At 35.3% G+C, this 136,128-nt stretch overlaps 5 protein-coding genes and 1 long non-coding RNA gene across 9 annotated transcripts; 4 read left to right on the plus strand and 2 right to left on the minus strand.

Annotated features, from left to right (window-relative positions):
• Positions 1-18,064: 18,064 nt before the first annotated feature.
• On the minus strand, positions 18,065-28,196 carry LOC128983042 (uncharacterized). Its single transcript, XM_054402171.1, has 4 exons — positions 28,092-28,196; positions 24,391-24,740; positions 20,856-21,080; positions 18,065-19,271 (listed from the first exon to the last, which is right to left on the minus strand). Exons 2-4 carry the CDS (start codon positions 24,715-24,717, stop codon positions 18,327-18,329), a joined length of 1,497 nt encoding a protein of 498 aa, XP_054258146.1. The 5' UTR covers positions 24,718-24,740; positions 28,092-28,196; the 3' UTR covers positions 18,065-18,326.
• Positions 28,197-34,246: 6,050 nt separating this feature from the next.
• On the plus strand, positions 34,247-56,320 carry LOC128987959 (serine/threonine-protein phosphatase 6 regulatory ankyrin repeat subunit B-like). Its single transcript, XM_054409110.1, has 2 exons — positions 34,247-34,406; positions 54,571-56,320. The coding sequence occupies exon 2, from the start codon at positions 54,573-54,575 to the stop codon at positions 56,262-56,264; it is 1,692 nt and encodes a 563-aa protein (XP_054265085.1). The 5' UTR covers positions 34,247-34,406; positions 54,571-54,572; the 3' UTR covers positions 56,265-56,320.
• Positions 39,894-43,402, plus strand: LOC129001833 (uncharacterized). Its single transcript, XM_054429286.1, has 2 exons — positions 39,894-40,434; positions 40,824-43,402. Exons 1-2 carry the CDS (start codon positions 39,894-39,896, stop codon positions 43,400-43,402), a joined length of 3,120 nt encoding a protein of 1,039 aa, XP_054285261.1.
• Positions 56,321-61,962: 5,642 nt separating the features above from the next.
• Positions 61,963-63,039, minus strand: LOC128988021 (translocon-associated protein subunit delta). The gene has a single exon (XM_054409196.1). The coding sequence runs from the start codon at positions 62,753-62,755 to the stop codon at positions 62,234-62,236; it is 522 nt and encodes a 173-aa protein (XP_054265171.1). The 5' UTR covers positions 62,756-63,039; the 3' UTR covers positions 61,963-62,233.
• A 20,832-nt stretch (positions 63,040-83,871) lies between these two features.
• LOC128988031 (uncharacterized) lies at positions 83,872-90,249 on the plus strand. Of its 2 annotated transcripts, none has more exons than XR_008490315.1 (3): positions 83,872-83,955; positions 88,565-88,709; positions 90,105-90,249. It is a non-coding gene; the product is annotated as an uncharacterized LOC128988031 (long non-coding RNA). The 2 variants fall into 2 exon arrangements; XR_008490319.1 differs by having other exon boundaries at positions 88,565-88,666.
• A 6,652-nt stretch (positions 90,250-96,901) lies between these two features.
• LOC128987975 (protein KASH5-like) lies at positions 96,902-132,624 on the plus strand. 3 transcript variants are annotated; one of them, XM_054409132.1, is made up of 14 exons: positions 96,902-97,154; positions 100,543-100,651; positions 106,983-107,114; positions 107,761-107,885; positions 109,007-109,088; positions 109,728-109,877; positions 110,443-110,611; positions 112,455-112,682; positions 114,202-114,321; positions 115,020-115,097; positions 118,361-118,439; positions 119,014-119,084; positions 131,305-131,369; positions 132,306-132,624. In XM_054409132.1, exons 1-14 carry the CDS (start codon positions 97,121-97,123, stop codon positions 132,493-132,495), a joined length of 1,632 nt encoding a protein of 543 aa, XP_054265107.1. In that variant the 5' UTR covers positions 96,902-97,120; the 3' UTR covers positions 132,496-132,624. The 3 variants fall into 3 exon arrangements, with proteins under 3 accessions (XP_054265107.1, XP_054265123.1, XP_054265115.1); XM_054409148.1 differs by lacking the exon at positions 112,455-112,682; XM_054409140.1 differs by lacking the exons at positions 131,305-131,369; positions 132,306-132,624 and adding an exon at positions 127,866-127,964.
• Positions 132,625-136,128: the final 3,504 nt, after the last annotated feature.

Here is a 136,128-nt window from a genome sequence, read left to right on the forward strand (position 1 = left end):
ATTTAATAGATCGTAAAAAAATTATTAAAACGTATAGCCTAGTGCAAAAATCTATACAATTTCAGTTTAGAATTTATTTTAAAAGTAAATAGCCACCCCCTTTTCACTACCAACATACCTCACTTGGTAAACTTTTTATAAAAATTATAGTAACACTTTTAAATCGGCAATAGAGCAAACAGCAAACGTGTTACTAATTTGTGTGGTTTCCTTCCAAAAATTATATATTAAATTATATATTAAGAAAATTATATATTATATAAAAAAATTATATATTATATATTAAATTATATATCAATTATATATTATATATAATATATTATATATCAATTATATATCAAATTATATATTAAATACAGTATTTAGACAAACTGTCCAAACATTTGAACGGGCCTGGTTAGACAAATGTTATGGATTTCTTTATGTGTATGTTTAAAAAATTGCTCCTTTTCCAACGTATAGTCCTGAAGAAAAAGGGTACCGTTTGTACAATACTTTTGACAGCTATTTAACTACAAAGTATTGCGTAAAATACCGCAGCCGTCTTATTAATAGCTAAACGAAGTATGTTTTCTCTCACGTTTTATTGAATAAACCAATAGAAATGTGGATTACTAATAACACAGCAAGATTTTGGATGATATGTTTTCTTAAATTTGGCCAACTTTATTGTGGTTTTAAAAATATTTAATTACGTTCAAACAAAAGCAAATTTGTGTGTCCCTCATCGCACAAAAGTTAGATACTCATTAAGCGTAATTTTATTTATATTTAACTTTTTTCGACCGGGATAGGATAGGATAGCAAAATCAATATTGCAATTGGCAATGTTCTTAACATGCAAGTGTTCCGCAACAAAGGTATTTACTTTTACTATTTATTTTTCCTTTTATACAATTATTATCGTTTAATTTTCCCTTTCTCATGTCATTCAATATCGTATTCACTCACATCCTGGTTTTGTCATCTCCAAACAATCACTTTTTTCAGTAACAAAGAGGGAATATGTAAAATTCATTTAAATCGATTCTATTCAAAAGATTGATTGAATCCTGCATTCTCTACATCCTGGTCTTATTATGCTCGTCTATAGAAAGGGAAATTTGTTAACAACCTCGAAGAATGTTCTTTCGCATGAATGAGCGCGTCCATGACAAAGATGAAAAGCCTAGAAAGGGTGAGTGATGCAAGAGCGGCTGGGCGGTAGAGAGCGTGTCCGCATCAATACGATGATATCACTGTTAATCAGCTAATCAGTAATCAGTAATCAGCGGGTTACCGTCAGAAAGCATGGAGAGTGACTATGACGTGGTCAGCTGGTCAGCTCACGTGCGAGTCTGTGTGCGTAACAGGTTGTGTGTTGTGTGTAAACGTTGCGTTTGATGTTACGGTCAGTGTTGTAAGCCAATTTCACTCTCAAGATTATATAGTTTGAGGAACCGCATTAAAGGATTTAGTTAACCTAGTAACAACGTTGCTTCAATCATACACGTTGTCGTCATATTACATTATCTTTGTCTATATGAAGTGTTGTCAACAATAGTTGGGTTACTTTTGGCACTAAACACAATCAACAGTCTTTATTCTATTTATCATGACAATCATGCCATGCAGAGCAGTGTTTCATTACTATATAACCCTACCTTTCCCAGGCCCAAGACCAAAGGGAAGATAAATGGGTAAACCTCGGGGTAAATATACCTCGTCGTCACTTACAGCAGGGCTTGGACCGTTGTAAGAAAATCGTTACTTTCGTATTATGCTGACTACACCTAAATTAGTAAAATAAAACCCTTAGGTTAGGTTAGGTTGGATTAGGATGATTTTTTAAGCTAATTAAAATCTTATTTGGAAGTGAATTTATTGGTGTGCTTAGTATGATACGAAAGTGTCGAAAATTCTCTACAGACCTCTAATAAACAACACATGGTTTTCGAGCATAATCTTTGCAGAATTGCTACTTATTTTTTTTATCTATACCTAAACATACCTACAGGTAAATTAAAAAGATATATGAACTCAAGAGGTCAGCTAACTAAGCCACAGAGAAGTAATAAGTATGTTCGGTGACTGAGCATTTAGCAAACACCATTACAGATCTCTAGGTGTTTAGTAACTACGATCAGTGCTGCAGACTTCTGCTGGATAGTTGCTGCTGATTGGAAAGCAGTAGCTTTTGCAGAATATTCCAGGGATTCATTAAGATTATCTAGTGAATAAGTTAAAACATGGCTCATTACAGTGATACTATATTATAACCCGGAGATATTCCCTGTATTTTAAAGATTTAATCACAGTTGGTTTAAGGGACGGATCGTAACCAAATCAACTGTTGAGTTGTCGGTGTTCCCCATAGCGCTTCCAAACCTATCTTCCTACATTATCGCCATCACCTGTCGAATTAGCTGGTTTCAGATCTGGAAGCCACTGCTACTATCAAGTTTTTATATTTCCTATCCCTTTTTTTGATTGGAAATACTGTATACATGTTCATCGCACTTAAGTATGCATACTTTTATATCCTCTTTTCTCCCGCTGTACACAATATATAATTTTGAAGGTGAATTTTACAAAAGAGTTTTCATTGTTCCACAGTTGTTTTACCATGCTGTAGGCCGGGGGAGGATAACGCACGTTGTGGCGTTATCACTTGGATAAAATCCATTGGCTTGTTTTGAACCCGATACCTCAGTGACCACCCCACAGACAGTACACATAAGTGTAGTGTACAGTGTTTATGTGCACCGTACGTATTCTCATCACCAAGTAGCTATGTCCTGTTTCATAGCTGTTAGTGTCATTTTCCCTCACTCACACACATACCAGCCAGCAAGTACTGTAGTTGCCGAGGTTGGTTTAGTCAGTGATATAACTGTACTCCACCTCCTGGGAAACAAAGGTATGAGGCCAGTTCCCACGTCACCGGTCTAATTACTAAACTGTACTGTAGAGTAGCAGTAGACTACATGCACAGGCCTGAGAGCCGGGGCCCACGGCTATTACAATCGACCTATAACTGCTTGATTGCTGCCTTGTGCAATGTTGACTCGAGTAAGTGTCATACTTTAAAATGGTCAATATTATACAGTATTTTGTATGATTATTGACATTGAATAAGCGTGTATTAACGAGTACCGTACAGTAAAAAAACCTTTTGTGATCTAATAACAGTTGAAATACAATTAGTGTACCAGAAAAAATTCTTTTGTGACCTTTCCCTAATAACAGTTGAAATAAAATTGTTTCTGTTGTCAGCCTGAGGAACTATCAGGTGGAGATCGATCTTTGTTCATTAACCTTACGATGTTCATTATTTTACTCCTGCTCAGAATGAGGTATAATATTTAATAGGGACTCCTATTACCGTAAAACAACTTTAAAATATACCCACGAGGTCTTGAAAAGGCCGAATATTAACCACCGGTATCTAAGGAATTTACAAGAAAATATAATTCACAGTATAATGCGGAACATTTTAAATTCTTTATTGACTTTCAAGTTAATTTGTTCAACATTTAAACAATCTGTAAGCTGTCGACTGACGTGTGCTTTGTATTTTGCAACCCATACTTTTATGTCTATAATTTAATTTATTAAAGTCATCGTGTCTAAAAATTAAAATATTATTGTACTGAATGTAGGTAAAATTAAAACCTAATTAATACATTTTTTTTCAACTACAAAGCAATAATACAAAATTAGAGCAATTAATTGTATAACTGTTCTCTGAGACGACACGACTTCAACCTTTGCTTCTAGAATACAAAACGCTTCGATATACCGTATACCATGTGTATAGTGTTGAAGAAGATGTAGCACGGTCAGAGTGGGTTAGCAGAGGTCAGCTATGCCAGATGGGAGCCTACCAGTAGACCGACAAGATACTTGGTCGTCTGGCCACTAGACCGTCTTTTTTAATTAAATAGATAAATACTGAAAACCAGTACGTCGACAAGTTATTTCATCGTCATTCCAGTTGACCGGCCTGTAAAACTAAATTATTATATACGAGAAACCAACTTGTCGTCAATTCTCCCGACCGACTTACCACTTGCTCGTCTTTTAGGTGGGGATAGGGGGCAGAGTGGGAGGAGCTAACCGGGGATTACCCAGGAGTTTGAGGCGCTTCTCGTGGTTGAACCACGTCGCTTGAGGCTAGAAGCCAGTCTTGCCAACTGAAAGTAGCCTAGCTCCGTCGAACACTACACACTCGGCGTGTTTATACAGTCTGGAGTTTAGTTGACGTTGACGTTGGCGCGCAATTCTAATGGATAGTTTCGTCGTTTCTATAGCAACCGTGAAGTGACCTCGTTCTCGCGCATTCCTCTGCCTTTGTATTATTTAATCTGCTTTGAAAGATAAGACTCGCTTATGTGCATTGACTATTGAATCAAATAACAATATCATTAGGGGGTTTTGATCGTTTGTTTGGATAAAACTATGTACCGTATATTGTAGAATTACATTTGTAGTGTGGTAATATGGTGTATATATATATATCTATCTATCTATATATTAATAGGCAAGCATGTTTCTTTAAAACCTTTTTTCTCAGCTCGTGTGCATCGTAGGGAAAACCTATTCATACCGTTAGAAAGCTATTTTCCTGTAGGTGTGCAGAATCCCTTTATATATTTTAATAGGCTCAAAGATAAGCACAAAAAATGAGTTTAAAGATTTGAAAAAAATAACATGGATCTTATGCGTTGCCATGCTGGTGACGAAATAACAACGAAATATAAACAGGAAATCAAAACAAATGGAAGAAACTCCAATCACATGTTTTATTTACAGTGCGGGGTGAAAATAGAGAAGTGAGTACATTACATATTTTTGGTCTAGTTTCGACCACTGGACGACTTCTCGTACTTATTTAATACGCAAGCAGGATTTTTGTGACAATTACTCCTCCGAAACTACTGAACCGATTGACATGTTTTTGGTGTCATTAGAAAGAGCGTAACGTGAAGTTGTGCAGGAAACTTTCTTTTTAGGAAAATAACTATATAGTGAGGCCTGGGGGCCCTTTAAAGTTTCGTATTTCTTCATAAGATTAACATGGGAAACAAACATTGTTATGAAACTCCAGCTGCTGTCAGAAATGCTGTTCTGCTATTTAATTTAATTTGTTTACAAGGAGAATTAATTGTTTCTTGGTGCCATGTGGTCAATGAATTATACTTCATTGCATATATTTTAAATGCTATACACTATAAAAAATGATAGTACTGTAATACATTTAGAGATCTTAATTTAAATAATCAATAAGCAGGATTGAGCCTTTGCCTATATGTTTCCTGGTAAGTGTGTTGTGACTGTTTCTCATAGTATATTATAGTATTTTAAGGTAAAACCGAATTATTCTTTTCTGCATTTTCACCCCGTAGCGAAGCACGGGCAGAGCAACTAGTATATAATTAATACGCTACATGAAACTTTGTCGGTTGAACTCCTCCGCCATTTCTTAACCGATTTTATCCATTGACATCTCATTGGAAAGAGCGTGTCGCGTAGATTTGCCAACTGGCCTTACATTTTTTACAAAGTCCCTTGGGTTCTGCCCCAGTGGCTTTGAAAGTTCCCATGTTATCCTTATGAAGAACATAATTGTTTACATTTTGATCAGCTGTATAATTTAATTGCTGTTATTTATTTTTCGATTCAATGAAACGCATTGAGTAAATTTATTTACTATTTGAGTTTGTGTAAACATAACCCCCAAAACGAAAACGGACCGTGTTAGTATGGTTGTATCTTGAATTTATATATTTATCGTTGCTTTGTGTCGCTATGACGGATCGTGTTAGCATGATTGTAACTTAAATTTGTGCATTTATCGTTGTTTTGTGTAGCTATAATTTGTTTATTTGTTGTTTTTTTCTTTTAAATGCCTCCGACGCGACAACAACGAAACATAGAAAGGAGGCGTACACGTCAGCACCTGACCCTGGACAATCTCAACTATTAGGTTACGAATGCGAGCTAACACTACCCCTAAAAGACTTTTCGTTCTCAATTTGACCCTCTATCAATGACATGTGTTGCCTGTACAGCGAGGCGTTTTGAGAAGGAGAAAACCAGCCGGAATGCTTTAGGTTTATCAATAACGAAGATCAGGGATTTAGGTAATCAGGGTCTGAGTTACACAACGGTAATATTTGAGTTGACTCTTTTTAAACTCTTTTTAAACTTTGAGTTAAACTTTTTTAAATATGACTGTTATTGGTTTTGAAATAACCCCTGTAATACTTTGCAATTGCTTGAATTTGAGCAACATGTACACTAGTATATATATATAGGACCTGTGTATAATTTTGGATAACATGGAGGTCAATTTACCTTGTGTAGGCCTATATCAAAAAAGTTTAATATCTTAAATTAATCCAAACGATTCATAGTAGCCAACAGGCACAAAGTATTGTAATTATGCAAGATGTTGTAAATTTCAAACATGTGTAACAGTTAAGTTTACTGCAACAGTAGTTCGTTAGGATTGCCTATTTAAGTAAGTTGTTATTAGGTGTATAAGTCGTTCATCAAGCGTCATGAGAAACGAAATCTGTTATAGAAGTGAAAAAATACAGTTAATCAAATGGTGCTGTATATAAAATATCTGCAAATAAAATTAGAGTTTTGTCTGTACACTGTTCAGAATGACATATTTTCTGTTATTTTTGCGTTTATACATTAAAAAACTTTTAATGTTTTTTCTCAATTTCTGTCTGTCTGTCCGTCACGGCCCAGAAGATATTTTACGTAGTGTTTGCATGTAAAGATGAACGAGAGGTCTTCTCCTGAAATACGAATACGAAATACGATAGGCATTTAAATAGTCTTTTTGTATTCACTGAATTGGCGAGAGTGTATTTAGCCAAATATGCATCGCTACATATGAAATAACCTGCCACCTCGAGTAAGCTCTCCTGGTACTTTGTGTTGTAATCAAACATTGTCACATTTTTACACTACTACAACAGAAACAAATGACCTTAAACTTGTCAGATAATGAACATCAACATCAAGTGAAGACAATATTTTGACACTTGAGATGATATATCAATCACTAAACAAACATTCTCCCTTCCTACCCATCAGTGCTTGGTGTGTTTATAAGAATATCTGTTAATCGCCACCACTGACAATCGCTGCCAACTCAAATTTTGCGACAATCGCTACCAGTCTCTACCTGCGGCCGTGAGTCACCACCCGCACCACTACGTGACGGCATACTTTACTCTTCTCCCTTCACTAACCCCTCCCCTCTATTGGGAATAACACACTTATTATTATTATTGCAGAATATAATGCCACTAGACAATTTTTATGTTGATCTATCCATTCCGTTGATGCATTGCAATGAGTTAATCTCAAGCTTATGATCTTTCTGAGAACATAGGCAGGCTAGTGTATAAGTTAGCAGAGCATTTCATCATAGCGCATTCCGGGGGAACGAACCTTGCGAATGTTTTAGGACCAATTATGCAGTAGGGCCTACGGTATTTCCTAAACCAAATCTATCTATAGGCCTATATATAATATAGGCTAAGCCGTTTTTTTGTTAATTAACTCCTCTGTTATTATTCGCCCAATTTTCACGTTTGAGGTCTCAAAATAAAGGTTAAAATGTGTAGTTATGCCCAACGGTATTAGATTTTTGATAAAGTCGTTGGTAAGGGCGTCAGAGGCCCTTAAAATCAGTTTTTCTTCATAAGGATAACATGGGAGAAATGGTAATGAAATGTGAATACTATATATTTGCAACAGATTAGGAAAATAGCTTGTACCAGATGAAAACTGCTGGAATTTTTGTGAATGGACTTTGAACTGGACTCTTATTTATAGCTGCGGAAAAGCCTACTGAGGCTGTTGTAGCTTTGAATGAAATGTATTTAGTTTAGGCCTATAATGTTTTGTTGTATGAGTAAATAATAATAATAACTAATAATCAACAACAAAGTCTTGGATAAATAAGTTAAGCAGGTGAGCCAAAGCACAGATAATATAACCCCTACTAGTAGTTGTGACCACATCTGTGGCCAAAGGTGTACAATTGATCGTTTGCTTTCAGATGACTTAAACACCCATCTAGAACGCACCTAGAGCAAGTTTTAGAACTAAATATGCCATACGGTGTTTCCCAAACTAAATTATTTAGCGTACCTTCCTTCAAAGTACATGTAAGGTGAATCATCAAGCGCACCTAGATCTTCTTTAGAAGGTCCAAAGGTACAGCAACTACCAGAAGTAAATATTTCAATGCCAACGGCAGATAAAAGAAGTATTTAACAAAACCACATATACTGACTAAAAACAAATAGGGTAATTTTGAATCAATATAAAAAATACATCAATACACATTGTGACGTCATGACAGTATGACACCGTCTCGACAACCAACCCCCCCCCCCCCCCCTCCACGCAACACCCACGAACCCTCTTTCCAAGAACAGACCGGACTGGTAGCGATTGTCACTGGTAGCGAATGTCACTGGTGGCGATTTACAGGACACCGTTTATAATGGCCGTCACTGCCCTTCCACAGACAGGACCACTGCATTCCAAAGCAGCTGACTGGACTTTCTCTTTCCTCACCCCTGCATTGTTTGTATATAAGGGCGCTGACCTCTCACGGCCGCACGCAACCCTCACTGATCACGTGAAATAAATAACCCGTATTTGAGATGCTTCCCAGGCCTTACTCAATTGTCCGAAACCATTATTATTTTGACGTTGGTTTTTTTGATGGTACTACCGAAGAGCGAGAACCAATTTTAGAAACAACTACATCACTATTTACAATTTAATTATCGTTGTTGTCCCATCTTATTTTTTAGTCATGTTACATTTAATTTATGTCATACCGTACTGTACAAGTTTTGCAATCTGTCTGGATTCCGAAATGTTAGTTCAAGCTACAAAAGTTTTAACACATTTGAGTGAACATTTTTTAACAAACCGTCATGAAATACTTACGCTTTACATTGTTTACGTTGCGATACTTATTTTACCTGTACTCCAATTTGGTTTAATAATATTAAATGTCATAATTAAATTCTGTACTTTTGTGTAAACTGTGTAGGATGCAATATAGAGTACCTATTATGTTACTAGGATTGCGATCATAAGAGTGAAAGCCAATCAAGGTAGCAATACTTTAAAAGGCTAAAGAAATACATTAAAACAGCACTTTATATCTATATAATACAACTTGTCTCAGAACCATCAACACATACAAGAAGTTTCACAAATAAACATTTGTACATTACTTACATTCGGTATCCTTTGTATCGTTTTTTTCTATGATTGCTTGGTAATGTCATTTGATGAACCTACAGTTCTGGTTTATATATAATCGCACAAACAGTCTTCACAAAACCTTATAAGGTCTATTATATTAAATTATGTACATACAACTTATAATAATCGTTGTTTTTAAGCAATTGTTCTACATTGAACCATAGATAAAAGGACTTCTTTTAATCTACGATAGAACTATCTCAAAATATTGCCATACGTAGCTGTTCATGCATTTCGGCTATTTATTGCTCGTCTTCATTTCAGGTAGTTTTTGAGAATGCATTCCGAAATTGTCCTTAATATTACACTCTTATGTGACTTAGGTATTTTCTTGTTAAACGTCAAAAAACTACTTTAGGATTACTTACTTGGGCAATCATATATACCCCAAGTTGCGATCAACACAACATGCCGATCTAATGTGTTCCCAATTTCAAACTTCACGATAGGTTAGGAAGTATAGAATGCGATGTTTAAGCTCAGTGGTGGATCGCATGTTTTGTTGATAGTAGCACACAAACATAAAACAAATATTAATTGTAACATAGGCTTGTAACAAATCATCTATTATTCTAATTCCTTAAGGAATTTCTTGTGCATAGCAAAACTCTTATATTTATCAACCTATTTTGATGATTGTTGTGTCAAATTAAAGGGAATTATCTGCAGAAGTCATGGAATAATTGATGTCACGCTCAGTTCAATGTGCTTTGACCCATCGGACTTTAAAGCTACCTTGTATTTTTAAATATAAGTGAACATTTAGTTAAGTTTATCAAACATATAATTCATTTCTAAAAAAAATCTGTCTTTATAAAAATAACCTCTTTAAATATTTACTTTTCCTGTTTATTTATCAGTTGACTTTCCAATACAAGGATGACTGATGAAATGGGATAGTTTATTTTTGCAGTTTCATTCAGAGTGGTAGGGAGATTTATATCAGGAATTGTAAAGAAATACTATGGGATGAAGGTCATATGTCTATATTAGTAAGCTTTATCGTCTGTAAAAAGATTACTGCGATATATTGCCAGAAGAGAAGACCAAGAAAAGCCTTTTGGTGGAAAGGTGATTGTTTTGGCTTTGTGACGAAATAAATAATAAAATAGTTGAGCAACTAAATGATGACAGCCGATTTTACTACTCAGTGGACACTTTGATTCAAGAAGAGGGAGACCAGATACATGTGCCTGATGAATTTCTTCACACTTTAGCACCAAGTGGTTTACCTCCTCGCAAGTTATGTCAAAAAAGGTGTAATTGTAATTTTACTAAGAAAATTAAATCCAAAAAAAGGACTGGTTAATAGAACCAGATTAATGGCGAAAGTTATGAATGATGAAGTCTTGAAATTATTACTTGAAGTTCAGCTGGAAAACGAGTGTTCCTCTAAAATTCGTCCTCGAAAAGTTGGTCTTTATCTGCTAGAGCTGCATCCCTGCTTACAGCATGGGGAATTGTACGTAACAATTTCAAGATGCCGCGCTTTTGATGATCTAAAAATAATGGTTAAAGAACAACGAAACCAAGGCCATTTGGCTGAAGACGTTAGAGTGTTTACAAAAAGACATGGTATGTGAAGAGTTTCTTATTTAACATTTTAAAAGTAAGATGAACATTTTAACTGGTCTGTCAGTCAGTATTCTAAGCCTACTCTGTTAAAACCTTTATTAAAACAGTATTGAGCTTAAGATTTTTATTTACGGTTAGTTAAAAGTTAAGCGCTTAAAATTCTTCCTTTTTTTGTATTGAGAAGTTATAAGGTAATTAAAATTTTTTAATGATTTTTAAATAGGTACTGTATAGTTAATATTAACTGGAAACAACTAGTCTATACTAGAGTAACAAATTACAAAATACAATACAAAGGAAAAGGGCATTCCTATGAATGCTATTGAGCATTGATTATTTAATGTATTTGGGTTTTATGATGTATTACTAACCAAAGGAATACTTACTAACCAACCGCGATACCAGTGACTTAATAACGGTCAACAGATGTTGGGTATCACGAGCTTAAAGGATCGCTAGACAAAGTTGCCCGAATCGCATGGATGGTAAAAGAACTTCTGGCGATGTCTATAGAGATTGTTATTTAGAACACATGAAATCCTTTCTATAACATAAATGTCGGCTAATCGTGTGATTCCAAGTACTTTCGCCTGATTTGAAACATATTTCCAAGCCCGTACCAATATTACTTGTTTCTGTTCGAAAAAGGCCATTGCTGTGAGAATATCAGGTAAAACTAACATAGAAACTTGAAAAATACAAATTAACCATAAATTGGCAACATAATAAATATGGAGCATTACTGATATCGCAAGTAAAACAAAAAAATACTTAACTATATAAGTAATCGCAATGGGAAGAGAACGCGGAAGAAAATAATGTCTGTATATGCTGTATATGCTGTGTATGCTAAGATCTGTATAGTCCTTGCCTTATATAATTGACTAATGCTTATATTTGCTCCAAAAAAAAAAAACCAAACCCTTCAAATATTTAAGTTGACGGGAGCGGGACCTACCACTTCTAAAGAACGCCACCGTGTCTGTCATCCCTATTCTCTTACTTAAGAACACCCCTAAAAACCTTCACCGAATAGGTAAGGTACTATCGTAAAAATAACGAGGAACTTATATAAATCAGTTTTAATTTACAATTCTCTGGACGTACATCACTGTGAGAACCGAAGCCTTGGGGAAAGTCCACGGGTGCGGGACTTGCCACTAGGGCGGTCAATATCTTCAAAAGAACGCCACCGCGTCTGCTTTCCCTAACTCAACAACACCCTTATAAGCCCTAAATGAATAGAGACTATCATAAATATGACAAGCATCTTTTACAACTTCTTTCCATTTCCAATCAACCTGACCTGTCCTTCATCGGCGTGAGAACGAAAGTATTGGGGAAGTCCAGAGAAGCCTAGAACTGCGTAGATGAAAGAGAAGCCGCGTTGGATGACCTTGCCACCCCTTCGCATACCTTCATCAGCAATATGTCATAGTGAGTTTTTACAACGCAATTTTTGTTGTCAATTTGTCTGATCTGAACAATTTAAATATTTCAAAATTAACTAAGCGAATAGCTGATTATAATTGATTATTTTTATTGGCATTTGTGTAGCCACAATATCCGGATTGAGCGTAGTACACGAACATCAACCAGGACGTGTTTGATTGATGCGAGCGAGCTTATCTTGAAAATGAAAGAGCATTTGACATTAAACCACAATAGGACCACATGGTATATTGGATTAAAACTTGAACTGGTTATCAGTGTTCGTTGACTTTGGAAATAAGTCAAACGTCACAGTGTCTCATGCTATTCAGCAAACATTCCACATAATTAGTTCCACTATTCGATCATCTTGAAATGCTTACATTTCTTAATAACGCTGCCATTGATTTTTATCGTATTAGCTTATCTAATGGCATAGTAAATACAACCCAAGGCTTCACCTGCGGTGAAGCTGCCATGAATATTTTACAGTACATAAGAAATAAACAGAGTATTACAATCATGACAATAATCATCCGTAGTGGCTTAGCCAAAAATGACAAAAGTAAGATATTATCATCATTGTGTCACGCACAGTTTAAATAGACACAGTTTAAATTTCGATCATAGTTAGTTGTAATAAACATTATGAATCGGCATATTTTGGGGTAGGAGTTAAGAATTTTATATTTGAATTTCAACGCAAAAAATCTTTTAAAATCAATATTTGATTTTCTCCGTAATTTTCTCTCTACAGCTTAAACCATACATTTTCGAAAGTTTAAAAATACCATAATCGGATTCCTCACCTATTAAAACATGCATTTTGACATACGGATCAATATATTTGTACAATCCGTTCCTTAATAAAAACCTATATATTGTCATAATCGTCGCGCGAAATATAAGAATTTGTATCGACCTTATGGCTACATTTTCGATCATAGTTGTAATAAATATTATGAATCGGCATATTTTGGGGTAGGAGTTAAGAATTTTATATTTGAATTTCAACACAAAAAAATCTTTTAAAATCAATATTTGATTTTCTCCGTAATTTTCTCTCTACAGCTTAAACCATACATTTTCGAAACTTTGAAAATACCAAAATCGTATTCCCCACCTACTAAAACATACATTTCGACATACGGATCAATATATTTGTACAATCCGTTCCTTAATAAAAACCTATATATTTTCATATTCGTCGCGCGAAATATAAGAATTTGTATCGACCTTATGGCTACATTATCGATCATAGTTGTAATAAACATTATGAATCGGTATATTTTGGGGTAGGAGTTAAGAATTTTATTTTAGAATTTCAACACAAAAAATCGTTTCAATTATATATTTGATTTTCACCGTAATTTTATCTCTACAGCCTAAACCATACATTTTCGAAAGTTTAAAAATACCATAATCGGATTCCTCACCTATTAAAACATACATTTTGACATACGGATCATGGTATGTCCGATTCGTGGTTTAATTCGATTCGTTACAAATTATTCAATTGAAATGCAATCAAAAACTACTTTCGGCCAGATATTTGGTTGGAATGTGGAATATCTTAGCTATTGTATAAAATAATAGCTTAACTAGTGTACATGTTGCTCGAAATCGAGCAATTGCAAAGAAGTACAGGAGTTACATATAAACAAATGACTTGTTAAAAAACTAATAACAGTCATAATTTCCGATGATTTTAAAAGAGTCAACTAAAAGATTATTAACTAATGGAAATACTCACAATTTACATAACAGTCCTATTCCAGTTTAAAGGGTTATTTTTTAACTATCAAACTGCCCATGGACGGGAAATGGTAAGCTTACAATTTAAGTCAAAATAAAAAGTCTGTCAGCTTTTATAATGTACTGTACCTAAGTTATTTAGCCAATTTGTAGACAATAAGGTGTAGGTTACAAACTCTACAGAACTCTCATGCTTCCATGGGGAGCAATTAATTATTAATATTTAATTCCTGACAACAGCTGGAGTTTCAAAACAATGTTTGTTTCCCGTGTTAATCTTATGGAGAAATACGAAACTTTAAAGGGTCCCAGGGCCTCACTCTCTAATTATTTACCTAAAAAGAAAGTTTCCTGCACAACTTCACGTTACGCTCTTTCCAATGACACCAAAAACATGTCAATCGGTTCAGTAGTTTCGGAGGAATAATTGTCACAAAAATCCTGCTTGCGTATTAAATAAGTAATATAGATGTGACTGTGGACCCAATTTTGTACTAAACACACGCTGTTGTTTGATCTCGAGTAGCCAACCCAGTGTTAGCATCAAGAGGCCAAAAACTAGGAACGTAGCGCCAGCCACGTCCCTTTCACTTTCAGCAATTTTACAACCCTCGCCAACCCTACACATCCAAAGACAGAGAGAGAGAGAGGGAGAGAGACAGTAAAACAGCTTTCGAAGTCGATCGGGTCGACCTAGCCTCGGTCGTCAACTCGTTTTCTTTTTCTTCGCCTACAAGCGTTTGAATAGGGGCGCGGGAAAACTACTTGTGTGATGCGGCACGCGTAATACCGGAAAAGGCCTTCGGGTAGTTCTAGAGCGCCGCCAGAATTGGGTCGCAGGAGTCGCGTTTTAGTTGCCACTTTACTATTGAAGACTCGGCAAAAGAGTTTATGACGAAATATACCCCCACCGCAACAAACCTGCAGACTAAGCAAATTTCTATTTGCCTGATTGGATTTACACTAAAATGACTTTTTGAAAATATCACAGTTATTCCATATTTAAATAGAATAAGTTTAACAAGTACTTAGGTTTGCTGCAACAGGGAGGGTAAAAGTGTGTTTTTTTTGTAAAATAATAACATTTTATAAATAAATAAATGATTTTTTTCTAATTTAATGCAAATATTTTCATAAACAAGAAAACTACTACAGTTTACTTATTCCCTGGTGTGAGTGAGGGTATACATTCAACTCTAGAAAATACGCTGGTCAACGAACGACAAAGAGCCGCCGATGTCTAGAGTTTCCTTGGATGGGTGGCCGACCGACCGGTGGTCATAGGGTGACGACACAAAGGGGGTGGTAGGCGGGTATCCGTGTCGGCCAGTGAGTCAGTGTTACCGGTGTTACTTCAAAGATGAATTATTGCCCTCGGGGAATCCCGAGGTAGGCGCGGCGCCGCCAGCTCGACACTTGTTTCGGTCACTGGTCTTGGTTGATTGTTTCGTTTTCGTTTTACTATCTTTTGATACTTTTACATAAACGATATAGCCATGATATATTACTAATGAAAATTCAATAAGTACATTGCACACTAAAAAAAAAAACTTACATATAGGATAGTTCATGTAAACAGTTGTTACTTAAATCGTTTGGAACTCTGGCCACGTCTATATTCTTCATTAGAGTGAACTTAACTGCAGGCTATTCAATAGACTGTGAAAAAAAACTGTGAATGATTTTATGTACTTGGTTTTTTTTTATAATTATAGCAAAAGCTACCAATCTCTGTCATCCGCGTCATAATTCTTGAGCTAACTACTTCTGCAGTGATATACCTTACACGTCACAAAACTGTATTAACCCTAGATCCAGTACCTCTGCTCCAACTAGTATTATAACATTGCCGTCCAGGAATCTTTGAACATATAGTTTGACAATAATTGCATGGATAGTACAGCCGTTTCAACAATGATTTATTTACTATATGTTCTTAAAACTGAAATAGATTAGAAATAGCCTACTATTAAAATAAATTTAATTAATTAATTTGATGTGAATTTAGCTTTAGTTAACAACACTCATACAAGTTCATAAACATAAACCAAATAAAATTTTTTTACTAGAAACGATTTGCAGGGTCGTCCAGATGAACTTGGAAATAGTACCATAGATAAAAGGAGTAGACATACTCTGTCATACATACATGTCTATACTCCTTTTATCTATGATAGTTCATTAAAAAATCTGAATATACAGTAGTGCCGTGCATTTGAAGTACTTACTCAGAACACAGACTTACTTGAGGACACAATAAAACGCAAAGATCCACGGAAGTAAAGACTACATTATTTAGTAAAAAAAAAAAAAAAAAAAAAAAAAAACAAGGATGCGTCAGTTAGGGCCAGTTAGACAATTGAAGTACACAGAATTGAATCACCATAGTATTGTCCACGCAACAACGTGAGAGGATAAAACATGTACTTCTTCAATTATAATTACATGTTTCTGTGTAAAACCGAAGACGTCTACAGACTTTACTAAGAAAAACTTCTCCCCGGTAACACAGGCAATGGGAATTCCTTCTAGACAAGGTTTTCAATAGGCCTACAACAAAATCATAAAACAAAAGATGTTTCTCAGGCTAAGTAGCACACTGTGCACTTCAGCAAATAAATAGTTTACCGAGATAACTATTGCTTACCAAGACAGCAGTGTCATTTAAGGAGAAATAGTACAAACTAATGTCACCAAAAGTCTAAATTCATTCTTTATTTTATTTTTTTAAGAGAGGGAAAAATAGACAACAAAGCTTTAAATAACCGGTATTATCAATTTGTATTTATCTCTCAATTGAATAAATGTAACGGTAGTTACCTCACCACTGTTAACAATATTTGACCCTCCTATTACATAAATATGTTAGTTAATTTAATATTCAAACTCGTGTACATGTTGCTCGAATTCGAGCAATTTCAAAGTATTACAAAACATTTATTAACAATTTTACAATTTTACATTATTAACAATTAACAATAAGTATTACAGAATTTATTTCAAAACGAAAAAAAGTAATAATCAATGAGTTTAAAAGAGTCAACTCAAAGATCACCAGTGTGTAACTGCTGGAGATACTCACGATGTATATACAGTAATCAACATTTCCTGTAAATATTTTATCATATTTCATAAATTAGTATTGCTTTTTAATGTTTCTACAAATGTTTCCTGACTTATAGCTGCATAAGGTTGTCCATGTTTATCTTATTTATTGATAAACCTATGTATGGCACCACCCTTGTCGCCAGCAGTAAGTTTACACATTTCAGTAATTTTTTAATAAAGATAAACACTTTTTTGATCATATTAAGGACTTCCTGTTGTCTGTAACAATTTTATTTGTTCAATCGGCGTATTTTTATTTATTTAGCTAAATAAAACATTTATTTCATTGAAGTAAACTAATATAGGCCTATTTATATTCACTGTACTGTGTATAACAAAATATCGATTGAGAAACAAACAATTACACGTAATAAGAACCTCGCTAGTCCGCTGCATTGTGATAGCTGAAAATCGTCGGAATGAAAACCGCCGCTACAAGATACAGAAGTTGGTACGCCTGCAGTGCCCTCCACAGCTGCGCGCGCCGCTGGCACTGCCGCTCAACATATCCCCACCTAAAAGACGAGCAAGTGGTAAGTCGGTCGGGAGAATTGACGACAAGTTGGTTTCTCGTATATAATAATTTAGATTTACAGGCCGGTCAACTGGACTGACGATGAAATAACTTGTCGACGTACTGGTTTTCAGTATTTATCTATTTAATTAAAAAGACGGTCTAGTGGCAAGACGACCAAGTATCTTGTCGGTCAACTGGTGGCCCCCCATGCCAGATAGTTGAGGAGGTAAAAAGCTACAGAAGCCGGTTATTGTACTGTTGATGGAAGATTTTTAATAACTCTGTGATAGTTTTTGAGGTTATTTAAAAAGGTACCACACTATTTTGACATATTTAATCTTTATAATCTACAAATAACGACATGCACATCAACAAGTGCAATAACACAGGTTTTTTAATAACAAAATAAATTACAATTTAAAAGTAATATTAACTGAATCATTTCCATCAATAAATCATACATATTTTCATACAAACATAATAAATTATATCACAGTTTCCTATTTAAAACATGTTATTCGTCATTACGGTAACCGTGAAAATAAAGAAAGTTTTTCGTTTTTAAAATATTTGGAAATATTTTATAGACGAACGTTTTTCAACAAGATAGTTATGATTTGCAGTTTCATGGCCAGTAATTATGTCAGACAGCTGTAGCCTGTGTAGCTTTTGATGAAACATTCACTTGCAGTTTTACTCTATGGTTTTCAAATGTTGCATCTATAGTCTCTTGCTTCAGTAACACTGCTTTGTTTCCATCGACAATCTCAGTCCAGCTAGTATTGACCAGAGAGTGAACGGCTGATTTGAAGATTAGCTCTGGTGAATCGGCATCGTCAGACTTTAGAGTCAACACGAGTTTCAACGCCTCCGAGTTGAACTTACCACCTAGAACCCACATCCAAACGAGGTAATCTGATTGGTCTTTGGGTACGATTTTCAGGAAGTATACATTTGCATCACTGGATATAGTGATGAGTGCGTCCTCAGGCAGACGTAGAGGTAGGTCCAGGACGACGGTGGGTGTGAAGAATTGCACCAGAGGACCTGAGTGACAGTCTTGTAGGTGTCGGAACACAGCAGTCCTCCTCAGCTGTGCGGAACATCCATAGGACGCAGGACACACGTATGAGGCTCCGTCGTCGGCCACCTCCACCTCGCCGAAGTCTGTCATCACCCGCTGGGCCAGAGATTCGTACGAGCCCTGGTATGAGCGAGATGACGAGAACCCGATGTCCGCAGTGTTCGTGGTCGGAATAGAAGACTGCGAGACCGCGGGACTCAGCTGGTTAAAGATCTCGTTGCTTGACAAAGACTTGGCTTTCATATTAGAGTTTAACGTTGAATCGACTGATAAAAAGTTTGAGGATTTCGTGTTTGACGACAGATTTTCCACTGAGGACGATTTTCCTAAAATCCTAGTGAGAAATTTGTTTTTGGGAGGGTTGACGTTCGGTTTCACCTCCGCGACGGGTCTTTTAATCTCGGGGATCTTCTTCTTTCCAGTGAGTCGTTGCCTCATCTTGGAGGACCGTGTCTCTGGCGGCTCGTCCCTCAGGAGAAAGGCATCCGTCAAGGAGTTGTACACCTTCAAAAACAAGAATCATGTTACAAAAGGGGAACAGCTACACACAATATGTACAAATACTTAAGCAATGAGAGAAATAACCAATGATGTTGGTGGATAGTTATTGAATTGTCATCTCACCTTCAGGGCCGGATCTAGGAACCGCGAAACCCCGCAATGCGGGGGGGCCCAAGCCCTTAGGGGGCCCAAAGAGGTCGTAAAAATTAAAATTATTTTAATGCATATAAACATAATTGAATAGGACGGCAAGTTTAGTTTTTACAGACAAATAAATAAATATTGTCAACATCAAAACTAAAGTTAGAATTATTAAGTAAATTTAGACTTGTGATTTTACTCGTCGACAACTCGGGACCTTGCCCTAGCTACAGTTCAATCTCGCCACTTTCAGTCAGTCCATACTCAGTCAGGTCAGCTCAGTCCAGTCAGCACGTCAGCTGCATAGCGAGCTTCACAGATCCACTACAGCCCGATCGGACCGAGCGACTTGGACGACGAAGTGTCAACTAGCACTAGCACTCACTCTCACATCAGTTGAGCAAGTCATAAGTCTGTCGTGGTACAGGAGGGACTTACTTGTACCTCAGAGTAAATAAAACAAAATTTTGTTTTATTTACTCTGAGCTTGTACTAATCTTTGTAGCGTTATCTAATTACCTAATTCGAAGGCGTTTGGGACTCCGTCCAAACAGTAGTTTAAACTATTGCCACGACAAGCGCTGGGTGCAGAGAGCGATCTCAATTTTCTCAATCTGTCAACGCAATTATTTAGAGATCAGTCAAAATAGTGAATACTACTGTAGTTTTGTGAGGTTATGTTTATCGTGCCGTGCCGCCGGTATTCTATAGTTGTTAAATTAAATAATTAATTAATATACATAGTTGTACCTGTACCTCTGTTTCTTTTCGTTATAAGTGTAGTTTTAAAAGTGCGAATTAATGAACAATGAATTAGGTGAAAAACATTTCTACGAAGTATGCCAGTGGTGAGGTTGTAAGTTTTGAACAGAGAGTTGAGTTAAAGCTGCTAGCTAGGCCCGCCAAAACCTGATTTAGTTTATAACCCAATCTCAAAAGTCATGCAAGAGTAGAAAAGGATTTTCTAGAAATTAGATTAAAACTAAAAATTAAAACTAGGTTTAAAAAGTGCAAGTTAAATTATGAAATAGAAACTACAATAGAGGATTAGTTGTTATGTTTTGCAATAGCTATTCATATTTTAATATAGGCCTAGTTCTATTAGGATAATAAATCTGATCTTTTAAATAAATTGGTAAAAACTATTTTAAAAATATACTTTACTCTACTCTACTTATGTCTACTTGCTCGTGACAAACGACAGGTGAAATGGGAGTTTTTGGACTATTATTGGACACAGTTTTAGGCGTTAAAAATTGCTTTAGAAAGTCACCAAACGGCTATAAAAATGTGAAATTTTTCCGGGGGAGGGCCCCCGAACCCCCCTTTTCTCTTGGGGGGTTCTCCACACCCCCCAAAACCCCCCGGAGCCCCGTACGCAGCTGTAGGGGCCCTTAGAGGACTTTTGCAGGGGGGCCCATATTTTGTAGATCCGGCCCTGCTCACCTTGTCAGCCAACAGACTACGGCCTCGTCCGAGCCTCGCCCTGCAGACGGGACATCTCTCAGTCTGTAGACGACACCTCACACACACCAGGTGACCATTACAGCACTGGTGAGCTGGCGGAGGTATAGTGTCCAGACACACCGGACACTCTAGTGTGGCGAGGATAGATGTCATACAAGAGGACAGTCGCTGGAGACTGGTGGGCATCGGGCCACAGCATAGAGACTGAAACATAACAACAATGTTCAGCTGGCGGAGGTATAGTGTACAGACACACCGGACACTCTAGTGTGGCGAGGATGGACGTCATACATGAGGACAGTCGCTGGAGACTGGTGGGCATCGGGCCGCAGCATAGAGACTGAAACATAACAACAACAATGTTCAGCTGGCAGAGGTATAGTGTACAGACACACCGGACACTCTAGTGTGGCGAGGATGGACGTCATACATGAGGACAGTCGCTGGAGACTGGTGGGCATCGGGCCGCAGAATAGAGACTGAAACATAACAACAATGTTCAGCTGGCGGAGGTATAGTGTCCAGAAACACCGGACACTCTAGTGTGGCGAGGATGGACGTCATACATGAGGACAGTCGCTGGAGACTGGTGGGCATCGGGCCGCAGCATAGAGACTGAAACATAACAACAATGTTCAGCTGGCGGAGGTATAGTGTCCAGACACACCGGACACTCTAGTGTGGCGAGGATGGACGTCATACATGAGGACAGTCGCTGGAGACTGGTGGGCATCGGGCCGCAGCATAGAGACTGAAACATAACAACAATGTTCAGCTGGCGGAGGTATAGTGTCCAGACACACCGGACACTCTAGTGTGGCGAGGATAGATGTCATACAAGAGGACAGTCGCTGGAGACTGGTGGGCATCGGGCCGCAGCATAGAGACTGAAACATAACAACAACAATGTTCAGCTGGCGAAGGTACTGTATAGTGTCCAGACACACCGGACACTCTAGTGTGGCGAGGATAGATGTCATACAAGAGGACAGTCGCTGGAGACTGGTGGGCATCGGACCGCAGCATAGAGACTGAAACACAACAACAATGTTCAGCTGGCGAAGGTACTGTATAGTGTCCAGACACACCGGACACTCTAGTGTGGCGAGGATAGATGTCATACAAGAGGACAGTCGCTGGAGACTGGTGGGCATCGGACCGCAGCATAGAGACTGAAACATAACAACAATGTTCAGCTGGCGAAGGTACTGTATAGTGTCCAGACACACCGGACACTCTAGTGTGGCGAGGATAGATGTCATACAAGAGGACAGTCGCTGGAGACTGGTGGGCATCGGGCCGCAGCATAGAGACTGAAACACAACAACAATGTTCAGTGTGGTACATTGATCAACTAATGAAAGCCTTGCTGCTGATAGAGGTGATTGGTGAAAAACAAAAGGTCTAAAGGATTTTATTGTTTTCAAACAACTACGATAGAAAACAAAATTAAGTCCACACATGCAGTATAATCCCGAAAATCAATTTAGTTGTATGGCGATGTCTTTATATATTTATATTTTTTTAGTCATTTATTTATTATGGACATTTTCTATTGTAAGGAAGCTTTCCGAACCCTGGTCTTGTTTATATGTATTCTAACGTGATCAAATGGCATTGGGGTCCAGAATCCACCTTACTTGGAATCGAACCAGCAATCTTCAGATTCGAAGACAAGTATTATGCTACCCAAATAATAACGGTAATGAGCCACTTGTTTGAACTAAGGTGTAACAACGATGTATAACAGAGGTAAAGTAGATAGGGAACATGATTTAGAATTTTTAAGACGTATACACATCAGGGTGCGAATTTCAAGCCGAATATGAGTGAACGATGGGTGTTAAATGGGTGAAATGACAGCTGTATTAGTGCTACTTACTAGCCAGGAGATCAAGGACAGAGGGGTTCTAGTTCCGAATCAAACACATTTTAATTTTTTCTCGGGATGGTACCGGACCTACATACGTCTACATGCAAATGAGGAACAGTTATCGTCAATGTTTTTGGACTAAGATCGTCCGCAGGATATCTCATTGTAACATTATCCATCTACACTAATTAAGGTAGTTCTCAAGGTGAAAGAAAATGTGGAACAGGAGATTGCAGACAACAGCACTGCAATCCTTGTTTCCTGACGACCCAGCGCATCCTACGGGAAAGAGGACGCCACCGCCAGAGTAGTCCACTTGTTATCATTTCCATTTGTCTAGAGTAAGTATACTGTATATACCTCTGTACAGTCTTTGTATAATACTTGAGCATGTTATGTATTATTTGATTTTAATTATCTATCAAACCGAAGCGTATTCATAATTTATTTTGTAGACTGCATTAGCTAAAAAAAATATCATGTAGAAAATATGATATTGACGTTTAAATAATTCAAAATTATAAATAATGTCTAACTCGTGATGTCCAAAAGATATACAGTACTGCTGATCTTCTTGTCCCAATAATATTGGTAAAAAATAAAATACATATATTTTATCCATTATTTGGTACCATTGGAACACAATTTTACAGCAAAAGGATTACCTACCAACAATTAACAAATAGTGTTAAAGGAAAACAAATCAGTTAGCTAGGAAAGGAATATAGGATTTTGTAAAAAATCGAGCTCGACCGACACACAAGTTATTTACACGAACGTAATACAAAACATACGTTCAGTTTCCAAGTATCAAGTACCTACATTTTATACAAAGTTCTCCCACATTGATGGAGGCACGCACGCCGTGTAGCGCGTGTACCCCGTTACCAGTACCGTTTCCTCTCCTTGTGTTGTGCTCTTGTTCTGGGTTAATCACCGCCAGAATACGCTCAATCCGGACATCACGAGGCACGACACGAGCGTCCGTAATTAGTACAAAGTACCACTTCCTACATACACTAGGAGTGACCTAATCTAGTGGCGGGTTCAAACCGCAACAATCACCAATGGATTTTAGCTATGTAGTGATGCTGCGACCCTCTAGGCTCAGTATGAAGTAATGTTATTTATGAATGATAGCCTATACTGTTGAGTTGTTTATACATAATGTAATGTAGTGTTACGTGTGTGTATGCACTAATTTAAAGGATTGGGGACAATTTTGAGCTGCTCCAAAAATTTTTCGTTTTGTGGTCTCAGACTCAGGCAAAGTTCCATATCTACCAAAAAGTACACATTTTTCGTTTATTGTTACGGTAATACTGAGTTTGATTTTCCTGGTACAAACCATGCAAAAGGTTATCGGTGATATTTATGTCTATTTTTAAATGGTGTTTCACAGGTTGATGAAAGATCAAAACTGCCGCCATTCTGCTATAGGTTGAAATAAATACCTCTATATTTAGTTTCTTTTTAACTGATGGCCTTTAAATAAGGTGTCATTCGAAGAGGCTTTACTTTTAAATTTTCTGTTTTGTTCCCAAAATAACTCATTTTTGGGATGCCAACAAAAAAGTGTACGTTTATCATTTTATACCATATAGAGGTGTCCATATCTTTTCCCAAACCTGTAAACTTTACCTCAGGGTCACAGTGAGGGTCGACGCCGGAGTTCCACAGCAGCATAGTGACAGTGTCTGCCCTGTGTCGCACCCTAGCGGCAATGTCCGACACTCGCAGTCCCAGGACATCCTCGCCGTTCACCTCCAGCACACAGTCGCCCACCCGCAGTCCCGCCACCCCCGCAGGCGAGCCCTCGTCCACGCCGCACACCCAGGGGTACGGGTCCCACTTGGTCCGGGTCAGATGGAAGCCGCAGGAGCCACCGTCTGCTGGCTTGGTGACGTCACACACCCTCACTGCTGGAGACTGATGCTCTTCACAGTTACCTCCTCCTCCTCCGACCATCACGTCTCTGTCACTGGGTCAGTCTGTCAAAATACAGGCGACTCGGTCAAATGGCTTGGTATTGGTCAAGTTCTTACACTATAGTTTATTTTACTATGTTTATTTCAGATAACTGTGCAATCACTGGTATTCATTCTATCCTAAATTCAGCCAGTTAGAAAGTAGACAATATGATCAAATTCTCTCTTTGACAGGCTTTTTAAGTAAACTGGGTGAAACCCGTCGAAATCGATGAAATCTTGATGGAAGATCCTGCCCAAAGTAATAAAGATTTCAAAAAATGAAATAGACTGTGCAAAACTACAGTTTAGGGCCATTATTTTGACACTTTAATCATCAAAATCGGTCCAAAAATGAGGGAAGAGTTCTGTTTACAAAAATCGGCTTAGCGTATTATATATATATCTAGAATAGATGGTTATGATTGATTATCAACCGAATGTTTTTACTACCGGGAAATTAGCAATAACTTGGAAGAAAACTGTTTAGCTTACTAAAAACCCTAATTCAATTCTTGATTGACCTTACATTACTCACTCACAACGCAGTCCCTAGTCTTTAAAATGAGAAGCGATTTTTGTGGGCACATATACTCGAATCTACACTGAACCTTTAAAAATTTATTATTTATTTATTATTCCTGGCCTGGATTGAACCGACCGTTCACTCTTAAACCAGTCTGTCGTAATATAGCTATGTTATCCGGTAAGACTTGACAATAGTTAATTGTCATTAAAATATAATGATTCATTCTTTGAAAACTACGTTCACCATTGACTATACATACGGTAGTCGGTGTTTTTACCACGTACGATTTCCATTGCCATAAGAGGTCTAGTATGTAGCCTACTGTTTGTCAATCTCATATTACAAATTTAAGTTGTATAATACGTTGTTTATTCACACTCTTGAAGATTTATATTGATTTGTCGATGTGAAATAACCGATTGATTAACTGAGATAAAGCAAACAATAACTTAAAAAACAAAATTATATCTTCACTAACTTATCAATTCTGTATTTTAAAATTATCGCCATTACAGTGCTAAATTGCAATAAAATTGTTACAGGTAGTGAAATTGGAATGTTTTATGATTATGGTCATACAATTATTTTGTCCATTATCTTGACAATTATTTTCGATAATATTTACAATGTTTTTAATGGCCACTTTAAATTAAGACGATTCCGGAAAAAGTTGCAGAACTAGCTCCAAAAGAAATAAGTTCAAAATTAAAATTTAAGGATTATGATAGCCTGCATCTTCTTGACGCAATCACTATACATTGGTGTGTTGAGTGATAGCTGCCATGAGTTAGCCGGGTCCAGTGGTCTTGTACAATGAGCACATCATGTGCTCGTTGGTCTTGTATGGCTATTGGTTATTGATACTTTTTATTATTGGTTGTAGAAAAAAATCTAAAACGTGGTTGATGTTCAATTAGCCAAGTTTTATCCTAAAATTAATTGTACAGTCGTATTGTGAATAGATTAGAAACATTAATAGTTTACGAAACATCAGATATTTTTTTTAAGTTTGATGAAGTCGTTTTTTCAACGTGATAAAAAGGTATCGTTCAATACTCGTCACGAAAGTCCCACTTCGGGGCCCGAAAGTCTTCGACTCGCATGTTAAACACTATCAGTACTGTAGTGAAATAATACCATTTCGCCTAACTGAACAGTTAATTTATGTGCTCTTTGTAGAGCAGAAATTTGTTTTTTGCAGAAAGGGTTCGGTTAGGCTTTAAACCTAAGCGAAGCTAAAATATAAAAATTAGACAAGTCGGCACTATCACATTGCAATTTTACAATAAATAATGGAAGGGTTAGATCAGAAAATGTTTACTTATATAGGCTAGTGTTAAAAATTCGGTAAAAAAGTGAACTGTAGATTAAACAGTCGTGTGATGGTATTGTATGGGTGTGTTTTACTTACCCAAAAATAATTGTTGCTGGTAGTTTGATGAAAATTGTCGTAACATCCGTACGAGTCTCGTCCAAGAAGATGTTTACGGCACCCGCATAATATCCCGCGCTCACCTTGCACACCTTTCCGTCCTTGTGGCGTACCGGTAATATATTACCATTGAGTAGCCTATACACGTACACTTTTGTGTAACCTACGGTCCAAGTAAAACGCATTTTCTAAATTAAAGTTTTTGCATGCGATTGTTTGCATCTATATTAACGCCCTAAATTATATTAAATAGGCTATCCATAATGGTTAAAGGAAAAATAATAGTTGAGTGAACAATCGTGTTTATTTTCAAGTAAAAGTGTTTGATGTTTACACTATTACACTCGTGTAAGGAGAGTTGCTTCTGTATAGTTAGATTACTTATGTTCGATCTTTGGTATCTAATTTTAATTTTAGTCACCAGTAAAGTTGTGACAGTATCCAATGTTCTGGCGTTGGCTGTAAATCCTTATTTTTAGGACTCCATAGGACTATTGCCGTTGATTTACAGTCAACGGTTCTAGTTTTAGAAGCAGTGAACAGTGAATATTATAGGCCTACTAGTTCAGACACCTGATAAGTGATTGTATTAGTCGCATCCGCAAGCAGTGATAAAGTGCCGCGACGTGTCACCATTCTCCAATATACTTTATAGTGAATACAAATGTTTATTTGGTTTGGAAGAGTTTTTGGCGGGAAGATATTTCAATCCACAAGTTTCCTTCTCGTAATACAAAACCCTCCAAAACAGTATATAATAGGCCATCAATAAACACGCAATACATATTTAAGAATAGTGTGTGTTCACGATCTTCCAGTGATTCTAAGTGACAGTAATTTCCAACTTAATACTTTCGCAATGCCATTAATGGCTTGACTTTGGAGGTATTTAACATGCATTATAGCTTTGTTAGGATCGGTTATGAATCTATGAATGCAAAAATGAAACGTTAACTATGCAAATCACAAGAATTTTGGTATTTTTTTGAAAAGTGAATCCGTGTAAGATCTACAGGAAAATTTGCTCACGACAGTCATTTACTTTATAGAGCAGATTAAATAGGTACAATGTCTTTTAATAATGATTTTCGAGTTATCATGTAGTTATAAAACCTCTTCTTATCTTTCCAAGCACGATTGCAACTCTACTAATTTTTCCAGTCCCGTCCTCTAAAGATTACAAATACTGCAGTACTGTACCTACTGTGAGAAGTTGTTTGCAAATACATTTACGTAGTTTGAATAAGTGAAAGATTTAAAATCAGCAATAACTCCAGTTTGCCGATTCACCGACTACTGTATAAGAAACTCTAGACATTAATTACATAGGAAAATTAATTTAATAAAACTACTTTGAGGCTTTTTAAACCACTTATCTAATTGTTTTTAGAGGCCTAGGTCGTGCAGTACTTACACATAAGCAGTAGATGTGGACGTGTGTCGGACTCGTATCTCAATGCATGTAGTGGCGGTCGCGTCAAGGCGAGGCCTTCACCTGGTTAGGAGCGCCCGGGGCTCTGCGCAGCCACCGACCTTGTCTGAGATGCGCGGTACACACACACAACACGCCTGCGCACATATCATCACTTCCGCGTGTCCTCACATCACAGAGATGACTGAGTATGTTATTATTCACAGGTTTCCTTTGTAGTAAGTAAGCTACTACCACAGGTCTCGTAGTAAGACCAGGACCCGGGACCGAGTTACTTTTTCGTTTTGAGGTACCCAGAGGCCAAAGACACCATTTGTTCAAATTCATTATATATCTTAATCGCCACCATGGTGGCCCAGTGTGAATAGGCCCTCGCTCTACTGGTCGGATTGGGCTGAAATTTGGTATGATGATAGCTCACTACATTCCCGATTAACATATAGACGTATTCTTATCTAAAAAATCCTTCGGGCTTCGCCACAGTGGCTCTGGAGTTTTCGATGTTAACCTTATGACTATTCTTCATATTTAAAAGGAATAAAGGATTTCGTCAGTTGTTTTAACTGCAAAAGTTGGTTCTATGATATTCAATATCATTAAAAAGTTATACGGTTTGCCAACAGGGTGCAGAACCATAAATTATTTTTGCATTTATGACAACAGCTAATTTGCTAATTTGAACAAGCACAGAAACAAAAAAAGCTCTGAAACACAATGATAACTGCCAAAGTATGATTGTTTACAGTTAAGTTTATGTTTTTTTTTTTAATTTATAAATGTTTCGATTTTGTGTGAATATTCGATATTTAACTTTTTTATGGTTAAGGTGTATGTTAGAGGTAGAACATTATGGCTATGGTAGATGTGTTATACTATAGCATACCTGCTGGCCACGTTGGCTAACCCTCCCATACCAGCCAGGGAGGTGGCTCCTGGTGGAGACCTAAATTACGGTGTGGAAGACCCGAAATCGAATCAGGGTCGAGGTACCAAAATGCAAGACAAACATGCAGAATTGCTGGCGTCTCTCACCAGACGAAGAAAACATCTTGTGTGCGTGTGGTGCTGTTCAGGATCCTGGCCATCTGCTGACCTGTCCACGCCTAGACCAGTCTTGCATATTAGATGATCTTTTACAAGCGAATGACAAAGCCATATCGGTAGCTAATTTTTGGAAAGCGAAGTCTGATTTCCAGACACGGAAAATAAGTAAGTAGCATAGGTACCGTAAATTAAATGAACCAAGTCCTCTCTCATTGCAAACACAAAGGAAGAGTATAACTGCAATAAGTATTTAATTATTTAATACTTCTACGCTAACCCCGTACGAAGGACGGGGATTATGCTAGTATATATATATTTATTTATATATGTGTCTAATAGCACAATAACTCGAGCAAAAATGATCCGATTTTGATGAAATCTAGCTGGTATAATCGTGTAAACCTATATTCATTAAAACAAGTTCATGAACCAGCAGGATCAGACTATGGGAACGGGGGTTTATGGGGGGTTTTATGAGGTAAAATGGGGTTTTCCTATTTTCACCGTAAAAATTTTTGCAATTTCTTTCCAAACCATTTTGTAGAGATAAAAAAATAAATAATTTAGTATATTGATGAGTTGTTGTAGGTATGCCTAACAGTTACGGAGAAAACTAAAAAAAAGTTAAAATTTTAAATTACCATGTTATTTGTATGGTAAATAAATAAACTGTTAGATTGCTTGTCTATGGACATATTTTAATGAAATTTGGAAAATTTGTTTACTTTTATACTAAGCTATCAATATTTCAATCAAAAACACACATTATTGTCTTTCACACCTGTAGCAACAAACCTAAATACTCATCATAATTAATGATATTAAAATAGGAAATACATTTGACAATTTTAAGGGAACAATTTTTGTGGAATTCCAGCCAAGTAGATGGCAATTTGCTTGGTCTGCTGGTTTGCAGTGGCGGTGGTATTTTCTGTTCCTAAGAGGTTAGAGGCCAAAAACACTAACCAGTAAAATATATTAACCAGTAAATACGAGGCATGTTTTTTAAAGTAAGAACCGTTTTTAAATTTCTCCGTTCCTGCACTGCGATTGGCATTTTCGACATTTGCGCTGTGTTTCGGCATCTATTGGTAAGACCTAGCTGGAAATTCAAGAATAATCGGCCGTGTTTACATCCGGTTTCAAGCATTCAAAATGGTGCCACCAATTGAGACTGCCGCTGACTGTGAAGTGCGCGCTGTAATTAGATTTTTAAGTTCTTAAGGTGTGAAAGCTATTGAATAGAATAGAATAGAATAGAATAGAAACGTCTTTTATTTGAAGCGGTTTTCAGTACAAAAATACACTGCTTTTCAAAACAACTCAAGTCAGGTACAAAGTCTGCAATACAATAATAAAAGAGAACAAATAATTTAACTTAAACTAATACAACTAGCCTATATTTACAAATACAGTTTTTTTTCTTGTCTGAAAGCCTTATAACTTAAATTTTTAATTCTTTCAGGTAAGGAATTGTATTCCTGAGGGCCGAAAAAAGAAAATCCCTTTTTACTACATTCAAAGTTTACACGAGGCAAATGCAGTAGGCTATCCTGTCTTGTGCACCTATCTCGTACTTCTTTTCGAATGGTTAGTTTATCTTTGAGGTAGGAGGGTCTGTTGGTTTTGACCACTTTATGTACTATGGCAACAGTTTCAAGGACGCAAACAACCTGCACTGGTAACATTTCACTTTCCTTTCTCGTATGTGATATGTGATCAATTTTTTTAGATCATATACAAATCTTAGAGCATTATTTTGCAAGCGGTCCAAGATATTCAAATTTTCAGCTGACAAAGAAAACCCAAAGACAGGCAAAGCATAATTTATTATTGCCATTACCAGAGATCTAACCATTTGTAATTTTACATTCTCAGCCAATATATGCCTAAATCTATTTAACACTCTGAGTAAAGATATGACCCTTTATACGATTGTTTTTACTTGCTTTGAAAATTTTAATTCTGTATCAATCGTAAGCCCAAGGACTTTAACAGCCTCAGTAACCTTCAATAAATCATTTTCCAAAAGTATATTTACATTATTTCGGTGGCTTAAAAGAGTGTTTCTCAAGCAATTGCTGAAATGTATTACTGAACACTTCTCAGTATTTAACCTAAGACAATGATTTTTTGACCACTGATTAATATTTGTCAAATCAGCATTATTGCCTGTTCTGCCTGCAAAATCTCTGAATCTTTGAATGAGAAGAGTAGCTGTGAATCGTCGGCATACGAAAAGAGTGAACAGTGGGACAATGTTTCATTCATGTCAGCAGTATACAGGATAAACAAAAGAGGCCCAAGCACACTTCCTTGAGGCACTCCACATGTTTTTGGAAGGGCTTTTAGAGGTAACTCCATCCACCTTGGTTACCTGCATTCTGTTTTCAAGGTAAGATTGAAACCAATTTTGGGCTGTTTGGTCAAACTTATAATACTTTAATTTGGCTCGAAGTCAACAGAGTCAAAAGCTTGGGCAAAGTCTAAAGTTACCATGGCACTATTGAGCTTATTATCTTTAGCTCTGTACAGCTGATCTATAACGATCAGCAAAGCCGATGTTGTGCTGAAGCCTCTCCTAAAGCCTGACTGGTTATCATTCAATATATTTTCAATAAAAGGCTCAAGTTGGCTAGCCACTACTTTTTCAACCAGTTTTGATAGTGCTGAAAGAATTGATATGGGCCTGAAATGAGAAATGTGTTCAGGCTGCTTTGCTTTGGGCAACGGAAATACCAAAGCTTCTTTCCAACAATCAGGGAAACGGCCTGACATTAATGACAAATTGACTAGATGCGTAATCAGTTCCAAGCAATACGGGCTCACAGCCTTTACCATTTGTATGGAAATCCCATCTGTTCCACAGGCACTTGTTTTAATGTCATTCATTAAGTGCTTTACAATGTCTTGACTCACAGTTTTGAAACTGAAAACTTGGCCACACTTGACAGAATTATTGGTTCTATAATAATCTATAAGACTTTGAGATGCCTTTTGTCCAGAGCCCATGCTAACAAAAAATGTGTTTAACTCATCAGGTGAAAACGTGCACTTGGTTTTGCAATGATGTTTTATGATTCCCCCTGTTCGTAGTGCCTTCCAAAAAGATTTTGAGTCTTGACAGTTTATGTTATCTTTGAAATAAGATTTCTTTGCTTTTCTTACTGTCCCGTTCAGCCTATTTCGAACTTTTATGTACATGGATTGATCATTTGAACTTTGTGTCTGAAGAAACCTTGATTTTAATTTACGTTTTAACTTAGTTAAGTTTTTAATCTCATCATTTCTCCAAGGAGCCTTCCCCTTCGTCACTCGTTTTGTAACAAGCGGAGCACAAGAGTCATATATTTCTACTATTTTAGATGACAATGCATCGGCGATTGCATGCACATCATTCAACACTTTAAAGCCATTCCAGTAGCATTCCTACATTTGCTACTAAATCTAAACATTTTTGTTAATTGAAATGCTCAAAAGATCGGTAGCCTAGGTGATAAACTTGGCAGGAGGTTTGTTTATGGGTAAGCATATGTCACAGAATACAAGCCTGTGGTCGGTGATCTTTACCCCTCTCCAATCTACTAGTTCTGAGGTGTCAACTACCCCAGCAGCTGGGCCAGCTGAACGATAACTCAGAGTGTTTCCTAATATTATATAATCAATCAAGGAAGAGGATTTTTCTGTTACCCTGGTAGGTTCCTTAATAATTTGAGTAAGATTCATTTTATCTAGCATTCTATCAATGAACTTTGTGTCAGCTTTATTAACGTCAAGGAGATTTATATTGAAATCCCCTAGTAAAATGACCTCGTCAAACTCCATTTTCATATCAATAAACAAGGCATGGAACAAATAACTCAAGCAGGAGTAAGCTACATCGGGTGGTTTGTAAGCAAATACAAATTATAAACAAAGTGCTCTTTAAACGTATTGTCCCACAAATATATTCTAAACTACTATCAATATTTTCCAAATCAATTTTCTTAAACATGAGGCCATTTTTTACATAAAGTGCAATCTTATAGTTTTATCTTATAGTTTTAGCGAATTTCCCATATAGGGAATAAGCTATTATCGTAGTACTCATGGTAAGACCTGGACCCGGGACCGATTTTTTTCGTTTTTTGAGGTCCCTAGAGGCCAAAAACACCATCCGTTCAAATTCACATATATATATATTTAAATTTATTTATATATATATGTGTCCGTTAGCGCGATAACTCGAGCAAAAATGATCCGATTTTGATGAAATTTGGTACAAACGTGTAAACCTACGTTTATTCGAACGAGTTCGCGAACCAGCATGATCGGACCATGGGAACGGGGGTTTATGGGGGTTTTATGGGGTAAAAATGGGTTTTCCCATTTTTGACCCAAAAAACATGAAATTTTGCAATTTATTTCTAAACTATTTTGTAGAGCTTAAAAAAACAAATAATTTAGTATATTGAAGCGTTATAATGCGCCTAATGGTTACGGAGAAAATTCCAAAAAATTGTAAATTTAAAATTTCCATGTTATTCTTATGGAGAATAAGTCAACTGTTGTAGTTTGCTTGTTTATTAACATATTTTGCCCAAATTTGGAAAATATTTTTATTTCTTACTAACTATTAACATTTTATATAAAAACACACTTTTACCCTCCCTGTTGCAGCAAACCTAAGTATGTGTTAAACTGATTCTATTTAAATAGGGATAAATGTGATATTTTTAAGGAGACATTTTAGTGTAAATCCAATCAGGCAAATGGAAATTTGCTTAGTCTGCAGGTTTGCTGCGGCGGGGGTATTTATATTATCAGCAAGTCTGGTTGGTTAGGTTAAGTTATGACAGTTTAATGTTAAAAATTTAAAATTTATTTTATAATAAAAGAAAATATTTTATAATTAAAAAAAATAATTTAATTTTTTTAACTAAGTGGTTCTAGCGGCGAACGCTGACACTACAAGATATGTTAGCCTTTGTCGCTTTGTCCCTCCCGTGTGCCCCACCGAGTCACGGACGGTCCACGGAGCGGAACAGCGGATCAAGAAAAAAAAACAAGCAAGCCGCAACCTGCAAGCCTGCAAGGAAGCTGCAAGCTAACAACTCAAACTAAAGCCTCAAGCCTTCATCATCTTAGATTTTAGGATTAAATGAGTATAATAACGTTCGGTTTAACATAAAACAACTTACCCTAATAATCATGATAACTTAATCTTTCATTTACATGTTAGAAAATTAGATAATCTGTTTACAAAAAACTAAGGTGAGTGCAAGTTTATTAACACTTTTAGGTTAGACCTGGGTGAGGTCGAGGTGGGTACATTTTCCCCAGATACCCAGAGTAATACTGAACTTAACTTATGTTAAATTTTATTGTTTGCCTTATCTACCAAAATTAGTCTATTTTAAGCACTTTGGGTACTGTTTCTTAACTGGGCTAGGCCTACGCTAATATTGATTGAAACAATCAAATTGAAAATATTGATAAATAATCAATATTTTTAATAGCCTATAAAATAAACTAAGTTATCATAACCTAACCAACCAAACTTGCTGATGGTGAAAAAATCGCATGAAGGTTTAAGTTACTAATCGAATCAATATTTTCATTCGATATTAGCGTAGCCCAGTTAAGAAACTGTAAAAAACCCAGCACTTTTAACCTTTGGCACTTTTGGGGAAAACAACTATTTAAGCCTGAAAATTAGTTTTTTAAACATTGCGAAAAGCGCTAAACTTAGACTAGGAAAACAATGATTATAGGGACTTGAACATTTCCTATTTTACGTGTTTTTCTTATTATTTAGGCCTAGTCTCTATTATCTCATCTATAATATTAAAACGAAACAGTGTTTTTTTATTTCACGATTCTGAATCAACCACTCGACGGATTTTCAAACTTACACTGTAACGGATATAACTTCCTTTGAAGCTAGAATGTGTCTTCTCAACAAACAGATATTTTTTCAAATAAAATCATAGATTAAACTGCATTACACTGATGAAATCGTGGAAGTGTTTAGCTACAAAAGATCCACCAATACGATTTTAATACTATTTAAAGGTATAAAGGTTCTTTCAAAAGAAGAGATACCAGTTAACATATTAATAATAACTCTGATGACGTATACGGTAGGCCTGGGAAATATTTTATTCATTGAATGATCAACCACATTTGGTAACTAAAACAATTTATATCATTATTGTTTTTACACTTATTACTTTTTAAACAATGCTAAATGCTATATAATTTCACTGCAATGTATAATATTACTCAATTTATCGCAGTTAGATAAATTAGCGTAATCCTTGAAAATAGCCGTCGATTTCGACGGGTTTCACCTAGTATAAATATTTTTGTATACCTTAAGAAACAATTATATAGGCTAATAAACACTCACTTAGAACAATCATTATCTCTTTACGTAGTAAAGTTCAAACACTGTTGCAATGCGTCTCTTTTCATACTATATTTCACATCATAGAGCTATAGATACCATTACCAAACATTTCTTCTTCTTCTTCTTGTTTATATAAATAAAATAAAGATATAGGTCTTAAATCATTAACCCTAGGGTTCCAGTGGCTTATATACTCTCACCTATGTAGAGCTCCCAATTTGCCCCTATAGTACTTATAAAAATCACACACATCAACATTTTTAATACATTAGAAACCCAAAATTACTTCTCATTACAATTTGTTCATAATGACCTTATTTCCTACCTAATATTTACACAATATTAAGAAATATAAATAGCCTACAACAATTAGCCTAACTGAGGTATGAAAAATAACTATTTCCATTATAAATCAAAATGGTCACTAGGCCTATTAATTGTTGTTTCAAATCCAGAAGACGATGGAGAATTGAAATTGCGGAGGTTATCCTAAAAAACATTGTATGTTCACTCAAAGTATTTTTTCAACTGCCTAATAATAACCATTGATTTTGTTTTTACTCTCATCATGTATGCTAATAACCGTTCAACTTCTCCCTGTACCTCTTTCCTTTTATGGAATGGAATTGGTTATGCCTTACCTATAAAAGGGTTCTCAGTTGTTAAATTTATTTTAGTCTCATAGTCTTTGATCAATTCTGGTTTGTCAAAAAATACCGCACTATGTTTGTGCAAAACCTGGGAAAGCTTATTTAATTCATTACTGTTTATTTCACGATTTCTTAGTCTAACATCTTGTACTACCTCCACCAACTTGTCCTCTACTAACCCAGTATGGCTCACTCTAACCTTTATTTCATGACTATTATCACATGCAATACTATTTATACTACTATCAGCGATTTTATTTTGAGCAAACTCCAACTGGTCCTCGTCAGCTACTATACGTACATGTTTATTATAAACTAGCTGTGTGCCCGTTCTACGCACGGGGATCTTATAGTAGTCAGTTGAAACCTTCTTATATTAAGAACAGCAGTTGGTTTGCATATTTTCAGGTATGCTGGCAAAACTATTATACAGGGTGTTTCGGTAAAGCGGAGCTGGCTATGCAGATTCAGATTCTACATGCAAAAATAAGTTGAAAATGTAGAATAGGTAACTTTTTTTCGATTTCGGCTTAGTTTAGCCGTAATCCGCCATTTTGTATTTTTTTTGAAAATAATTAATAACTCAAAAACTCCTGGAGATATTTTTATGAAACTTGGTATAAACTTTTAGGCTACAGGTATAAACATTCTCCGAAAATATCTTTGATCAGGCTCATCAAATTTAAAAATGGCGGCCATTTAAAATTTTAAAAGTAAAAATCAACTAAAAACAGCCATTAAAACAAAATTTTAAATGACCGCCATTTTGACATTTGATGAGTCTGATCAAAGATATTTTCAGAGAATGTTAATACGAGTAGCCTTAAAGTTTATACTAAGCTTCATAAAAATATCTCCAAAAGTTTTTGAGTTATTAATTATTTTCAAAAAATACAAAATGGCGGATTACGGCTAAACTAAGCCGAAATCGAAAAAAAGTTATTCTCTATTTTCGACTTATTTTTACATGTAGAATCTGAATCTGCATAGCCCGCTACGCTTTACCGAAACACCCTGTATATACACCTTCGCAAATACAGTATCTGACAGTTTCAAGCCAAAACAAACGCTTTGCAATTAAATGTCATGTCACCCCATATGTTAGTCCATATGTTAAATCCAATGATTAAACTAAAAAAAGCTTTATAGGCCTACTATGAGAAATAGATCTATGAATCATAGCCCTAAGGTAGGCCTATAGTTGAAAGTTATTTTCCACAATGGGGTAAAGTATTTAAAGTACTACCTCAACCTCACCATTTAACACTTTATTCGGGTTGACATTTTCATGATCAAAGGTGCTCAACTTGTCCTTTTCGTGACACTAAGAAATAAGGACATTAATGCGTTACCAACAGACATACACACAAAAATACAGAACTTAATTAGGGAATTTGTTACGTTTTAAGCATAGCAAAGTACATATAAAATTAATATTTGAAATCTTTGTCAATGTCATCAAATTTTATAATAACAATTTATATTTGCTTGGACCGAAGATGACGCGAAATACTGTCGAAATGACTGCTTACTATATGAAATGAAGTACTATAGACGATTTAGATTGGTAATTTATAATAAAAATTACTAAAATAGGCCACGAACTATTATTACATAAACAACGTAAATCGTAAACAATTCACGATGGTTTGCTAAACAAATGTTTTACTTAAATGAGTTATCATTTTCTTAGCATAAACTAACATTTTGGAATCCAGACAGAAAAAGCAAAACTTATACAGTTAAGACATCAATTAAACTGGAAGGTGCGATACCAACGATAACTAATTTGTAAATTACAATGATGTGTTGGTACGTAAAAATGATTCTTGCTGCTACCAATGGTTCTAAGGAAAAAAACCAGTACCAAAAACCAACGTTTACAGTTAGCAACTAAAGTACATTCGACCAATTAAATGCGTTAATCAAGTCCCAAGGTTATTGATTTCTTGGTTTTGAATTTTCTCGTAAAAAGTTATCGGCAATCAAAGTTATTTCCCATTAATTGCTTTATTCGTAAACAACTTTTAATGTAGGCCTAAACTTATTGGTGTCAGTTAAAAAAAAAAAAAAAACAACCTTATACAAACAACTTTTTGTTATTTAATAGATTACGTATTCTCTAAACAATTATTGGTATATCTATTAACATTAGAAAGAAATGTGACAAAAATCACACAATGCTGGGTTTTTGGACGTTTGTAATTTTATTTCTGAAGTAGGGAGGCCGTGTATTCTAGGGAAAAGTACCGGTATCAAGGATCGTAGTCAAAAAGGTTGTTATGAATAATTGGGTAGGCGTAAGTACCCAAGAGATGGGCTATGGGCCTATTGGCTGTATGGTCCAGCGATTGCATCACACGGTGAGTAGGAACAGAAAGTGACACATTGGAAAAGCGAGTTTAGCATACCTAATCCATTAACCATAAACCTCTGTTAATCACCCACTGCAGTTGTTTACTTTACACTTTACACAACCACCATTGAAGCGCCGTCAATGAGTGGAAACCTTGTTTGTAAGCTATTGGCGACGATCATTAATAAATTTAAGTTTCCCAGCCCTATACAACACTGATTCAAGGTATTCTTTCTGGTTATCTAACCTCAAGAACAATTTTATACACAAAGAATATCTGGTTCCTGACCTGGATGACGCCTAGTTATTTAATTTCATTTACGGTTACACTATATTATTCCACTTGCGATTAATTAAATCCGTTATGTAAGAAAAACGTTTTTAATCTCACTTGGTTAGGATTTGCTTTAAAAATGTGATCGGAAATGGTTGTGGTATTTGTAAACAACACTTGTAAACATATCAGTGACAGCTAGAAAAAATAATCTTGATCCGAACAGCTGTTCGTTATTTCATAGATGATTATGTGATAAAAATTGGACGAAAACTTGACAAAAATCGCACAAAACTGCATTTTTGAACGTCCGTAATTTTATTTACAAAGTAGTGAGGCCATATTTTAATGGCTAAAGACACGCTCGCCAATCCAGTGGATACATTAAAATGACTTGGATCGTGATAGGTACTCTCGTTTTCCTGGAGAAGATTGCGTAAAATGCCATCTTGAGTGTTACAGGAAGACAGACAGACAGACAGAAATTTAGATGAGACTTGTTTCGGCTTCTTTAATGTATAAAACGTAAAAATAACCTAAAACTATGATTTTGAGCAATGTACAGATAAAACTCTAATTTTATTTATATAGATAACTAGGTGAAACCCGTTGAAATCGACGGTTACTTTCAAGGCATACGCTAATTCATCTGACTGCGATAAATTGAGTGAAATTATACATATTTTGAGCATTTAGCATTGTTTAAAGAGTAATAAGTGTAAAAACAATAATGATATTAATTGCGTTAGTTTCCAAAATATGGTTGATCATTCAATTGATAAAATATTTCCCACACCGTACGTCGTCGGAGTTATTATTAGTATGTTATCACTGGTATCACTTCTGTGCTTGTGATATAAATTAGTCATCAGCTGTTTGATATTGTGAACATTTTTATTTGTTTATCTTTGGATGATTTTTATTGATTCTTGTAGTCATGGAGAAATCAATATTTACCAGAGTTGGATTGTTCTGATGTGTAAAAAAATGTTAGTTTGTTAAAGCATTAAATATCTTAATTATTTTTTTTAATTTGCATGTTGATTTAATTACAAGCTATTTCGGCATAATGTCAGGTACTGGTGTTAAGTTCTCAGACTTGATTAAGCAGTATGATGGAAGTGGTGATTTTAGTGAGTGGTTAAAGAAACTAGAATTGGTATGTAAGCTCCAAAAGGTGAAAGACTTGCAGACAGTTCTCCCCCTATTTTTGGCTGGAGGAGCATTTTCTGTATATGACGGGCTAGCAGAAAATGTAAAGAGTAACTATGAGGCTCTCACCAATGCATTGCTGCAGGCCTTTTCTGCGAACTGTTTTCAGGCTTATGCAGAATTTACAGCTAGGCGTCTACTTCCCGGTGAGTCACTAGATGTATATGCTTCTGATTTGAAGAGATTGGCAAAATTGGTGGACCCTTTTGTATCTGATGAGTGGATTAAGAGCGCAGTTGTACATGGCTTGCCAGAAGATACTCAAACCCAGTTGAAAGCTGCGTGTTCTCTTCAAAGCATGGAGTTGTCGGATGTAATGACAAGAGCTAGGAATCTGTTGGGCAGTGAGTCAAACTTTGGGGCGGTTGCACAGGCTAATGCCAAAGTTTTCAAAGTTGGTAAACAGTGGTCTAAAAAATGCTTTGTTTGTGAGAGGGAAGGCCACGTAGCACGTTCGTGTCCCCATCTAAATCGTGAGTCAAAAGTAACCTGTTACCGGTGTGGGGAGGTAGGACATTATGCCTCAAAATGTTCACAAATTCCAAAAAACGAGTGAATGGGGCTGCCTTATGTTGCGCGGGTGGCCCAATTTCTTCAGCGCAACTCCCTACATTAACAATAAGTGTGTCGGGTTTTAAATGCTGTGCCTTGCTGGACTCAGGTTGTTCAAGGAGCATTGTGTCACCTAGTTTAGTGAAATATGGAGTAGAACTGAAGCCAGTAAGTCAAAGGATTATAATGATGAATGGAGAATCAGTTGAGTGTAACATGACATGTATGTTACAAGTTTTGATAAGAGGTGTTCCGCTCAAACTGAGTTGCTTGGTTGCCAGTGTATTGCCAAGGTATCAGATGCTTCTAGGGATGGATGCAGTGACTGCAATGGGAGGTGTCACTATTGATGGAGATGGCACTATTACGTTCAGGGACGTTGATATCGGAGCGATGGCTGAGGCCAAGAAGGAGTTGTGCGTGAAGGAAACCTCGGAGAATGGCAACGATGAGATCGCTATTAATGATTGTGACTTTAATGCGAAATTTGTTGATGGAAAATGGACCGTTGAATGGAATTGGAAAGATGGCGGTAAAACACCTAAGATAAATAACCAAGTACCTTCATACTCAATTTCAAAAGAGGCAAGGGAGGCGTTTGACGCTGAAGTGCATGATTGGATAAGAGACGGTTGGCTCCAGCCTTATGACGGGGAGTTTGATGGCTTAATTCCTTTAATGGCGGTCGTGCAACATAACAAGGACAAAGTGCGACCTGTAATGGATTACAGGGAATTAAATCAGTATGTTTCAAGCCATACAGCAGAAAGTGAGGTTTGTGGGGAAAAGCTAAGGATGTGGAGAAAGCTAGGAGAACATGTGAGCACTATCGACCTTCGTAAGGCATATCTCCAAATCCATATTGCTCCTCATTTATGGAAATTCCAAGTGGTCCGATTTAAGGATAAGAATTATTGTCTAACACGACTCGGGTTTGGTCTAAATGTCGCACCGAAAATAATGAGCAAAATTGTTAATAAAGTGCTGTCAATGGACCCAATAGTCCGAAGTGCTACGGACTCTTATGTTGACGACATAGTGGTGAATGAGAACATTGTTGGCGGTGATGTAGTAAAGAAGTTGTTGGAAAAATATGGGCTGTCAGCGAAACCAGTGGAGCCACTTGATGGAAGTAGGGTTTTGGGGCTTAACGTCTCAAAAAGAGATGGCAAGTTGATGTGGACCAGAGACAACAAGATAAAAGCTTTGGATAAAATTGAGACCAAGAGGGATGTGTACTCCTTGTGTGGGCAGTTAATCGGACATTTCCCGGTGGCTGGTTGGCTTCGACCAGCATGCAGTTTTCTTAAGAGGCAATTGGCAGATTTGAAATGGGACGATGTGGTGGGCAACCGAATCAAGATAATGTTAGGAGATATAATGGAAAGCATAAAAGAAAAGGATCCTGTGTTTGGAAAATGGGCAGTGTCATCTAGTGACAAAGGAACTGTGTGGTGTGATGCTAGCAGCTTGGCGATCGGTATTTGCATTGAAATTGATGGTGAAATAGTTGAGGACGCGTCTTGGCTAAGGAAAGAAGATGATTCGGCGCATATTAACTTAGCTGAGTTAGAGGCTTTGTTGAAAGGAGTGAACTTAGCTTTGAAATGGAATTTGAAGGAGTTATACTTGGTCACAGATTCGGCCACCGTTTATGCTTGGGTAACATCCATATTAACAGGAGACCGACGTATTAAAACACATGGGATGGGTGAAGCTCTTGTAAGAAGACGGTTGGGTTTGTTAAAAGACCTCATATCAGAATGTGGCCTTAAGGTGAGGATGGATCTGGTTAAATCGCAATTTAACAAAGCAGATCGCCTGACGAGAGTTCCTAAAAAGTGGTTGGCAAGAGAGGAGGAAAAGACCAGTATTGCAATGATGGGTGAAGAAGAGGAGGAAAAGACCAGTATTGCAATGATGGGTGAAGAAGAGGATGAGGATAAACAAAAGTTGGTCAAAAGAATCCATGGTCTGCATCACTTTGGTGTTAATCGAACTCTTTTCACAGTTAGGCGTTGTTACCCAGCCGTTGAGTTTAGTAAACAGGACGTTGACTGCGTAGTCAAATCATGCAAAGAATGTTTATCTGTTGATCCATCCCCCATCAAATGGAAGCCGGGGCACTTGGATTGCGACAAGAATTGGCACAGGCTTGCGATTGATGTGACTCATTATGGGTCATATAAATTTCTTACAATTATAGATTGTGGTCCAAGTCGGTTTTGCATTTGGCGACGGATCCCAAGTGAGACTAAAGAACAGGTAGTAAAAATCTTACTTGAACTGTTTTCAGAACGAGGTCCACCCCAAGAACTATTAATGGACAATAGTGCAACATTCAGATGTGAACAAATTGAACAACTGTGTGAGGAATGGGGGGTTATCCGTCGTTTTAGGTGTGTGAACCGTCCGTCCGGCAATGGAATCGTTGAACGAAACCATAGAACGATAAAGAGAATGGCAACAAGAACCAGAAGAAGTGTTCAAGAAATGGTATATTGGTATAATCTAACACCAAAAGAAGATTTGAATGAAGAGTCGACACCAAGCTCTAGATTGTTCTGCTACAGGTGGAGGTGTAAGGGCGAACCTGTAAATTGTGACGAGCAACTAAGAACTGAGTTTTCACCTGATGAACCTGTGTTTGTCAAGCCTAAAAATTCCTTATGTACTACGAGATGGAAGCCTGGTGTGGTCTCACGGCAGCTCTCACAAACCAGCGTAGAGGTTGATGGTATGCCACACCATATTGCTGATGTTCGTCGTGCTGGTGTTGACACCACGGGGGCGTGTGCTTGTGATATAAATTAGTCATCAGCTGTTTGATATTGTGAACATTTTTATTTGTTTATCTTTGGATGATTTTTATTGATTCTTGTAGTCATGGAGAAATCAATATTTACCAGAGTTGGATTGTTCTGATGTGTAAACTCCGAGGTTTCCTTCACGCACAACTCCTTCTTGGCCTCAGCCATCGCTCCGATATCAACGTCCCTGAACGTAATAGTGCCATCTCCATCAATAGTGACAACTTCCTTTGTAAGAACCTTTAAATAGTATTAAAATCGTATTGGTGGATCTTTTGTAGTTAAACACTTCCGTGATTTCATCAGTTTAACGTAGATTAATCTATGATTTTATTTGAAAAAAAAAATCTGTTTGTTGGGAAGACACGTTCTAACTTCAAAGGGAGGTATATCTATTACAGGGCAATTTTGATTTTTCCTTCTTCACGTTGCGTAAGTTCATATCGTACTTCTGTGCCAATGAATAACCCTCTAGCACAGTTTTGAGAAATTGGTTGTGGGGTTACTGTTAAAGCTGGAATTCCTTGACATAAGGGATGTCAGTTAGTTGTCTCAGCCTTACCAATTACATAAAGTTGTCAATACAGGGTGACTGCCGGGAACCGGACGTTTTTTAAATGAATAGTACAACCTTATTTTATATAGTAAAATTATTTAATTGTTGAATATATATTGGTGAAAACATACCATTTCAAAAAACATATGTTTCATGGAACCTTTTATCCTAGTTTGGGTTTATTTCTTAAAGATGATATCGTGCATGTGATGGCCGTTAACCTGGATACAGGTTTACAACCTCTGGAGAAAATCATTACGCACTCTCATCAACATGTCTTGTCCAATCAAATTCACCTCTTCGGTGATTTCATCTTTTAGCTGCAATAATGTTCGTGGTTTGTGAACATAGGCACGAGCTTTCAAATACCCCCATAAGAAATAGTCACAGGGCGACAAATTTGGTGACCTCGGCGGCCACGGCACGTCACCAAAACGTGAAATCAACTTGCCAGGGAACATCTTCTTCACAACTCGCATCGATGCAGCGGCAGTATGCGCTGTGGCCCCATCTTGTTGGAAGTAAACAATTTTCACGTTTATTCCTCGCCTCCGAAGTTTGGCTTGAGATATGTTTCCAACATGTGAACATAGCGTGCAGAATTCACTGTCACTGTGACTCCATTTTCCTCAAAAAAATACGGGTACCAATTTATCCCAATGTGGCCTACAGCACACCAAACCGTTACTTTTGGAGAGTGGAGTGGTTTTTCATGAAAGTTACATGGATTTTCAGGAGCCCAATATCGTAAGTTTTGTTTGTTCACTGAACCGTTTAAGTGGAAGTGAGCTTCGTGGCTCATTAACATCATTACATCAGGATTATCAGTAAACAACACCTGCATACGTACTGCGAAATCTTCTCTTTGTCCATAGTCCCTCTCTTTCAGTTGCTGTACCACCTGTATTTTGTAGGGATGAAATTTCAAATCTGATTTTAAAATTATTCTGACAGAATCACGCTTCATGCGTAGCTCTTGTGCGTGTCTTCGTGCAGAGCGACCCGGGCTCCTCATCAAAGCAGTTCTCACTGTGGCGATGTTGTCTGGTGTCCTCACTGTTCTTGCTGGACCGGGTGGCTTTTTTTATACTGTTCCTGTTGTTCTGAACTTGTGCACCCATCTTAGCAATGTATTCCGGCTTGGAACCGTGTCATTTCGTGCAATATTAAAGTGGCGTCGGAAGATATGCTGTGTATTGATAACGGATTCGCCATTTTTAATAAATGTGTCATATGCAAAAACACGATGCTGAACTGACCACTGATCCATCGTGACTAAAATGGTAAAGCTCACTCAAAACAATGACATAACCTCAATCTCCCTAGCACGTGTAGCAACAATGTAACAGCTGTTGCAAATTTGTCCGGTTCCCGGCAGTCACCCTGTATAATCTCTCTACGGAATGTTAGGTGTAGTGGAATTCTTGAACTGTTAGGGGCCTCCTCGTTTATATGGTCGTGCGGCTTAATTGGCAACAAATAATGTAAATAACATAGCAATGTGGCATTTCCAAAAAGCAAATAATACTGTAAATTGGGCGTTACGTAAATATTAACGTTTACATGCATTGTTAATCAACATATCTTATAAAAGATTATGTGATCTAGTTTAAAAGCAATATGACATTTCTGTGATGACAGTAGCTGCATAAATAATAGTATTTACTCATTGGACAATTTTTTACAACCAAAATGTCATGTTATTTTCTATAATGTTACCAACCCATAATGGGCCACGGTCCGTAATATAGGCCACCACAAATAATCTTTCAAGATAGGTGCAATTTTAGGCAAGGTTTCTGTGTTTGGATGTTATCAGACATGGTAAGAGCACAATAAAATTCTTCTGCCGCAGATGAATTATCTGTTGGAGAAATATAAGCCGAATTATAAATGTCACAATGCGAGTTTGAGCATTTTGTAACTATATGAGTAAGTTACATGGATATTATTTAGGCTGCTGCTCAGTGCACTTTAAGAATATATTTTTTTGAGATAAATTAAATGGTTTTTGTTGCTGAGTAGCGCTAGTAAACATGCACGACCCGTTTCGTTAGTCTATTAACATTCCAAGGATCAAGTTCTAATTTGTATACATATCTATATTATGTTTTCACTAAGCTGAATGAATACATCGAAGTAACCTCTCTGAAAAGTCTGCAGTATATTGCAGTTTTACAGCTTAATGACTTTCTAAATCATGCACATATTTCTACATAAATATTGTAAAATGTTTTTTCCAGTCGCTGTAAACCACTATTAGTTTAACAAAATATGGACACGGCTCAAATGGGCACTGTGCCCTTCTGCACTTGTATTACACAATCGAATATGTTTGCAATGATTGAAAGCATGTATGACAATAATCTCATGAACCTGTCTAGAATAATATGATAAAATATAGGGAAAAGGTGTGAAAAAGCCAGACACCAACCCGTAAAATAAGATATAAGATAGTTTAATAAGAAACAATTGTTAGAGTTATTGTGATAAAAGGATTTTCCACTGATTTCATAATGGAACTTTATATTGCAACACACGACATGCAGAAAATAACATTGCAAATACTTCTTTTGGACTATTCAGTACAGTAACTCCCAATAAATGTGTGTTGTTTAAAATACAATTTTTAAATTAACAGCTGTTTTATTAAAAAGTATTATCCACATGACCAAAATGTAAACAAATCTGTGGAGGGATCTTTAAAGGCTTCTGGGGCAGAGCCCTAAGCGAATTTACTTCGTTTATAACTCATCTACAGACCAAGACCTTTCTTTGGACACCTCTACCAAGTGTATACGCCCAGCCGTTCTCTCAAATTAGTGGAGACAAAGTTTCCAATTAAATATTTAAATTCCCCCATGTTAATCTTATGGAAGAAAATCCATCTTTGATGGAAAATCCTGCCCAAACTAATAAAGATTTCAAAAAAATAAAAACATTTTGCAAAACTACAGATCAGGGCCATTGTTTTGACACTTTAATCATCAAAATCGGTCCAAAAATGAGGGAGGAGTTCTGTTCACAAAAATCGGCTTAGCGTATTCCCTATAGATAGATTTTTATACCACATATGTATTACTCGCTTTCATTTGTTAATCACAAAGTTACTTTCATTTGTTAATTCATCTCTGAGATCTGGACTGCCTAAAAGTGTACTATGGTTCACCCCTATTTTTTGTTTTTTCACTTTATTTCTATGATGTATTATAAAATCATGGCACCGCTGGTACACCAGTTTTAAACCTTCTCTATTCAGATGCACCTCATCAACCCTATTAACCCCCCTTAAGTAAATATGCTTCTCAAATAATTCCTCTTTACAAGTACCATTATTCATAATTATGTCACTAATTTCCATATATTTAGTTTTATTCATGCCATCAAAACTTTTCAAAAAATTATTAATTTGATTCATCTCATTAATGTGGTTTCTGTTTATTTTAACAAGCTTAGGTACCACTGGCACACCTATAGGCACCCCTAATCAATATGTTTCTCTTTAGATCTATTAATTTTTTCAATAGAGCTCTATACAGGCTACACACTTGTTCTACGCTGTCACCTCCCAACAGATTATTTATACCTATCCAGGTTATTACATTAATACTTAAATCATTCGGTCTTTCCTCAACTAATTGGCTTAAATTCTGTATTTTACTACCCAACAATGTTTGGAAGTGGCCTGGGATTGATATTTGAAAAAATGTAGAAAAAAGTTTGGGGGGGGGGGAAAATTAAAACTCACCCTGTATATCCCTGTAAGCCATATCTTTTGTGTAAAAAACAGTTTGTTGTTTGTCTTTGTTAGCCTTTGTTGATGTTATTTTCAATAAATCATTCGAATCCCTAGATATCAAGAATCAAGAATTTTTATTTCCATATATAGGTTATAGGGATATAGGTTCCATATATATAGGTTTAACCCTGCTAAAGGCAAACATATAATTGTTTGTGAATAAATACTGGTTCATTAGGGTAGCTTTGGTCTTGTGATTGATAAAAAAAGACCTCCCTGATTTGAATTTTGGAAATTGTCTTTGTCAAAAAAACGAAAAGGCAAATGTGTGTTGAGGTAAGCTTCGTTCTTGGCCAAACCCGCTAAATTAGCATCCCTACCCAGTACGGTATATATTTCTAAGTTTATACTATAACAGTAGTGAAAAGTAAAGGCATTCCATTGACCAAACTTAACCCTAGATTTTTCTGATCAACATAAAAAACAACAATTAGTGTAAGTGTATGTGGTGGTATTCCTCTTAAAGGTGAGATTGACGTTACATATTCTACCAAATTAGGCCTAATCATCGGCTGATTCTTAACTCTTTTGCGAGCAACAGACAGGACCTGAAAATCTCCAAACAATATTGTTTTTCCTCCCATTGGAACTTGTCATAGTACTTACTTAATTAACAAATATATATTTCCTGTACGAACCTATTCCATCTTTATTGCCAGATTACTTTCTAAGAGTAGCCATTGAGGTTATTCCACTTCATACAAAATATTGATTAAACACTACAATAAATATCAAATTTAAAATAAAGAAAGTGTAGAATAAATCTAAAACATATGTTTTGAAATGAAAACAAAGCAGAAGTTTTCTATTTAATCTTCAATCGGTAATTATTTAGTCAATGTGGTTATTTAGAGTTAAACTTTAAAAATATACAAATTTGAAAAGTATAAATAATTTATTTCCACATTCTATAACATAACTTAAAAGTCTTATTTATTATAGGTAACGTTATCCCTGGTTTTATATAGTACATTGCAGAATTGACTGGCAAATAAGTAATCCAAATGTTAACATTGCGTACTGGCTTGATGATAAATCACGGTCAGCTGTATTGAAGTAAACAAAAATCTGCAATAAATGGCTTCTAAAGCTATTCTTATGGAGAAAATTTTACGTTATATCTCGTTTTCTGGTATCTTTATGGAAATTCTGCTATTTTTCCCGAGTCCCTGGGATCAAGACCTTTAATTTAAGACCCCTCCCACTTTTCTGCGACTTTCCAGACGTCCACAATTTTCTGGTAAAAATTTTGTCTTACAGAATCTATATATATAATACGTGAAGGCGTTTTTTGTTAACGCAACTCCTCCCTTATTTGTGGACCAATTTCAACGTTTAAGGTGTCAAAAGATTCGTCTCAATATGTAGTTTTGCAATAAGGTTTTAGAATTTTGAAATTCCTACTCTTAAGGGCGTGAGACCCTCTCAAAGGTTGGGTTTTCCCCATAAGAAATACATGGAACAAATTTTAAAACAAAAAACAGCTGTTTATAAAAAGAAACTTAGCTTTTTGGGAGTAAATATTAATGTTTGTAATATTGAGTAGGTTAAGACCAAGTTAAACCGGTAATCAGTTTTGTAGGAAGAACAGAAAATACCTCAAGTTCAAAGAAGAAATATTGAAAACGTGAGTATGAGACAATTAATAATAAGATATCTTATGCGTATGCGGAGAGTAGAAAAAGAGAGGCCAGGGGCCCATTTCATAATAAACTACAAGTTACAAGTTACAACTTGTACCTTGTAATTTCCATTAGATTTGCATTGGGCGATCAGCTGATTTACTAATAATATTAGTTTGTACTTTATTATGAAATGGGCCCCTGGTCTAACAGACACTCATCCAGATACACATTCACTTGGTGATATGAATAATATTTGCCAGTTCTGCTATACATCGATGGTTCTGCTATGCAACTCAGTTTGGAAGTGAAAAAATATACGAAGCACATAGTGTTGTCACGGTGGTAAAGTAAACTTGCCTAATGTCAGATCAAATGAATGCATGCAAGAAATGTTTACTTCTGACACAGACAAAACAAAATATTTCAAAACATTTAGTATAAACTATATTAATGCCTTGACTATGATGAGTTCAAGTAGTGAGATTATACCAAATCTTGTCGGACCTTATGTTTTTATTGTAAACTTTTGTATTACTCGCTCTACTTCAATTGAGAAAAAACGCAAATGGATTGTTTACTTCTAGGTTATGTTGCCAGTTCCTCGGAAAAACTTATACAAGGTTTATTGACTGAATTTACCAACACAATCCAGACATTTCAAGTAAAAAATAAGAAGTTTCAATAACTCATTTGCTATTGAAAGTTTTAGTGGCAATATTAGGCCAAACATAAGTGAAGGAATCAGTGTTTATGTAGGTCTATTCAACGATCGAGTTGTTACGGTCAAGTTTTTTTTTTTTTTGTATTTAAATATAATAAGTTATAGTACAATTTAGACATGGAAAAATAATAAAACATTTGCTATTTAAATTAATAAAAACGAATACGAAAATTGCTAACCAACAACAGGTATTTAGAGAAACTCCACAGAAAAACGTGAGACTAACAGACAATACGTTAAAATACGTTAACCAACTTTCAATGTTGTTGGTGCTTAAGTCTATTCAAAGCAGATTATGACAGTCCAGTTGGCAGAAAATAGAGCACATGAAATGGTTGATATCACCTCACTTTTCAGGGTATCCACGAAGAAAATTTGATTAGGGGGATGTCTCAAATCAAAGAAATAAAAAGACCCAACTTAAATTAGGCCTACTAAACACAGGTTATCAGTAGGCCTAAGGCAACAGTTTTCTTCAATTCTCAATGCTGGAAATACTTTGTTGCAACATGTTAACTCTAATTGAAGCAGATCGTTTAGCATTCATTATAAGTTATCAATTAAAACTGAGAGCAGAAATAATGTAGGAGAACCTTGACGACGCAAACAGAGATATTTAAAATTAGTTTCTAATAAGTGTTTAAACAATTCTAAGATGTAGCTACAATTACTGGAATTTAAGCATAAAGTTTTCCTCGGCATTATGTTCCTATGCGGCTCATTGAGCCGCACGGGTTCTCTAGTCCTTATATATAATACGTGAAGGCGATTTCTACAAAACACTACTCCTCCGTTAATAATGGACGGATTTTTACAAACGACGTGTCAAAATAAAGTATTTTTTGTGTAGACGCCCCCTTTCACCAATTCCTGTAATAAAAATTGTCGGGCTTTGCCCCACAGGCCATCAAAGTTGGAGTTTCTCCCATAAGATTAACATGGGGGAATCTAAATATTTAATTGGAAACTTTGTCCCCAATAATTTGAGGGAACGGCTGGGCCTAGAAACTTGGTAAAGGTGTTCAAAGAAAGGTCTTGGTCTGTAGATGAGTTATCAAAAGAAAAACTAAGCAAAATCCCTTAGGACTCTGCCCCAGAAGCCTTTGAAGATTCCTCCACAGAGTTGTTTACATTTTGGCTATGTGAATAATACTTTTTAATGAAACAGCTGTTCATTTTTCAATTGTATTTCAAACAACACATATTTATTGGGCGTTACTGAATTCTACCAAATAAGTATTTGCAATGTTATTTTCAGATTTTAAAATGGATTTTCTTCTTTATCATGTCATGTTTTGCAATATAACGTTCCATTACGAAATCAGAGGAAAATCCTTTTATCACAGCAATTCTTAAATTATTTCTTATTGAACTATCTTATATCTATTGTATGGGTTGGTGTCTGCCTTTTTCACCACTTTTGCCTACATTTTATCATATTATTCTAGACATATCAAATATTTATGTAGAAATATCTGCTCTTATCGTGTCTAATAAAATCCAAACATAGAAACCTTGCCTAAAATCATAGACAAAAAGAATGAAATATAGACCGTCAGCTGTGCTGCGGTTACCATAGGTTCTGGCGCACACCGCTTGGAGCACCACGGTAGTTACGGCGTACGCGCTACGTAAACTACAGCGGTGTGCGCCGGAACTTATAGTAACCATGGCAACCGCAGCACGGCTGACAGTCTATATTTCATTCTTTTTGTCTATGCTAAAATGGTACCCATCTTGACAAATTATTTGCACCTGCCTAAGCTATATTACGGACTTTGGCGCACTGGGTTGGTAACATTATTGAAAATAACACAACATTTTGGCTGTAAAATATTGTACAAAGAGAAAATATTATTTTAGCAGCTACTGTCATGACAGAAAGGTCATATTCCTTTTAAATTAGATGACATAATCCTTTATAAAATACGTTGATTAACAATATGTAAACGTCAATATAGGTATATGTAACAGCCAAATTTGTAGTATTTTTGCTTTTTGGAAATGTCCCATTGCTATGTCATTTGCATTATTTGTTGCCAATGAAGCCGCCAAGACCATATAAACTAGGAGGCCATTAACAGTTCAAGAATAAAATACAACTTCACTTCAAGTATTCCACTACCGGTACACCTAACATTCCGTTGAGAGATTATATTGACAACTTTATGTTATTGATAAGGCTGAGAAAACTAACTGACATCCCCCATGTCAATGAATTCTAGCTTTAATAGTAACTCCACAACCAATTTCTCAAAACTATGATAGATGGTTATTCATTGGCCCAGAAGTACGATATGAACTGCAACTGATGCGACGTGACAAAGGAAAATTCAAACTTACACTGTAACGGATATACCTCCCTTTGAAGTTAGAATATGTCTTCCCAAAAAAATATTTTCTTTTCAAATAAAATCATATTACACTGATGAAATCACGGAAGTGTTTAACTACAAAAGATCCACCAATACGATTTTAATACTATTTAAAGGTTCTTCCAAAGGAAGAGATACCATATAACATATTTTTCTACGAAAAAATTTCAAAAATACTTTTTTTTAGCATTTTTAATTTCCTATCAAACGATACCAAGATCAAAAAGATCGGACAAGAGATAACTGAAATATAACGTTTTTGTAAAAATAAGGCAAAGTTAGCCAGGGAACCCTTAATTTTTGCCTTATTTTTAGACAAAAAACGTTATATTTCAGTTATCTTTTGTTCGATCTTTTTGATCTTGGTATCGTTTGATAGGAAATTAAAAATGCTAAAAAAAAGTATTCTTGAAATTTTTTCGTAGAATTAGCCGTTTTTGAGTTATTTAAGTTAGAAAAATTCAAACGGCCGCCATTTTGAAATTTACAATTGGAACAACTTTATTATTTTTTCTATTATAGGTCTTGTGTATGGTAACATGTTCACCAAATTTCATAATCATCGAATAAAAAACTTCACAGATAAAAATACTTTTGTATAAAAAACAAAATGGCGGATATCTGGGTAAATATGCATTTTCGGACATACCTTCCCATAAACTTTTTTCTTCCTTTTAGTATGGGGATTCATTTCCCAAAGTCCTGAAACGTTTTTTATGGACACCCTGTATAAGGATTGAAACCAATTTTGAACAAAAGTGGGTAATGTGATGAACTAGTACACAACAACCTGTAAAATAGTATACAACTATGAGAAATAATAACAAACAAATAAATGAGTTGTGAATAAAAAATTACTGACCATAATTGATTTGAAAAAAAATGACTTTTGGAGAAATGAAACACAAAATATTTGAATCCTGTTTTCAAAACACTTCTGAACCACTTATGAATTTTGTGATACTTTTAAAGCCATAACCTAGACAATGCGCTAAATAGTTTGAACCAAAGTTTTTTTTTTTTTTTTTTTTGTGGAAATTTACTTACCTACATACTAATGCAAAAATTTTTCAGTCTGTATGGTTGGCAACAATCTTACATATACTTTAATACTTTCTTATCAAATGGCGACCATACAAAGTAGGTATTTTAAGCCAAGTAAGAATGAAGATGAGTGGCGCGATCTTGTAGTCTTGTTAGTGACAAAGGCGACATTCCTTAGACACAGCTGTTAATTAATAGCCCATACAGCTAATGGCAACTAAGGGACCTACAGTTTATAGTGGAATCCGAACCACATTTTTGCCTTGGTATATACGAATTGGTCTAATTATCAGGATAGTACTGCGGATAGTCGTAGTACTCACTCGTTAATCCACACCAGGGAGTATCGCATCCACAGTGCATGCCTATAAATATATAAATATACAATTCGTGACCTCCTAGTAGCATTACAGGACGACGCCACCCGTCCCAGTCTTTATTATATACTAGCTGGCCCGACAGACGTCGTCCTGTCCTAATGTGGTTTAATGTCAAATGCTCGTTCATTTTCAAGATGAGCTCGTTCGAATGGCTCAATCACGTCCTGGTTGAAGTACGTTCGCTACGCTCACTCACCTTTAGGTTGAAGCTCATTCTCTGCGCTTACTTGCCTTCAGTTACATTTGACAACAAATATTTGTAAAAAACAAATGGAATGTAAACCTATTTGATAGCTCTCATTTGTTATTCATAGATTAAATTTGTTTAAAAAAATTAGGTTATCATTACAACAGCTGTTTCCTTAATTTAATTTAATCAAGAAATGACAAACATGACATGGTAAACAAAATAAAACATTCTTCCATAAGATTAACATGTAAACTGCAAAGGGCCATAGGATGCTTCCCTTAAGGGTTTTTAAAACGGAAACAGGCAATTATGTTATTCTATTCTAGTACCTAAGGAATATCCCTGTAAATTTTCTAGTTAGTTTTCTAGTTATAAACACTGTAACTTACACAACTTTCTTTTATATATTAAGAAGATTCAGATGTAATAAAATAATCAAACTTAGATTTTATGATTATGGACTAATCCATTATGTGTTTCAGCTATGGCATTTAACGCAGACTGGGCTCTATTCACTCCCTTGGTCAGAGCTGTTGTCGACAACAAGCCAGAAGATGTACGGGAAGCATTAAATCTTGGCTTTAGTGCCAATTTCCCAGACGGCGATGGATGGACACCTGTTCACCATGCAGCTGCAGAAGACACCAGAAATGAATGTTTGAAAGAACTTCTGACTCACAAATCTGCAGATATCAACGCCCAAACGTTTCTCGATCAAACTCCTTTGTATGTGGCATCTGAGAGAAATTGTGTAAAGAACGTGAAACTTCTACTAGAACAAAAAAAATGTAATATCAATCTTGGTGGGATGGGAAACATGACTCCACTTCATGTTGCGTGCTGTGATGGTAATGTACTGATTGCAAAACAATTGATTGAGTTTGGGGCTGAAGTCAATGCAAAAGATTATACCAATTATACACCATTACATGCAATTGTTGATTCTCACACATTCAATAGAGGTGGAGATAATATCTGTTATGATATTTGTAAGCGTCTTCTAGAGAATGGGTGCAATCCTGATGTAATAGATTTAAATGGTAACCACCCCTTTCATTTAGCTTGTTATAATGGTCTTTTCAAATGTGCTTATTTTTTGTTGTCTGTGTCAAAACAAAATGATCTCATAAATTTGAAGAACCGCGATGAACAAACTCCACTGATGTCCGCAGTTCTTTCGCGCAATGTTCCTCTAGTAGAGTATCTCCTAGACCAAGGAGCTGATGTAAACATTGCAGACAGCATGACTGATACAGCTCTCCACCATGCAGCCACCACCGGTGACTTTGGGTTGTTCAGTTTGATTTTGAGGGAAACCAATAAAGAGTGTATCCTCAAATACTGTACTTTTGATGAGGGGAGAGACTTTGAAGGATTGGCATCTGGAAAAAGGATGAACAGTTTGATTTGTCTTGCCATTAACACAGGAAACCTGGAGTTTTTAAATCAAGTGTTAAAATCTGATTTAGACCCTGCAGCACTAGCGTGTCCAGTACAGAAATACCCTTTTAACAACAGTTTTACTTTGCACGCTCCAATTTCATTTTTGTTGGAGTTTAAAATGTGTGAGTTGGGAAACTCGACTTTGGATTTTCTGCACACTCTGATTGAACACGGTTTTCCTATAAAAGTCACCAGTAAGCACCCACTGGTTAACTACATTAGTCCAATTTGCGCCGGACTAGTGGCCTTGGATAATTCACCTCCAGACATTGTTTTGAAATGCTTGAAAGTTTTACTACACAGAAATGCAGACCCAGACGAACCACATGGTAGGATGCCATTTGCCATGGAACAAGCAATCAAGAGGCAAAACACTGAAGCGGTGTTGTTGCTTCTGCAACATTCCAATGTGTTGGAGCCAGAAGATGTTATCCATTGGATACTACTTACTGCATTGGACAATACTTCTGGGAATCAAGTAAAAATCATTGAGGCTCTTTTACCTTTGGCACCCTACTATCAACCATCTGAACAGCTTCTTCCTGATTTAACTGATATTTTGAAAAGGAAAGAATTGCTTACTCAAAAAGTGTATCCCTTAACTCATTACTGCAGGACAGTTATCAGGAAGCAACTTCACAAAGAGACTGAATCCTGCCCAACGTTGTTCAGGCAGCATTTATCTGGTTTAATGATCCCCAAAGAATTATATTCATTCCTTAGTTTCATTTAATTCATTTTTCTTTCATTTTGTACAAATTTTATATATTATATATGCCTAAACCAAAATGTGTGTTATTTTTACAACACAACAGTAAATTTGCTTGCTGCTAGCTTTTTAAAACTACAGTAACAGTAGACTCCCTCTTATCCGGACATCGGTTTAACCAGACTACACTCGGCGAAAATGGTCCCCAAAAACATCTCTTTAACCGGAAAATTTTTATCAGCGTATCGGTTTAACCGGACTAGATCGGCAGGAAGTGGCCGTTTAAAGGTCCGTTTTAAAAAGTTTTTGGGGACGTCGGTTTAACTGGAAAACTCATTATCCGGACTGGCTACAGTCCCGAGGAGTCCGGATAAGAGGGAGTATATTGTAGTATATTGTATACTGTAGTATATTGTAAAGCAAAACCCTACTTTGCTACCTTTATACCTACCAAAAGTGCCCGATTTGTAAAAAATTAGGTGCCAGAACTGTAACCTATTTAATGTGATTTGTACCTATTTATGCCAATATTTTTATCTTCCGGAAAGAGAGGTACCAAATCTCCGTTCCACCGCGTTCTCCAGCAAATCGAGCACTGCTACCAATATATCTTTGGTTAAAATGTTTATTTGAATATCTATATATTAATTACGTAAGCCGATACTTTGCGTCAAAATTGTGGGCGACTGGGAAGTCGTAGAACGACGGGAGAGGGCTCAAATTAAAGGTCTCGACCCCGTGACGGCGGGAAAAATAGTGAAATTCCCCAAATTTTAACACAAAATTAGATATAACGTAAAATGTTCTCCATAAGAATAGCATTAGAAGCCATTTACTGCTGATTTTTGTTTACTTCAATACAGCTGATCGTGATTTATCACTAAGCAAGTAAGCAATATTACATTTGGATTACTCATTTGCCAGTCAATTCTGCAATGTACTGTATACTATATAAAACCAGGGATAACGTTTCCTATAATAATTAAGGCTTTTTTGTTACGTCTTAGAATGTTTAAATACATTATTTTATTGTGCAATTTGCAAATTCGTGTATTTTGATCTTTAAGTAAATTAGTTATCCGTATGATAAGTAGTAGAATCATAGCAGACGGAATTGAGCTTAGAATGGCTGAAAAAATAACAAGTTATTTTCTTCTAATATAATAAAGAATATAATAAAGGGAATAAAGATTAAATAGACAGGCAATATATTTGTTCATTAAGTTCCAATGGGCGGAAAAACAATATTGTTTGGAGGATATTTTAACCATTTACTGCCTGTTGCTCCAAGCAAAAAAGGTTCAAATAATATAGCCTAGCACGCACGGTGGTAAAGGGAGCATCCATATATAATAGTAAAAGGCCTAGAGGTAGGTTCCATTTCTTAAAACTTACCAAAAATATGGATGTCGAAGATGCTGATGAAAAGAAATTTCGTGATTGGTTTCGTTAACTGGGTAATGGAACCCAGTCGCAAAATAAATAGGAATCAGTCGATGATTAGGCCTATTTTGATAGCATATGTAAAGTCAATCGCACCTTTAGGTGGAATACCACCAAGTAAACTTATAGTAGATTTTTTTTATATGTTGATCAGAAACAAATCTAGGGTTAAGTTTGGTCAATGGGATGCCTTAACTTTACACTAATTTTGTTAAACCTTCACATTAAAGGAGTATAAACTTAGAAATAATAACTGGGATAATTTAGCGGTTTTGACCAAGAGATGAGCTTATCTCAAAACCTATATTTGCCTTTCATATTTATTTGATGAAGACAATTTATAAAATTGAAAAATTCCAATCAGGGAAGCTTTTATTTATCCTCATTAACCACAAGACCAAAGCTACCTTAGTAAACCAGTATTTATTCACAAACAATGATACCTATGTTTGCTGCCTTTTCATGTTAAACCTCTGGAGTGATTCAAATTATTTATTGAAAATAACATCAACAAATAGGTAAAGCAAACAAAAACAGACAGCAAACTTTTTTTGTGTAAATAGGGATACCTATCCTGACACATAGATAATGTTATTCTGAGTTTGTTTAAATACCGGAATTGCAATAAGTTGTTTTACATTCGAGCTTTTTAGGGACTTATGTCCCTATAAGCCACTAGTATTTTTTTTTAAACTTTATTTAATTTACAATCTGTTCAAGTTGGATGATAAGCAAATGATATATAAATAATGATACAAAATAACTTGAAGAACATGAGCTAGTGATTGACCACTGTCAACACTATTTTGCATAGAGTAACGACAAGTTTTACTACAAGACCTTCAGGCAAAATAGGTAATTTAAATTATAGAAAAGTGTGATGATTTTTAATGGTAAAAATATTATAAATTATGCAAAGATGGTTTTCATTCATTTTAAGAGTTTTTGAAATTATACTACAAGGAAGCCATTGTCGGTTGACTGTAGGAAAAATCTTTTCTTCCTAAGAAATACATTGGGATTTTGATGGCCTGTGGGGCGAAGCCCGAGGACTTTTTTACCGGAATTGGTCAAAGAGCAGTCTTAATTTTGTAAAAATCCGTCCATTATTAATGGAGGAGTAGTGTTTAGTAGAAATCACCTTCACGTATTATAGTGGAACCTTGATAACAAGACCCTCGATAACAAGTCACCCTTGATAACCAGTGTCATTTTTAAACTCCCTAGAATTTATTTTACCCTTTAATTACATGTTATTAAACCTCGATAAAAAGTCAACCTTGATAACAAGTATTATTGATAATCCCCATGAGAGTCTTGTTATCAAGGTTCTACTATAAGGATTATAAAGAAGATGTGGTGTCTGTGTATTTGTATGAGCTAAACTCAAAAACTACTGAACCGACTGGGCTCAAATTGGGCAAAACATAATGCTACCGCTCTGAGGATACATATAGAAATATTCCCCTTCCATATTGACCTAGGAATCTGCCCCGCGGGCTTTTAAAGTTCTGAGGTGGAAGATTTAGATGTAAATATTTTTTTTGTGTCCTTGGTAAACAAGTTTCTGACAAAGTTTAAATGTAAACAAGCACGTGACACAACTGTCAAATGAATTTTGATTTCACATTTCCACACAGCTCGTTCATACATATTAAATACTGCACGGACATTAGAACAGAAAGGGTATGGATCGTAATGGTAATACCTATTTAACATTCACTTGCGATATGTAAAAACGCTCATGCGTAACGTACAAGATTTTACCCAACCCGCCACCGCCATGTTAGGCCCCCCATACACGTAACGATCGGCCGGCCGGCGAGAGCCGGAAGGCCAAGCTGTTCGTGAAAGGAAGCACAACCGCTTTATTAAAGCGTTGTCAGCTCTAACAATTACGTGGTCTGACCAGTGTCCATAGAGAAGCAAATAAAGAATGAGAGCCAAAAATGAATGAAACGTCAAGACAATCAATATTCTCAGGCCTCCATTTCCAAGCAACACTATAACAGTTAATAAAGCGGCTGTGAGCTGCGACTAGCTGTAAGAAGCCAAGAAAGTAGTTAGTTGGGCCTATTTTTCTTGGAAATTTCAGAATGAAAGAGGTTGTTAATAGTAAGGTGATAAAATCACTCTTTTACTTAGTACAGGTACAGTATACTAGTAGTTTACTAGTATAGGTGCACATTGTGTGGGCACTGGCACCTATACTAGCCCATTTGGTTAATGTATGCTTTTTAGTAGGTATTTTTCCTGCTCCATTAAAAGTCTCTAGAACTGTGCCTGTCTATAAAAAAGGGTCCCGTGACAATGTTGCAAGTTATCGACCAATATCGTTGATTCCTGTATTTTCTAAACTGTTTGAAGCTATTATGTTTGCTCAATTGTACGACCACCTTGAAGCACACAACCTTCTAGTGCCTGGTCAATTTGGCTTCAGGAAAGCCAAATCCACTATATTGGCTGTTGATTCTATTGTACAATTAATTGTTGATGCTTTTGAGTCTAAGAAATCTACCTCCGTAATACTTTGTGACCACTCTCGCGCTTTCGATTACGTGTCACATGAAATTTTGCTCCTGAAATTGGGAAAATATGGCCTAGAAGGCAGTGCTCTGAGATTGGTCAAATCCTACCTCAGTGATCGCCAACAGGTTGTAAGTTGGAATGGTATTACATCCAAACCATTAGCTGTAAGACACGGGGTTCCACAAGGTTCCATTATGGGACCTCTGTTATTCTTAATAACAATCAATGACCTCTATACCAGACTTGAAGGTAATTGCATGTTGTATGCAGATGATACTTCCCTTATATCATGTAAAGCGACCCGTGAACAAGCAGAGCTGTCTGTTAAGAAGATTTTTGAGTTACCCTCAAATTGATTTGTTGACAATAAATTAGTGCTCAATAATGAGAAAACACAGTACATAACATTTAGCCTATGTGATTCCCAGATTGTTCCTTTCCAAGAGCCTGTCAAACTCCTTGGTATAACCCTTGACCCCTGTCTCAATTGGAAAGACCACATAAGCCAAGTCTGTACTAAACTAATCAGAGTAGTGCATCTTTTAAGACGTCTAAGTGACCAACTGCCACAGAGTACCCTTAGAATGTCCTTCTTTGCATTTTTCCAACCTCACATATACTATGCGTTAATTTTGTTGGGCAACTCACCCAATGTCGAAAAGATCCTGCGACTGCAAAAGAAGGCAGTAAGGATTCTCTGTCATGCTCACTATAAAGAACACAGTAAGCCCTTGTTTAAGAGACAAAGTATTCTGACAGTTGTAAATATGTATATATTCCAATGCCTTGTTAGTATTAAGAACATCATGAATGATTTACATGTAACCAGTTCAGTGCACAATCATGACACTAGGTTTAGTGCTAAGCTTGTCATTCCTAGGTCTAGAACTGATAAAAGAGCTAGGTCATACCCTGTTTCAGGAATAAAACTGTTCAATCACCTTCCTGGTCATGTGAGAAATCTGGAAAGAAAGAACTTCCAAACCGCAATATTACACTGGCTGATTGAAAATCCTTTTTTCAAATTTAAAGAGTTTTTTGAAACTGTAGTTAGTTAAGTAAGTTTTCCTCTAAACAGCCTGTTTTTGCATAGTGCATGCATTTTGCATGAACTGCATTTGTTTGCTTTGTATCATTTTGTGCATGGTCTTGAACATATTTTTTTTAACATGGTTGGTTTTGATCGATTTTTGCTTGGTTTGATTTTTAACTCTTGATTTTTATTTTATGCTTGTACATTATGCTTGTACACTGACATAGCCTGTAACAATGTTGTTGATTGGCCAAATCAATTCATTGTATTCATTGTACAATTCAGTACAAAAGAAGCTGAAATTTTGCTAAGTTACAACTACAAACAAATGTAACTTAACTGGCTACAGCTACTCTATTGCTAAAAAACGTTTACTAAACTGTAGCGTTGCTATTTATAGCACACTACTTCCCAAACCTGTTTATTTATTTATATTCATAGTAGCACCAGCACAGAAAATTTTAATCAAGAAGTTATCTAGGTAATGTTTGGGTAGGCTAACCCAAAATATGCAGTAGAGGTCAAAATATGTTACCGTAGCTAAGAAAGTCTTCTTAATTCAAAATTGGTTAACTAATAGTTTTCTATCTAACTTTAATATGTTCTTCAATAGGCTTAGGCCTCGAATAACTTGCATCATAAAAAAATAGAGCAGTGTCCCAACCTGAGTTAATCTAAGTTTGATTGTAGAGCATCGGGAAATAAGCAGGAGGCTAGTTACAAAACCCATTTTATTTACATCTTTTACGATTCAAGGCTTGGAGCTTACAATAATTAATGTAAGGCTAATTAATTAAGAAATATTAAAAAATAAATAAGAACAAATCCAACTTCAACAATCATAAACCTAATTTAGATTAAATTCAATTAAAAATGATGGGAAATGAGAAATGATTGAATGAACATAACATGAGTAGGCTAAGTTAAGTCTTTAAAATGTCTCTTTAGGACAATATGCCTCAGTTTCAAATTTCACTAATGTGACCACTTATGCGAGAAGATTTGATTTTGCTGAAAAAGCTAAATACCAAACTAAACCTGAAAGAACAGCAGCCATGAACTCGGAATTTACCCACGGTCCTTGGTAAGCGCCGGGATAGTTGACGACAATTGTTACCAAGGGTTTGACGGCTGAAGTGTCTTCTCCGCTTCTCAAGGCTTTCCTTAAGGCACCATATCCTTCTTCGTCGTAAAGATTGACACTGTAGTCCCCGCTCTTTGCTTTCTTCACATCTTCCGTCCAACTAACCTGATAATTGTTGCTATCTCCAATCCTAGCTGCAGGCAACGTTTTCCCAGCAACTTCTGCATAGAGAGGGATCCCCTTAGCTCCATTGGCACACTTCAAAGTAAATTCAGCTACATATGCAATGTTGGTTAAAACAGTCGCATCCTTGGTAGTGTACTGGGATGCAGTAACCTCTGGTTGAACACAGGTGTTAGCATTACAATTAACAATCAAACAAGAAATGACAACAGCGAGAACAGATTTCATTACTAGGCTTTCCATTTTTTAGGCACAAAGAAATAAAATGTCTAAACAATACGAACTGAATCAAGTAGGTTAGCTTGCAACGTTGCAAAGATGTAGTTAAAGTTTTTCGTCGTAGTTTAACACAATGTAAAAGCGAGTAACAAATAATTTTCTCTGGTCTATTAAATATATTACTAACGACCTATAACCTACTTCTTGCTTCTTCTATAACACTCAACACTGATTAAAATGAAAATAAGATGACAAATTAGCACTAGCAAGCAAAGCACAGAGCCGACCAGATGCAGACGATTTTTTGACATACGTTGGATGACGTAGCGTATAGAAAGCCACATTAGCACGACGTTTTGAATTAACCAATCAAACGATTCGGATTGGTCTGTGTTGTCGGGTATGTGTCTTACACGTCACGTGAATAAGATGAAGATTCGACTTAAATTGACCTTTGGAAATTTCAAGTTAGTATAATCTCTGGTTAAGTACAGTAATGAAACATATTATTTCTTTCCTCTACCTACGATGCACCATATAGATAAAACCTAAGGGAGTATGTTTTATCTATGATAAAACATAGATGAGGATTAGAACATAAAACATTACAAGTCTACTAAACAAATTCTACTAATATCAATATTGATATTAGTAGACTTGTATCAAATGCTGTGTATTGTGTATTATAATCCTGTTTGGTGTCAGGGCTGTCGGGAGGGTAGTCAGCCAATTCTAAAACTTGGAGAAACTGTAATAAATTGCGAATAACGCAGACGCCTGGTAAAAAACAATCCCGTGTGTTTACGTTTGGTTTATCGATAGTGGCACTTCTTAATCAAGAAATACTATTTCCTGAATCTGACCGGCCAGAGACAGCAGACAGCCTAAATTGGGTTGATTTTTTTTAGTTCTTTTGAACGTGATTACACCTCTGGAATGCCTGAAAAAACGAGTTTGGAGTTCTAATTATTCCAGACCTCCCTCTTTACTGGAGGGTATTGCGATTGCATACCCCCCACCCCCAGACCCCTGCATGAGTGCAGACGTTGAGCTCATCCACCCCCCTCCCCCTTAAACCCTGTTCTAGTTACGCCCCTGATTTTGACTAGAACAATAAAGACAATGTAGACAGCGGGGTCATGTTTCGATCACTGAGCTAGATAATGGAACTTAAAATGTATCGTTTGTGTTCATATATATTTTTCACACAAGCTGGTGAAATGCACAGGGTAACGGCGACACGAACATCAAACGTACTCAAGAACTACAGGTTACAAAACAATAGCTGTGTTCCTTACACATCAATAATTGCACCTCTTATCAAATTACCTAATACCTGTTATCAAATTATCAATTAACTCTTAGCAAATTTTCCATAGGGAACAAGCTGTTACAGTAGGTTTCAGGGGTAGGACCTGGACTCGGGACCGATTTACTTTTCCATTTTTATATATAATATCTATATATATAATGTATGAGTGCACATTGGAAGGAAAATACAGTATGAGTGTGTGTCCGTTCGCACAATAACTCCAAACAAAAATTATCCACATTTTTTATACAAACACATGTAAACCTAGGTACGTTTATTCAAACGATTTCTCGAACCAGCATGATCGAAACATGGGAACGGGGGCTTATGGGGGTTTTATCGGGTAAAAATTGGGGTTTCTCATTTCCCTAAAACCTAAAATTTCACAATTTCTTTCCAAGCCATTATGGTAGGACTTTGAAAGAAATAGTTTAGCAAATTAAAGCATTGTTGTATGGCTAACATGGCATCTTGTGCTATTGATTATACACACTCCCCCAAGAGATACATAATCCTTCTTGGTAGATGTATAATCAGTTATACTTTGTTGCTAAATTTAGCCGAAATTTAAAATTTCTGTTTTCAAACAGTACAGTGGTACTAAAATGGCATTACATGTATTTTCGTGTGCATGAATAGACTCATAATTTCATTCCAAAATGTTTACGAAGCCAATCCTTTAGTTTAGTTCAATCAAATCACAACAATTCAGCATCAGCCACGGCCGCCTTTATCTCCAGGCCGCGGCCTTCGAAGTGGCAGCGTTGCAAAGTATGGTTGTACCAGTTGGGGACAGCTCACTTACTCTACAGATCATAGACTATACGAGCTTTTTAAATAATATTGAAGGTTCACTTGCACTACAGGCTCGTATACTATACGAGCCTATCGAAAATAAAAAATAAATGAAGAGGGTTCACTTACTCTACGAATCATTGTGCCTATGAGCCTCGTGTATTATATTTAAAAATACAGTAGGAAGGTTCGCTTACTCTACAGATCATAGTGACTATGAGCCAAGCTTACGAATTATTTGATAATTCAGGAATCGGCTCGTATAGTATACGAGCCAAAATAATGAATAATATAAATTATAGGAATAGGCTCGTATACTATACGAGCCTGCAGAAAAATATTAGATGGCTCACTTACTCTACAGTTCATTGGCACTATGATCCGTAGAGTAAGTGAACCCTCTTCAAAATATTAGATGGCTCACTTACTCTACGGCTCATTTAGCTACTCGTTGCGCGGTTTGCGTTCGTGAAACTTTAGGCGCTCTGCCCGGATTCGACTGCTGCGACTGCCTACATAAGTGTATTGCATCACCTCAATTATTTATTAAAACGAAATAAATATGTATGCACAAGTAAATTTATTACATTTTTGGACTGAATACTTTAAAAATGGAGGGAGCATGACTTTTATGTTTAATTAAATTAAACGTTATAGAATTAAACATATTTTGACTAATATCAGGTTATATAATACACACTTGTATGATCCAGATACAGAGCAACAGACAAAACCTGTGGTCCGATTTAGATTAAATTCTGTATCTGGATTTATCCACGAGTCACTAATTTTTTAAGCACGGGTTGAGAAATAATGGCAAAAATTTATAAAAACAGTTCACCAGTTTAGAATATTTGTCAGTTACTGTGAGTTGCAAAAAAAGTGTATACAGAAGCATTTGTGTACATAGAAAATATAGAGGACTAGATGTATACGCACACAACTATCAACGTTTACATATGTAAAATTAATGAATTTGTTGTATTGAGTATTTTTAACATTATGACAAAGCCTTAACAAAACATATTTTTTTAAGGAGTTCTAGGGTGTTAAACTATATTGTATTTATCTTTTGTGGAAGATTCTGTCCACGATTTATGATTGCTATCAATTTAATACCAAGATTTAAGTCTCTGTACGTGAAGACTAAAAACACGAAACAAACTTTAAAGTGATAGAAAAGATTTGATCAGGAGCTGGCGTTTGATACCTTTTGGGAATAAATATAGCCTCTACTTCAAAGGTATACATGGTGAGGTAGCCTCTGGAGGACCATCTTCAGGTTAACAAAAACGTCAATAGGTCATCTAACCAATTTGGTTAGATGACCTATTGACGTTTTCTGAAGATGGACTTATTTTCAAGTCCGAAACTATAGTAGTGTAATACTGATGAAGGATCACTTGACGAAGCCAGGTAACTTAAACCATTTAGCTTAAAGTTATACAAGTTGGTTTCACACCAACATTTCATGCACATATGAAATCTATATAATTAATACGCGAACACGAAGTTTGTCGGTTGAATCCTCCACCATTTCTTAACCGATTTTATCCACTGACGTCTCATTGGAAAGAGCGTGTTGCGTAGATTTGCTAACTGGCCTACAATTTTTGAAAAAGTCCCTTGGCCTCTGCCACAGTGGCATTTTAAGTTCCCATGTTATCCTTACGAAGAACATAATATTGTTTACATCAGCTGTTTAATTTAATTGTGTTCTTTGTTTTTCAATTCAACGAAACGCATTGGTTACATTAACTGATTTTGTGGAAATTAAATATCTATCTATCTATATATATAATTCTGTAAGACCTAATTTTTACCAGAAAATTGTGGACGTCTGGTAAGTCGCAGAAAAGTGGGAGGGGTCTTAAATTAAAGGTATTGACCCCAGGGACTCGGGAAAAATAGCAGAATTCCCATAAAGCTACCAGAAAACGAGATATAACGTAAAATATCCACCATAAGAAATGCATGGGGACTGAAAAACGTCTGCATTCTATCAGCTGTTACTTATTTATTTGCAATTTATTCCGAAAGACAATGTTGGTAAATAATGTTTAAAAAAGGATTGTGTTTAATTTTTTTGTTTTCCGTTTTTATAATGAGTGAAGTAACTAGACAGGGTAGGGGAAGACCTGCAAGACGTGGAAGAGTGTCCAGGAATTCAACAGACTTAAGAAATGCAAAAGAGAACGTCATGTAGGGCCTAATTGTGAAAGAAATCCAGAAGCCGTTTTAGAAAAACGCTGGAAAATTAGTTGATTGTTGTTTCTCACAATATAGGTCCTCTTAAAGCACTTGCATGCATTGTGGCGCATTTTATTTTGCAGAGGAGGCCACAAATGGACATTTCAACGCATGTTGCCACAATGGACATGCCACAACCACAAGCAAATGACGAACTAAAAGAACTGTTTTTACATGATTCGAACTTCATTTCAATTTGTGTATTTGTATGTAAATTAGCCAAGCGCATGAAATTTAGTAGAATCGTGGGAGATGGTTAAAATCAAAGTAAATGGAAGTAGAATGGCTGAAACATTTAATTAAGCTTTGGTTTTTTTAAACATATGTTCACGAAGTTTACAAAATTATTTTACTTTGATTACATTTCTTCACATTTGTAGGTTATTGTTGTGCTGAAGGAATGTTTAACATGAAATAGCCCCGTTGACTAAATAATCAACGATGCAAGATTAGTTAGAAAACTCCTGTTTTGTTTTTATTTCAAAACATATGTTGAAAATTTATTCAAAACTTTTGTTTTAAATTTCATAACATTTAATTTGACACGTAATTGTAGTGTTTAATCTATACTTTGTATCGAGTGGAACAACCTTAACAGTTACTCTAGAGAATAACCTGGGAATAAAATTTGAAATAGGTTTGTACAGGCAATACATATATTCCTTTTATTAATTACTATAATAAATTCCAACGGGCGGAAAAATAAAATTGTTTGGAGTAGATTTTAACCAGGTATCTACTGTCTGTTGCTCCAAGGAAAAAAAGGTTAAAATAATATAGCCCAACATGCATTGTATATATATACAATCTATGTAGATAGTAAAGAGAGAATCTATAACAGTAAACCCTAGAGGTAGTTTCCTATTCTTTATGTTTCACTAACCAAAAATATGTACCTATATCAATGCTGATGAATTTGTTTTCTTGATTGGTTTCATTAACATGATAATGGAACCCTAACCAGTGGCAAAAGAGTTAGTAATCAGTCGATGATTAGCTTTTTTAACTGTAGGCTAAATAAATAATATAACCGGTAAAATGTTTTCAAACAAAATTTACATCCATTGAATGAAAAATAATCTACTATTAACATGACTATAGCTGACATGGCTTAGCTGTCGGCTGTCTGTACATTGCGTCATAACAGCAGACAGCGCTATGTTATTAACTTAAAAATTATAACGGATTAGCAAATAAATACTTTACTATGGTCTTAACAAACTATGAACCCACTGAACGTTTAAATTGGCCTATTTTAAAGAGTGTATAAAATCAATCACAGCTTTAGGAGGAATACCACCACATAAGCTGACACAGAGAGTAGTTTATATTTTATGTTGATCAGAAACGAAACTAGGGCAGCCTTTACACTAATTCAGTTGTGCCTTTACAAAAGGAGTAGAGCTATAATATTAGAAATAATAACTGGGCCAGGGTACTAATATGAGTACATGTAGTATTGTAGCACTGTATCGATTCTGACACATAGATAATTTTATTCTGAGTTTGTTTAAATATTACAATAGTTTGTTTTACATTTGAGCTTTTTAGGGACTTATGTCCCTACAAGCCACTAGTTGATCAATATAAAGCCCAAAGTACACATGAACTTTTGTGAAAACTACAAGTCACACCCCCATAAACCATATACTTAAAATGTTCGTCATGACGAGAAAACTAGCGCAAAACTATCCATTATTTCATAAACTACCCTTAAAGGTCGTAATTGCTTTCCAAGGAAACATAGGAAAGTCATAGAACGCCACCAAGTAGCAGAAATCGAGACTTTTTAAAAATATTATCGTTATCATCCTATATAAAAGAAGAACGCCTACAATATGAAGATTCCCACAAACAATGAACAAGGATGTTATCGGAAGTGCTACTATTTTGTAGGAAACACGGACTTAACTTTATGATGATTTGCAAAGGAAACCCCTCTAAGGCCGAATTAATCCGGTACGGCAAGGACATTATATATGTTTTCATAAAAGTCAAGTGATTTTAAAATAATATGACTACATCCAAGAAACCTTAATAAAACTTGCATTGCAGGATTCGCATTATTCACATTCAAGGGAAACAAAAACCCAACTGAACAACATTAGGCCTTACAATTCTGCATATTTTCAGGTAAATATAATTTACGTTATAACAGTAACTAGCCAAATTAATGCCAATTGAGGCAAATAAAATTGTGACAGAGAGGTTATGCAGAAAATCAGGCAGTTCTTAAGTACCTATTGTAAACAAAATTGTATCTCTATAAAAAATTACTGAAATTTGTAAACGTACTGGTGACAATGGGTAGTACCATGCTGACTACGTTATCATTGACGAAGATCAACATGGACTACCTAATGTGGCCATAAGTGGGAAATATTTGTAGAATACACTAAAAACCAGATCAGCTTTTGAAAAATGGTAAAATATTTACAAGAAATGTTTAGGCCATTATATGGAAATGTTAGGTACGTTCCATCTATGAGTTTAGTCTTTTAAACTCATCGGAAATTATTACTTTTATTCGTTTTTAAATAAGTTAATAACTGTTTTTAAATAACTACTTTACTTCTTTGCAATTGCTCGATTTAGAGCAACATGTACACTAGTCGTTAACTATACTACTAGTGTGTATACTAGCACATTTTTGACGTGAGATAATAGCACGTTTGAAAAACAATGCTAATGACATCAATACACACAGTAGGAATTTATTCGATAAGAAAACTCCTTAACGATCTATTTTTAGCCTTTAAATACTACCCTGTGTACGCCACTATCTGCCCTGTATTTTGCTCATTTTCTTTACGCTGCCTCTACCCTAATCACTAATTCAACTGAACAAAGTAAAAATATGTGTGTTATAACATTTTGGATCTATGGTATTGCGTTTTAAACCATAATAAAAGCTAAAATACAATTTAAGAGTGTTACTGAGAGAAAGTCACGCGACCCTGTAATTTTTCTACCTTTTTTCTATCCCACCAACACATCTTACGCTAGTTCTAGCCCGTAACAGTTGAACAAAATATTTCAGGCAAGTCCGATCGTACTAAGAAATAATGTACAGACAAAACTCTAATTTTATTCATATAGAAGATGTCTCGTGTTCACATAATCTCTCAGTGAACTGATAATTTGTCACTTAGTAATGCTATCATACTTCATTTAAATATTGATATCAGTAAACCAAACTATGAACATAGGTTTTTATATGAAATTGTTTTGGCAGAGCTTTGGTACTGCTAAAAAAAAAGAAGTTTCCCTACTTCTATTTATTTCAAACTAAATAATAAAACAAATAATAAATAAACACTAGGGGAAACCCGTCGAAATCGACGGTTACTTTCAAGGCTTACGTTAATTCATCTAACTGCGATAAATTGGGTGAAATATACATATTTTCAGCATTTAGCATTGTTTAAAGGGTAGTAAGTGTGAAAACAATAATGATTTTAATTGCGTTAGTTGCCAAATTTGGTTGATCATTCAATGATCAAAATATTTCCCATACCGTACGTCATTTGACTCATCGGAGTTATTATTAATATGTTATATGATATCTCTTCCTTTGGAAGAACCTTTAAATAGTATTAAAATCGTATTGGTGGGTCTTTTGTAGTTAAAAACTTCTGTGATTTCATCAGTGTAATATGATTTTATTTGAAAAGAAAATATTTTTTGGGAAGAAATGTTCTAACTTCGAAGGGAGGTATATCCGTTACAGCGTAAGTTTGATTTTTCCTTCGTCACGTCGCGTCCGTTCATATCGTACTTCTGTGCCATGAATGAACCCTCTAACATAGTTATGAGAAATTTACTGTGGGGTTACTGTTAAAGCTGGAATTCCTTGACATGGGGGATGTCAGTTGTCTCAGCCTTATCAATAACATAAAGTTGTCAATATAATCTCTCTACGGAATGATAGGTGTAGTGGAATACTTGAAGTGGAGTTGGCTTTTATTCTTAAACTGTTAGGGACCTCCTAGTTTATATGGTCTTGCGGCTTCATTGGCAACAAATAATGCAAATGACATAGCAATGGGACATTTCCAAAAAGAAAAAAATACTGTAAATTGGCTGTTGCGTATATATTGACGTTTACATATTGTAAATCAACGTACTTTATAAAGGATTATGAGGTCTAGTTTAAAAGGAATATGACCTTTCTGTCATGACAGTAGCTGCTAAAACAGTATTTTCTCTTTGTACCATATTTTACAGCCAAAATGTCGTGTTATTTTCAATAATGTTACCAACCCAGTGCGCCAAAGTCCGTAATATAGGCAGGTGCAAATCATTTGTCAAGATGGGTACCATTTTAGGCAATGTTTCTATGTTTGGATTTTATTAGACACGATAAGAGCAGATATTTCTACATGAATATTTGATATGTGTAGAATAATATGATAAAATTTAGGCAAAAGTGGTGAAAAAGGCAGACACCAACCCGTACAATAGATATAAGATAGTTCAATAAGAAATAATTTAAGAATTTCTGTTATCAAAGGATTTTCCACTGATTTCGTAATAGAACGTTATATTGCAAAACATGACATGATAAAGAGGAAATCTTCTTCTATATATTTAATACACAGTTGTAACACTGTTTTCTCAGTAATTACTGGACCGATCTACAAGATTTATGTCTCAAATTAAAGGGGATAATGCATAGATTTGCCGAACTTCATTAGAATTTACGTTTTTCCTAAGGGCTACGACCTACAGCCCTTTAAAGGTCGAGTCAATACAATTCTTATTGAAGAATATAATACACAGTTTATAAATTATTCGTCAGCTGTTTAATGTTTGTCAGACATTATTTGTTATTATTTTTATAACCTCACTTACAGTATGCAATTATTAAACTTGGAGTTTCTGTTTATAAACACACGATTTTGATCAAGGAAAGTGTATTTGTTAACTTATTTTTGAAATGTTTTAGTTTTCCTGCAAAGTGATCTGAAGGAAAGTGGTAATTGAGTTTAAGTTTGAGTATGGAATGTTAAATAATACCCATAGTAGGGAACGGAAACTTATTGTTTTGATCAATATAATTTATTCTCTACGGCCACCAGAATAATCATGGGGAAATCCGCTTGCAAGTTGTACATATAATTGCTAATGAGTGGGAAACATACAAACATTTTATAGTAGGTGACGAATCTTACTCAAGATCAGTGTTAGACGTTCAGTGGTACCAAACTTTACCTTCTCGAGATGGCGAGTACGCTGGGATACGTGGAACTACAATATATCAGTGCATTTTTTTTTTCAAGTACACAGGGAAGTTGCTTGAGAAACTGTGACTTACCATTCGGTTCTGGCGAAGAAGTATGTGACTTGATGTTTAATGGCAATGTTGACTCGGGTCATTATAGCGTCATAAAACTTTTTAACCCCAGGGTGTGAAAAGTACAAAAATAAAAATAAAAGGTACCCAATCATTAACCGGGCGTAAAGAGACATACCGAACGGAAAAAAGTAGAGAACCATCGAACTAAAAAAGTAAAAGAGCAGTGTTGGTGTTAAATGTGCTCTGGAAGTCCCTACAAAAAAATACCAACTCTTTTGGTAAAAAAAATACCACGATTTCGACGGGTTTCACCTAGTCTATCTATAATATTAAAACGTGACAGGGTTTTTTATTTCACGACTCTGAATCAACCACTTGACGGATTTTCACGATTTTTGTGTTGAAAGAAAGAAAGTTTTGAGAACTAAGGAATGTCGAAGGCATAATTTTAGTTTATTATCTTCTTTATCTTTCTCAGTATTTTTGATTGGTATCTTTGGATAATTTCTATATTTGAAGTACTCGCCAAACCCCATAGTTGCACTCCGTATGTCCATATTGGTTTCAATATCGTTTTATATAGCAATAATTTATTTTCTAGACTAAGTTTTGATTTTCTTCTGATGAGCCAATTTAACTGATTAGATTTTAAATTTAGTTGTTGCCGTTTTCTCCAAATGTGTGTTTTCCAAGTTAATTTCCTATGTAAATGGATACCTAAGTATTTAACCTCAGTTACTTCAGGAAGTTGGGTGTTGTTTATTGTGACAGGAGGACAAGAATTTTGATTTAGAGTCAAAGGAATGTGGACAGATTTAGTTTCATTAAATTTTGAATCTCCATGTTTTAAACCAATCAGTAATTATGTTCAGATTTTGCTGTAAATTTAGAGAAGCTTGAACTGGATCACGATGAACAGACAAAATTGCAGTATCATCCGCAAATGTATCAATTTCTACATACATCAATTCTACATATATTTACGGACCATACTTTGTGAGGACCATGAAAATAGTCCAACGCACTGAGGACACATACAAAATGACCGTTAGTTGAATAATTACTGACTATCTGAGGACTATTTTTTTTTTATCATCCAAGTGAGTACACACACAAAATACTGTTAAAATGAGTACTTCATAACTATGTGAGGACTTTTATGTATAAAGCACTGTCATGTGGGTATTTCTCGTTTGAGTCAAACTGTTATTGGGCATCGTGTAGTGGAGTACGGCAATTTTATCCAAAGCGAGAAAGTCGCTTAATTCACACGTGAAATAAATTTTTACCAACATTTTTCAAGAGACCCAGGAGAGTAGGGTAAAGACAATTTGATAGTAAATTTAACAACCCCGCCGCATCAATCCTGCACACTAAGCAAGTTTCAGTTTGCCTAATAGACAAATGTTAACTAGAGTCTTAGTGATAGACATATTACAGTGCAAATACAGTGTATTCACAAATTAGGCTATCCAATGACCTATTAATTAATAAAATCGGTTCAGTAGAACTGTAGATTTAATTGTACAAAGCTTAAGAACAACATCTTTAATTCAGTATTTTCTCACTACTATACATTTGGAGGTTGCTTAACGTTTTTGCAAATAACTTTGAAAAGGGCGAGGAAATCGACCAAAGTGGAGCGTGATATTCTGAAAGAGAATAAAATTTCCTACAAATTACCATTATGTATTTCTTGAAATTACAAGAAATACATACTGTTTCATTAAAAAGTAGTGTAAAATTATACATATTGTCATATTTGATAGATAGATTGGCATTAATTTGGCTAGTTACGTATACAGACAAATTAATATTTACGTAACAGACAATTAACAGTATTTATTTTGCTTTTTGGAAATGCCACATTGCTATTTTATTTGCATCATTTGTTGCAAAAGAAGCCACATGACCATATAAACGAGTAAGCCCCTAACATTACGTAGAGAGATTAATTGACAACTTTATGTAGCCTATGTATAAGGCTGAGACAACTAAATGACATCCCCCATGACAATGAATTTTAGCTTTAACAGTAACCCCACAACAAATTTCTCAAAACTATGATAGAGGGTTATTCATTGGCACAGAAGTACATATATACGATATGAAATGACGCGACAAGACGAAGGAAAAATCAAATACCCCCGCCGCAGCAAACCTGCCGACTAAGCGAATTTCCATTTGTCTAAATTGATTTTCAATTAAATATATTTTAATATCATTAGGTTTACGAGTAGGCTACCTAGGTTTGCTGCTACAACGAAACTAATAAAGTGTGTTTTTTTTTGTAAAATATTGATAGCTTAGTACAAAATAAATAAATTTGCCAAGTTTGATCAAATTATATCCATAAACAAACAAACTACAACATTTGACAATATTCTCCATAAGAATAACATGGGAATTTTAAATTTACAATTTTTAAATTTTTTCCGTTACTAATAACCGAACAAAAATACTTTTATATACTAAATTATTTGTTTTTTTGAGCTCTTTAAAAGGTCTAAAGAGAAATTGGGAAATTTTGTGTTTTGAGGGTCAAAAGTGAGAAAACCCAATTTTTACTCCATAAAACCCCCCCGTAAAGCCCCGTTCCCATGGTCCGATCATGCTGGTTCGCGAACTCATTCAAGTTTATCCCGCTTTACACCTTTAAACCAAATTTCATCAAATTGGACAAAAATTACTCAAGTTATCGCGTTCACGGACGTATATATATATATATATATACATATATGAAAATTTGAACGAATGGTGTTTTTGGCCTCTGGGGACATCAAAATGAAAAAGTAAATCGGTCCCGGGTCTAGGTATAACCGTGCCACCTACGGTAATAGCTACTTCCCTATAGGGAAATTCGCTAAAACGGATATACATCCCTTTGAAGTTAGAACGTGTCTTCTCAACAAACAGATATTTTTTCTTATATAAAATCATAGATTAATCTGCTTTACACTGGTAAAATAGCGGACATATAGAAATCACTACTAAAAAATTATAGCTACAAATTTAGCATTTTTTTTTTTAAACCAGAGCAGGTAAAGTGTTAAACTGCAAAAGATCCACCAATACGATTTCAATAAACCCTGCAATAAGTAGTGTGCTGCTCCTAGTATATCGAGCTCTAAACATTTGCGTTACCAACGGAAGCGCAAACAATGGCATTGTTTCCTATTGTACAAGCCTTCGAGCGCCCGGTTGGCGGTTTTTTGCTGTGTCTACTCACTACTGCTTGATTTCATCACAGAGGCGCAGTGTGCGTGTTGTTAAGCGTCACAAAAATGCAAATACCCCATTTATATTATTGAGCGAAGCACTTATAATTTTGTGCTTATTTTTGAGCCTATATGTATTTTAATTTATAAAGGCATTATGCACATCCACAGGAAACTATCTTTCTAACAGTATGCGTAGATTTTCCCTGCGATGCACATAAGCTGAGAAAACAGGTTTTAAAGCATACTAGCTGTTACCCACGGGCTTCACCCCGTTTTAATTCATAAGTATTAATAAAATTATTGATTGGTTAAGTTAAACTTGAATAAACAAAACAGAATACAAACAAATAATTACACCTGATTTTAATAAGGAAATACATTGAAAGAATAACATACAAATGAGGACAGCTGAGGTTTTTTAGCGAATTTCCCATATAGGGAATAAGCTATTACCGTAGGTCTCATGGTAAGACCTAGACCCGGGACCGATTTACTTTTTCGTTTTGAGGTCCCCAGAGGCCAAAAACACCATCCGTTCAAATTTATATATATATATATATATATTTATATATGTGTCCGTTAGCGCGATAACTCGAGCAAAATTGATCCGATTTTGATGAAATTTGGTACAAACGTGTAAACCTACGTTTATTCGAACGAGTTCGCGAACCAGATAATCGGACCATGGGATCAGGGGTTTATGGGGGGTTTTATGGGGTAAAAATGGGTTTTTCTCATTTTTGACCCTAAAAACTTAAAATTTCTAAATTTCTCTCTAGACCATTTTGAAGAGCTTAAAAAAACAAATAATTTAGTATATTGGAGTGTTTTTGAATGTTCATTGACTACGGAGAAAATTAAAAAAATTGTAAATTTAAAATTTACACAAACATTGGATAGCCTAATTTGTGAATACACTGTATTTGCACTGTAATATGTCTATCACTAAGACTCTAGTTAACATTTGTCTATTAGGCAAACTGAAACTTGCTTAGTGTGCAGGATTGATGCGGCGGGGTTGTTAAATTTACTATCAAATTGTCTTTACCCTACTCTCCTGGGTCTCTTGAAAAATGTTGGTAAAAATTTATTTCACGTGTGAATTAAGCGACTTTCTCGCTTTGGATAAAATTGCCGTACTCCACTACACGATGCCCAATAACAGTTTGACTCAAACGAGAAATACCCACATGACAGTGCTTTATACATAAAAGTCCTCACATAGTTATGAAGTACTCATTTTAACAGTATTTTGTGTGTGTACTCACTTGGATGATAAAAAAAAATAGTCCTCAGATAGTCAGTAATTATTCAACTAACGGTCATTTTGTATGTGTCCTCAGTGCGTTGGACTATTTTCATGGTCCTCACAAAGTATGGTCCGTAAATATATGTAGAATTGATGTATGTAGAAATTGATACATTTGCGGATGATACTGCAATTTTGTCTGTTCATCGTGATCCAGTTCAAGCTTCTCTAAATTTACAGCAAAATCTGAACATAATTACTGATTGGTTTAAAACATGGAGATTCAAAATTTAATGAAACTAAATCTGTCCACATTCCTTTGACTCTAAATCAAAATTCTTGTCCTCCTGTCACAATAATTAACACCCAACTTCCTGAAGTAACTGAGGTTAAATACTTAGGTATCCATTTACATAGGAAATTAACTTGGAAAACACACATTTGGAGAAAACGGCAACAACTAAATTTAAAATCTAATCAGTTAAATTGGCTCATCAGAAGAAAATCAAAACTTAGTCTAGAAAATAAATTATTGCTATATAAAACGATATTGAAACCAATATGGACATACGGAGTGCAACTATGGGGTTTGGCGAGTACTTCAAATATAGACATTATCCAAAGATACCAATCAAAAATACTGAGAAAGATAAAGAAGATAATAAACTAAAATTATGCCTTCGACATTCCTTAGTTCTCAAAACTTTCTTTCTTTCAACACAAAAATCGTGAAAATCCGTCAAGTGGTTGATTCAGAGTCGTGAAATAAAAAACCCTGTCACGTTTTAATATTATAGATAGACTAGGTGAAACCCGTCGAAATCGACGGTTACTTCCAAGGTTTACGCTAATTCATCTAACTGCGATAAATTGAGTGAATAGCATTGTTTAAAGAGTAATAAATGTAAAAACAATAATGATATTAATTGATTTAGTTACAAAAATGGTTGATCATTCAATGATTAAAATATTTCCCTTGCCGTACGTCATCGGAGTTATTATTAGTATGTTAACTGGTATCTCTTCTTTTGGAAGAACCTTTAAATAGTATTAAAATCATATTGGTGGATCTTTTGTAGTTAAACACTTCCGCGATTTCATCAGTGTAATGCAGATTAATCTATGATTTTATTTGAGAAAAAATATCTGCTTGTTGAGAAGACACGTTCTAACTTCAAAGGGAGTTTTCCTTCGTCACAACGCGTCAGTTCTTATCGTACTTCTGTTCAACAAATAACCCTCCAGCATAGTTTTGAAAAATTGGTTGTGGGGTTACTGTTAAAGCTGGAATTGCGTGACATGGGGGATGGCAGTTAGCTGTCTCAGCCTTATCATTTTCATAAAGTTGTCAATATAATCTCTCTACGGAATGTTAGGTGTAGTGGAATGTACTTGAAGTGAAGTTGGCTTTTATTCTTGAACTTTTAGGGACCTCCTTGTTTAAATGGTCGCGCAGCTTCATTGGCAACAAATAATGCAAATAACATAGCAATTTAACATTTCCAAAAATAAAAATAAATACTGTAAATTGGCTGTTACGTAAATATTGACGTTTACATGCATTGTTAATCAACGTATCTTATTAAGGATGATGTGATCTAAATTAAAAGGAATATGACTTTTACGTCACGACAGTAGCTGCTTAAATAGTACTTACTCTTTATGCTATTGTTTACAGCCAAAATGGCCACGGTCCGTAATATAGGCCGCTGCAAATAATTCAAGATAGGTATACCATTTTAGGCAAGGTTTCTGTGTTGAATGAATACATCAAAGTAACCTCTCTGAAAAGTCTGCAGTAAATTGAAGTTTTCCAGCTTAATGACTTTCTAAATCATACACATATTTCTACATAAATATTGTAAAATGTTTTATCCAGTTGCTCTAAACTATTATTAATTTAACAAAATATGGACACGGCTCATATGGGCAACGTGTCCTTTTGCACTTGTATTATTGTGTAGTGTATTACACAATCGAAGATTTTTCCAACGTTTGAAAACATGTACTGTATGACAATAATTTCATAAACCTATGATGATCTGTCTAGAATAATATCATTCATAGTCAAAGATAATATGATAAAATATAGACAAAAGTGGTGAAAAAGGCAGACACCAACCCGTACAATAGATATAAGATAGTTCAATAAGAAATAATTGAAAGAGTTACTGTGATAAAAGGATTTTTAACTGATTTCTTAATGAAACGTTATATTGAAAAACATGACATGATACAGAAGAAAATTAATTTTACCTAACCCGCCATGTTAAACTTCCCTATCCCAAGCGTGATGTATACAACTTCCTTACTTCTCGAGTGATGTAAAGAATCAAAAACTCACTCGGTGATGTAATGAAACCCATTTAAATAACATTGAGTGGTTAACTTAAAAAATATACCTCTATGGAGCCAACGAAGTTCAACGCTAGAAATCAGCTGTGCTCTTGAATTTTATTGTTATGTTTTGAAGAATTTTCCTAACCTAGCTTTCGTTTTTAAATGAACGTTACTGTTAGAAGATGAGTGAAATGGATAATGATTAATATTGTATTAATATTAATATCTTATTCCTACTTTAAACTTTTATGTAAACAAGTTTACGCCACTACATTATTTTGATGAACTTTCCACGCAAGGATTTAGTCCAGAAAACAGCTGTTTGCCGCCAGCTTATTCAAATGGGGTTTCATTGCGTAATACTGTTCTGCAATGAGTTTTACCGGACACCAATCAGCTGATTATCCTGTATTTTCGTGGCAATTAGTGGTTATAAACAAAAACATAACCTCTCTCAGAGGTTATGACTAGTGATTATTAGTCCATTAGTTGGTGGAAATATATAAGGATTTGTACGGATTAAGTAGTATGGCGTAAACTATCGTACGTAACTCGTCCAAAATGTGTGTACCGGACTCGTATGGTAATCCCGTACTCGACTTCGTCTCGCACGGGAACGACCACACTCGTCCGGTAAACACTTACTTTCAGGACTAGTAACGTAATATACTATTACAAACAGAATAGTATATTTCGTACCAAGGGCCGAAAATGAGGTTTTGCCGGCTCGAGATAGTTTTTAAGTTCGAGACGAAGTCGAGAACTTAAACGATCGAGAGCTGCAAAACCATTTCGGTCCGTGGTACGAACGCTATTTTTCACCACACTATACCCTATTACCACTACTCACCACTATAATAATGCACACTGATCGTCAACACAACTACAACTTTAAGGTTAAGAAATAATTTGAGGAATCAGCAAAAAATATAAAGAAATAGTTGCTAGGCAACGGTGACAATAAAACAATTCTATATTGCAATGGTATGGATTTTGATTGTGTATTTAAAACGCATTCATGTTCTAAGTAAGTAAGCGGACAGCTGATTTTGCGGCCCCGGCCTGTAAAAACCTGCTCGGTCCCCAAATTGGCGACAGCTGGCATGGCCAGCAAAACGTAACTTTCAGCCACCAATTAACGTATGTAATACAGCCAAAAACATCATAGTGTGGTGAAAAATAACATTGCAAATACTTCTTTTGGACAGTTCAGTAACTCCTAATAAATGTGTGTTGTTTTAAAATACAGTTTAAAAATTAACAGCTGTTTCATTAAAAAGTATTATCCACATTACCAAAATGTAAACAAATCTGTGGAGGGATCTTTAAAGGCTTCTGGGGCAGAGCCCTAAGGGAATTTACTTAGTTTTTCTTTTGATAACTCATCTACAGACCAAGCCCTTTATTTGGACACCTCTACCAAGTTTCTACGCCCAGCCGTTCTCTCGAATTAGTGGACACAAAGTTTCCAATTAAATATTTAGATTCCTCCATGTTAATCTTATGGGAGAAAACCAAACTTTGATGAATAATCCTGCCCAAACTAATAAGGATTTCAAAAATTTAAAAACACTTTGCAAAACTACAGATCAGGCCAATTTTTTTTACACTTTAATCATTAAAATCGGTCCAAAAATGAGAGAGGAGTTCTGTTTACAAAAATCGGCTTAGCGTATTATATATATAGATGATGATGATGATGATGATGATGATGTTTTGTTCTGCATCATCTGATGTTTTGCAATATAACGATCAATTACGAAATCTTTGGAAAATTTGAATACCACAATAACTCTTAAAATGATTTCTTATCGAATTATCTTATATCTATTGTACGTGTTGGTACAATAGATATAATTGTACTGAGATATAATTACCAGGATTACTATATATTTAGCTAAGTAAATTCCCTCATCTCATCACATCAGTAAGCCTCTCTATGAGTGATTTTGATCTTTTTAAACCATGGATCTTTCATATAACGTAACACATTAAAGAAATTTACACAGTTAGTTCTTGAGGGTGTAAAACTCTCTAGCCTCTACTCCTCTGTAGGGGCTTGCCTTTACTGGGCACATGCGGCAACTGAAACACCGTGGCTGGGCACATCCTTTATCTTTTGCAGGGAGGGTCTGCCTCCCTCGGTTCCAGGAATAACTCACGTAGCCAGTGAACTAAAGGTAACTAATGAACGTAAGACTAATAAAATAAATAAATGCATTTCTCCTATGTGCAGGTTTTATATCGCATCTTTACTTTTTATTTCTATGAGGGGTCAGCGAACGTTTTGTATTGTTCATGAGTTTGTAAAGAAAATGATTTAATAATTTAAATTTTTAATTTCCATATGTTTATAAGGGTATTTAACAACTGCGCAATTAATAAGTACTGTAAACCATATTACTGTAAAAGGCCGGTCTTTATAAATTATATAGTTCTAAAGTTCTAAAAGAAATTTCTATTTGACCTCTTTGTCACAAAAACATACTTCTTTGTATAATGATTGTTATGTAAATGCAGTTGTCATCGTAATTTACAATTTTTTTTTTTTTACTTTATTTAATTTACAATCTGTTCAAGTTGAACAATAAGCAAATGATATAAATAGTAATACAAAAATAACTTGAAGAACATGAGCTAGTGATTGACCACCGTCAACACTAGCTAACAAAGAGAATTTTGATAACACTTAGCCGAATCTGAATGGTAGGTCCAATATCGTATGTCGCTTCGTCTATGTGTTATTTTTTCAATAAATGTAAATATCTTGTTTGGTAAACAAAGCATGTAATTGAATCTGTAAGTTAAGACAAGTATGCGAAAACTACAGTTTTCCATTAGCTCAAGCCTAAATTATATTGTATGTAATGTAGCTTGTTATATTTCGTTATTTTGTCACGTAAAAACATTTAAATTCTGTATGATGTATAAATATAAAAAAATTTAACAACAAATCCATTTGAAAGTAACGTTTAGACATTGGTACGGTCGACATTGGTACATTATCATTGGCGAAAATGCACATGCACATTAACATTAATGCGGCTATGTGTATAAGTTGAGACACGTTTGTAGAAAACACTAAAAAGGCAATCTTCTAAACAATTTTAAAATATTTACAACTTTAATTATATAGAAATGTTCATAACACAGTAAGTAATTCCATTAGTTGCATAAGCTTTTACGTGAGTCTTTTTAATTAATTGAAAATTAAGTCTGTAATAACTCTTAATAGCTCCTGTAATACCGGTACTTGATAATTGCTTGATTTCTAGCAACGAGTACACAAGTTAAAAATTCAACAATGCATTAACATAACAAGCTCTCTTTCACGCTGCAAGACTAGTAAACGGCAGAAGTAAGGCAGAACGGCAGAACTGCGGTATTGGTTTACCATACACGCCTGCAACGATGCGCTGCAAACCGCGCGACGAGTAGCTAAATGAACCGTAGAGTAAGTGAGCCTTCTAATATTTGTAGAGGGTTCACTTACTCTACAGATCATTGTGCCAATGAACTGTAGAGTAAGTGAGCCGTCTTCTATTTGTGTAATAGTTATCATGAAATAGGCTCGTATAGTATACGAGCCTACTCCTGTAATTTATTTAAATTCAGTATTTTGGCTCGTATACTATACGAGCTTATTCCTGAATTATTCAAGAATTCATACGCTTGGCTCATAGGCACACTGATCTGTAGAGTAAGTGAACCCTCTTCATTTATTTGATATTTTTGATCGGCTCGTATAGTATACGAGCCTGTAGTGCAAGTGAACCTTCAATATTATTTACGAAGCTCGTATAGACTATGATTTGTAGAGTAAGTGAGCCATGTCTTTTTAGAATTACATATTTGGAGGCTCATTGTGTCAATGATTCGTAGAGTAAGTGAACCCTAACCTACCAGTTGTTTTGTTTGGAAGAAGCTAATGACATTTGTGTATTTACGAAAGCTTAGTTAATGGACTATGAAAATATTGACTCCGCTTTAAATGTACAGATACTGTATATATTTTCAATTCATTCATATTGTTTTGGTTTTCAATTCCGTATGTTTTATTTTCAATATTTTAATAAATTTATGTTCATCAATTTTAATTTTTCAAGAAAGTGGGAATTAATTAACTGATGTCACCTGTCATGTTATATTATGGGACGTATGACACTAAACAACCCTAATTGTGACGTTGCCAATTAATTCTACCAGGCCGCGGCCTGGAGTTAAAGGCGGTCGTAAATTAGCAGATAGTTATTATTATGTACTTACTTATTCCAGGCATCATCCAAAATTTCTCTGTAATTTAAATCCCTACAATGACATTTCTGTGCATCACTGCCTGCCTTCTTGAAATGGGAGGCCTTCTTTTAGGCAACCTTTCATCTAGGTACCATTTCACTTAAATCACTTATCAAGTTGGTACCGACAACTCAAATCGGTCAGCTAGGTCCCGGCCCCTCCCTTCTGGGGGAAGGGCGTGGCTTCGCCGTGGTCACGTGTTTCGCGGTGCGGTCGCTTACCCTCTACACTTCTGAAAATTCCCGCGACTTCTTTGAATTACCTCTACTCCACCCAAATTTCAGCCTTCCTTCGTCTAGTTTCGTGTTCTGTTCTGTTGAATCTGTTCTGCGTTTCTTCTTCTTCTTCTCTTCTTAGATCTGCTGCTGCTCTAGCTCTGTCTAGTGTCTAGTAAGTTTGAGGTTGGATTTTGGAGAATTTATTGTTTGTCAATTTCAATTGTCATACAAATTTGTATTTTAGGTGTGTATTTTCAATTTAGGCCTAAGTTACAACAACTACTACAGTTTAAAGAACCATTTTTGTCATCACAAAATTGAAAGGTGTAACTTATTGACATGGACATGGTCATTAGAATATTAACGTTTCAAGCAAATTCAAATTAGTTTCTGGTAGCCTATAAAATAAATTGGGGGTACAGTTTCCTGGGCTTCGCTAATATCGATTGAAACTATCAAATTGAAAATATTGATTAATAATCGATACCGGTATTTAAAATATATCTATTTTAAAATTAAACTGCACTTTATGCCTTACGTCCTACACTATAATTCGAATAAATATATCGATCAATAAATCGATTATCTCATTTAATATATCAAGTTTGGTTAGTAAAGTTAACCTAACCTAACTTAGCTAACCGAATGAATCGATACATCAAATAGGCCTAGTCTATCCATTAGTTGCATACTGCGCTTTTAGTTGGATTTTTAAACTCATAGAAAATTATGACTATTAGTTTTAATATAACTTCCGGTACTAGACTATTGATCGATTTTGAGCAACAAGTGCACTAGTTTTTTTTATATTTTTATTTTTTATAAGATGCTGACAAAGTATAAAGTTTTTCGTATGACAGTTTTAGTTTACCAATTGAGTTTTTAGCATTTTATAGCATGGCCTATACGTATTTGATACTCTCAGCAGCTGGAGTAGTGTGATTTTTTCTTTGATTATTGTGGCTTTACGTGACAGGTGAAGGTGGATGGCTATAACTTACAAGGTTACATGGTACACATTAAATTCATAATGATTTGCCTATTCCGGTAGACTGGCTTTTTCGTAGGACTACGCTTCATTGCTCTTTATAATTTTAAGAGATCTATTGTTCAAGGCGTCAATGGGCAACTAACCTAAGTTTATCGCCATTCTACCGCATTATAACCCACCCTACAGGGCCCGGATTTTGTAGGTAGCAAATGCGCAACTAACCTACCGCCAGGGCAACGGCCATCAAAACATTTTTATATGTGATAATAAACCTTGTAGGTTAGTCTAAACTTAGTTGATACTACTAACAAAATAACTTCGCCATCTTAAAGACATCTAGGTTTAGTATTCATGACCAATTAATTGCTCTGGACCTTAATATTTGAAAGTTCTCATTAATTACCCAACAAAGCATACAAATAACCCCCTTGTTACAACCAAACAAAGGGGGTTATTTGTAGGTAACACAGTTTAGTTGTAACACAGTTCACATTTCTAACACATATGTACTTATGTGTTACCTGTATTAAAAATGTATTTAGTATAACTATTGATTGTACTCAAAACGTTTCTGGGAGTACCGTAAACATAAAGATCAGCGGAACCAGGAAGGACGGCCCGCGGCGCGATTTATAAAGAACCTCTTTGCGTTACTAATTACTCCATTACACACGACTAAAAAATTCTATTTGAAATTGCTTGGTTATATGCTGAAGATCATCTCATTAGCTACAATTTTGTCGCTTGAAGTTTGCTTCTGACAAAAAAATATAAAAAATCCTCGCTTAGTAACTTTTTCATGTCAAGTTATGATATTTGTTTAACATTTTTAGTTGTTAAAATTCTAATTACGATTTAAATAAGATTATATTTATACTGTCAGATTCTGGAGTTAATGCAGATTCCGAATATAACTTTAATTGCAGTCAACCTATTGTATGCACGGCCAGGAGCGTATTAACAATCGCGTGCACGGCTTGAGGAACTGACATATGCCTGCAACATGTGCCTGCAACTCGCGCATGCGCAGGTCCTCCAAACTACCGCATGCTCATAAATGACAGGTAATCATAACCTCAAATTTCGTTGAGTCCGTTGGAGGAAATTTTCAAAGCCACTTTGTACGCGCAAATCTCTCATCAATTGATTAAATGCACCTTCCAATGCTCTTTTAGCCAAAAAAAACTTCTTATCCACTATCTAGGTAGTTTCCTTCTAAGTTCATTGTATGCACCAGCCATAAATAAAAAAGCAGAGGCTGTTATGTCATCCATGATGATTTGTAGAACACAATATAATCAAAATCAGCCACCAAACCTCACCGCATCACAATAAAAGAGAACACTGCCTTGTCTGCCAGTTGTAGTCGCGGGACTTGTGCCTGGAATGGAAACGGCATGACAAACTACGTGCGACATGTGCCTCGTCATGGTCTCGACATGTGCCTCGACTTGTGCCTGCGACTTGTAGGAATGGAAATGTAGCTTAAGGGTACTCACGGCGTAGTGCTTGATATCCTGACCCTAGAAAAGATGACGTGCAGTCAGTGGTGGATCTAGAACAGTCACAAGGAGGGGGTGTCTGAGAGGTTCGGGGGTACCCCCTCCCTCCCCAAAAATTTGTTTAAACTAAGTCTTCAAAAATGGCAGTTTTATACCATTTCTTTGTCCTAAGTTAGTGTGACAAATTATTTTACGCAATTTGTATGCACTACTGTATTACATGCAGTCAAAAATATATGACATATATTTCCAAACTGCGACTGCCCCCCCCCCCCTCTGGATCCGCCACTGGGGTGCAGGAGTACTATACCAGAAGAGCACAAAATATAGACTTTTCCTGCTGTCGTTTCAAACGTACCTAGAATAGCTATCCTCGTTCTACTATAGGTCGGCCGTTTAGAAAACGACCTGCGCGAAATTTTTAGCGCATGTAGGGGAGGTAACGGCGAGGGAGGGTACGTTCCCCCTCTCCGCCAATTGCCGTTTTCACAAAATGTGTGCATAGTGACGTCACGTGCTAGCTGAACGTGTTTTATTTTACCAAATCATATGTTTTCTTGTAGTTTCCCAAAGACTTTCGAATGACAATCATTATGAATTAGCATTGAATATATAACACTATTTAGCGTTTTATATCCAATATAGTGTTGTATTCAATATTGAATATATAGTCATAGTGTTATAAAGTAAAGGGTGTGGCAAAAAACCGATCCATTTTCTGCAGAGCACTGTTCAGCGACAAGTTGTCTGAAAGTGGTAGGAGTAAGCTCGTTGGAAAGTCTACACAATGCCATTTTTTCTAGTCATAGATGCAGTGGTCGCCTGAGCTACAAAGTATTGAATTCATTCATTGCAACTCAGCAGCATAAGCAGTTTCGTGCGTTCTTTCAATTAACACTTTAGCTACCAACTATACTCATCCCTCAGTAACAGAGTAGTGTGACGGTCGGTAGGGAACGTAAGGCGACATGGAGAAGTTCCGTTGCGTATAACAATAATGCGGTGGGTTACTAACTTTAGAACAACGGCTTCTGCGTTGAATAGGAAGCTGAAAGGCCGACCAAAGTCAGATCGGATGCCAGACAACGAACATTCGACAGAGTTCGTACTGCTGTGGAAAACAGTCCCTCGCAGGCCCGCCCGAAAACGAGAGGCTTGCCGAAAATGTCTGACTGCTCAGTTACACGAATTTTAAGGTTAATTTTCATCCCTACAGATTAGTTAGAATAATAATCTGTTCAATGGTGTTATCCATACAGATAATCACGACGGAACCTTTTTTGTAACTCCTACTTATATAATTGAAAATCTCTCATTTAAGTAGCCTTAGTGGAAAATAAATAGTTACAAATAAATTGACAAGATTCTTTTTACATATAATTAACAAAAACAGCACAAAACGACATATAGCGTAAGTTGTCCAGATTTTATTACACTAAAATGACATACACTAAACCCAAGCACTAAACTACTAAACCCGTAGGATCCCCTCGGACTATGGTTTTTCTTAATAACTTCAAAGATTTACTAGACGATTACCGAATGGCCTCTCTCGTTTTAAGAAGTGGAAAATCATGACCACAGTAAACAATCACGAATACAGGACCCACCGCAATGGCTGTTGCCGCGATAGGGACAATCATCACGAATCTCGCCGCGATTCACATATGGCCGCAATCACAAAGAGTCATGAAAGCTGAGATAATCGCAGGAGATTATCGCTGATGTTGCCACGATTGTGGAAGACGCATATAACGTGATTGCAATTATAATGGTGTTGCCACCAACGCAAGTAACGACCACACATCTCAGTGACGGCCTTTTAGTGAATATCCTATATAGGGTATAAACTATTACCGTAGTACTCATGGTAATGGTAATACCTCTAGACCCGGGATGGCAAGGCGTATAAAAGAAGGTGTGTGCACGCACATCCCCCACCCCTCCAATCAGCCAATCAAGTATTTACTGCTTTACTGTTTTTCGGTTAAATGGTACCATATAACTGTACAATATAGCTAACTGTAGTAGTGTTATATTGTATAACACTACTACAGTATATTCATTCAATGTTGAATACAACGCTATATTGGATATATAAAACTAAATAGTGTTATATATTCAATGCTGATTCCTAATGATTGGCATTCGAAAGTCTTTGGAAAATTACAAGAAAACATATGATTTGTTAAAATAAAATAATGGGTGGTGGTGGGGTGGTAGCGGAGTGGGGGAAGAGCCATATTCTGTCTCACTCCCACAGCTCGGTATCTCTCTCTCGCACCAATGCTACGAAGAGGACGCTTTCTAAGCGGCCGACCTATATTAACTACAACTCATAACTGCCTACTCATTTGCAGGAGATGGATGCACCCTCCTTCAGAAGGCGCTGAAAGGAATACTAATTATAGGCCGCTGTACTCCGTAAAAGAACTTAAGGAAGAGCACCTAGTGAGATAAGTGTATGTCTGCCATATCATCTGTTAAACAGCCAGATTTTTGAAGGTATAGTTTATTGTAAATATTATATATAGAGTTATTTATTAAATCACTTAATAATTTACTAGCTTCTGTGCCCGTTCTTCGCAACGGGAAGATGAACTATACCGCCTAATCCAAACAGTTGTTAAGTAGTCCGAATTTATGAATAAAAACCACCAAATGTTGGCCTACTGTATAAAAACAATTATGACCAACATTGTAATTGCCCTACTGTTTACGTTAAAATATATCAATAACATAATACTCATTTTCATATTTGAGTTGTTTTGTCTCAAGATCAATGAACCAACTATAAAAGGTATAAAATTACCTCAGTACTGCCAGATTGATCCTGTTTAGTCCTTATAGATTACGGGTTTTAAGGACCTAAGTCCTCATCATGAGATCTTGTACAAGAACATTTAACACTGTAACTTCGAAAGGGTCATCAAGAGTTTAAATGTGAAACACGGACATATACTATTTACAGTCAGACGTTTTATGAACAAAACGAGTAGGCTTACTGACAAAAACTTACAATGTCCAACCCCAACCTTGTGCGCACAGTTGCAGATGAGGGTCATGACTGCGATGCGGAAGATGGTTGGGCAGTGGACTTTGTATAGCTCGGCTCCTTGTTCATCAGCTGTTCTTGTTTTTTTATTAGAGTATCATACAGAGCGTTAGACTGTAAACTGATTTTGTCGTTTAATAATGTGTTAGCTCGAATTTTGATTGTTTTATAAATTTCAAATTCTTCTAAAGCATCCATTCCTGTATATTGCTTTTACAATCAAAATAAACTATGCCATGGCTCGGTCCCCAGGTACTTATTTCAATTCAGGAAATTAAAGCCTTTACAACTATTATTCAACAAAAACTTCTTTGCACTAACTTGATCAGGGAAATATAGGCCTAGACAAAATATAAAAGGTTTAATTTACCTGTTGCTGATCCTGTTAAAACTGTTAACAGGGGCAGGCCAAGACCATAAAGCACTTCATCCAAAAATAAAATTATTGCGCACCCCATACAGTTGTTTTCTTCAAGTTACAAGTTAAGGCGTCCGATAAAAGCCTGTAGCTTCCCAATTAGATCCTCCTCAGGAAGATATCTACCTCTTGCCACATTAACAAGAGTTATTCTTCTAGCAAGAAGAATAACTCTTGGTAATGTGGCAAGAGGTTAACATGTGTCTTTAACAAGCAATGAAAGCCCCTCAAAGATCGAGTTTGTGTCGCACGTTTGTAGGCGGAATAAACCAGTTAAAAACTTTTAGTTAAGGGTACCTATGGTAATTTATTGTAAAATAAGACCTTTTTATTTGAAACTACCAACTACACCAACCCGCATAATTTGGCACCCCTGAGTATTTTAAAATTGTGACTTTCTTTACCAAGATTAAAATGTTTGTTTCAGGAAGAAAGATGTAGCCCCAGCTCTGGACAAAAATATTATGGAGAAGGTTGGCCGCTGTACAGGGCAGCTATAGTTATTATTATATGTTGCCTTTTATTGTTATGTACTGTTTTTATACTTTACCAATAAACCTTATATTTATCTATAGCTGTTAATTTTGTTAAAATTCTTACCAGTAAACTTCTCTGTAATTTGTAAAGAAAACATGTAAAAATGATTATATATTTTATTTTGATCTTCTAACTATGTTGACAGTTTTATAGATAAAATATTCTTTTTTTAGATATATTTTTTTATTGTTCTTGTTCGTACATGTCTCAGATAACTATACATAAAGATAAAATGATATTAATATTTATATTATATGCGAGTGCCAATCTTAAGAAGCAAAGTTAATATATAGCTAGTAAAATAAAATAATTTTGGTGTTTAATGACTAATGAGTGTACTGTAAAAATGAAATAAGTAATTCAAAAGTTGAATCAAAAACTCTATTTAGCCAACCCAATAAAATCACTCAAGAATTTTCCTCTGAATAAATGTTTGAACTTCATTGTCTAGACGTGTTAGGTTAATGAGACATAAGACTGCTTAGGGTGTTGCTCAACGTGTAATGAACAAAATTAAATTAAGAAAAACAACAAAAGTAAAGCAAAAGAAAACTTTGAAAAGGCAAAGATCAACAATAATAAGATAAATAAATTTACAATGTTATAGTTTACAAGAAAAGAAAATCAATTAAAAATTTAAAAGAATGAGTTACTGACAAACTATATGACTTGTTTGTTTTACAAAACTTTAGTTATATATTTTATTCTTTTTACATACTGTTTATTGTCCCAGAAGCACACGCAACGATACACACACTCCGAAACTCTCGATCTTCTTGGTCCAGTGGCCCGTGGTGAACTCCTCGATTTGTTTCTTCAGGTTCTCCAGCTCCAGCTGAGAGACTCCTCACCCCTCCATTTTCTTCATTAGGCCTTCTCATTGGCTGATTGGGTGTTTGACTTATAGGTTAACGATGTTTCTTGGAAGTTAGCCCTACCGGTCATCGCCTAGCTCACGTCAGCTGGGAAAGGAATTTGTAAATCGATACTCATGCTACTGTTCAACTCTCTTCACACCAACTGGTCGACTATAGTCCTCGCCACCCTAAGTTGAGGCAGCCAAAGGCCGCACTAGATATACGCCGTGCGGCCTTGGGCTGCCTCAACTTAGGGTGGCGAGGACTATAAGTGTAATGTAAACAGAGTATCTGCTTAGATGAGCACCGTGGGTACGGGGTTAATCCCCTTTCTTACAATGTAAATCTATGTTGTAAACTTCTTGACATACGAGAACTACTTTAAGGACAATTTATATAAGGCGTACGCTCATTCTTCCCGTATTGGGGGCCTAAGACATTGAAAAAGGCTGTGCTGGTAAAAGCGACCACAATACACAGTAAGACCGAAGACCCTAGTTGTTGCCGCACATAAAAATTGTACTGGATATATAGCAGGTATGGATACAAAAATCATGGATGCTCAAACAGTTTCTTGCACAGCAGATCATTTTGAGAATGCCAGAGGTCTTGGCACAGATGTGCTGAATGTCTGGCCCAAAGCCCAAACGCACATGGCGAGTCAATAAGAATATGGGAAATAGTCAATATCCAGAGAATTTTGTTAATGCCAACAATTTTTAACTTATTCTTGGTGGAATCAACCATTATCTTTGGTCAAGTCTTAGCTAAGACATCATTAAGAGACTGAGACGGTGGTGTCATCCTGTAATTCAACTACTAGGAGGTCACGAGTTGTGGATGTACTGTGGATGTGATACTTCGTGGTTTGAATTAACGCCCTTACTACGACTATCCGCAGTACATCCTAAAAATTAGACCAAGTTTTTTATACCAAGGAAAAATGTGGTTCGGATTCTACTATAAACTGTAGGTCCCTATAGTTTCCATTAGCCCAAAGGGCTATTAATTGACAGCTGTGTCTAAGGAATATGTCAGCCTTAGTCACTAACAAGGATACAAAATCGTGCCACTCATCCATCCTACACTCATCTCCATGCATACTGGTACTTGGCTTAAAATACCTACTTTGTATGGTTGCCATTTCAAATTAAAGTATTAAAAGCCTAAGGCAAAATTACTCATAATCATAGAGGGAAGCAACTTTCCACAAACAGATTTATATCATCAGCGAACTAAGGGATCTTGATAACTCTCTTGATGCCTTTAAAGAATATGTACAACTAAAAATATCTGTAAATTTCTTTTGATGTTTTCATGATAAATATGCAATGCAATACAACAAAGTAACTTTTGAACATTAAAAATAGCTGTTAACAACAAATTTTTTGATAAAACTCTTTACAAAAATCTGAAGGGCAGGTACAGAATTGATGGCCTCTCAAGTCCGTAAATTGCATCTGTGATGTTGTTTAGTAAGTTCAACGCTAAATGATTATCATAGTTAACTTAACTTATCCAATCAATAGTGTTATTAATACTTATGAAGTCAAACGGAACGGGGTGAAGCCCGTGGATAACATCTAGCTGTCGCTGTCTAGTTGATATAAAACACGTTTTTGAAAATAATTCGATTGATGCTTTAAAAGCAAATGTTAAGCATTTATTTTATGAGTTATTTAACTTTTCATACAACAGATCTATGGAACATAACAATAAATTATTCTCTTTAGCGCTCCTTTAGCGAAGCACGGGTATGGCGGCTAGCTATAGTACGCTCTATTTCGCAACGGGTACACAAGTTCAGAATACATTTAATTGTTTGATGTAATAATTAAGTCAATAGCCCAAAAGTAAACACATCCGATTTATTATGCATCCTATGTTCAATTGTGTTTTGGATTTTGTCACATAACCTGAAAACCAGTCAAACGGTTACATGGAAATTGTGGGAAATTTCGCTCTACAAGTGCCTGATGCATCCCTGCATTTATCCCACTGAGCTAGATTTATCCAACAGTGTTGTCATATTGAGGGAGTAACACTAAATTCAGGGGCGTAATCTCGCTGGATAAAATTAAAAGTCTGCAGCAACCCCTATTTCAAATTTTAAAGGGAGCTCTGTCTGGAGCTCCGTTTTTATATATTCTACTACTGTATTTAACTTATGGATTTTATTTTGTACCTTTCATATCTATATATATAATACGTGAAGGCGTTTTTTGTTAACGCAACTCCTCCCTTATTTGTGGACCAATTTCAACGTTCAAGGTGTCAAAAGATTCGTCTCAATATGTAGTTTTGCAATAAGGTTTTAGAATCTTAAAATTCCTACTCTTAAGGGCGTGAGGCCTTCTCAAAGGTCGGCGTTTCCCCATAAGAAATACATGGAACAAATTTAAAAACAAAAAACAGCTGTTTATAAAAAGATACTCATTAGCTTTTTGGGAGTAAATATTTATGTTTGTATATTCAGTAGGTTAAGACCAAGTTAAACAGTTAATCAGTTATCAGTTTTGTTGGAAGAACAGAAAATGCCTCAAGTCCAAAGAAGAAATATTTAACACGGGAGGAGGACACAATTAATAATAAGATATCTTGTGCGTATATGAGGAGAGTAGAAAAAGAGAGGCCTGGTCTAACAGATACCCATCCAGATACACATTCACTTGGTGAGATGAATAATATTTTCCAGCTCTGTTATGCAACTGACTTTGGAAGTGATAAAATATACGAAGCACAGAGTGTTGTTACGGTGGTAAAGTAAACTTGCGTAATGTCAGTCAAATTAATGCATGCAAGAAATGTTTACTTCTGACACTGACAGATCGAGATATTTCAAAACATTTAGTAGAAACTATAATAATGCCTTGACTATGATAAGTACAAGTAGTAAGATTAAACCAAATATTGGCGGACCTTATGTTTTTATATGTAGAAATACGTTAACCAACTTTCAATGGTGTTGCTGACTTAGCCTATTCAAAGCAGATGTAGGTGAACCTTGACGACGCAAATACAAATTAGTTTCTAACAAGTAAGTGTTTAAACAACTCTAAGATGTTACTAGAATTACTCGAATTTTTAAGCATGTAACGTTTTCCTCGGCGTTATGTTTTATACTATGCGGCTCATTAAGCCGCACAGGTTCTCTAGTGTGTTATATTTAGCTAATAATCATAACATATAAAAGTAAAAGCCCTCACTCAAAAGTAATTGCCCTCACTCAATGATTCATTACTAATCCAACTTCCAGACTAGCTAGAACGTTGAAATTTGGTGTACTGATTCTTCAGGCATTAAATAGGAAAACTAAGTAGTTTTTATCCTGATCTGACTTTTGGGTTCCACCCAAGTGGTTCTGGAGTTTCCTTAACCTTATAAGTATCTATATTATTAAAAGACTTTGTTGGATTTTGTGTGCAGCAAACTGACCCGAATAAGTTTGAATGTTTATAGGCATATTGGGTATTTATATATTAAATATAGATACCCAATATATTTAATAGGCAAACACGAATTTTGTGACGTATCCGTTTTGAAGCTGCTATGCATCCGATCACCACGTAGATAAATGCTTTCCATTGACCTACCTTTATTGATTGGCATATCACTGACAAATGATCACTATAATGTATCTCAAAACATATATAAGACCTAGAATAATAAAATTTTGGATTGGGACGACAATCCATGTATATGGTGTAGATGTACAAAGTTGGGGGTTTTGCAAAGTTCTAAATTCAAGGGTGGTTTAGGGGATTAAATCTATTTAAGAAGAAATTCGAGTATGCAAGATATTATATTTTGGTCTGTAACTTATAAGCTACAATGCTTGGATCTTAAATCTTATGGAAGATCGGTGGTGTAGAATTAAATTATCCACAACTTTTGTATTTCAAGAGTGTTTTTCTATCTCAAACATATTTCGAGTAAAATAGGTTTACATTCAAATAAACTGTGAAAATTTGCTTGTTCCGCCACCTAAAAACTAGTCAGTGTCCGTACGTTTAACCATATGATTACCAATCTTTTATTTTATTAAATAGCATTATTTATTAATTATATAATAATAATGCATAAATCAATACAAGCTGTTAAAAACCTATCAAGTGTACTATCGCAAGTATAGCTACCGACATTATTACATTTTAGGAGCTTGCTCCCGTAAACATTTGAAATCTTCTATTCTAAAGCTTCAATTCAGTATAGGTTGTTATCATTAACCGGAACTGCTACACAATTTGTTGTAAAACGGTGATAGTTTTCGTTAAACGTTAATAGAGTCAATCGTCTTATATTTAAAAATAAATTTAACCGATTTTTCATGATTGAGGTCTCAAATTGAAGGTGTGCACAGATTTCACTCTAAGCATCAGCATATATATTGATCTACTGTATTACTCGTCCAAAAAACATATATTTAACTTTTTCGAATTCTTACTTCAATTTAAGATGCATTTCACCAGTTTTTGGTCTAAGAACCTTCAGTGAAATGCCGGCTTTCCATTTAAGCTATTAATTAGTTATCCAAATCGGACGGACTACAAGCAATAATTGCAATGTGAACAACCAACATATAAATTATTTTTTTATAAGGGTTTTCTATGATTAAAAATCAATAGGTCCACTATTGTTTATGTTTTTTCATGTTTTTGACGCAAAATATAGTAAGTTAATTAAAGGTATTAATTTGAGCTATTTATCGTTTGAATCAGTTAAGATCAAGATACTCAATAAAAATTTATAAATTTGATTATTGCTCGAATATGATTTTCATTTCAACGTTGTAGAGTAGCATGGGCCCTCTAGTAATTATTAAATGTACAGAAGGGACAACAAAATTCAAGAATAATATCAAATCAAGAGCATGCCGAGACAGTAACGGGGAACATTATATATACAGTATATCACTAAATAAAATAATGTTTTTGTGTTACTTTTAATCCTACTTTAGACTATCTGAAATACTTTTCAATAAAGTTAGAGAAAACTAACTGTACCATTGGAAAATTTGGCTTGGAGTATGATAATGAATGAAAGGAGATATGAATACTTTAGTATTTTTGGTGAAAACATCATTCAGTTGTTCCATTTCGGTAGTTCCGTTCCGTAGCTAAGTCAGTGACAACTTCAGCAGGCTTATAGTAAAGAATAAAAGACGAAAAAGTATGTCGGGCGATGCCAACGGCAACAGCTAGTTAATTAATAAAATCTGACCCGTTAATACTGTAGATTTAGTTACAAGAGAAAGTAGCCTAGCAGTGACCCAGGGGCATGGAGAGAAACAGGTTCGCAAGATGATGGACTTAAGTTCTAACTAGATATTTTATACATATAATTTCCTTCGGCATTTATACTGCCTACTTTGTAGCCGTAAATATCGGAATTACGCACATTACCCTTGTATGGGAATGTTTATTGCTCCAGACTTTTGGGTTGGCAGCACTGTTCACCCCATAACAACTACTCCCTCCCCCAGAAACCTTGCAGCCAATGAGAGCAGTCGATGCCCCCACCACAAGAGCAAGAGGGCGTTCATTACCTCACCAAATTGAAAAGTAACCAACCTGACCGATTTCAATATCGGGCAGGTAGGTCCCTTCACCAGTTTGAAAGGTTACCTACTTGAAGGGATCCCCTTGAAATTGTACTTGCTTGATTTCGTTACTGGTCTTTTAATCAATGCCCAAGTACTTTTTCTTACAACATATCTCCTTGCAGCTATCTCTTTGTCATTTTCAATAGTAGTGGGAGCGAGGAGCGAGACTGATGGAACGCGCTCTTCCTTCAATTTAGTTCAATCGTTCAATCAAAACAAATACAAAACACAACAATTCAGCGCTCAGCAGACAGCTAATTTATCATTTTACTTATCATAGATATCATCCAAAGTTCTTTGTATTTAAAATCCCTACATTGTCATATCTGTGTCAGATCTAATTAATTTGATCCCATTAGTAACACTTTTCTTTTAAAGAATAAATATAGCAGTGAACTAGTGACCTGTGATGTCGTTTTTTTAACCTTACTTGATTCTAAGGAAACAATGCCAAGTGATATTACGGAAAAGTTCCTTGAAGGTACGATTTTGTCATGTTCTTATAATTAGGTATTCCTGTTTGGCTTATAGAACATAAATTATTGTTTCCTATTCTAAAGTCTTAAGCCTGGTTTACACGGGTAGAGTTGTTGGTAGTGTAGAGTTTATAGTAGAGCTACTTTCTTGTCCACTCTACCGATTTTAAGCAAGCGACTGTTCACACATAGTACAGTGTTGATGATAGTTTGTGAACTGTTTGTTCCACCTCCATTCCCAAAATGAATGTTATAAACCAGTTACAAGACAGTGTCACTCTACCAGAAACTCTACTCTACTGCCGCGGATCACATTTACACAAGTATAGTGTGCAGGAGAGTGACAATTTTGCTAGTGGTGGGGGAAGTAGAGTAGAGCTACTATGCCACATGTTGCTAGTAACTCTACTCTACCACCTACTATCTACTATACTAGCTACTAGGCGCTAGTGGGTGTTTACACGGGTAGAGTTACTCTACTAGAAACTCTACTCTACCCACAACTCTACCCGTGTAAACCAGGCTTTAGCATTATAAAGGATAGGGTTAGCTTAACAGTGGTTTGTCCTGTTTGATTTACTACAATGAGTCCCTGAGTTAATTGGTTGGCTTAGTGAAAGATGAACCTTCCTACCTTTTATACCTATAAAAGATACCTTTTATAGGTAAGAAGGCCTACCTTTTATATTATAAAAGATTCAGTAAAGGATAACCCAAAGCAAAATTAATTATTAATTTGAACACATTTTGTGTATACCTAAATAACTTGGTTCACGTTTCAACTCGTGCCTAACTAAGTTACAATTAAAAATACACCATTTACACATTTCAAGTCAAAGTAGGAAAACATTTATAGTGGGGAATGGAGTTGGCCTGCAGTAAGTTACAATTTCCTAACAGAATTGTTACTCGGTCATTATCCTAAGCAAAGTCCATTGATCAGTGACCGCTCGCTCTCCTGCCAACTAGGCCCTACTGCTAAATCATGTCTTCCTCCATCAAAGAGCTTTCCTTTAGAACAAACAGCAGTCTAGCTTCTTATTAGATAGCAAGTACAATTCAGGCATCCTTAAAATATAGCTAACTCACTAAAGTAAGTAACTTAGCCATTAAAACCGATCACATGGTAGGCCTATATAAAATACCCTCTTCAAGTTCTGTGTGGGGTGTTTTGCTATTAGGTTTATTGAAACCAATTTTTAGTGTCCTATTCACTACGTAATAATTCTCATCTTAAATTGCCATCTCATTCTTAAACTACATTTTTCAAAAGACACTTTCATTACAATGGCATTAAACTTTTTGGTAATTATTTGGACGTAGTGACTACTCGCAAAAGTGAAATTTTTTTTTCATAATGACCTAAATTTCACGCTGAATCCGAAAATGACGTTTTTATTTTTCGGAAAATACCGGAAATTCCCGAAAAAAGGGGAAAACGGGAAAAATATTTTTTTACTCAAAATACGTCATGTGGGTACTCAAAATATGCGAAATATTGTGTAGATTAAGAATATGCAAGAATTGTTTTGATCCGATGAAAAACACCGGAGATATGACGAAAAAACTTAGACTTGGTTAGGCTAGGTTAGGTTAGGTTAGGTTTGGTTAGGATAGGTTAGGTTTGGTTAGGTTAGGTTTGGTTAGGTTAGGTTTGGTTAGGTTAGGTTTGGTTAGGTTAGGTTTGGTTAGGTTAGGTTAGGTTTGGTTAGGTTAGGTTAGGTTAGTTTATCAATAACATGAGTATTGTAAGTAAACTAACCTAACCTAACCAAACCAAACTTAACCTAACCTAAACTAACCTAACCAAACCTATCCTTACCTCATCATTAGGTTAGGTTAGGTTTGGTTTGGTTGGTTGGGGTAGGTTAGGTTTGGTTGGGTTTGGTTGGGTTTGGTTAGGTTTGGGTTAGGTTAGGTTAGGTTAGTTTAGGTTAAGTTTGGTTAGGTTAGTTTATCAATAACATGAGTATTGTAAGTAAACTAACCTAACCTAACCTAACCTAACGAAACCAAACCTAACCTAATGATGAGGTTAGTTTAGGTTTGGTTAGGTTAGGTTTGGTTAGGTTAGTTAAGGTTAAGTTCGGTTAGGTTAGTTTATCAATAACATGAGTATTGTAAGTAACCTAACCTAACCTAACCTAACCTAACCTAACCTAACTAACCAAACCTAACCTAACCTAACCAAACCTTACCTAACCAAACCTAACCTAACCTAACCAAACCTAACCTAACCTAACCTAACCAAACCCAACCAAACCTAACCTAACCTAGCCTAACCAAGCCTAACCTAACAGATTATTCAGTTTTATCGTCATATCTCCGGTGTTTTTCATCGGATCAAAACAATTCTTGCATATTCTTAATCTACACAATATTCCGCATATTTTGAGTACCCACATGACATATTTTGAGTAAAAAAATATTTTTCCCGTTTTTCCCTTTTTTCGGGAATTTCCGGTATTTTCCGAAAAATAAAAACCTCATTTTCGGATTCAGCGTGAAATTTAGGTCATTATGAAAAAAAAAAAATTTCACTTTTGGGAGTAGTCACTACGTCCAAATAATTACCAACTTTTTAATCTCCTCCCTCCCTCCCTTCAGCTGGAGTTGGACTTGAACCGCTTTAAAAAGCAAATAAAAAAAAAATACTCTTGGCCAAGGGTTACAGTGTTCGAGATTGTGTCGCTGATGGGTTTAGTTAGTTAGTTTTTTTGTTGAAAGAAGTAAGTTTTATTGAAGCAACATTGTCTATTGTTTATTTTAATTTTAGTTCTACGCTATTAATTGACATGACCAATGCAAATTTTGTATTTGTTATTTTGGTTCAATAAATGAGTTATGAGTTATGAGTTAACCCCTTTTATTGAAAACCTTAAGTTAAACGTCAATAGGAAAAGTATAAGACTTTTTAGTAGTTTTTGTTTGGGCTATTAGTTTTAATAGGCCTATACAATAATGTTTTATTCCTTTTAAAAGCATATCAACATATGGACATGTCTGGAAATATTTAATTCTTAACTCAATTTTTAAGTTAAGTTAGCTGTTTAAAAAAATATTTTTATCGTAATATCGAAGCAAGTTTGATAATTATGAACATTCTAAATTGTTTAGCTAGTCATTATTTCTAAGTACCGGTAGGTGACCTTAAAAGCCCTTGTATTCAGTCTAAAAAATCTAAAAAGATATGTAGCTTGTCGCTGAGGTAAGATTGTTTTCCACATAAAAATTAGGGGCTAGATGAATATTTAATTGCCATTAAGGTAATCGTGTCCATTTAAATAACTTATGTGAATCCTAACTCAGGTACAGTAGGGTAACTCACTATAGATAGGTAATTACCTATTAAATTAGGCCTGATGAGTTATTAATTTAGACTTATTTTTTCAGTTCTGAATACTACCTTCTCATTATGTGATAAAAATGGAACAGGTCTTGTTGAGATCAATAGGCTTATTGATTTTCTCATATCTCAAGAACCATCCTGGCACGATAATGAGTAAGTTGTATTTCTAAGGTTAACTTTTATGAAGTACCGTATGCCTCAATTCTTGCACAATGCCTACCACTATTCCAGATTAAGGATTTCACTAAATGTAGCCTATTTTTAGGCTTTATAAAGGTTAACTTATTTCTATTCTAGGAGACTTAATTCTATAAGTTGTGTGCCCCAATGTAGAAATTTTATCCTTTCATTTTTAGAGGGTTTGGGACAAACATTTTTTTAGACAAACAGCAATAGGGTTAATTTTATTTCGTACCTAATTTTAATCATTACCGGTATATCCTTAATATATTCTAAAAAAAAAATGTTATTAGTGCAAAATCTATAAATTCAATATTTTTCATGTAATTTAGGTTTAAATTAAATTTTGTTCCAACAGTAGTACTTGTTGTTACTTTTTGTTTTAAAAATACTTTGACCCTTGTGTGTTTAGTTGATTTGTATTGATATGAGACATGTTGGAAAAAAATGTTTCAAATAAAAAAGTTGGCGTATTTATCAATCATTAAAATTACCGTATAGGCCTATCGGTTTTATAAATTTTAACTGTAGCCAGTTGACAAAATCAGTCCCGCAAAGGGAGGCGGCACCGGGCGCAAGAGTGTTCGTGGCCCACATCCTCTGGTGTAGCACCTCAGCAGTCGTTTTGCAGCAGAACTATCAGTGGCGTAACAGCCGCCCCCGCAGACCCCGCGGTGCGGGGGGGCCCGCGAGGTTTAGGGGCCCGAGAGGTTAAGATACCCTTTTCTCATAAAACCGTCCGTAAAACCGATCCTTTGTTCACAAATGTTTTCTCTCCTGACAAATTATAAATAAAAAAACGATGTGTTGGTAGATACTTTTATTCTGCCAAATCTACTAAAGTTTTATCTTTTAATTAACAATATTGTTAACGAAACGCCAACGCTCACTACGATCACCCGACGATGTGTATTGTCAGTGTGGTTGTGTAGGTTCATGCTAGCGCTAGGAGCTGTGTGCCTGCCTGCCGCCCCTGCCGGCCTGCCGCCGCGCCGTGGCGACACACACTCGGAGCCAGCCCCTCGGCCCTCCCCCCTCCCCCACTAACCGCTCACGTGTACTCAGCTGACCGTAGATCACCTGATTTTGGAGATCCATTCCATGCGGATTGCGAGTGACTCGTCAGTAGTGCATGTCGCGAGAGTTTCTCAATCAGGTGGCATGTCATTAAATTGGGCTAATTTAGTGAAGCACTAACATTTACAGTTGGGACCCGGACCACGAAAGTTTGCAGTTGGCGGCAGCCAATCACAAGACTAGTGCGACGTTGCCATATCGCCCTTTGACGACACTAATTAAAATACTAAACAATATTTTTAAAACAGCTGGTATTATTCGATTTGGCAACACCGCACTGCCCTCATTGGCTCATTTGAAGTCAAATGGTAAATATGCTACTCCCTCAACTGCAAACTTTCGTGGTCCCGACTCAAATAGTTGGAAGCTTGGTTGAGTTTAGTAATGAATGTGAATGGTGGAGTAATGGAGTAGCCCATATATATTAATCACGGACATAACTCCCAAGTTTATTATCACTGTGACAGTGACAAAATATAAAATGTGTTTCAAGGACGACTCTGGTCGTGTGGTTGAAGAATAGGTAAATACTTGATATTGCTAGAGACCATCCTCTGCCAGTCTGATCGTGTAGGCCGTATGCCGTATGCCTGCCGTCACTTACGTCATGTGATAGTTGTGGTGTGGTGATATGGTTGTGGTATATAGTGCTGTGGTGGGGAATGGGAGGGGTAGTAGGGGGCCCACAGACATATTTGCGGGGGGGCCCGAGGAAATACTGTTACGCCACTGAGAACTATTGTTGGTATTATTGTTACAACACAACTGGTCTAATTATGACCATTTAAATTACACAATTAGGCTAATTATTAGTATGTTTGTTGGATAACCTTTTATTTTTATTCTAGAGGTTTTACCTTATTGTTGCCACTGTAATCCACTGTCGTCTGGATGGCGACCGGTTTCGACACTCATTGTGTCATTGTCAAGAGTTAATGAGGTGTTGTCACTCCTAGGAGGTCGTCATAAAGTCTTGAAAATAAATACACGAGACACGCACAAACATATTTACAAATAAATAATACAGTATGGCCATACAAGAACACTAATTCTCACGACGCGACTGCGGGTTCAGGGTGTAGGTCTAGATTGACCGTCGCCGTTTCCTTTCCCTCCCCCCCCTTACCCCTCACATTGTTATCAGCGTCTTTGTCTTCTGATAATCCTTCTATCATTGTGGCTGCTTCATAAATTATGTCAGATTCAAACAACGTTTTTTTTGTTAAGAATGTGTTTGGGGGATTTTTTTGCCGGCCTTGAAAATCTCATATTCTTCTATAATATCGAGTAAACGGCCTCTTTTTTTGTGAAAACGAAGCACATCTATGTTTTTGTCAATATTTGAGACATTGTGGTTATAATTAATCGGGTGATCGGCAAATGCAGAATTGGGTTTGTGGATGGATGGTTTCGGCAAGTATTCCTTATATCAAATTTTAAATGAGCGGGCGGTTTGTCCAATATAAAAACTAGGGCAGCTGTCACAATTAAGTTTATAAACACCAGATCCTTCTGTTTTTTTCGGTAATAGGTTTTTTCCTTTGTTTCTCAAAATACCTGAAAGTTAACTGTTATTTATTTTTATTTTTTCATATAGCCTTATAAATGTTTTTAAGTCTCGTATTTATTTATTTATTTAAATTAAAATTATAGTAGGCTCTACATAAGTTTTTTGTGTTATAGTTTTTTTTCTGTCCCAACAGATGCAAGTTAAAACCTCCCCCATTTCTTTTCAGTTCTTCTTTAAAATCATCTATCTGAATAAATACTGACGCCATTGACTATGTAACACTTAGCCTAGTGTTATATAGAGTCAATGCTGACACTTGTGCTTGAGCTTCTTCTGAATTGAAAATTTTTCACAGCACTTTTTTCCCCCACCAAGAAAAAGGAAAATCTCATCACAACCTGTTATGGCATATGCAATAACTTTAACCTCATCGATGATTTTGGAAATGCTGTACAGTAATAATCCTTCCATGCAATTTTTCAGTTAACTGATTGCTAGGGTTCCCCCATCCCCCCAAAGGGCCCAAAGACCACTTCTCAGAATCACCCGCCAAATTCATTTTTATGCTGGGGTAGGTTCCCCGCGGCATCTCCCCATATGCGGATTCCCTATTTTTTTAACTGCACTGGAAAACTGTTGTAGGGCTTTCAGCTTTTGAATTGAATTTTTAACCCAATTTAAATGGACAATTTTCTCGGAAGGCCAATTAATAGAAAATGACAAGTTATTGGTGATACCGTAAATAATTAATTATAAGTTGTTTTAAAATGTGTTCAGTAATTAAATGTACCAGCCTACAGTAGGCCTATTAGTCCAGGAGCTGAGGGGGGTTGAGCATGCATGATAGTAGTACGCAATGTTATTGCTGATTATTGTAATATGGACTGTGGTGATCAAAATTACGTATGTCGCCTATTTCAAAAGTGGTCGATAAGGTGGGGGGGAGGGGGCAAACATGGCGGTTTGCGCTATGCGTTAAAACGCTGATAGTTCGAAAACGGTAAAATATCGAACATCGGTTAAAACGTCGTTGTAATCCTAAAAATGTGGACAACAATAATGGTCATTGGGTCCGAGGTCGTATCTCTATAAATAAACAAGTTATTGTATAAAATATGTAAAAATGGACTTTTCGTGTAGATTTTTTACTGAAAGTAGAATTAATTTGTGAGTGTCGCAAAGAAGTAATATCAAATATCTTTGCTGATAGTTGTAATATGGACTGTGGTGATACAAAATACGCATGTCGCCTACTTTTCAGGTGGTCGAGAACTTGGGGGGAGGGGGGCAAAGATGGCGGAACGCGCTATACATCGAAATGACTGTAGCTCGAGAACGGTACGAGATAGGACATCGGTTAAAACGTAGTTTTAATCCAAAAAATATTACCAATAGAAAAGATCATTGGGTAAAAAGTCGTATCTTAACTAATAAAAAAGTTATAACAATAATAAGTTTAACAAAATCTACATCGTACAGCTATTTTTTTCGAAAATCGTATGGATTGTTGATAAATAATAGTGTAATTACTTAATTACTCGGCTAAATATTAACTAGATGCATTTTCTTATAAGAAAAAAATATATTATTACGAATACATTTGGTTTAAAATGTAAAACACGGCCTCCAAACTACATATAATACTTGGGGTTTGGCCGCAATCAAATGCATAATACAGACTACCACTACAAATCCAATTTTAATTATTATAATGTTGTAGGTTATTACAATATGATTATGTAACAGATTCTTATTTAATACAGTTATATGAAATAAAAAACATTACTACAAAAGTAAATACCTTATAATAATAAATACGGCAAATCTCTCCATTCTATCCATAACAATTACACTGGTTGTTCATATTATTTGTTGAATTTAAATAGGTACCTTTTTAATTTCTCTTAGCACCTAAAGTACAAATAAAAAATTGTAAATATTTTCTTTGATACAAATGTATATACATATATATATAATTAATGCATGAGAGCGGTCAAGAAATTTAAAGTTTACGGTGTTTATATTTACAAGGAATTAAACTACTATATATTATATTTCATATTTAATTATTATCTTATTTGTTTGATTATTTATTTATCATTATTTCATTTATATACTCAGTGTATAATGAAATACAAAATACAAGCAATCATTATTTTAAAAACAGCAGCAATTATAACGCAACCTAACGGACGAACCCCAAGGCGTTTGGAGGCCGTGTTTTACATTTTAAACCATATGTATTCGTAATAATATATTTTTTTCTTATAAGAAAATGCATCTAGTTAATATTTAGCCGAGTAATTAAGTAATTACACTATTATTTATCAACAATCCATACGATTTTCGAAAAAAATAGCTGTACGATGTAGATTTTGTTAAACTTATTATTGTTATAACTTTTTTATTAGTAAAGATACGACTTTTTACCCAATGATCTTTTCTATTGGTAATATTTTTTGGATTAAAACTACGTTTTAACCGATGTCCTATCTCGTACCGTTCTCGAGCTACAGTCATTTCGATGTATAGCGCGTTCCGCCATCTTTGCCCCCCTCCCCCCAAGTTCTCGACCACCTGAAAAGTAGGCGACATGCGTATTTTGTATCACCACAGTCCATATTACAACTATCAGCAAAGATATTTGATATTACTTCTTTGCGACACTCACAAATTAATTCTACTTTCGGTAAAAAAACTACACGAAAAGTCCATTTTTACATATTTTATACAATAACTTGTTTATTTATAGAGATACGACCTCGGACCCAATGACCATTATTGTTGTCCACATTTTTAGGATTACAACGACGTTTTAACCGATGTTCTATCTTTTACCGTTTTCGAACTATCAGCGTTTTAACGCATAGCGCAAACCGCCATGTTTGCCCCCTCCCCCCCACCTTATCGACCACTTTTGAAATAGGCGACATACGTAATTTTGATCACCACAGTCCATATTACAATAATCAGCAATAACATTGCGTACTACTTTCATGCATGCTCAACTCCCCTCAGCTCCTGGACTATATACCATTTGGTCATAAAGAAAACTCTTACTAAAATTCCCAAAATTGAGAATCTTTGTAATTACGGTATGTAAAACATATTAGCTTACTGTAGGCTATGATAAAATGAGTTGGGAGGGTGGTGGATTTTTTTTTCGAGTTGAGGATGGTCTTTTAACATTAAATGAAGAAAACTGAAGGTATTTAACAAGAAAAAAAGTCAATTTATCAGTTATTCTTTGTCCAAAATCAATAAATCTACTTTTTTTGTCCTAGGACGCTAGGCACCAGCCCGGAATTGTTTTTCACATTACTTGAGGCTAGACCTAGGGGTTACGGCACTATCACTTCTGGCCTAGATAAATTCCATTGCTGATTTGGCGGGATTTGAACCCGGGATCCCAGGAACCGGAGTCCCGCGCTCTAACCACTAGACCGCTCCCCCAATAAAACAGCTTTAAAAATTGTTTTTCATTCCCATATCCAATGTTCTATTTCTGTTGTAGTCAGCTAATTTTATTTAATCCTTTAGAGACTGACATTTATAAATTTTGCTTTTACTTGAGTCCCTGTAAAAGTTTTTACGAGACAATGACACTTAGAGAATAAGTTGCTAGAATAATTCTACATGTTATTCTGTATGATATCTATCTCTCTATGATATTATAACTCTTATGCTAATATTTTTGTTTGATTGATTTATTTATAGAACAGTGCGAGAAGAATTTTTTAAAGTTTTGCACAATGACCTAAACAATGTAATAAGTAAAGATGAATTCATTAAGTCGCTGCTGGAATGGTTTGAAGCATCTCTCAACCAGGAAAAAAATCATACCAATGGGTTAGTAAAAAATTAATCATACATGTAAATAATATATATATCTACTGGTACCTAAATTTAAATTGCTTGTGTAACAGAAACTGCAGAAAATTAGTATAGACTATTACGAGTATTTTGTCCATTCGGTAAAAGAAGAATGAAAATTAATGATAGTGTTTTTTGTTTAACTTGCAACTCCTAGTGATACATTACAGAGGCCTTCACTTGATTAGCTTCGTTGATGATTTCATTACTCACATTCACTTAACACAAAACTTTTAAATAAATAGTTTTACTGCAATATCTCAATCGTACAGACTCAAGTTGAGTCTGTTCCTGCTCGCGTACTGGCAATGTTGTATGTTCATGATAGGCCTATCATAGTACAAACAATTTATTTATATGTTGTAAATGTTGTTTGTTAAGTGTATGTAAGCAATGGAACTATCAACAAAGCTAATCAAGAAGATGTAATGTATCTCCAAGACTGATATGTTTGAAAATGTTTGAAAACAATTTGGAACTGCATAATAGGAAATATTTGCCACAGTATTTTTTCCACGCATATAAATTAAATTGAATACTTTTATTTATATTCCTAACCCCATTATTGCTATTCCAATATCATTAACCTTATAAATTTAGCCTGATTAATTTTCAATTCCAGAAAAAATTCTACCAGTGAAGCTGGAAAATGTTCAAACTCTTCGAGTGGTATTAGTGAACCATCTGAAATAACTTCTGGAAGCAGTACCAACAGCATGGAGGAAATTCATCCAGGAACAATATTTGGTTTGAAATTGTTAATTATATATACCTGAGCGCCATTAAATTGGCAAAAGCTATTTCTTTCCAGATGTCAAAAATATATATGTATGGTTTAAATACTAATTCGAAAATACAACGGCTTATGGTTTCCAATGCTAGTTCAAATCTGACACTTACACAGTGCTCTTAACTCTTAACTCAACTATTAGGCTATAGCTGGCTTCCACCCCTATGACAATCCATCTCGTTATAGTGATAATGATATGAGGAGAGATCAACGTTCCCACCAGGTATGAATCACTTTCTATGTTTAGATTTCTGTGGTGTAAGGCTTCAACCCTTATTCAAGTCTATTGCCACTTGATGGACATAAATAGAGAAGGGTTTGGATGTAAGAAATATGTATAAGAGGTGGAAGGATTTGGCCGTAAATATTTACATGATGTTTGCAATTTTTCTGGCCAAGTGTAAGCCAGTTGCGGTTATTCAACTTTACTTTAATCACTGTCTCTGACGCTGTTGATATCAATGGTACAAACATGTACTTCTGTGCAATTGCACCTTCTGTGATACGAAACCACTTGCACACCTTTTTTAGGTGTGTACACATTTTTTTGCATACACATCCGTCAATTGGCAATGGATTTTAATAGGGGTTGTCCCTTATCCAAAAATCATAATTACAGAGTGTGATTCATATTGGGAGCATTTTCCCTCACATCTTTTTTTGTGTAGAAAGACAAGACTAATTGTCGCTATTATATGGTTGGTTATGTTGATTGACTTGTTTAGCTATGTTTTGGTTTGATGTAATTGTTAAAGGATGTTAACTATTTTTCCTTGTTTAATATGAAAACTTTTTACCATATTACATTTCTGGGCTATTCTATTACATCTACTATTAAGGTCACGGGCCTTTTACAATTTACAAATGTAAATTTTGTCATTTATCATTTGTCATGTCATCCTGAAAGTAAGACATGTTCAACATAACTTTTTTCTCTTGTTGCTGCTGCTATCATTGGTTTAACTCATCGTAGTGGAGTATACATTTTGACATGGGGGAAAGGGACATGAAAATAGGAATTGAACTACTTGAAGGGGTTTCCAACGACAACAACTGTATTTTAAATTGTTCTATATAGTTACAGATGAGCAGACCTTTACCAATGAAGTCTTTGATGAAACACCTCTCAATGACAGTGAGAACTCCCAAACAGATCTAAGGTAGCTTTGACTCATCATTCGTAGTACGTGGATAGTCTAGTATAATTTAACAATTACTTTGATAGGTAGTGTTTCAGGAAATGGTGAAATAATGAGGAAGTAACACTTTTTCCTGATTTTCACTGCTGAAAACTGCTGAACTGACCAACTACCGTCAGTTTCAATTCTAGTAAATAACCATTATAAATTCAATCCGACTATTCATATTAAAATAAGGAAAATATTGTTCTAAATAATTATAATCTGAACAAATTTAAGGATTTTAAAGTACTGTGTGTAACATAATAAATAAACAAAAAAAAGGGCTCATTCAGGAACCTCAATTAGTTCTTTTAGAAAGATTGCCCGTTAGAAATGTGTTGTCTGAACGCTTTAGCAGCTTAAACTAAAGCGATGTGTAGCTCACTAAAACTGTACAACCGATACATGAAATGAATACCTACAATTCAGTAACTATACTTAATTAATGATTTCTTGACTTTACAGACATTTTCAATAGCTCTTTCCCGTCTCAATTAATTTGTTATATAAAGGATGGTAGAGCATGTTAGTTTCAAGGGGTTCAATGATAAAAGATGTGTTAAAATGTGTACATAATTTACAAATGATATGATAGATGATAAGTTTTTGTGTGTTTAGGTTTGTGAAAGTACTACAGAGTGAGATTACTACTCTTCTTCGAAAAAATGAATATCTGGAAAATATTAATGAATCATTGCTCGGTCAAGTTTCATATTTAGAAGACGCATTTGCTAAAAAAGAGCAAGATTCAGAGGATTTAACGAATCAGTGAGTTGTTAACCTAAAAGTGATAGATTACTAGATTACTATAGTCCAAATGTGTTTAAAGTACGACAATATCCATTATACCCCTAAAAATCCCACCTGATATTTTGTGTTTTGTTTCTTCCAACCAAACCCTGATAGTGCAAACTACGTACTACTCGCAAATTTTTCACTCTCAATGCCAACGCCAAGGAGAAGAAGAAAATGGGATGATGATGAAGCGACAGTAGTGGATGTGTAATTGGTTGTTTTACCAGTTGGGGGTTGATAGCTGTAAACAATAGCTATCAACCCCCAACTGGCAAAACAATAGCTACAACTACTAACAATGGCTAGTCTTTGCCCTGACTTGGAATCCCCGAATCTTGAGAATCCCATCCGAAGCATGCACTGACCCTCTTTCTGCCTCGACTCATTCCTGTCCATCATTTTCCAAATTCAGTCATTCATGTGTCCAAATAACACATAATCTAAAACTAACTAGGCAAGTTCACCGTATTTCAGTGACTGCCGAGTTATTGAGTGTTGTCGACCTAAATACTGTACATATATTTTTCTTTTTTTACAGATTAAGTAAAACAAGAAATCATTTAGAAGTGCAAATACAAAAATATGAAGAGGCTGAAGACCGAATTAATATTGTTACTGAAGAAAATAAATCAATGTCAATACAATTATCCCACTCTGAAAGAGAAAACTGCAAGTTAAATTCAGCTCTTTCAAGCCTTGAAGAAAAGGTAAAACTAGAACAGTAAGACTTGAGGTTTAACATCGGTAATTTCAATTACCTGCTACAGATTGATGGTTCCTTGTTAAGAGATATTAAAAAGCTACAAAAACCCTTTGAACTCAAAGCTTAATATACCCTTCTATCATAACACCAGCAAACCTTCATTTACTATCAATGTAAAACTCAACAAAATGGCTGAAAGTTTGCGTACTTCCAAGTTATAAGAGCAGAGACCATCTTAAATTTTAAATAGTGACGCAAGGGGCTATGTTAACTGTATAGCGCTTGACTACTACAGCATAAATGCCGGAATTAGGATCTTTCAAAGATATTAAAAGCTGAAAGTCTTGTAAAGGAAACAAACATTTAAAGCACACGTGTGACATGAATAAAATATAGCAAAATGAAACACTGAGAGTACCTGATTTCCAATTTTACTGAGGGTGGGCGTTATTGTAATTGAAGAACCGCAGCCATAGAGGTGTGAAGATCCTGTCGATGAGAGAGATGGCAGCATAGGGGATTAGGGCCTCACTGCTGGGGGAGAAGGGGCCTTCTGTAGGGAACGATGAGATGATGTTGGTTGTATGTAGAGATGATGATGTTCAGAGTTGATGTGGATAATTTTGTTAAGCATTAGAGAGTATAAAATCTATTCTCTAGTATTAAAATTGGAATCTCTTCCTCTTGAGGTTTTATCACTTTCCGGTTTTAACCGAGAGTACATGGGAGTTGACACAGTGAAGACATAAGCGGAACTGGATTTTGTTGTTACAAATATCATAGTGTCTCTCCCACTCTTGGGAAAAACTAAACAACCAACTCTTGGGCCAATCAAGTGAGGCCGTGCTATCGCAAAACTGCTTGACAAAGTGTATGTCTGGAAACAGATGACTGGACATGTTGATTACTGACCACAGATTCAATCAAATGAGTAGTACCACCAATATGATTAACATAGGCAAAATCCATATATACAGGGTGGCGCAGATGGATCGGGTGGTTTTAAAATACTTGTCAAACCGTCATTTTTTAAGGTATTGGATTGAAATAAAGTGCAAAACGTGTAGTTAAAATGGAAGTTAAAATTGACAAAAAATTGTTAAGTTAGTTTTTAAAAATTGCATCCATCAAATGCCTTCGTTCTCGAGCGACGCATTCTTGGAGTCGGTCCTTGAGGTTCCTCATTGCTCGCTCAAGCACATCACCAGGAATTGATGTGATTTCGTTGCGAATTGCAGCCTTCAACTCCTGAATGGTCCGGGGTTTGTTCATGTAGACCCTTGCTTCAGGAGTTGAAGACTGCAATTCACAACGAAATCACATCAATTCCTGGTGATGTGCTTGAGCGAGCAATGAGGAACCTCAAGGACCGACTCCAAGAACGCTTCGCTCGAGAAGGAAGGCATTTGATGGATATAATTTTTAAAAACTAACTTAACAAATTTTTTGTCAATAAACTTCCATTGTAACTACACGTTTTGCACTTTATTTCAATTCAATACCTTAAAAATTGACAGTTTGCCAAGTATTTTAAAACCACCCGATCCATCTGCGCCACCCTGTACCATCGGAAATCCATGGAGCTACAGAAACTTGACTAAAAAAGTAAAAACCAATAAGGAGGGCACCCCAATGAATTGATTTCCATTTCAAATCTGTAAAGTTATCTTCCTTGAAAGAACATTCAGCTTAATGATGACATTTGCTATTTGGAGTTGGGACCAAATAGTAAGACTTCTAAGCAATAAACTTGTTAAATAACAGATTAGTTGTGTTTCTGTAACTTTATTCAATTTGTACACACAAATTGTTGTTGAATCCTACTAACAAAATCAAGTGTTTTACAGTTAGAAAGCAGTTTAAATGAAAATAAAGAAAATCATTTCAAGATTAAAGAGTTAAAAAATAAACTAGACACATTAACTAATATACATAATGACTCAATTAAACATGTAGAACTTGAACGAGAAAGTTTTAATTTTAAAGAAAATGAAAGGGAAATTGCTTGGGAAGAAGTTATGACTGAAAATCAGAAGCTACGACAGCAGTTAGACTCAAATGTTTTATATACAGAAGTATGTATTTATTTTTTTCTCGTTCTGTAATTCTTATTTTTTAAACAATAGCTTAATAGTAGCCTATAGGCCTAATGATTTTTTCATAAATCTGTAAAGATTATCTGAAAAGTTGAACATGTTTTATTTTGTTCTCTTGTTGTATTGAGGTACAAATTTATTACCGTCTATGTATTATGGCTGGATACAGTACCTAGAATTATTATTGAACTGTTTTGCCTTGTAGAGTATGTTGTTTTTTCTCATGTTACATTTAAACAGCCTATTGTATGCCTTCTTTTGATCTGTGCCTGTGAGTGAACTTAGTGAAGTGCTCAATTAAATATTCTACTATTCAATGCCACATTCATTAAAAAATTGCAAGGTGTTTGATTAAATAACATTTTGATACTACACCCAACAACATAAAGATTGTTGAAATGTTAAAAAAGTTATAGTGTTCCTCATTGATAAAACTCCTATATCTTCAGTTAATAATCCCGTGATAATTAAGTTGTTACCAATGATTAACTTTTTCTATATTTATGGCAGTCAAATTTTAAAAATATTTATCATACTATGACCAAAGCCTTTTTTGACGCAGGGGAAATCCATTATGCTCAAACCCAGATGAGACAGTGTAGTACCATAGACTAAGCAACACAAGTAGACTCCTCATTCAATTTGTAAATTTTGAAGCTTGTTTTTCCTGTCTAGTTCATGTACGTCCACACTGATCGCTGGGGTAGACAAAATTTTTTTCTATTATTTTAGGGTTATTTTCATGATTTGTACTTTTTTATTTGGTTATATAACTAGGAGACCAGTTTTTGTTTGTGATTAAATTGTTTTATTTGGCTAAATGATGTTTTAAATGACTGAAATAACAAGAAACAAATCGTAAACAAAACATAACCTCTACAGTTGAACGTACAGAACAAACAATAAAATTGGCTTCAGCTGTTCCATAAGGATGACAAATCTACTAAGGGAGTATGATTTATCTATGGTAGTACTCACATCCACTATGGACCACAACCCCTTATGAACCATGGAACCCTCATCGGATGACTTAATACCTGGCCCGTGCATCTTACGACCTCAAGGACCATACAACTTACTTAATGCAAGGATCAACCACTATCTACTATATCTTTTTTTCCTCGTAAAATCACCTTCTTCTAGTCTTTCCCTAGGTTTCTTCCCTTTTTACCATCAAGCTTAATTTCCTAGGAATTCTTTTTTCTCACATTTTCCTCACAGCTGGGTTTTGAATGATAACAATTCAAGCCTATTAGTACTTTACTACAAATGTACGTAATAATAAGAAGAAAAAACAAGTAGGAGTGGGAGATTATAAAGAGTTAGTGATAAACATCATTAAGATGTCTAAAAGCTACAGCCCTTTCACCCCTGTATGTGTTAACTATATGCTCTACAGTGCTTAAGAATTGATTTGGATTAATTTATACCAATTGACACACACTGACAAACTATATGTACAGACCTTATACAAGTAATAATATTGTATCATTTTTAGGATTTGAAACACAAACTAAAAACTGCACTGAAAGAGTTATCCGATTTGCAAATTCATCACATAAAAAATATAATGGAGACTGATAGTTCTTGCAGCATTCTCAGTGGTGAAAATGCAAAGGTACACTTTACTCATCTTTAATAATTTGTATTTTTGGATTACTATTTAAATCACTTACTTTTTAGTTGAGGCAGTGTGTATGATGTGTGTATAGCTGTGTGCACCGCACATGGTGTGATAAAATATTATTCATTCATTTTATCACATAATCTTTATTTTTACAAAATGGATGTATTTCTGGCATTCAAAGCATTTAGTGAACGTATTAAATTTATTTATAATTTGTAATTAATTCATTACACCTAACTGTTAAGAATAATCAATTGTATGTAACTAAACTGTGTTGCCAATTATTCACAGTAAACATTGTGTAGTTTCTACGAATTTATTAAGAATCTTTAGATTAGTGCTTGAGCTATCAAAATATCGTATCATCAAGACTCTTTTGTAACTAATTAACAGCATAAAACTACCTTTACTAATACAAAGTTGAAAATTTACTAATAATTTTAAAAATGCCACTGACAATGTCAAAACATGTTAACATTGTTGACAAAAATTCAGATTTTTCAAAGAAACTTAAGTTTTACATCCTAATAATTCAAGCTATTAAAGCATACAAATATAATGTAATTGCAGTTTAATGTGTGTAATGGCCAAAAAGTTCTCTTTCCTGCTTTAGCACTTAATGCATAGTTATGCTATTTTACTTTAGAAGTAGAATTATAAAGTTTGTTTAATATGTTTATAAATTTCAGGTTTTTATGGGAGAAAACTTCTTCCTCGGAGACACAGTTCCGTTTAAAGCTTCGCTATTGGCTGAATTAAAAGATGAGGTATCTATATATCTATGTATTATCTATATAATCTATATAATCTAATATAATCTAATATAATCTATATATTAATAGACAAGCATGTTTCTTTAAAATCATTTTTCTCAGCTCGTGTGCATCGCAGGGAAACTCTAGGCATACTGTTAGTAGGATTACAATATTTTTCTGTAAATGTGCAGAATCCCTTTATAAATTAATATAGGCTCAAAAATAAGCACAACAAATGAATTTAAAATTAAAAAAAATTACATGGGTCTTATGGGTTGCCCGAAATATAATATATGGTGACGATTTTAACAACCAAATACAAACAGAAAATCAAAACAAATGGAAGTAATTCCAATCACATGTTTCATTTACAATGTGGGGTGAAAATAGAGAAGCTTGTACATTAAATATTTTTGGTCGAGCTTTCGGCCACTGGCAACCTCTAGTAGTTATGGAAACTCGGGCAGAAAAAAAAAACTTGTATATATTAAAGTTTTATGAGCTATGTAGTCAATTTTGGTAGTTGGTAGTTAATCTAATTTATTGAACCATGCTTCTGAAAAAACCTCTTATCTATTCAAATAAAATGTAAAATAGTGAATAGATAACGCAGGGATGTGGTGGACCCGGTGGTTGCCAGGGTCCTGGGAGGGAGCCTCACTTGTAGCCTCAAAGAAAATTTTTTCACAGATAATCTGGTAGGGGGTTTAAATTTCAAGACTTTTTATATCTTCCCGATTGGCAAAAGCGTCTACAAAGATTGCACGATCAAAAAATAACTATTTTTCCTCAATCGTGGATGTCTCGAGGACCTTGAAAGATGTTCATGGTTTATTTCTGACCATGAGACATTCATGATTTTACCACACTTAGGGAAGACGAAAATGATGCAAAGCAAACACTAAAGCTAGTCACGACTGTGGGAGAAAAAATGACGTCCCTGTAAATGCAGGAGACATTTACAATTTATTTTTATTTATTTGTGACCATAGGAGGCATAGATGATGCATCTGCCATTACGAAAGATGTTAACTATTTCGAGACATTCACGATTCCTTTGCGATTGCAGAAGATGTCCACGATTTCATTGTGACCGCCAGGGATCCTCTTGATTTTCTTATAGCCGAAGACAATGTTGTTCATTCTCAGTTTAGTGTTTGTGATTTCACCGCGTTTAATCTGGTTATAGTATAATCTACAATTAATGTTTTAAAAATCAATACTTTCCTAGTTGAAAGTAAAAAGGCCTGGCCCACAGACCCCTAACATTATTATCAAAAAATAAAATGAAATTATTCATTTGCTAGTTTCCTAGGTTTATTCACTGATCGGATGGTAGAAATCAAATGGTCGAGTTCATTGTGTTAAAGCAATCCCATGTGTATTTATAACCCCGAACTCAGTTATCTGATCATGCCACAGCTGGTTTGGTTGGATAGTTTAGACTATTGGTAAATCTATATACTATTATATAAAAATCTAATGGTGTCTGTCTGTATGTGTATTACTAATAGGTGCAAAAACTAGTGAACTAACTGGGCTTAAATTTTACAAAAATATAGTTACCATACCAAGGACCATTATAGGACTATTCACATTTCGATACTGACCGTAGGCTTTGCCCCTTTGGTTTTAAAAGTTCTTAGGTGAACATTTTAAAAGTAAATATTGATTGGTCTCCATGGCTGTGATGAGAACACTAACAATGTTTGTTTACATTTGCTTTGACATTTAAATATAAACAAGAAGAACTGCTAAACTGCATATTTCACAATTTCAGACAGCTGATACAAAGAAATAACATTTTCCATAAATATGAGGTAGGTTTATTTTGACCTAACATTTTATCATGGATTATTTATTCTAATGTATTTATTCTAAAACTATGTCAATGATTATAGAAAAAAAAGATTTTATAGCCGTTGCTGTATTAACTCCGGCTCTGCTTTGGATTTTTTAAAGCGTCTTAGGTTAATAATCGTGAAAATAATGTTATTGATATGTTTTCATGGAAACAGTATGAAAATTACTATGTATAGATGTTTTGTATGAATTTGGAGGCTACTTTAAATAAATTAAAACTGCTTCACATGTGTTAGATTAACCATAATTTGCACATCACATTGTTTTTATATGTATATTTAGGTAAATTAAGTTATTGTGTTTTGATAAACCTATGCTTAAATTAACCTAAAAAATACCATCAATAACTAAATTGGCTTTGATTTTTGTTTTCTAAAATCTGTTGTATATATGTGCGGTAATACAAAATACTCTTATTTTATCTTAACATAGCTTTCAGTTCAAATTTTACTTTATTTGATAAATTTATTGTTTGTGTTTTGCCACACCACTGATTAAATTAAACCAAGGAAAATATCATAAAACTAAACGGTACACAGTGTTCTTTTGTTTCTAAAATGAATGAAATATCTGTTACTATGTTTTCCTAATGGTAAGTGTGAAAATGTAAAGACAATGGACGATAAAACTGATTAAAAGAACTGGTTTGTATATTAAGTTGTTTGTTTATATTTTTGTATAGTAGAATCAGAGATGCAATGAAACATATTCTGTATTTGCTATTATTTTTTAGTCCTTTATGCTTTGATAATCATATTAGTTTTGTCTGCTGTCCTTAATGCTAAATTATTTGTTTGACATTTTTTATAGTACCTATGGATATAGTTTCTTTAATATTTCAAAATACTGTATTGATAAGGCACAGCAATATTTCTAAAGTTAATAACAGCTGACTTAGTTTTGCTAATGATTAAATTTATTGTGAGTGAAAAAACTGAAGATGAAAGGATTTGTGATTTAATATAAAGAAGAGTTTAATATAAAGATATTTAAATTTAATAATTAGTATTTTTGCAACTTTAAAATTGAAATTTAAAATGTCAATAATAAATTAAAAGATGTGTAATTAAGGGAGATGAAGGTAAATCTGGTAAATCATGTTCAAGTTTTACTGGAAGATTAGGTCAGTTTTTCTCATATCAGCCTCCACAAGATTTAAAATTAATCAAAACCAAAATGGCGGTATCCACTACTTACCAGATTTAAAAGTCTTAACTTAAACGTTTCTATTAAGGCTATAAAAGTTGAATTTTGTTTCTAAAAGCGTTAGCGGATCTGTAACTATTATATGCAAGAGATAATGATTAAAATGTTTCTATTTTGTGTCCTCTTCCCGTTGCAAAGCACGGGTACAACAGCTAGTATTTTAATAAAGTCTTATTAATAAAGAGTTATTCATAACCGTGTTCTAGGTGGAGTTGTCCAAGAAAGTGTGTAGCAGTGATTGCAAGCACACTATTGAACTTCATCCCAGTCCCTTGGACACTTCTAGTAAGCATTTATCATATAAATATCATTCATATTGTTAAAGCCTTGATTAAACCATTCTTAATTGAATAAGTTTGGCGTAGCTTACTGCTCTAAAAGTATTCTGTAAAACTTTCCTAGATCATTGTGCTTTTTAGTTTTTACGAATGGTCCTGTTCCTCCTCAAATAACCAGCAAACTAGCTGACATTAGTCGGTGACAAATTTCATTCTATACTCATCTTGCATGATCTTGATCAGCTTAAAAATGCACTTAAACAATCAATCAATCAATCAAGAAATTTATTTACACAATAATTGCCAATACATAGGACCCAAAAGTGCAAAAACCACAAATGGTTTGTCTGCACTAAAAATATTGTTTCTTATTTTACCATACAGTTTTGTCAGTTTGAATCAGTAGCATGCAGTTTTATGAGTTCTTAATTGTCTCTTGAGTATTTAATAACAAAAAAAAGACAACAAAGACACAAATATCTGTTAATACTTGAGTAGCATTGCTGTCTAAAAGGCAGTAATGATAATGTAAAATCTTTTTACTTGATCTTTTTTAAATAATTCATGTAAATGATTTACAGATACCACAGACGTTACATCCACTGTCGAAACTGCAGAGAAGGCTACAATGACCAATATAATTTTGCAACAAGTAAGTTAAATATTAGTTTATTCATATTTTAGGGATGGACGGGATTGAATTTTTAGTTCGGGACGGGACGGGACGGGATTTTTATTTCCTTCCCGATTTTCGGGACGGGACGGGACGGGATTTTTTTCTGTGCATAAAAAGAAAGTACTGTATTGCAGTTACCAAAAAAGACATAAGAAATCAATTTTTACCATTTGTGGCACTGATCTATAAAAACCAAAAAATGGGTAACAATTTACAGGTACCTATAGAAACTTGTGACTCGCGGGTCACGGGGTGATCGTCTGTATGACTCGCGGTCACGGCGCGATCGTAGTCATGACTCGCGGTCACGGCGCGATCGTCGGTATGACATCGCGGTCACGGGGTTATCGTCGGTATGACTCCACGGTCACGGCGCGATCATCGTCATGACTCGCGGTCACGGCACGATCGTCGGTATGACTCGCGGTCACGGCGCGATCGTCGGTATGACTCCACGGTCACGGGGTTATTGTCGGTATGACTCCACGGTCACGGCGCGATCGTCGGTATGACTCGCGGTCACGGCGCGATCGTCAGCATGACTCGCGGTCACGGCGCGATCGTCGTCATGACTCACGGTCACGGCGCGATCGTCGTCATGACTCGCGGTCACGGCGCGATCGTCGTCATGACTCGCGGTCACGGCGCTATCGTCGTCATGACTCGCGGTCACGGCGCGATCGTCGTCATGACTCGCGGTCACGGGGTTATCGTCGGTATGATTCCACGGTCACGGCGCGATCGTCGGTATGACTCGCGGTCACGGCGCGATCGTCGGTATGACTTGCGGTCACGGCGCGATCGTCGGTATGACTCCGCGGTCACGGGGTTATCGTCGGTATGACTCGCGGTCACGACGCGATCGTCGGTATGACTCGCGGTCACGGCGCGATCGTCGGTAGGACTCCGCGGTCACGGCGCGATCGTCGGTAGGACTCAACGGTCACGGCGCGATCGTCGGTATGACTCGCGGTCACGGCGCGGTCGTCGGTAGGACTCCGCGGTCACGGCATAATCGTCGAAATGACTTCGTCTCCTGCGTTCGCGGACCTATCGCTCGCAATAACGGCGTTATCGGCACTCGCGAAGCGGAAAAATCGCCGACGATCGGACCAAATCCCGTCCCGAAAAATTCCCGAGTCAAATGTAATCCCGTCCCGATAATCGGGAATATTTTTTTCCCGAAAAATTCCCGAAATTTCGGGACCCGTCCATCCCTATCATATTTATTATGATGGCCTAAGGATGTTTAGTTATTTGTACACCTAACACCTGACCCCCAAGACTACTATGGAATGAACACTGTTATGGTAAATAAATTAAAGTCGGGACCATGTAAGTTTGCAGTTAGTGGTAGCCAATCACAAGACGAGGCTAGTGCGACGTTGCCACATCACCCATTGACAACACTAATTAAAAATACAAAGCTATATTTTCAAATCAGCTGGTATAATTAGATTTGGCAACACCAGGCCGTTCTCATTGGTTCATTGAAAAGCATATGGTAAATATTCTCCTCCCTCAACTGCAAACTTATGTGGTCCCGACAATAAATGAGTTGCTTTCTTGTTACATACTTCACACAACTATCACTAAGTTATAGCATTTACATATTCTAATTATATGCAATAATTATAATAACCTTTTACGTAGTCTTTGCCCAGATATGTATGATTTAATGGTGTTCATTTCCATATTCAGTCGTTCATCAATGGTTATACACCGTTCACAAAAATTAGGTTGTTTTAGGGGAAGGAATCTATCCCCCTCCACTTGATCCTACATTTAAAACAATATCTCAACAGCTGAGGTTTGCCAAAACGTCAATCAGGAGCAACATACTTTATGAAAAAAAGGTGGTGGGAGAACTTCCCCACAAACCGCCAAAATTTTGTGAAAAGACTATCTATATATATATAATCCAATGTATGTATGTTTGTTTGTTTGTCCTTTATAGACTCCGAAACCGCTCGACAGATTGTAATGAAACTTTCAGGCATTATCAAGCATTATTCAAGGATGGTTTGTGTGAAGTTTGGTGCAGATCCGTCAAAAGGGCTTCGCCCCAGTGGCTCTGGAGTTTCCCATGTTAACCTTATAAGTAGGCCTACTCATTTTTAAATGGAATTAAAGAATCTTAACAGCTGGTTCAACTAAAAAATTTGATTCTGTGATGTTCAATAGTATTAAAAAGTTAATATGTTTACCAACAGGGTGCAGCACTATTATTCTTTTTAAATTTATGACAACAGCTAATTCGCAACCTAAAGGTTAGTGAGCGTAGCGAACGAACTTCAACCAGGACGAGATTGAGCCATGCGAACGACCTCATCTTGAAAATGAACGAGCATTTGACATAAAACCACATTAGGACAGGACGACGTCTATCGGGCCAGCTAGTAAATAATATATTACAGAATGCTTGGACCAATGCTGGAATAAACCCTAAACAAAAGTCAGCTGGGCTTATCACCAATAGAAAACAAGAATCACTGTTCCAGTTTAGCGTGGTGAAATGGCAACACCATTCTTAAACCTCTCTTCTGTTTGAAGTTCATCCTGTTAGAGTCATCCCTCATATGGGGCCAAAAAGTTACCCTCATATCATAATCCTTACCATACAGCTCTAGTCATATACCCACTTTCAAATTAGCAAATTATTGTACTCCTAAACATAAAGCTATAATATTTGTAGCATGTACATAACATTAGTAGAATTATAGTTTGACAATACGTTCATTTTTGCTTCATTTTAATGCAGACTGAATTTTACAGTATTTTATTCGATACTAGCTGTACCCGCGGGCTTTGCCCCGTTTAACTTTATAAGTGAGCTCGTTCGCATGGCTCAATCACGTCCTGGTTGAAGTTCGTTCGCTACGCTCACTCACTTTTCGGTTGGAGCTCGTTCGCTGCGCTCACTTGCCTTCAGGTTAGCTCGTTCGCTACTCTAACTCGCTTCTGTTGTGTGTCCTTATGGTTATTATTGTAGCAAGTGGGGCTTAATTAAAACTTCACATATTAATATAACATACATTTATTAGGAGCTCTATTAAAGATTTTACAATTCGGTTCTAAGTCCATTTTGCAGAGAGCGAGTCTCCTTCTTAATCAAAGTGAGCTGGTGCTACCAGTGCTGCCAACATAGCACTTTCAAACTAAACTAACAAAACTTTACTATATATAACAAAACAACTCACAACACCTCCCCCTTAAATCTTTTATCCTCTAACTAACAAATTAACAAAGTTTCAAAATTATGAGCATTAGCACTTTTATAGTCTTACCATACAAAGACTTCTGAAATTTTAAACAATCATTTCCTAACCTATCAAACAACATAAAAAATTTCCACCATAAACTAAACATAATACTTTTCATCTTCAAAAATTACCAAAACTTGTAGGCTATTAGTATTTCAAACGTTATTACCAAGTAGTGCCTAAACAAACCCTTTATTATCTATAACATATCAAAATAAAAAACATCAATCAATATAGAGAAATACAATCATATTAAAGATACCTCAAACTGAGGTTTACTCAAAACTTAAACAGTCCCAACAAAAACCTATTAGGCTACACTATTAAACATAATTGACTTCCTAACCCTTTTCTTGGTTAGGCCTATACAATGTAAATTCCATTTTTTGTACAACTTCTTTACTTAAGCACCTCAAATAACACAATACAGGACAGTTAATCAGTGTCATAATCCTCTAGCCTTCTTGGAGGCCTAATTACACGACCAAACCTAGTTTTATAAGCACTTCTTACATTAGGCGTAGCATTGGGGTTTACACTACTATGCATTGGCGTTAAAGCGACACCACTACTTACATCTAGTGATTGAGATTGTGAAAATGGAGACACAACTTGAGTTTGTGGGGTTAAAGTCTCGCTAATACGAGTATTTGTCAAGTTATTTGAACTTGGTGATACATTTACAGTAATAGGCCTACTAGGATTTGTAACCGGAGTTTGTGATTGATCTGATTCTACATCATAATACACTTCATTTCTCTGATCATCAATAGGCCTATTTAAATTACGTCCAATTTCAGACCTCAACCTTAAATGAAAACTATTCCTTCTCAGCACTCGTCCATTACTCATCTTAACCATATAAGATCTAGGACTACCTGTTAGAGCTACAATTTGACCTGGTTCCCATACTCTTTTAACAAGATTGTACACTTAAACTGGATCCCTTAACTGAAACTCAGCTTTAGGCTTAGTTGTTCGATCATACACTTGAGCAGACTTAGCTTGATTGTTTACGATAGCTTGTTTGACATTACTAAGACTAGATAAACTTGGCTGAAGCAACCTTTTTGTGATAGGCACTTTAGTACGCAACCTGCGACCCATAAGAATTTGAGACGGTGACAACCCATTAACAACAGGCGTATTACGATATTCTAAAATAGCTAACTGAACATCTGACCTAACTTCATGACATTTTTTCAGAATTTTCTTTATTGTCTGAATGGTTCTCTCAACTTGTCCATTTGACCTGGGATATAATGGACTTGTATTAACTACTTCGAAACACCATTCTTTAGCAAACTCTTTAAATGCAAATGACCCAAAAGGATTGTTGTCTCCGACAACCTTTAATGGTATACCGTGACAAGCAAAAATCGGTTTTAAGCATCTCACTACCTCTAAAGTAGTCTTGTTACACATTTGTACACATTCAACCCATTTCGACAAATAATCTACAACAACTAAATAGATGTTAGGGCCTATTTCAGCTATGTCCACACCTACTTTGCTAAATGGTAGGTCAGGTATTTCATGAGAAATTAATGACTCTTTTGCCTGTGCATTCATATACTTATTACAACTAGCGCAATTTACCACAAGATTCTCAATATCTCTAGTTATACCTGGCCAATATATCAACTCTCTAGCCCTGGCCTTAGTTTTCTCAATACCAAAATGATGTTGATGTAACAACTTGAGCATACTTGTTCTTAGGCTACTAGGTACTACTATTTTATCATTTAAGAATACAATACCATCATTTACATACAGGTCACACCTTTGATTATAAAATAACTTTACATGTTCTGGAACTTTTGACTTATCTGGCCAACCCTGAGCATAATATTGACAAATTATGTTCAATGCAGGATCATCTTTTGTTGCTACCCTAAACTCACACTTTTTAGCTTCAGAAATTGCTAATTCATTAGGAACAACTTTATCAGTAGGCCTATCTGATTCACTGTTTTCTTTAACACTATTATCAGACCTACTTACATTTGCAACTTGTCTAGTTCGGGACAACATATCTGCAACAACCATACTATTTCCTGGTCTATATTTAATCGTTACATCATACTTCAACAGTTTTAACTTAAAACGTTGTAGCCTAGTTGACATAATCTTATGTATAGGCTTTTGCATAATTGATTCAATCGGCTTGCTATCATTATAAACAGTGATATTCCTACCATACACAAGATTGTGATACTTATTAACTGCTACTACAATGCTCAACATCTCTTTTTCTACTTGTGCATACTGACATTCTACTTGAGTTAGGCTACGTGATCCAAAACTTACCGGTCTACCTTCTTGGATCAGACAGAAACCAACCGCATCTTTACTGCTATCTGCATGAATTTCTATGGGCTTACTACAATCAAAAGGTGCCAAAACTGGTGCTGACGTTAATGAAACTTTAAGCTTTTCAATGCAGTCATTATGAATTGGCAGCCATTGCCATTGCACATCTTTCTTTAGCAACTCTCTAAGTGGACCGATAAGACTAGACATATTTGGAATATAATCCCTAAAATAATTAAACGTACCCAGGACTCGTTGGAGTTCTTTCTTACTAGTTGGAGTAGAAAGATTAACTATAGATTCGATGTGACTTTCATCAACACCTATACCTTTAGCTGAAAACACATGACCAACAAACTTTACAGAATTCAATCTAAACTGCAACTTTCTGGGGTTAAACTTAACACCATTCAACCTTGCTTTCTCTAAAACTTTAGCCATTATTATGTCATGAGCCTCTTCGGAGGGTGCTGCAATTAGTATGTCATCAAAATATACTGTTACACCTTCAATATTGGAAAAAATGCTAGAATTAAGTCTATGAAACAATTGGGGAGCAACTGACAAGCCAAATGGCAATCTTGTAAAAGAATAACACCCAAACGGTGAACTGAAAGAACAAATATCCGCTGACTCTTTGTCTAGACTTACATGGAAAAACCCATCTTTTAAATCAAGAACACTGAAACAAGTCTTACCAGTTAAGTTAGTCTTAATTTCATCCATTGTAGGTATCAAATATGGCTCAGGTTTGATATCTTGATTTAGAACCTGAGGATCTAAGCAAAGCCTAAGTGACTTGTCAGGCTTTTCAACTATTACCAAATTGCTCACATAGCTACTAGGACTATTATTTTTACAAATGATTCCTAATTGTTCAAGATTATCCAAAGTTTCTTTAAGTTTACTCAAGACTGCATTGGGAACTCTACGTGGCGGTTTTACAATAGGATTAGCATTTTCTTTAAGTTTAATTTTGTACTCTGTAGGGAAACACCCAATACCATTAAACACATCATTATGTTTACTAATGAACTCATCCCTAGAGGTTACCTGCACATTATGTACTCTAGATATTAGTCCTAATTTTACACAAGTTTTAAGTCCCAAAATTGGTATACACTTATCATTCGAACTTATTACAACAAATTCCTCTGTAGTTACTAGGCCTACCTTGTTCAATTCACATTTCAACGTTACTTTACCAACAGTATCTAGCCTAAACCCACCATAAGATTCAAGTTTTACGTTACAGTTTTCATCAACAAATGGCTTAGGTTTACACTTGTTTAAAATATCAAGGGGTATTAAGTTAATTTCAGCCCCAGTGTCAAGCTTAAACACCACATTAACACCATTAATGGAAATTGTTTCTAACCAACAATTTTGACCTGCAATTTCACAAACATTTTTGATATTTACATCATCAATTCGAAACCCAGAGCTCAACTCGTCTACATGAATTTCTTCTTGCGATCTGGCATTAGGCCTATTATCTGCAAGCGATCTGGCATTAGGCCTGTTATCTGCAACCTTAGGGTTGTGTTTGTTAAACTTATTTTTCGGCTTAAGGCAACCTACGGCAAAGTGATTTAGCTCACCACAATTTAAACACTTTTTGTTGTGTGCGGGACAAGCAGCCCTAGCATGATTAGTATTACACTTCCTGCACAAATACGTACGGTTGAAAGTAGGGTTTTTACTAGGCCTACCTTGTTTACCTCGATAGTGTTCAACAGCATGCACCATTTCTTCTTTCACTTCACTCTTAACCACTGGCGTGAGGGAATTTAAGTCACTTGACATCGGCATGGAATTAATTTTATCTTTACTAACAACTTGAAATTGTTCTTTACTTTGCTCGGCCAACTGGCAATGTTTGATAGCATCTGAGAGTTTAAGATCAGGGACCCGCAAAAGTCTTTCTTGCAATCCTTCATCTGATATACATAGTACTAGTTTATCTCTAATGAGACTATCTTCTTGGCCTTCAAAATTACAATACGATGCAAGTTTTTTCACATCAGTTAAGAAGTTAATGAAAGGTTCACCTTCTTTTTGAACTCTTTTGAAGAAAAGAAATCTTTGATAGGTTATATTACGAGTCGGGGAAAAATGTTTGTCAAACTCCCTAATCACATCCTCAAGTTTTAAACTTTTTAAATCACCCAACTTAAATGTATGATATATGCTTAAGGCTTCTCTTCCAATTACGTTCAGCAATTGTGCAATTTTCACTTCCTCAGATTTAGAGTCTGATTCGGTGGCTATTAAAAATAGCTTAAACTGCTCCTTAAATAGAACCCAGTCCTGAGCAACATTATCTGAAATTAATAAACAGTCTGGTGGCTTGAAGAGCCCGGACATCGCCATTTTCCTTACTGCAATCGCACACCAAGCCTACCTTACCTTTCACATCCAGTTACTGAATTATTACTTTAAATTTCACATTATCTTCACCCACTTGCTTTAAATTTGACTGCGCCATGTTGTGTGTCCTTATGGTTATTATTGTAGCAAGTGGGGCTTAATTAAAACTTCACATATTAATATAACAGCTTCCAGGTTGAAGTTCGTTCGCTACGCTCACTCACCTTTTGGTTGCAAATTGGCTGTAGTCATAAATTTAAAAAAATAATAGTGCTGCACCCTGTTTGTAATCCTTGTAACTTTAATGCTATTGAACATCATAGAACAGAACCAACTTGTTTAATTGAAACAGCTGTTAAGATTCATTAATTCCATTTTTCATAAGGTTAACATGGGAAACTCCAGAGCCACTGGGGCGGAGCCGATTGGACGGATCACGAAATTGATGGTGTATAAACCTATTCCATGAATTTCTACACGTATGTACCAAGTTTCGTGGAAATTCCTTTAAATTTGAAAAATCATAAGGTTAACATGGGAAACTCCAGAGCCACTGGGGCGGAGCCCGAAAGCCCGATCAGAATAAAAACTACTTAGTTTTCCTATTTAATGCCCAAAGAATCGGTGTACCGAATTTCAGCCTCCTAGGTAAATGGGAAGTGGGAGAATTAGTGATGAGTGAGTGAGTGAGTCAGTCAGTGAGGGCTTTGCCTTTTATATATTTAGAAAATAAATAAATGATAAATTCTAAATAAATACCATACAAATTATTATTTAAACCCTATACCAATATCTTAATATTTGTTTGAAGGTTCTCAGTATGAAGAAGAAAATCATTTCCAAAATTAGAATTTGTCAAAGAAAAGGAAACAAATAATCATATTTTAGTTATTGGAGTTTTTACTTTTTATTGTTATAAATATTAAAAAAATAAATGGATATTTATTTTTTTTTATTTTATGATTTTTACTGGTGTTAATAATTGAGAGAGCTAAACTCCTGTCTATTCTAAGTTAACAATAATTTTGTTGATAAAAAGGGATTTAATAAAAAAATTTCTGTACAAGACTTCATCCTCTGCTCATTTCTTGAGGTTATGTCAAATGAAATAATATGTTTATTGTGTTACATGTTACATGAATTGAAATCAATCAGATTTGAGAGATTATCAATATTATCCATTCTATAGCATCATGTATGTTTTCTTGTTACTGACACATTCCAATCCACCCCTAGCTTTAATAACTATCACCATTTTTATTTTTATAAATCAATAGCATGGTACAGTATTATTTTATTTGCTTAACTACTGAATTTGATGCTAAATCTATGGAATGTTTTATGACTAACTAGCTGCAGTACCCGTCCTTTGCAATGGAGAGGACTCTGAAGAGAAAATATTGATGTTTAAATCTGTTGTATAAAATAGTTAGCATACACATCCACCTTTGATTTCAGGAAAAAAATTTGTTGGACCTCTTAGTTAAAAAAAATATACCTTTCTTTCAAGCTAGGCTAACTTATAAAGGCTTCTTAGTGAAAATTATGTGACGCAAAATTCTAGGGGGGGGAATAAACTAGTATTCACCAAGTCAGGCCACCCCTAGAACCGGCCACACTCAAATTTCTTCCCCGGAGTGCTCAGAAGGAGCCGAGAAAAATCCAGGGGTCGATACGAAGTTGTCACGGCTTTGACTGATCAATTTATTTAAAATTTAATCGAAGGCTCAGAGCTCAGGAAACGTTCAGGAAATCCTGCAGACGCTCAGTTGGAGCTATATATCATCCTTACCTTCGTTAAAGTGTTTTGTTAAAGTTTGCCTAACCTTTGGAATGACTCTGTAGGGCCGACGAGTATTCAGTCTTAGCCAATGTGATGTAAATACTCGTATTAAACTGCAGCTAATTAGTTAAAGATGTTGATAATTGATATAATATCGAAAAAAAGGTAAAACAATTCCTACAGAGTCGTCGGGGCCTAATGAATATAATTGGACGGCAATTTAACGTGAGTGGTTTAAAATAAATTTAATATTTAATTTACGTAGCTGATTGTTCAAATCAGCCTGCTCCCAAGACTTGATTCTTTCACCCGCCAAAGACGGGGTTTAGAACTTAGACGACAAGTCTCGGGGTTTTAAAACGTCGAATCGATTAAAATAATAGAAGTAACAATTATTCGTTAAGCGAACGGAGAAATCGTAATTTCGAAACTAATTAATTAAAATAAAATAAACGATCACCACCGCTAGTCACTGGCAGGCAGGAACTGGCGGGTCAAGACTCAAGTTACGATATTAAATTTAGATAATTCGAATCGGTAATTTAAGAAAACGAAAAAGTAAAATAAGTCAAGTATGCGTATAATAAAGATAAAACAAAAATAACGTAAAACGTAAAAAGGAGCCTAACTGGTGTGGTAGCTAACCTTCGTAATCTAATCGTAGGGTCGTATTCGTAAGTCGTGTGTGAGCTAGTCGGTGGTCAAATAGCGAATGCGTAGTCTTGTAACGACGATGTTACTTCGTAGACGGCGTGTGAACGAATCATCCTGTCTTGGAGTAAAATCCTTCGTTCCTGCCCGCTCGAGGCTTACGCGCTCAAGCGGCGAACTTTAGTACTACTAGATAACAGCTGATCGAATTCACTTGTTGAGCTGGTCTAGTTTCGTCTGTCGTCTGTCAACAAATAAACACCAGTTTGGGGTTATGTCGTCGGCGGCGTTAAATATCTGTAAAATCGGTCGGTTTAACTTTATTATGTGAAACGAAGTGCTATTATGAATAAATATGTAGTTATGGATGTGTTTGTGTACTTCACTGTGAATAAAAATAGGCCTACGTTCTTTGGCCCATAGCCCAAGCTATGGCCAACACATAGGCCTCGGAGTAGGCTATTGTGGTTAAAAATCGGGTAAGTTCTGATGTTCATTTATTCGTAGTACGTTTTAACCCCCCTTAAAATTTGGCACCTAACAATTATATGAGGCATGTATAAAAATAATGTAACATACTATTTAATTTTCAAATGTTACGCTTTACTTAGTTGAAAAAACTTACATATTAAAAGTTGATGGGTAAAAAAGAATTGCACAACAAAGGGTACTGTTTTAAAGAAAAAAACAATTACAATACAGCTAATGGCAAGTAAGGGACCCACAGTTAATAGTGGAATCCGAACCACATTTTTACCTCGGTATGTACAAATTGGTCTAATTATGAGGATAGTACTGCAGATATATGGGTTGTGCTACTTCGCTACTTGTGTTTAAACTCACTCTGTTAGTATGCAAAAAGTATCTTACAAGACTCACCTGCGAAGGTGTTAACAGTACTTGCATGAAATGTTGTGCTCGGTCAGCTTCCTGCTGGAACTATCATACTCATACTGTTAACACCTACTTCCCTGCCTTTGGCGTTATTTACTATTAAAACCTCATTGATAACATTACCTTTAATTAATTACAATAATACCTACTAAATGTTTAGAGAGTTGTGTACACCCCCTTCAGATTGTTGTTATTGAGGTTCTTCTGTGAGCTAGGTGTATGGGCTATTACAGCTGTGTCTAAGGAATATGTCGGCCTTAGTCACTAACTAGACTACAAGATCGAAACACTCATCCTTCACTTAAATTTGGGTTAAAATACGCACATAATGGCATCCCCATCTTAAATAATTGATAATTAATTGTGTAATTTTTCTTGTCGATCTTTACATTAAATTTACATATATAAAGCTGCTAATATGTTTATGAAATGTTAAGGCATTCCCTTCTATTGATTGCTAAGACCTATACTGCTTGTTATGGAACAGCATAGTTTTTTTGCATGATTAAGTGAAAAACCTTAAACGGTTTTTTTGCTTGGATTTCTTTGCAGTTGATATGGACTAATTTTTCAGGATTTCAATTTAAATTATTAGTTTTTAGCCTACATAGCAATTGTAACCACTATAATTTTTTTCAACAAATAGTTTTCCACAATAGTATTTATGTTCAATGTTGAGGATTCCAACTAAGGAGGTTCTGTTCATCTACACGTTTTACTCATGTTTAGGGTCCTTAGTCGCAAATAGCATCTTTTTATGTGATATTTGAAGTTTCTACTTTCCAATAATTGTTACTAATTGTATTTAAAACCCCTGTCTCATTTTAAATTGACTTAAACAATTAAGGAACACACCAGCTTCTATGACAGGGCATTAATTTGTACGTATAAGTACCTCGCTTCAATTTTCAAATTTTTTCAGGAAAGTCCCAAAATACCAAAGCTGAGCCTAAACAGCAGCAAATTTCATATTTTCAAAGCTAGGAGGTAAGCAAACCAACAGTTTCCATTTAATAATTGAGTTTATATACATACATTAAATTGCTATTCATGTGTATTACCTTTGTATTCAAACAGAAGTTGTAGAACAAATTCCTTATACTGTAACAACCAACAAAAACGATTTTCCATAAATTGTGCATCAAAGATAAGAATTTGTTTCCTGCAGTGCCCAAACTGTGTTACTGTTAATAAGTACAGTATTCATGTTCTACTGACAAAGCAGAAATATTTTACTTATGTATAATGTCAATATCTTGTTTTTGAACAAAAACATTTATATCACATTTTCAAAAGTTTTATTATTTCAGAAAGTATTCTTGATCTGATTATTAAATTACCTTTTGGATCAAAATTAAATGATTACTTAATATATTGAAAATTCTTGCTAATTTATTAAATAGTTTAATTAATTGCAGTTGTTTTGAGTTCTTGTACAGGTGATTATTTAGATTTGTGTAAAGTGTGTTCTACACAGGCAGTTCAAAACATTTCTTCAACACTCATTTCTTCTTCAGGGCTGGGTTATAGTGTTCACCTTACAATCAAAAAGTCGCTGGATTGATCCTGAAAAAAGTCAGTAGCTTTTTGATGGCTAAAAACAGACCCAACCATCCTTGACTATTGGGCTTTGAATAAAAAATTATCCTGACTGATGAAACAGCTGATCTTAGTCAGTAACAAAGCTACACATAACATCTCACTCCATTCTACACTCATCCTTCACTCAAATTTGGGTTAAAATGCGCACCTAGGTGGCGTCCCTATTTCAATTGCTAATGATAATGCCATATTGGATAGTTACAACAACAAAAATAAATATAAATAAATAAAAAGTCCATGGCATCGTTCAGTTATAAATTTGGGTGATATTTGTCTGAATACAACTGTTAACAACTAAACACTCAATGGTTTTTTTTTCAGATCTGTCAGAAAATGGGCAATTCTTTTGGGGATACTCTGTTTTTTATGTTTCCTTCTGATTTTCGTTTTCAACATCTTCATTAGTCTTAAAACAAAGCGTTCTCATAAACAGATGTACTATTTGAGTTTTATTTTGGATTTGTTATGTGTTAGTGTAAAGACACTAGATACATTTGATCCTATTCAGTAAACACATAACTCATAAAAATTTTCAAACTGTTGTGTTTACTGTGGATTACTTTTTAGTTTCCAGTTGTTAATGTTTACATAATGTATAGTCTCTAGTATTGTACTATTTAATTTGTTATCAATAAAAAGTTATTACTCATGTTAATGATGCGAGATTTTAATTTTTAATGTAAATGTATATGAAAATGGTTTTTATAGGATTATTTGTAGGATAAGTAAAATAATAATACTAGATAATATTGCTTTAATCTCATATCACTTACATCTTTTAATACAATTAAGTAAAGATATATTTTATTTTAGTTATTGTCATAGAATATAAGATAACATTAATTAGTAATACTAGAAACTAGTTACCTGGAATCTCCAGCTTCCTTTCTTCTCGCACCTGACAGTGCTGAAGCCTGATAGGACAGTGGATGCAACCATAATGGAATATAATGCACAGTATTTAAAGCTTTCAAAGTTTATTTTTTTTATAAATCAATTGAATCTGGAATTTTAATACTAGAAGTGTCAGTCCGAAACTATCATGACATTTGTTCATCCTTAGTCTGCAATTTGTTAAGCTTCAGTCCCTGTAACATTACATATTATTACATTTTATAGTTGTTGACCATGTTGCTACTAAATATCTTATCTTATTCTAGGGTTAGATACAATATAAAAATAGCTACTTCCCTATAGGGAAATTCGCTAATAATATTAGTTGTATAAATAATACTAACTCGGATGTGTAAAAATTACCGATGGACCTAGGCCACGGCAACAGGGCTCATATCCACCTATACTGCTCAAATCATTCCTGATGTTTAGAATTTAAAGGGCTTGCTATCACTTATTGACCGTATTCAAATCAAGGATTTCATCCTAACTAAGAGATTTGCTATGTATACTTCGAAAGTATTTTTTTTTTCAATAGGTAATTAGATAATTCAGTTACTGCAAAATATACAATAATTAATTTTCCTAACATGTTCTATCATGTAACTTACACACTTGAGGTTGATAAAATCCACACCAAAAGTTACGTTCGTCCTTAATGTGTGAATTGAATACTCTAAAAAGATAAGTAGGTGATTCTTTTGGTATCTTGCAAATTCCTACAAGTTCCTTACGCTACCATGCCCCGTCGTTGTTCAGGGTTTTGTCAGCTGCTGGTGTCGCTTTTGGGTTGGAATGTGTCGTCAGACCCAATTTTAGGATGCACACACAAAAAGCGACTACTAGTAGTACATTAATATAGTCTGTCCTGAAAGAATGTCACACTAGCCATGGTGTAGCCTCTTAGAAAACATCTTAAATGGGTTTTAAGAGGTATCAGTTGTCCTCTAAGCCCCAGCTCTGTCATGTGAGGGAAAAAATAAAGTTGGGGATTTGAGGTAAGTTTTTATTATTATTGTTAAGAGGAAGAGGTTTATGCAAATCTGCCTTGACCAAAATTGCTACTTTAGTAATTAAGTGTTCGATATATACTACCATTGACTATATATCCCTTATATACTATATAGTCAATGGTACTCTCTAGAACTAGCCAAAGTCCCTACTTTAGACTATATTTCCAATTTTCAAAACAAATTTATGAGGATCAGAAATTGTCCGAGTTTACCTACCAATTAATTAATTGTTTTTAATTGTCCAACACACTATTTTAAATAAAGTTGTATGCTTCTTAATTTAGGACAATTAACTCATATCAATATTTTAAGTGTACAACATTTTTATATATATTTATTAAACATTTTCAGACCTATGTCCAACAGCTCAGGGGCTACACACATGGATTTAAATTCTATGTTGACATATTGATCTTTTCAAATAAAACAATAAAAAAGTATTTGTTTAATTAACTGTTAAAGATAGTTTGATTAAATTTAGTTTTACAAAACTATACATTAAAATATAAAAAAAAAAACTTACTCACCAAAAATGTGCGGTTTTTCATCCATTGTTTTTACTTTTCTAAAATAATTATTTCTGTAGTAACTCTAAAAACAGTTGATGTAGTTGTAGAAGTCTTCTTCAGCATGACATTATGTTCAACAGGGTTCACCTATCTCGCTCTATCCTGGATCAGTCCTATTGCTTGAAAAAAATTGAAAGACATACATAAAAATTAAGAAATTATAATTAATACTATGCATAGTAGGATAAGTATAGTACGGATAGTTCGGTACTTGTCCCTAACCCTGCTTGATTTGTAAATAGTACAGTGAGGGTTGCTGAATGAATTCAGAATTGCCAGGATTTACTTATGTATTCAAAATTGTGTTTACATAACTAATCAGAAACAAAATGTCACAAGTTATGAACTAAGTACGATTTTACAATTACCTTTTTGTGTCATAGCAATAAAGGCCCAAATTAAATGCTGGAAAAAACTCTCGGTTTTTTTGAACTATCATTTTCAACTAACAATTTGTTTTTCTAAAGTTCCAAAAGCAGCTTGACATTACAATTATATCTCTATATGGTCTGTTTACGTTTTGATTTTTAATATCATGCAATTGTTACTTTAATTTCAGATTAGTTTGTCTCTGCAGCAAACATTTTGTCACCATTGCATCTGCAATGTTTATTCTTATTAATTTATATTTGATTCTTTTCCCATAAATACAAGAATACTAAAAGATATATGATAAACTATCTATATAATCTTAAAATATGGACCATTCACATTCATACATACCAGAATACTAACTTGATGACCAACCTGACATTCTAGTAGCAACCTTGAAATCAACATCTTCACCCTAAATCAGTCTATGAAAAAAAGGTTAATCCTATATGTGAATAATGATATTTGTTATACTCCAAAAATAAATCTTTAAAGGTACAAGCACTTCTAAATAAAGAATATGTATTTTTTAACAGAATATATTAGTCAGAATAGTTGATTCAAAAAGAAAACCTTAAAAAGAAGAATTGTAAGCAATAAGCAGTAGGCCTACTGGTACTTTTTCAAACTGAGTTCATTACTTTATAAATTTGTATTGCATTGTGTTAATATAAACGAAAATTGTTTGTTTCAGGTTTTAGTATAGGCCATTAAAAAATTATCAATAGCATAGTCAATTGTGTTTTCTCAAATGTACAACCATTGTCTATAGATACTTCAAATAGTATCTAATATCTAGATTGAATATTAATTCATTTGATGTACTATTGCAGATTTAAGTACCTATGCTCGCTGGTATTTTTACTTATCTGAAGTAGTTAAATGGAGTATTTAGAACAGGATTAAAATTGTATTCTGACTTCTATCTTCATGCAAACACTTTGAAAGTGACAAGGATTAAACATATTTCAGATACACCAAAATATTGTGTATATTAAATTTATCTACGCTTACTAAGCTAGTAAACAAATCCTTTTTCATATTTATATTCAAGGTTCATAGCTGAACGAGTGTGCACTTATTGGTAAATAAATATCTGGATCACAGGATATCACACCAAAAAATTAAGGTTTTAAAATATTTTTGTTCGAGAACAAGAAAAGAACAATCTAAAGTACACTGTTTTTTGTTTTCCTCGGAAACATGTTTTGAAACCTATACAAATGTTGCGATTTGTACACAGTATGTTTGTAAAACATGCACAATGTCCCCTTATAAAATCTAAATCATGTTGCA

The sequence above is a fragment of the Macrosteles quadrilineatus genome, unplaced genomic scaffold (genome assembly GCF_028750875.1).
Source record: "Macrosteles quadrilineatus isolate MER2022 unplaced genomic scaffold, UCM_ALF_1.0 Scaffold_1__1_contigs__length_201487025, whole genome shotgun sequence".
Lineage (NCBI taxonomy): Eukaryota > Metazoa > Arthropoda > Insecta > Hemiptera > Cicadellidae > Macrosteles > Macrosteles quadrilineatus.

What these genes read in the sequence shown, in the direction of transcription:
- LOC128983042 (XM_054402171.1), bottom strand. Translation starts at nt 24,717, where the DNA reads ATGGTCGGAGGAGGAGGAGGTAACTGTGAAGAGCATCAGTCTCCAGCA. An exon ending in ACCCTCACTGTGACCCTGAG is followed by an intron (nt 21,081 to 24,390) that starts GTAAAGTTTACA and finishes GTTATGTTTCAG; the next exon opens with TCTCTATGCTGTGGCCCGAT. An exon ending in GTAGTCTGTTGGCTGACAAG is followed by an intron (nt 19,272 to 20,855) that starts GTGAGCAGGGCC and finishes TTGTTTTTGAAG; the next exon opens with GTGTACAACTCCTTGACGGA.
- LOC129001833 (XM_054429286.1), top strand. Translation starts at nt 39,894, where the DNA reads ATGTCAGGTACTGGTGTTAAGTTCTCAGACTTGATTAAGCAGTATGAT. An exon ending in TGCCAAAGTTTTCAAAGTTG is followed by an intron (nt 40,435 to 40,823) that starts GTAAACAGTGGT and finishes GTATGTTACAAG; the next exon opens with TTTTGATAAGAGGTGTTCCG.
- LOC128987959 (XM_054409110.1), top strand. Translation starts at nt 54,573, where the DNA reads ATGGCATTTAACGCAGACTGGGCTCTATTCACTCCCTTGGTCAGAGCT.
- LOC128988021 (XM_054409196.1), bottom strand. Translation starts at nt 62,755, where the DNA reads ATGGAAAGCCTAGTAATGAAATCTGTTCTCGCTGTTGTCATTTCTTGT.
- LOC128987975 (XM_054409132.1), top strand. Translation starts at nt 97,121, where the DNA reads ATGCCAAGTGATATTACGGAAAAGTTCCTTGAAG. An exon ending in TTTCAAGCCTTGAAGAAAAG is followed by an intron (nt 110,612 to 112,454) that starts GTAAAACTAGAA and finishes AGTGTTTTACAG; the next exon opens with TTAGAAAGCAGTTTAAATGA. An exon ending in CAGTCCCTTGGACACTTCTA is followed by an intron (nt 118,440 to 119,013) that starts GTAAGCATTTAT and finishes AATGATTTACAG; the next exon opens with ATACCACAGACGTTACATCC.